The 112,662-nt window shown below is 41.5% G+C and overlaps 4 protein-coding genes across 8 annotated transcripts; 1 reads left to right on the top strand and 3 right to left on the bottom strand.

Annotated features, from left to right (window-relative positions):
• Window positions 1-3,664: 3,664 nt before the first annotated feature.
• rmdn1 (regulator of microtubule dynamics 1) lies at window positions 3,665-13,420 on the bottom strand. The gene is given in 10 exon segments (NM_001140698.1): window positions 3,665-3,924; window positions 4,511-4,644; window positions 5,129-5,159; window positions 6,478-6,565; window positions 8,530-8,585; window positions 8,674-8,763; window positions 9,550-9,709; window positions 10,093-10,180; window positions 11,939-12,044; window positions 13,218-13,420. Coding segments are annotated over 10 exon segments (930 nt in total). The 5' UTR covers window positions 13,350-13,420; the 3' UTR covers window positions 3,665-3,879.
• A 329-nt stretch (window positions 13,421-13,749) lies between these two features.
• On the top strand, window positions 13,750-36,925 carry cpne3 (copine III). 5 transcript variants are annotated; one of them, XR_001322473.2, is made up of 16 exons: window positions 13,760-14,049; window positions 15,660-15,800; window positions 16,110-16,289; window positions 19,975-20,049; window positions 20,134-20,205; window positions 20,402-20,482; window positions 21,396-21,485; window positions 24,722-24,820; window positions 24,901-25,047; window positions 25,274-25,407; window positions 25,918-25,972; window positions 32,943-32,994; window positions 33,085-33,218; window positions 33,410-33,646; window positions 34,035-34,286; window positions 34,611-36,925. XR_001322473.2 is itself a non-coding variant. In XM_014157441.2 (16 exons), exons 2-15 carry the CDS (start codon window positions 15,669-15,671, stop codon window positions 34,170-34,172), a joined length of 1,626 nt encoding a protein of 541 aa, XP_014012916.1. In that variant the 5' UTR covers window positions 13,761-14,049; window positions 15,660-15,668; the 3' UTR covers window positions 34,173-34,204; window positions 34,611-36,925. The 5 variants fall into 5 exon arrangements, 4 of the variants coding, with proteins under 4 accessions (XP_014012914.1, XP_014012916.1, XP_014012912.1 ...); XM_014157441.2 differs by having other exon boundaries at window positions 13,761-14,049; window positions 34,035-34,204; XM_014157439.2 differs by lacking the exon at window positions 34,035-34,286 and having other exon boundaries at window positions 13,750-13,909.
• On the bottom strand, window positions 36,443-82,708 carry cngb3.1 (cyclic nucleotide gated channel subunit beta 3, tandem duplicate 1). The gene is made up of 18 exons (XM_045702882.1): window positions 82,580-82,708; window positions 79,634-79,712; window positions 77,874-78,003; window positions 65,682-65,842; window positions 65,082-65,393; window positions 54,733-54,941; window positions 54,293-54,343; window positions 53,936-54,022; window positions 53,597-53,661; window positions 49,964-50,086; window positions 49,491-49,632; window positions 49,066-49,225; window positions 48,783-48,880; window positions 48,577-48,660; window positions 41,825-41,943; window positions 41,271-41,423; window positions 40,951-41,101; window positions 36,443-37,556 (listed from the first exon to the last, which is right to left on the bottom strand). The coding sequence occupies exons 1-18, from the start codon at window positions 82,706-82,708 to the stop codon at window positions 37,524-37,526; spliced, it is 2,286 nt and encodes a 761-aa protein (XP_045558838.1). The 3' UTR covers window positions 36,443-37,523.
• An 879-nt stretch (window positions 82,709-83,587) lies between these two features.
• On the bottom strand, window positions 83,588-110,581 carry cngb3.2 (cyclic nucleotide gated channel subunit beta 3, tandem duplicate 2). The gene is made up of 18 exons (XM_045702881.1): window positions 110,393-110,581; window positions 109,693-109,750; window positions 108,884-109,001; window positions 103,276-103,432; window positions 102,705-103,008; window positions 102,209-102,417; window positions 101,742-101,792; window positions 101,486-101,572; window positions 101,039-101,103; window positions 98,915-99,037; window positions 98,005-98,146; window positions 92,104-92,263; window positions 91,566-91,663; window positions 88,956-89,039; window positions 85,143-85,261; window positions 84,747-84,899; window positions 84,297-84,441; window positions 83,588-84,129 (listed from the first exon to the last, which is right to left on the bottom strand). Exons 1-18 carry the CDS (start codon window positions 110,579-110,581, stop codon window positions 84,103-84,105), a joined length of 2,289 nt encoding a protein of 762 aa, XP_045558837.1. The 3' UTR covers window positions 83,588-84,102.
• Window positions 110,582-112,662: the final 2,081 nt, after the last annotated feature.

Genomic DNA, 112,662 nt, shown 5'->3' with positions numbered 1-112,662 from the left:
TTTTTGGAGAAATGTCCTCTGGTCTGATGAAACAAAAATAGAACTGTTTGGCCATAATGACCATCGTTATGTATGGGGGGGGGATGATTGCAAGCCGAAGAACACCATCACAACCGTGAAGCATGGCAGCATCATGTGGGAAGGACTGGTGCACTTCACAAAATAGATGGCATCATGAGGTAGGAAATGATGTGGATATATTGAAGCAACAAACCTGACTCAGTTACACCAGCTCTGTCAGGAGGAATGGGTCAAAATTCACCCAACTTATTGTGGGAAGCTTGTGGAAGGCTACCTGAAATGTTTGACCCAATTTAAAGGCAATGCTAACAAATACTAATTGAGTATCTGGAGACTTCTGACATACTGGGAATGTGATGAACGAAATAAAAGCTGAAATAAATCTCTATTATTCTGACATTTCACATTCTTAAAATAAAGTGGTGATCCTAACTGACCTAAGACAGGGAATTTTTACTCGGATTAAATGTCAGGGATTTTGAAAAACAGTTTACATGTATTTGGCTAAGGTGTATGTAACCTTCCGACTTCAACTGTAGATCTGTCTACCAACCAACAACATACTGATGTGCTCAACACAAACACTACTATGAATATCCCATCAGCAGGTTTATGCCTATTCCGTGTTACACTGTAGCCGGTTGCAAAACATTGTTACAGTAATGTATACCTACTCAAATGTAGATTAAACAAAAGCAATACAGTAACACATTTCCAAAACGCAGTATTTTTGAACAGCAGAAAACCAGGAAAAACATTCAGTAAGAAAGGGCTTTCTGTACAAAAATAAATGAGTGGTTCATTCTTTCAAACTCTAAAGACAAAAACACTTGCAAAATGTAAGAATCAAGACAGGCTGCCTCTTATTTTGGTCTGGCCACAGCACCTCATCTAGATCACAAGCGATGTTCTCCCTGGCTAAACAGCGCTGTAAAGAATCTTCTGGAGTGACGGATCCAGCCGCCGAAAGCCCCCACATCGACTTCACCATATGCCTCCTCCATTGCCTCAGCAAAAAAAGAAATGTCCACTCACTGTCAACTGTGTTTATTTTCAGCAAACTTCACGTGTAAATATTTGTATGAACATAAGACTCAACAGCTGAGACATAAACTGAACAAGTTCCACAGACATGTGACTAACATAAATGGAATGTGTCCCTATACAAAGGGGAGGGGGGGGGGGTCAAAATCAAAAGTAACAGTCAGTATCTGGTGTGGCCACCAGCTGCATTAAGTACTGCAGTGCATCTCCTCCTCATGGACTGCACCAGATTTGCCAGTTCTTGCTGTGAGATGTTACCCCACTCTTCCACCAAGGCACCTGCATGTTCCCGGACATTGCTGGGGGGAATGGCCCTAGCCCTCACTCTCCGATCCAACAGGTCCCAGACGTGCTAAGTGGAATTGAGATCCGGGCTCTTCACTGGCCATGGCAGAACACTGACATTCCTGTCTTGCAAGAAATCACATACAGAATGAGCAGCATGGCTGGTGGCATTGTCATGCTGGAGGGTCATGTCAGAATGAGCCTGCAGGAAGGGTACCACATGAGGGAGGAGGTTGTCTTCCCTGTAACGCACAGCATTGAGATTGCCTGCAATGACAACAAGTCTGATGATGCTGTGACACACCGCCCCAGACCATGACAGACTCTCCACCTCCAAATCGATTCCGCTCCAGAGTACAAGCCTCGGTGTAACACTCATTCCTTCAACAATAAACGTGAATCCAATCATCACCCCTGTTTAGACAAAACCGCGACTCGTCAGTGAAGAGTACTTTTTGCCAGTCCTGTCTGGTCCAGCGACATGGCTTTGTGCCCACAGGCGACGTTGTTGCCAGTAATGTCTGGTGAGGACCTGCCTTACAACAGGCCTACAAGCCCTCAGTCCAGCCTCTCTCAGCCATTTACGGACATTCTTAGCACTGATGGAGGGATTGTGCGTTCCTAGTGTAACTCGGGCAGTTGTTGTTGCCATCCTGTACCTGTCCAGCAGGTTTGATGTTCATATGTACCAATCCTGTGCAGGTGTTGTTACACATGGTCTGCCACTGCGAGGATGATCAGCTGTTCATCCTGTCTCCCTGTAGCACAGTCCTCATCTGCAGTCCTCATGCCTCCTTGCAGCATGCCTAAGGCACGTTCACACAGATGAGCAGGGACCCTGGGTATCTTTCTTTTGGTGTTTTTCAGAGTCATAAAAAAAGGCCTCTTTAGTGTCCTAAGTTTTCATAACTGTGACCTTAATTGCTTACCATCTGTAAGCTGTTATTGTCTTAATGACCGTTCCACAGGTGCATGTTCATTAATTGTTTATGGTTCATTGAACAGGCATGGGAAACAGTGTTTAAACCCTTTACAATGAAGATCTGTGAAGTTATTTGGATTTTTGCAAATTATCTTTGAAAGACAGGGTCCTGAAAAAGGGACGTTTCTTTCTTTGCCGAGTTTATTTACTTGCACATATTCATGTTCTTTAACCCTCTCTGAGTTTCACTCAAATGGCTGTAGACCTGTAGACCTGTTTCATCCGGATTCGGTTGCACTGTAATACACGGTCCAATGTAGACAAGCCCACATGGTGAATGTTGTGTTGTCTGCAATGATGTGGTTCTGGATTTCTCGTAGTCTAATGGTATTGTTTGCCACCACCATGTTTACAATAGCGGTCACCTGTTCTGGTGCGAACGGGGTCTTCCACCATGGCCTGTCCGTCTCTCAGTTCTGCAGATCCACAAATATATGATTGGTTACAGTAAGCTAAAATAATCTATTTTCTTTCAATATGAAATGACATTACTGCAACATTGGCCAACAATCACTGAGTAACATAGGCCTACTGATATGTCGGACTGCAGTATACATACATAAAGAGCATAGTGTAGATGGTAGCCGACTTACCGGTTGTCATTTCTGAATGTACGGATGATAGATGCAACTGTGTAGCGGCTCAGGTTGGGCTGAACTCTGCCCAGCCTCCTCATACTCAATCCACGATTGAGCACATGGTCAACCAAAGTGCCCTGATCTCATCTGGGACAACTGTCCTTCCTCGTCCTCCTCTTACTCTCACTCCTTCACCTCTAGCTCTTTCTTCACCATTGACTTCCATTTTCCTCCAAAACAGGAGAGCTCATCTGTGGCCTTTTATAGTGCTAAAGCTCTGATTTCTAAGTGAACATTCAGCAACTAGTGTTTACACCTGTGAGGAGTGGGGGTTGCCAATTGGTGTATAGAGCTTGGCATTGTGATTGGCGATGCTTTCCAAAGGGACTAAAGAGATTTTAATTTTGAATGTTGTGCCTAATGTAGAGAACTGTGTGTAGTGTTTCGCAAAAAGTGTGATGTAGAATTGAAAACTGAGTGTAAAGCAGGAATTGTGCTTGCAAGTTTGCAGACTTGCTTTAGGGATTTGGTACATGAGTTTCAGGTTTCGGTGATTTGCGTTTCAAGTTCCAATTTTAGTATGTAAACAATTGGGAAAAACTGTAATATTTGCATGGAACACATTGAATCCCATTCATTGACCGCATATTGGGATTTTAAAATCAGACACCCATTCTACTTTCTATTTACAAAGACAATAAGATGCTACAATGTTACAATCTCAAGCTATCACAACAGACTTGATACGCATATTAAATTTAAATAACGTTTAATTAAAGTTAAAGCACAGCATCTGTAAATCACTATACACAGGTTAGTAGATAAGCATGTATCATTTCCTGTTAATGCCGTACAGTATAGCCTATGTACACTCTTGCGTCAGGAACAAAAATATACATATAGTAGATAGACATAGATTACACCTATTATCAACACAGTGCACTCTTGCCTCCATGTGACTAGGTCATCTTATGCACTGAGCTTCTTCAGAAGGTCAAGGGCTTCTTTATGGACCTAAGAAGAACAGGAAATAAACAAATTAGCTCCTATGCAATCAGAGTATACTGTGATAATGGTGCGTTCACGTGCTATCGGAAGTTCGGAGTTCCGACTGGGAAGTTTCACTTCACACCCTCGAAGTCGTTGTGGGAAACTCACAACATGTTGTTGCCTAGTTGTGACGTTTCACCACTGATCTTTCAATCAAAAGATGACAACAAATCAGTTTGACTATTACAAACTTGTCAATGTGGATAATGTAACTAGTATGACCATATTGTCAATGTAAATTAATTCTGGCTAACTTGATTATTAGCAAACTTAGCTTATCTAGCTAGCTAAAATATTATTGGTTGAATAATTTTTCCGACTTCAAAAGCACTTGAATATAATGTCAGACTTGTGACTTCCTTATTGGGAAGTTTCCCACTTCCGGCGAGCACGTGAATGTCCAATTAAATGACAGGTAACAGTTATAGGGCCGGTTTCTGGACACAGGTTAAGCATAGTCCTGGACTAAAACACCCTTTCAATGGAGAATCTCCTGGACCAGGTTAAATATGTGTCCAGGAAACCGACCCACACCAGTATTGCATTTTACCTCCTTGTCTTCCTCTGTGTGAGGGGGGTAGTCCCGTGCCTTTCTCAGCCAGAGCACAGCATTCCCCTGGTCCTTCAATGCCATGTACGACTTCCCCAGCATAAGTAGATTCTTACTGTAGAAGTTTGGGTCCACTATGGAAAGATGATCAAATGAGAGATAAACATTTACTTGTATTGCATCAAATTTGGCTTTGGAAACACAGACGGAACAATGAGAGAGATATTTCATAGAATGTATAAGTGTGAAGCATCCGGTTGGCGTTTCCACTCACTATCAAATATGGTGATGAGAGGAAGCCCAGTGGCCGGCGGTGGGAAAAGATGGAGCGAGAGATTTTTGCAGACATTATGCTAATCTTCTCAGAAGGAGTGCAAGGGAAAATTGGGTGATTGCACATGTCACAGAGTAGGCGTTCCCTAATGGAAATATGCAAATATATGCTAAAAGCAAATATATGCTAAAACGTGCCAATAGGATCTCGCTAGCTCATGCTTTGCTCTGTCCCCTCCTTGCTTGTTCTGCCTATTATGACTCATTTGTTCCTATTGGAAACGACAGGCTGTGGTCTATCTTTACATTGTATTGTGTTAGAATTTAGCATTTAGAACAACGAACCTTCTTCAGCTTTCAGGAAGAACGCCAAAGCCTGAGATGAAACAAAAATGATAGTCAAACATGATGCCTTACATTTTTCAAAGATCTTGTACTGTTCATATACAAAGAACTGTGGGTAAAAAAATACGTATGACATCATCACGTATCTGTCCCAAATGGCCCCCTATCACCTATATAGTGCACTTCTTTTGACTAGTACCCATAGGTCCTGGTCAAAAGTAGTGCATACAGTGAGCTCCAAATGTATTGGAACAGTCCAATGTTCCATCTACAGCGCAGCTCACCTCAGACTGCCGCACAGAAGAAATATGAGCCAGCACAGAGAAGCACGAGATTGAGTTTCACTCTACTGTGGCAATTGTGATCAAATCAACACAATATTAGCCACTTTCAATGTAATATACCGAAACAAAACAAACGATGCAGGATTTATTATGCAAAACGAACTATGCAAGAGATTTTATTGTAGGCAGAGTGCATTGGAGTAGGATTCTATTGCAATTACAGGCACGACCTGCTGCATAACCAATCAGAGCTGCAGTAGGCCTATATGCAAATAGCCATTGCCATATATGGATCTGTGCCATTCGTCGTAGATGCACTTGTTTTGAGATCAAAGTGAGAACTACATATTCTTAGCTAGTTAGTGAGTTATTAGCCCAGTTCTAGTCAACAATGGGGGAGTGGTTGCTACCAACAAGAGCATAAAATGTGTGCATTTCTAGACATCTTTGAAAAGCAAGTCAGGCTTTTCTATGTCTTCAAGGGGAAGTGTTGTATTTTGAGACGTCTTGAATAAACTAAGTAGCCAATAGGCAGAGTGTAGCATAATTTGTCTGATTCTCTGTAATAATGGGATGAGAATAATAATGAATTTTATTTTATAAAGTGGTTTCTTGCATCAAATACAACATTTCAGTCAACTCATCTGAAGGACGTGAACAAACAGGTTAATGCATGTTTTTTTTCTTCTTCAGAAGTCTAATAGGATGTAGGCATTGAACACCACACATTGGCTGCTTCTGTAGGCTGAATGATAGAACAGTTATTTCCATGTTAAAATGTTATGGGATGTGTTTTTCTCCATTGTTTTTGATGGTAGGCAACTGCTAGGCCTATATTATGATCAAATAGCCACAGACTACTTGGCCACTGTTAAAATGAACTTAAAGTGGGTACAGCCTCAGTGTTCACAGTAAACGCACGCTGAAAGTCGCACAGAATTTTCAAACTGTTCAAGTTTGCACTCATTGACAGTGACACATTTTCAGCAATGACATGTCACTGTCCCAATGCTTTTGGAGCTCACTGTATATAGGGGATAATGTGCCATTTAGGACGTAACACACCTCTTCGTATGTGGCAGTGGGAGGAGAGGCGAAGATCATGGCTGCCACTTTACGTTGATACCACGCCAACTCAGCGAAGGCAAAACACCTAAAAAAGAAAACAGGCTGTGTCACTACCACATAAGGCATTTTGATATTGTTTTAGACAGGAAACGTATAATTAAAGATTGGGAGACAGACATGAAGAGGGGTACTGAAGGTACAGCACAGACAGTTGACCAAGCTGGGCCTCGAACCCCTGAAAAACTTGTTGCCCTGGTGCCATGTGTGGTCTGGAATCGGGAGCTTAGACCACTACCCAGACTCCGGCAAAACGGGCCGTGTATCTTTAGACACGGAACAAAAACTTACCTAACAGTTCTATTTTATATACACTACCGTTCAAAAGTTTGGGGTCACTTAGAAATGTCATTGTTTTTGAAAGAAAAACCTTTTTTTTTGTCCATTAAAATAACATAAAATTGATCAGAAATACAGTGTAGACATTGTTAATGTTGTAGCTGAAAACGGCAGATTTTTAACAGAATATCTACATAGGCGTAGAGGCCCATTATCAGCACCCATCACTCCTGTGTTCCAATGGCACGTTGTGTTAGCTAATCCAAGTTTATCATTTTAAAAGGCTAGTTGATCATTAGAAAAACATTTTGCAATTATGTTAGCACAGCTGAAAACACCAGTCTCAACATCAACAGTGAAGAGGCGACTCCGGGATGCTGGCCTTCTAGGCAGAGTTGCAAAGAAAAAGCCATATCTCAGACTGGCCAATAAAAAGAAAAGATTAAGACGGGCAAAAGAACACAGACACTGGACAGAGGAACTCTGCCTAGAAGGCCAGCATTCCGGAGTCACCTCTTCACTGTTGACGTTGAGACTGGTGTTTTGCGGGTACTATTTAATGAAGCTGCCATTTGAGGACTTGTGAGGCGTCTGTTTCTCAAACTAGACACTCTAATGTACTTGTCCTCTTGCTCAGTTGTACACCGGGGCCTCCCACTCCTCTTTCTCTTATGTTAGAGCCAGTTTGCGCTATTCTGTGAAGGGAGTAGTACACAGCGTTGTACGAGATCTTCAGTTTCTTGGCAATTTCTCACATGGAATAGCCTTCATTTCTCAGAACAATAGACTGACGAGTTTCAGAAGAAAGGTCTTTGTTTCTGGCCATTTTGAGCCTGTAATTGAACCCACAAATGCTGATGCTCCAGATACTCAACTTGTCTAAAGAAGAACAGTTTTATTGCTTCTTTAATCAGTACAACAGTTTTCAGCTGTGCTAACATAATTGCAAAAGGGTTTTCTAATGATCAACTAGCCTTTTAAAAGGATAAACTTGGATTAGCTAACACAACGTGCCATTGTAACGGGCCTCTGTACACCTATGTAGATGTTCCATTAAAAAAAATTAACTGCCGTTTCCAGCTACAATAGTCAATTACAACATTAATGACTACACTGTATTTCTGATCAGTTTTGTTATTTTAATGTACAAAAAATTTGCTTTTCTTTCAAAAACAAGGACATTTCTAAGTGACCCCAAACTTTTGATCGCCAGTGTACATCATTTCCATAATAAATAACCTACACTTAGTATACCAAACATTAGGAACACGTTCCTAATATAGACCCCTTTTGCCCTCAGAACAGCTTCAATTCATCAGGGCGTGGACTCTACAAGGTGTCGAAAGCGTTCCACAGGGATGCTGGCCAATGCTGACTCCAATGCTTCCCACAGTTGTGTCAAGTTGGCTGGATCATTCTTGATACACACTGGAAACTGTTGTGCGCGAACCCAATTCTTGACACAAACCAGCACCTATCACCATACCCTGTTCAAAGGCACTTACATTCTTTGTCTTGCCCATTCACCCTCTGAATGGCACACATACACAATCCATATTTCAATTCTCTCAAAGGTTAAAGATGGATTTTTAAGCCGTCTCCTCCCCCTCATCTACACTGATTGAAGTGGATTTAACAAGTGACATCAGTAAGGGATCATAACTTTCAGCTGGATTCACCTGGTCAGTCTGTCATGGAAAGTGTATAACTCACCAATAACCCAAGATATGGATAGATGTGGCATCTTTTGGATTTAGCTCGATGGCCCTCTATGGAAGATACATTTTGTTTTAGAATGCTGCCAATATTTAAATGAATAACCATGATATGACATACTGTAAATTATTAAACACTTACCTGTAAATGTTCTTTAATGATGTAAGAATTTCCTATTTTTACTTTGACCCCCTCGTAATCGCCTATGTCACTGAGGCACACTGCATACCACTAACCAAGAGATGAGGGATAGAAGAATTAGAATACCCAGATAAATAATACTGTAGGGGCCGACCAGGATGCCAAAACCATGACCAAGATCGTCGTCCATATTCTCACATATTTTTGCTTACAATTAGCATTAATATGATTAGCCTACTTAATTTCTTGCACAACTTTAAAACTGTCTGAAGTATTTTATAGATCTACAAGTGTTTTCTATTATCAGAGGTCAGAACACAGAATTCTAGGTCTCAAAAACAGACAATCCTACCTTGCACTTGGTTAACTGCTGAATTTTCCTCTTTGTACCAGTAAACATGACAAAGTAGCAAATGTTTCACTGTTCAATTGAAAGTTGTATCAGTTTCCTATGAACCAACGTATGTACTGATGCATGTATACATAATTCAGAATTACTATATAATCTTGAGACACATAAGCATAATTCAGATTTTTAGCCAGCAGCCCATTAAGACATTTAGCCATGATCTTTTCACTGTGCTATTGGCCTTGGCTTTTTTAGCCTCTGTGCTATTAGGGTTTGAATTTTCACATGACCACCTTTCATCAAAGCTCTGTATTAGAATGTTTACCTCAACCGGACTTGTAGCAACTTGTCCACTTGGTCGATAGCAGCAAACCAGGCGTTAACGGATTAATCTTATTACCGTAGCCCCGAAATTATGCAGGCAAATTAACCTGACCAAAACCATGATTTAGCTTAGTTTCACAGCAGTAATAGTGTAGTAGGTTCTCTTCAGAGATTCAATGAGAAGAAACCATAGGCTTTATTACTTTGTGTGCTGCGAAGCAGGCCTCATTTTTCTCCAGGGCCTTCTTGGCGTATTCAAATGCCTCAAAGGTCAGCCTCTTCTTCTCGTCAGCAGCAATGTGAGCGAGGAGGGAGAGGTCACGAGATGCCCGCGCTAGCCTCCACAGGAACTCCGCATCATCACTGGACACACACACATATTTTATTTCCAAAAATGTCGCTGCTGAATGGTCAGTAGAATATAGTGGGACAGAAACAGAAAGAACAATTTAACAGTATGTGGAGGGCATTCAGTGTTGTTGTTTTACGGCTTAAGTCACCTGACCTCGATTGCTGAGTTCCTGAACGGTACTGTAGATTTGTCACGGATTTTTACTCGTTAGTTCAAAGACCCCAAACTGATGCCTAAACAGTGAGACAACCTGACTGGCAAAATCGTTCTGGATCCCAGCCAAACCCAATCAATACATACTACCATTCTGTTTTTGCAATGGTCACTGTCTGTCTATTACACATGCAATGGACAACACATGCCTTGACATGTTTATGAAATACAGTAGTGCTACCTGTCCTTATACTGTAGCAGAAGCTGGTAGAGTTTCTCTGTCTCCCCACAGCTGTACAGGTAGTCTGCTTGTTCCACAGCCTCTTCAGCTAGAATGAAAAATAGAGATTGCAAAATATTTTGCAATTGTATTTTATTTCACCTTTATTTAACCAGGTAGGCAAGTTGAGAACAAGTTCTCATTTACAATTGCGACCTGGCCAAGATAAAGCAAAGCAGTTCGACACATACAACAACACAGAGTTACACATGGAGGAAAAAGAAGTCTATATACAATGTGAGCAAATGAGGTGAGATAAGGGAGGTAAAGGCAAAAAAGGCCATGGTGGCAAAGTAAATACAATATCGCAAGTAAAACACTGGAATGGTAGATTTGTAGTGGAAGAAAGTGCAAAGTAGAAATAGAAATAATGGGGTGCAAAGGAGCAAAATAAATAAATAAATACAGTAGGGGAAGAGGTAGTTGTTTGGGCTAAATTATAGATGGGCTATGTACAGGTGCAGTGATCTGTGAGCTGCTCTGACAGCTGGTGCTTAAAGCTAGTGAGGGATATGTGTTTCCAGTTTAGGAGATTTTTATAGTTCGTTCCAGTCATTGGCAGCAGAGAACTGGAAGGAGAGACGGCCAAAGGAGGAATTGGCTTTGAGGGTGACCAGAGAGATATACCTGCTGGAGTGCGTGCTACAGGTGGGTGCTGCTATGGTGACCAGTGAGCTGAGATAAGGGGGGACTTCACCTAGCAGGGTCTTGTAGATGACCTGGAGCCAGTGGGTTTGGCGACGAGTATGAAGCGAGGGCCAGCCAACGAGAGCGTACAGGTCACAGTGGTGGGTAGTATATGGGGCTTTGGTGACAAAATAGACTGCACTGTGATAGACTGCATCCAGTTTATTGAGTAGGGTATTGGAGGCTATTTTGTAAATGACATCACCAAAGTCGAGGATCAGTACGATGGTCAGTTTTACGAGGGTATGTTTGGCAGCATGAGTGAAGGATGCTTTGTTGCAAAATAGGAAGCCAATTCTAGATTTAACTTTGGATTGGAGATGTTTGATGTGAGTCTGGAAGGAGAGCTTACAGTCTAACCAGACACCTAGGTATTTGTAGTTGTCCACATATTCTAAGTCAGAACCGTCCAGAGTAGTGATGCTGGACGGCGGGCAGGTGCAGGCAGCGATCGGTTGAAGAGCATGCATTTAGTTTTACTTGTATTTAAGAGCAGTTGGAGGCCACGGAAGGAGAGTTGTATGGCATTGAAGCTCATCTGGAGGGTTGTTAACACAGTGTCCAAAGAAGGGCCAGAAGTATACAGAATGGTGTCGTCTGCGTAGAGGTGGATCAGTGACTCACCAGCAGCAAGAGCGACATCATTGATGTATACAGAGAAAAGAGTTGGCCCAAGAATTGAACCCTGTGGCACCCCCATAGAGACTACCAGAGGCCTGGACAACAGGCCATCCGATTTGACACATTGAACTCTATCAGAGAAGTAGTTGGTGAACCAGGCGAGGCAGTCATTAGAGAAACCAAGGCTGTTGAGTCTGTCGATGAGGATGTGGTGATTGACAGAGTCGAAAGCCTTGGCCAGGTCAATGAATACGGCAGCACAGTATTGTTTCTTATCGATGGCGGTTACGATATTGTTTAGGACCTTGAGCGTGGCTGAGGTGCACCCATAGAGGTGGCACTGGATAGAGAAACTGGATAGGAAAAAGCCCAAAATCATAGATTTGCATGTTTAATCATATTGTTCTGTCTGATTCAATAGCTGTATCCCTTTCAAATTATTTGTATATTACATATAATTAAAACCCTTCTTAATTACTCATTTCCAGGTGGTGTGTACCTTTTTCCAGAGCATGGACCACAGTTGCACTCTGCACCCTCCTGTAGGCTTCCAAGCCTAGATAAGATAGTACTGGTAAGGTGAGAAAGAATGCAGTTCTTCCACCCTGCACCAGAGAACGGGACAGACAGAGGTAGTTGAGTTGAAGACATAAAACACTTGTCAATGTCAGTCACAGCCTGATAAAACCCAGATGACTAAAGACTGCTTCACAAGACGTTATATGCTCAGTAGGTAGACCATGCCTATATCGAAAATTCCACCACAGTTACCTCTCTGGCTAGTCTATATTAGACCCCCTGCCACCCCCCCTTTCACTACTTGTGAGGAATCCACTTGTTGGTGTGCATGAGACGTTTTGTTTTTCATACTGGCTCAGGTCCTTCTGACCGAAAGTAGCCCTACCGAAAGTACCCGAGTCACAACAAATGCAGAGCGACAATTCTGAGGGAGAATCTCAATTGCATACTCCTCGCGTCCTCTCTCCTCGCCTCCTCAAAACCCATTGGAGGAGAAGGTAAAAGGTGCAGGACCTCTGGCTTTCTCATCCAATGGTTTTTGAGAAGGAGGCGAGGAGAGAGGACGATATTAACTGAGATTCTCCCCTAATCAAGGCAGTATCAAATCAAATGTATTTATATAGCCCTTCTTACATCAGCTGATATCTCAAAGTGCTGTACAGAAACCCAGCCTAAAACCCCAAACAGCAAGCAATGCAGGTGTAGAAGCACGGTGGCTAGGAAAAACTCCCTAGAAAGGCCAAAACCTAGGAAGAAACCTAGAGAGGAACCAGGCTATGAGGGGTGGCCCCTTGGCCTATTTATTCAAGACACACTGTTGTTGTTTGTCTTGGAACCTGTCCAAGCTATGCAGGGGAGAAAATGTATTGTATGCAAGTAACATCAAATGAACACAACAATAATAATGATGATAAGAAAATGTCAATATTGTCAAATGTAATTTATATTGTCATGTTTATTCTGTATCATGTGCATCCTATTGTCCTTTCAATAGTGATACTGAACAAATGTTAAACAATGTGCAAAGACGATCACATCACATACGAATACCCTACCTACCATACTGTATAACCCTACTGACCTTTCACCTACATCCATTCAGATGAGGGTAGTTTATCTAGTTATTGTATGTTTTACATAGTCAGATACTTTCAACAAATGGCCTACCAATCTGGTTCTATTCTACCAGGTCGCATGTAACACTTTCACATCAGCAACAGTAGAAACTGGGCGGATGAAGTAAATGAAGGTTTATTTACGTTAATAGTTGAGGTATTGCTCCTGAAAGTAGTCAAGTATTGTCGATGATATCCTCGGATCTTGACGGCTTTACAAGCATGTGCCGATAGCACAGTCCGGGCAGCAAATCGCATAAAAGTTGCTCCTGTCATCCTTTTCCCTAATCAAGTCAAGAGCTGAATGATCACTTCAAGTCTGAGCCGAACAGCCTGGACTTTGAAAGGTAGAATGCGATCCAAACGCGGGTCATTCAAGATCGCAATTAGCTAAAACGTTGCGACACAACACGAACTTCAAATCAGGTTGTTGTAAATCTGTTTTAAGATTGATCGGGCATTATTACAGTTTAACTTGTATTTTCCACAGTATTCTCTCTGGTATCAATTGTTCAACTTCGAAACCATTGCACTGGTCGGTATGCTTTTCAAAACTGTTTTTCTGAATGGTTATCTTAAATGCATCTTCGCAAAATACGTCCTTGGTTTATGGTGTCGACTAGAAACAAGAAGCTACTTCATTGGTTCCGTAGTCAGAACTGACATCAACAGAATATATAATTATATGAGACCAGTTAGTTTCTCACCGTTGCAAACCGTAGCAAAACGTTTTGCAACGGAAAAGGCTTTGCAACAAAAAAAAAAAACAAGGATTCTAATTGGACACGTTAACTAGTCCCTCTCCATTTTGGTCCGTTTGTTTCGACACTACACAAGTATGTATCTGGGACACACCTAAGGCGGGGTTTGGCCTGGAGGGTCCATTCGACACTGAACAGTTGTGGAACAGCTCTTGATCCGAGTAGCACGCAGATTACTTCAGGGACTCAAAGTATTGTAAAGTAAACTAATTTAAGTAAGAAACTAGTCAATAAATAATACCGTGCATGGCTTGTTTATCTATTGCTGTGAAATTGTTTGACGCGTTGTGTTTCAGGAGCTAATAGAAACCGCTAACGTTAGCTAGCTAGAGAAACAGCTAGCTAAACTAGAGAAACAGCAAGCTAGCCAGCTGTCAGTTACATGTCAAACCAAAACCAGGATAGAAAGACAGCCACAACTGTCATTCGATTACTATGTCTAACATGTTATAGTTAATACCGATATGGCTAGTTATGTTAATAATTAGCTAACAAGTAGCCTAACTCTGCTAGCTCCCACGCCCCATCTACAGTATGATACATTTGTGCTGCGTTTATAACCAAGTGGGAAGGTGGTAATTACTATTAGTTAAGTCGTAAATACTAGTTAGATGTGCTTTGAATTCGTTGAGAAACGCTAATTGGCGAATCGTCATCAAGCTGGGCCATAAACTAAAGGTACAGCTATCATGCTTGTAAAATTGGTGTTAAAAAATTATACGAATATATTTATTTTTATAAATTATGTTTTACATTTAACTCCCGAAAATGCTGTAATTGAGGTCATTTTTGAAGTCGGTGATGCCAGAGGTCAGCATGTGGGAGAAGTCAGAGCTCAGGGATGATAAACGATTTTCCTTTTACACTGAACAAAAATATAAACGCAACATGTAAAGTGTTGGTTTCATGAGCTGAAATAAAATATCCCAGAAATGTTCCATATGCACAAAAAGCTTATTTCTCTCAAATGTTGTGCACAAATTTGTTTACATCCCTGTTAGTGAGCATTTCTCCTTTGCCAAGATAATCGATCTACCTGACAGGTGTGGCATATCAAGAAGCTGATTAAACGGCATGCTGATTAAACGGCATGCTCATTACTTGACTCCCGAGTGGCGCAGCGGTCTAAGGCACAGCAGACCCTGGCTTGAATCCAGGCTGCATCACATCCGGCTGTGATTGGGAGTCCCATAGGGTGGCGCACAATTAGCCCAGCATCGTCCGGGGTAGGCTGTCATTGTAAATAAGAATTTGTTCTTAACTGACTTGCCTAGTAAAATAAAACGGGTGCAACTTGTGCTGGGGACAATAAAAAGCCACTCTAAAATGTGCAGTTTTATCACACAATATGTGTGCCACAGATGTCTCAAGTTTTGAGGGAGTGTGCAATTGGCAAGCTGACAGCAGACTGCTGTTGCCAGAGAATTGCATGTTAATTTCTCTACCATAAGCTGCCTCCAACAATTTTAGAGAATTTGGCAGTATGTCCAATTTGGCCCAAAAAGTTACATATTGCAGCTTTAACTCAGCTGTATTGATATAATATATTTTTTTATAAAATAAAAATAATAGCTAATGTTTCCTACTGTAGTGCGTCAACAGTCAAAACAATAGTGACGTTAGACATTTAGCTTAGCTGTCCACACCCTTGCTACACAGGTTTATTGCATAGCCTCACAGTTAATGTTGGTAAAATATCTGTAATAAAAGCAAACTTACATAAAACATAGTTAGAAAAAATACATCTTTGGATGGTTGTATGTACAGTAGCTCACAGATTGATTAATTTTGCTTAGGGACATTATCTGTCTCTTCTGTGTTACAGGCAGGTCCAATGGCAACACAGTGTGTGACAAAGGTGGAGCTGACTGTCTCCTGTGAGAATCTTCTGGACAAGGATATTGGCTCCAAGTCTGACCCACTGTGTGTTCTTCTCATGAACACTACTGGGTCACAGTGGTACGAGGTCAGTCACAGATTCTTGTTTGCCCAAAAAACACTGTGACATTGTTAAATGTTAACCCAACTAGGCAAAAATAAGATTTCTCCCTAAAGCCATCATCATGCATAATTCATTAGCTTGAATCAGTATTCTGCTTCACTGTTTGAAAAAGCATCTCAGCGTTGTAGAATGGCTAAAGCGAGCATTAACTATTTCCAGGAAGAATCTGAAATGTTGGGCCAATTCAGTATCACTTTATGTTGTTGATTAGTTTCACGAGGGTGTGAGAATGTGTATGTTTTGATTACTAACTGGCTGAATTTGTGTTCGTAGGTGGGCCGCACAGAGAAGGTACAGAATTGCCTTGCGCCAAAGTTTGCCAAGAAGTTCATCATCGATTACTACTTTGAAATAGTGCAAAAGCTGAAGTTTGGAATTTACGACATCGACAATAAAACTGTTGACCTAAGTGATGATGATTTCCTGGGAGAGCTGGAGTGTACCTTGGGCCAGGTGAGGTCTTTTTCTTTCCCCTCCTCACTTAATAAAGCCCGAGAAGCCGGTGTTTGGAGGATATGTTGACACGGGTGTTGTTAGGCCAAACACTGACTTCGAGGACATCACTTTTCATACAACGGGTTACCAACATATTCAAATATTGATTGATATATTTGTTAAACTTTATTTTGCTTAATTTATTCATACTATTTCATCCTTCCACGAGATATAGTCCTGACACAAATCTAGGGTTGCTACCCAAGCTGGCTGGTCGTTTGTTCTATCGGTTCGTTTGCCCGAGACGTGACCCAGTCGTTAAGTCTTTTTTTAGTTCTGTATCTATGGAACCGACCCAGTCGTTCGTTCTAGATGTTCTATTGCCATACTGGCTGGCAAGATTCTTATCCCTTGCTTGCTAGCTAGCCAACTACGGCTAACTTAGTCACGTCAAACAGTGCAGCTAGAATAACAGGAAAGTATTTGCATTTGTTTAAGCTGTTTTCTAGAGACATTTATTTGTATATGTCTGTAGAAATGATGCTGATTCATGATTTCGGCTGGCTGAGAAAAGCTACCTTTCTGTCTGTCTCGTCCTGACTCCCACAAGTTTTATACAAATCTCCGCTATCGAAAATCAATTGCTAGTCTAAAAGAAATGGGAGATAATGTCTAGATGCTTTTTACAGTGGAAATCAAGTTTATAAATTGTCTGGCTGGGCTGATGAGACAGTGAATTGCGAAGTGAGATGGAACCGGGTAAATAGGCATTTCAACGTCATAGCTTTAGCCGGTGGTAACTTGTGGAATAGACACCGGATTGCGCTTTTAACCAATCAGCGTCCAGGATTAAACCGACCCATTGTATAACTATTGATAGACGTTGCAGTAGTCTGTTTTGGTGATTCCGGTCAGTGTCCCACTGTCACTCATGTAGAGAGTTAGCATAATACACAGTGCATACAACCCCTATGAAGATGTGCAGTGGCTGTGCAATCTGTGACTTGACACCTAAGGTTTCTTTTGACTGTTTGTTCAGGCGGCTAAACAAACAGTCTGTATGGACTTTGTCTGTTTCAAGTGCATCGTTGTCAATTTAGGCAATAAGGCCTGAGGCGGTGTGGTATTCACCTACCTTGGTTTTTTCCCACATTTAGTTGCGTTACAAAGTGGGATTGAAATAGAATTAATGTAGATTTGTGTCATTGATCTACACAAAATACTCCATAATGTGAAAGTGGCAAGAAAATTCTAAGAATGTTTACTAATTAATAAAAATGTAATTACTAAAATATAGTTGTTGCATAAGTATTCACCCCCTTTGTTTAGGCAAGCCTAAATTAGTCCAGGAGTAAAATGTGGCTTAACAAACCACATAATAAGTTACATGGACTCTTTGCGAAATAATAGAGGTTGACATGATTTTTGAATGACCACCCCTTCCTCTATTCCCCATAGATGCAACAAGTAGTCCCTCAGTCATGTATTTCAAGCACAGATTCAACTACAACAGCTACAATAGTTCATTGGCTGTGATGGGAGAAAACTGAGAATGGATCAACAACGTTGTATTGGCTCCACAATAATGACCAAAAAATGTACAGAGTAAAGCATATTTCAAAACTTGTATCCTGTATATTCTCTACTTTACGTGCAGATAACAGGCTACAGGTGAGTTTAGATCAACATGAGATAAAGCTGAATCGATGTCTGCAAGATCACGTAATGATCACAGTATTCTACATAACAGAACCAAATATAATAGCATAGTATAACGATACCATAAGACAAAAACACCACCACATTTTTCTCAACAGCGCGCGCCACTAGTCAAAATGCACAGGTAGGCTATGCTAATGCTACAGTTTAACGCCATCTGCACTTAAATTAGCTCACTGTACATCATTCAAAACAACACTGTAGGCTACTACGACAACACTGTAACTCAAGATCAAAGAGCATACCCCCATGAAACGGATTGAGATCAAATGGCTGATTTACTATGGATAAAACTCATTCACGATTGAATGCGGTGGTGTTTTTGTCTTACAGTAACGTTATACTATGCTATTATATTTGGTTATGTTATGTAGAATACTGTGATCATTATGTGAGATCTTGCAGACATTAATTCTGCTTGATCTAACTTTATTAAACGACCACCATTCGCCTGACTAGTCTGTTCTCTGCGCGTAAAGTAGAGAATACACATGTGCAGAATCTTCCGGAAGCTCTGGATCTTTTAGTCAGCTGACTAAAGATCCCCAACCCGAAAAAGTTGGATCCGCAGCCATGGCCTAAAAAGAATCTGGATGGAGCTAAGCACATGCAAAATCCTAGAGGAATACCTGCTTCAGTCTGCTTTACACCAGACACTGGGAGAGGAATTCACCTTTCAGTCGGTCATTAACCTACAACACAATGCCAAATCTACATTGGAGTTGCTTACCAAGAAGACAGTGAATGTTTGTGAGGGGCCGAGTTAGTTTTGACTTAAATCTGCTTGAAAAGATCCCCAACACCTTGACAGATAATGGGCAAATATTGCACAATCCAGGTGTGCAAAGCTCTTAAGACTTACCCAACATGTTTGTAATATGTATTGACTCATGGGGGAATGCTTAGTGTTTTATTTTTCATTAATCTTCAAAAACAATGTTGACAGTATTTTGTGTTGATCGCTGACGAATCATTTAAAAACCTCTTAGATGTAACAGGGACCTGCGTGGTTCTGGTACCGGTTCCGACTGACATTTTCGCTTATAAATCGATTCTATAGACACCGTAAATCAAAATGGTTTGCTTTGAGCAATAGCCCTGGTTCCCGCAGACAAACTAGTATTTTTTTCTGAGCCGGTGTGATGTAGAATGTGAAGTCTGAAACCACTTGAAGCTGGGATGTCCCTCCTACCATTTCATTCGCTCTTCTGACTGTACATAAACTGGCTGAACCCTACATCACAGCCACCGACATGCCTATAATCGTTACATCGTAGCGCAGCAGGAGATAGTGGTTTCACCACGGTAGCCCATTCAGAGATCGATTTATAGCCATTAATATAAAATAAATCATTGATTTTAAACAAACACAGTTTTACCAGGAAGGTGATATTTTGACCTTTGAGTAAGCAGCATTAATAGTTATTTATGGCCCTAATGATAAATAATTACTTTTATGGATTGCGTAGATTACATTTTTGATTTAGTTACATTTAAGTGATTAATCCCAATTTGTAACACAATGAAATTGAAGGAGGGTGAATACTTATGATAGGCACTGTACACGATGCAAGGCAGAGCTTCTGGATACAGCCTTCAGCCATGGTATATTGGCCACAAACCCAACATAAATAGAACCGTAAACAAGTATTTTTGCATCATACATGTGGTACATTGTCTTATATACACACAGCTGAATGCTGTTTCAGCCAATCAGCATCCAGGATTCAAACTACCTGGTTTGTAATACATTTTATAAACCCGGGTACCAGTTTATAATAGCACTAAGGCACTTCAGGGGTTTGTGGTATATTGCCAATATACCATGGCTAAGGGCTGTATCCAGGCACTCCGCTTCGAGTCGTGCATAAGAACATCCCTTAGCCGTGGTATATGGCCAATGTACCACACTCCCTCGGGCATTATTGCTTAAGTGTCCATTTACATTACAAGTGTTTCTTCCGCATCAAATTGTCTTTTCCAGGTGGTGTCTAGTAGAAAGCATACTAGACCACTGGTGTTGAAGAACAACAGGCCTGCAGGAAGAGGGAGCATTACAGTGAGTCATTTACAGAGATGTTTGTTGTTTATCATATTATGTTTGTCGTTGTCTTTTTTTTTTACTGTCTTATTTTCTTTGTAGATAATTGCTGAAGAAATAAAAGACAACAGGGTGGTGAATTTTGAGGCTGAAGCAAGGAAACTGGACAACAAGGTATCGATACAATATTGAAGAATGCGCACCAAGCACGGGTCATCCCATGAGTGACAAATCTGTTGAAGTGATACTTGCTGCTCTGTAAAGCCAATAATTGAGGGAAATAAAGCACACAATAGTTAGCTGAGTTGCTTGTGTCTGTTGTGTGATATTTTATGACTTACAATGTTTTCACATATATGGCTGTTTCCAGGATTTCTTTGGGAAGTCTGATCCTTACCTGGAGTTCTACAAGCAGACAGAGACTGGATGGCAGCTGGCTCACAGAACGGAGGTACAGTACAACATAGACACATTTCTATGGAGTACAACACAGACTCTCATACGGCCCATTTCAACTGAGACTTTTTTAACTGGTTTTACAACTATATACGACTTCCATTCAGTTATGCAGCACATACTGTACTCCTGGTCTTCTTTTGCAAATTGTGAATGTTAAAGGAAGTTTTATTGTCTGTGTGAAATGTGACAGCAATAACCATAGACTACGTAATATCCTGTTGCACACTGGAGATGGCACGGTTAATCGAATATCCGGATATCCTAACAGACATTAGGACCCTTGTGAGTTCAATTTTGGCAACAATGAAAAAGAGGCCTATTTTAACAATGGAAAAGCGTTGTCTTAATGAAATTGTCCATGTGACATTGTTGCACACAAGGATATGACATTTGAAATGCTTAATTTAATAAAACAACAAACGTAAGAATGTAGTGTTTATGTACACCACATTGAGCCACTACTGCTTCAGACATGTGGCTTTGACAGTACGATGTTTACAGTTGGGCATTGTAAATGTAGCCTACAGTTCTGAGGACGCACAAAGTAGTTTTATTTTCAAGCTAATTACGTTTTACATGAAAAGGCATTTTACTATCATAGCGCATTTAGCCCTCCAACGTTTTGCTTTTTTTCCCCATTTCAAATGCCTATCACTATTGTGCACTGACTGACACTGGAAACAGTGTATAACATTTGCATGGTTTCCTCCTTTTCTCCAGAAACTCATTACTCTCCTCCTATTCTTTGTCCAGATGCCTATAATGTGATTGAACCAAATGCTATGTAGCTAATGAGTATCTGCTCTTGTACTGTGTCCAGACACTGGTGTTGTGTTACAGATTGTGGTTAGTGGTAATGCGATACAGATAATGGTTACCATATTTGTCCCTGTGCCCTGCATAAGGTGGTGAAGAACAACCTGAACCCAACATGGAAACCCTTCAGGATCCCCCTGCAGTCTCTGTGTGGAGGAGACATGGACAAACATATAAAGGTATGCAGACACACAACCACACCTGTACCAGTACTAACCTACCTTACACATCAGCAACTCTTACTGCACAGACACTGAAATATTCCATATCTTTTGTATTTGATTTGGGGAATGTTTTGGTGTAACACCCTTTCTGGAATTGTGTGTGTGGTTTGCATGATAATAACACAGGTAATAACCTTAAGATACGGTCACCTCCACAATTATTGGCACCATTTGATAAAAAGATAAGCAAAAAAATTATAGCTCAGTATTTGTATTACTTATATATTGTATGCAAGAAAAGGGGGGTAAATTATTATTTTATACGAATACAATAGCTCAGAGAAAGATTTTGTTTAACAAGTATATATTTTATCAAAAAGATAGGTGTCAATTATTGGCACCTCTGTTTTCAATACTTTGTGCTTCCTCCCCCTGCAAGGATAACGCCACTGAACCTTTTTCTATAATGTTTTGAGATTGGAGAATTTAAAATGGTTTCAATTGAGATGTTGTGTCACTGATCTACACACAATACCCCATAATGTCAAAGTGTATTTTGTTTGTAGAATTTTTTTTTAATTAATAAAAAAAAATGTCTTGAGTCAATAAGAATTCAACCCATTTTGTTATTGCAAGCCTCAATAAGTTCAGGAGTACAAATGTGCTAAGCAAATTGCATAATAAGTTGCATGGACTTATTCCGTGTTGAGTAATAGTGGTTAACATGATTTTTTAAATGACTACCCTATCTCTGTACCCCACACATACAGATAATTGTAAGGTTCCTCAATCGAGTTGTGAATTTCAAGCACAGATTCAACCACAAAGACCAGGGATGTTTTTCAATGCCTCGCAAAGAAGGGCAGGCACCGATTGGTAGATGTCAACAACAGCAAAAAATGCAGATGCTGAATGAATATCCCTTTGAGCATGGTGAAGTTAATTACACTTTGGATGGTGTATCAATAAACGCAGTCACTACAAAGATACAGGCGTCCTTCCTAACTCAGTTGCCAGAGAGGAAGGAAACTGCTCAGGTATTTCACCATGATGCCAATAGCGATTTAAAACAGTTTTATGGTTGTGATATGAGGAAACTGAAGATGGATCAACATTATAGTTACTCCACAATACTAACCTAAATGACAGAGAAAAGAAAGCCTGTACAGAATAAAAATATTCCCATCAAGAAATTAACTTTTGTCTAGAATAGAAATTGTTATGTTTGGGGCAAATCCAAAACATCACTGAGAACTACTCTTCACATTTTCAAGCATGGTTGCTGCATTAAGTTATGGGTATACTTATCATTGGCAAAGACTAGCTATGGCAGGGGTGTCAAACTCATTCCATAGAGGTCCTAGTGTCTAATGGTTTTAGGGTTTTCCTTTCAATTAAGACCTAGACAACCAGGTGAAGGGAGTTCCTTACTAATTAGTGATCTAAATTCATCAATCAAGTACAAGGGAGGAGCGAAAACCTGCAGACACTCGGCCCTCCGTGGAATGACTAAGATGGTTTTTGGGGGGGATAAGAAAAGGAATACAGCAAAACACAGGCAGTTTTGACTTAAATTTGCTTGAAAATCTATGGCACGACTTGATAACTGCTGTCTAGCAATGGTCAACAATCAACTTGACAGAGCTTGAATAATGGGCAGATATTGTACAATCCATGTGTGCAAAGCTCTTAGAGACTTACCAAAAAAAGACTCAGCTGTGATCGCCGCCAAAGGTTCTTCTACAAAGTATTGACTGAGGGCTGTGAATACTTATGTAAATGAGGTATTTCTGTAAATAATTTTCTGTAAATTTACTAAAGATTCTCACTTATGTTCTCACTTTTATTGTGTGTTATTTTATGTAGAAAAAAAATCGAATCCATTTTGAATGTAACACCACAATGTGGAATAAGTCAAGGGGTATGAATACTTTCTGAAGGCAATGTATGAAGGACAAAAACCATTAGTCTCTTCATTTTTTAGTTCTTTGCCTTTTCCCCATGGTGATGGTTGACATGTTTTTTTTACATGTGTGTTACCTCATTTTTATACCCCAGTGAAGCAGGAAGCCATGGTTGGCCACAATACATTTCCTTAAACTGAGATTAACTTGAAAAAAGTAGAATGTTAATGCAGATTTTATTTTGTTTGATTTTCTAAGAGTCTTTAGGGGTGCCAATTGTTTTGACACCTATCTTTTTAGTTTTTTTGTATTAGTTTAACAATCTTTTTCTGAGCAATTGTATTAGTGTAAAATAATATAATTTCCACAATTTTGGGGGGGCATACAATATAATTAAGTATTTGTATTATTTATTTTATAGCCTTTTTTTTCTCCTTTATCTTTATCAAGGGTGCCGATAATGTTGGTGACTGTACTTGTTAACGGTTTTAAACAGCGGGGGGAAAATAACTGCATTAACTCTCACGTTTTATAATAGATTTTAAATGGTTATCTTTCTCTACTATTAGCTAAGTGGACTACTATTGTACATCGTCTGTACAGCATTAGAGGGCATTGATTGATGTTGACAATTGGTGATTTTTCAGCTGTAAATACCCCTAATGCAGTCTTTTAAGGAACAACTGATACCCACACTGGAGGACATGTGAGTTACCCTCAGACCTGGGTTCAAATTTGTGGGGGTTTGATTGAGCCTGCCTGTGCCTACACTTTAAGGACTCTTTCACTGGTTTCAATGTCACAGACAAGCTCAATCGAGCAGGAAACAAATCTTATTTAAACCCAGGTCATCTACCGTCATCAGCACGGTGTGTGTGTCCAACTCCAACCTCATGTGCCTTCAGTAGAAGGGTGAAGTGACTAGTCAGTAGTGGAACACTGGAATGGGTGGGGAACATTTACCCTGTAGTAGGCTGTATCCATCCTGTACTGATAGCCACGGATCCAGCTCTTCCATAGACATCCATATTGTCTTTGTTGGACAAATGGTGGAAATTGATGAAGCCTCCTCTGTCATCATGGCATCATCTTTCTGTTGTGCATTAGTGTTAGTTAACTTAGTGTGTTTAACCTTTGCTCTGAGTTTGGTTTGCCGTCATGGTTTGGTGTTTTCCATTGCATGATCTTCTTGTTCACCCACTGTCTGATTCTTACTGAGTGTGATGTGAATGATGTTTGTTTGGGGTTTGAAACAGTTAGTGTGTTCATGTTACACACCTTTTTGAGGAGTCATTTTGTGGCTTGTTGCTAACCTGTTGCTAACTCCGAATCTATGCTCGTCCTAAGGTGGAGTGCTACGACTATGACAATGATGGATCTCATGACCTCATTGGAATCTTTGAGACCACCATGACACGTCTGCAAGAGGCATCGCGCTCCTCACCGGTGAGATGGAGTGCAAGGGTTACTCTGTGTGTGTCTGTCTGTGTGGTTCTTCTCATCCTTGCTCCTCTGTCCCTCCCCAGGCTGAGTTTGAATGTATCAACAGTAAAAAGCAACAGAAGAAGAAGGGATACAAAAACTCTGGTGTGGTGAGTGTGAAGCTGTGTCAGGTGGTGAAGGAGTATACCTTCCTGGACTATATCATGGGCGGTTGCCAGATCAACTTCACTGTGAGTAAAGATTTCTCTCTAAATGACCTCTAGCACAGAAATGGCCCTTTTCATGCTGAGTTTTTCTGTATTGTACGTCGCACTTGTTTCTTTTTATTATTCATTGTCTTTCAATTTGTGTCATATGCCTGCCAGCAAAAATGTCTTCTCGGGGTTGAATAAAGTTCATTGAATTGAACTGCCACCACAATAAGCCTTGTCTCTCTGTCTCCCTCTCCATCTGTAGGTGGGTATTGACTTCACAGGGTCAAACGGAGACCCCAAATCTCCCCAGTCTCTCCACTACATCAGTCCACAAGGGGTCAATGAATACCTGTCTGCCATCTGGTCCGTTGGCATGGTGATCCAAGACTACGACAGGTAATCTTACCAATTTGTAAGTCGCTCTGGATAAGAGCGTCTGCTAAATGACGTAAATGTAAAAAAATGTAAATGTAATCTGACCTGTACTACTCGCCATATGCTACATTATATATGGTGCGGTGACTGGGAAACTCACACCCATAATATGCTGAATTATTTATTTTTCCCATGTAAATGCAATGCTGTATGTTTTTGCTTGAACTGCCTGCCCCTGGAACTGCTGGATGCAAAAATACCATTCTTACCATTTATCTGGCTTTGCATTCTGTTAACCTTCGGCAATAGTTGTATGTGTGAATGTTAATGATTAGCAGGTGTGTGTGTGTGTGGAGTTTCATGTTTAAAGATGGAATGTGCTGATGCAGGTTAGCAAGTTAGCTCTTTAGTTAGACTGAGGTGGTTTCCATAGACAAGGTGTGAGGATATGATCCTGCCTCTTAGTTTCCATTGTGGTTGTATCATTGTTTTGAATGATAGGGAAGTATCTGACTGAAATGTTCCCTGCAGTGACAAAATGTTCCCTGCCTTTGGCTTTGGAGCACAGATCCCACCTACCTGGCAGGTAAATATGGATTTTCATATGGTGAACATCATCATCTCTTGTGGACAGATGCATGTAACAGGATAATGCAAGAAAACCCTATCACAATGCTAATAGCACAAACTAATAGCGAAATCACATTTTGCCGCCACTGTTAGCTAAACAAACGCTAATGAGCGAAAACAAACTAATTGCAAAGACATGCAAATCCATAAAGTTAAACAAGCATAGCTAGTTGCTACCGAATGTCATTTTTAGTGTGTGGACATTTTATGAGCGAAATTGTGCAAATGAACAAAGTTGTGATGCATGCTTTTCTGAAGGAAGAGTAGCATGTGTACACAGAGCAGAGAAAAGAACAACGAAGGAGTAAAAACCACTAGTAGGAAGCATAGGGAAAAAATGGCATCCATAGCTCTGACTTCTGGCAGAAAGCCCTTATACGATATCTGATGGCAAACATTTAGTAGTGAATTGCATGCAAGTGTAACTTCATCAAATGTATTTATATAGCCCTTCTTACATCAGATGACATCTCAAAGTGCTGTACAGAAACCCAGCCTAAAACCCCAAACAGCAAGCATTGCAGGTGTAGAAGCACCTCGTGCACCACATAACAGTGACTCGCCGATAGATATAGAACGCTATGGACTCACCAGCTCCCACTTTCTCCCGTTGGGATATTTAAAAACACCTGACTGGCTCAGCTGTTCTAGGGAACTATGATAAGCTTCATAATGTAAAATAGTGTAACCAGTGAATCTGCTTTATCTCCTAACGTATTGCACAAGTTGACAGCATGTATTAACTATAAAAAGTAGCTACAAATATTCAAATTTGTTGAAAAACTTCAAAGAAATAGGTTTGACGGTATTGAAAAACCATCCCGTGGCTTTTTCCAAATACCCCGGTATACGGCATACACGGAATACCGCCCAACCCTACCATGTCATTTGCTGGAAAGAAAATTATTTTTTGTTGAATAGTCATGACTTGTTTGAGATAGCCGTGGTAAAATGACAGTGGAGAAGGATATCATTGCTACTTAACACAGATCCAAGTTCAGTTTTGAGATCCAATGGTGTCATTAGCGTAGGGTTAGCTGGACATTTCTGATTGGTCTTGGAACTGTGACAACTGTCAGCCTCTCCCCGCTTGACTCAGTTGGATATTTAGTGATTTTGCCATCACAGCCAGATATGTTCACAATCTTTAACCCTTAACTTAGTTTAAACAATTGTATTTGTTGATTTAAATCAGACTTTATTAATGCGATGAGTAATCCAGGAATGTCATAAGTTAATTGACACAAGAAAAATAGCAACTCTACAGCGCGCAATGACTAAAATGAAAGGCTAAAGGAATTCCTGACACAAAGGATCCGCGGAGCTCTACCTTCTCACCAATCTATTAGGCAAGGTTTTAGTTCTGGGTTTCTGAGATTGTGAACATCGCGATCCCGCATTAAATGACGTTCAGTTTATAAAGGCTTCATAAAGCCATAATGCCTTTATAAGCACTACATGTGTTAGAATGCATGTGGCGTAATCACCAATGTCGAATGTGACATAACCCACTGTCAAATATGATATAAGCACATGCTTTATAAAGGGTTGCATGTTGTGCTGAAGGATGGCATACGCGCTGAAGGGATGTCCTGTCACATTTCACCTAATCTCATTCCCAGACACTTCTACCCAAATGCCTGGAAGGTCTGGTGGACCAATGCATCAAACATGGCCTTCATTAGTTAGGGTTAGGTTTAAAATCACATTTTAACAAGATGAATAGGCAGGGATAACAATGATTATGACTTTTTGACTGCGTTAAATAGTGACAATGACACATACTTTACTCAGTAAGGTCACTCCCACTAAGTCCAACTTTAAATGGTTGATATCCCAGGCTTATATGTGCTGTGTGTGCAATAGTCTGGGGATGACGTTACACCAAGAAACACTTACCTTGATGAAAGCCCCCAACCTAAAGAAATTGAAAATGTCTTTCTTCTGGAACCAAGTTACATGTTCCTCAGTAAACAAACACACACACAACAAAACAAGCCACACTGTGCGGTGCTGTGCCCAGTCAAGTCTTTGACACATTCACCCACTTCCCCTTGCTGAATGATGAGCCACAAAATGTTGGCACCATTGTAACAGGTTGTAATCAAGCCCTGGTCTCCAGCATGGGAACAGAAGAGGAATACCTGGTGTGGTAGTCTCAGGTTGGACTACTCCAAATCATCTTGGTTCTGACACACACACACACACACACAAGCTTTTCCCTACAGTAACCTGTGGATCATGAGAACCTTCATAAATCAGCAGAATGTTAATAACCTATTTAATGACACTTTATGTAGTGTCCTGTAATAGTTTGAAGTGAGACACCTTCGGTCATTCATAAGACATCCATAAAGACTATCGCATGATGCTACTCTTAATTTAAAGTCAGACCCATTTGGTAATTTTATAACACATACATACATTTCTTGTATCATGACCCTCGTGTTTTTTTTACATTGGATAGAAGTAGAAACTCAGAGCTAGAAAATGGTATATCATACACTACAGTTGAGGAACAATGGGAAAGTAATTCTGCTTTGAAAGTTGAAAAACTTGTAACCCCACTTCTGAGAAAATAGCCCTTGAATGTTTTGGTACACCTGCTAGAGAGCGTTTGTCTACACCCATTCAGCATTGTTCACACCCTCTTAAGCTTTAGCCCCACCCATCTCTTTTAAGGATTCACATGTGAGGCCATGTGCAAATCAGAGTGAGTATGGTACTAAACAACCAAAGATTTCAAGACTAAAGGCTGGTTTATACTACGTCTATCTACATGTCGGTAGACAGTTGTCGCAGTGACATCATGAGCATTCTATTGTCGTTATGAAAAAGTATAAACACAAAAACGACAGGCTACATGACATCAGCAGCCTGGTAGTCCAAAATAGCGTAGTGTATTTTAACAACAAACCCATCTGTTTAAAAATGTATTTAGTATATGTCAATCTAGCAAACCAGGCAACTAAATGCAACTTTCTAAACAATGTTTTGGTTCGTTTCTTGCTTGCTAGCTAACGTTAAGTTCGCTGGCTAGCGAATTCAAATAATGACCATATCATAGCTGACAATGTCTTAATTTTAGATAATTTGTATTCATTATTACAGAAAATAAACTCACAACAAGATCATTATTTACAAGTTAACGGCGTGCTAATTACCGACAATACCTTACAGTTGTGAGTGCGATGAAATGAAAGCAGGGCATTCTACCGGAGAATTTTAGAACTTGGACACTGTCTCGTTGGCCTAACGTTATATCCTAATTTGACTTTGGTGCAGGTCATGTTGTTCTTCACATTACCGTCTCTGGTAAACACATATCAAGTAAAATCAAAGTTCATTTGTCACATACACAGCATACAGAAGGTGTAAACGGTACAGTGAAATGGTTACTTGCACAATGGAGTCTTTTGTTTAATCCCAACTCATAACGTTACTACCATGCATGAATCTGCAGGTAGCTAAAGCCAACCAACTAGGTTTAATGTTAGCTAGCTAGCTAACATTAGGCTATAACTAGTGACGCGAATGGCTTTCTGAGATACTAATAATATTAGCTACTACACAGATCCTACATGTAACTTTAGTTAGCAAGCCAGCCAGTTAATGTTAGCTAGCTACCTGACAGTATGCTTTAACTTGCCATGAAAATGACTTTGACAAAATTAGAAACGTATAATATCAGAAAATGTTGCTAGTGAGACTCTCTTACCTGTATAAATGGATGGACGCTTCTCCCTCTCTGTCACAGATGCTATGGTTGCCCTTAGTTTGAAGATATTGTCCAGAGACACGTGTTTTATACAACAGCCTTCTGTGTTCTCATTTCGACTCCATCCACATATTTGCAATCAAACGCCAGAATTTTCTCCATCTCCTTAGCTATCATACTCTGCTTCCACTGGGCATTCCACTGATTTCAAAACTCAGACTTTAAGAAAGTAGAGAGCATTAGCAACACTCATGTTACAGAGAAGTGTGCTACATGGCAGACCAATCTGAATTTTTCTGTGGCTAAACCAACTAGGCTTGTAATATAACAATTTTATTTATATTTACAGATGGCATACACATTTGTTATTAAGGCACATGAAAGTTCCATGTTCCTGTTTAGTAGTGATGTGCGACATACACCTAGTTTCCTGAAACGAGTCATTAACTATTAAGGTCAGACACCTTTGGTCATTCATAACGCATACAATAAGGCTTAATGATTTAAACACAAATGTATTAACACTTAGGGAATTATCACTAACAGCTGAAACAAATAATCATTAGACATGTTTAAACCATACATTTTATTTGTACATTTTTGAAACAATACAAATACATTAAGTTTCAAAAAGTCCAGCAATGTAATTACATTAAACATTACACGGGGCTGTGAATAGTGTAGCTTGTCCCTGAGCTGGCGGATGAATGGTTCTTGCCGCTTCTCCTGCTGGAGGTACTGCATGTTGGTTCCAACCTTAAAGTAACATCAAAGAAAGTTAGCAGGTCTGTTAGGAAATGCCTTTGTCACACCATCTGGATAAGGGGAAGATTGGGAAACTCCATTCTATTCATATTATTATATGCCTCTTTCATTTACAAATCTCATGATGTGACATCGCTGTACCGAGGGGGATTTGTATTTATCTGAGCCTGCTAGCTAGCAAAATGTAATCTAGCTGCTGTGATGTCACCGAAATTATTTGAAATAACGACTGAGCTAGCTACAGTATGTAATTTCACTTAACTTACAGTACAAACTAATTTAAATGTAAAAAATTAAGCTTAACTTGTTTTTCGCTGTCCAGTGGCAGCACAAGCGGGGCATTTGATTTGCGAACTCATCACATGATCAGCGTCTCGTCAGCAACACTGAAAAAGTACTGCCTGATCACGGATTTTCGGGAAATAGTAGAAAAGTGTCAACCATTCATGATATATGAAAAACAATTGTCTCCAAATTAACAATGATTCATATTTGTTCATATTTAAGTGACATTTGCATTCAATCTGGGTTTTAAAACCTCTTCCATGGTCAAGTAAATGCACACAATGCGAATCACTGTATATGGAATACATATTTGCTTAGAGCAAGAACCATTCTCGGTGCAACAGTAAAGGTATTTTAGGGAATGCTCAGTAGGGTCTGTAGAATGCATATATGGTGTCATTTCATGGGGCACTGAATAATACGGAGTGTTGCTGGCCTTTTACTCCACCCATTTCCATTGGTGGCCGAATCACATACAGTTGAAGTCGGAGGTTTACATACACTTAGGTTGGAGTCTTAAAACTCGTTTTTCTACCACTCCACAAATTTCTTGTTAACAAACTATAGTTTTGGCAAGTTGGTTAGGATATCTACTTTGTGCATGACACAAGTAATTTTTCCAACAATTGTTTACAGACAGATTATTTCACTTATAATTCACTGGATCACAGTTCCAGTGGGTCAGACGTTTACATCCTTGGGAGCAATTTCCAAACGCCTGAAGGTACCACGTTCATCTGTACAAACAATAGTACGCAAGTATAAACACCATGGGACCACTCAGCCATCATACCACTCAGATAGGAGACGCGTTCTGTCTCCTAGAGATGAACGTACTTTGGCGCGAAAAGTGCAAATCAATCCCAGAACAACAGCAAAGGACCTTGTGAAGATGCCGGAGGAAACGGGTACTAAAGTATCTATATCCACAGTAAAACGAGTCCTATATCGACATAACCTGAAAGGCCGCTCAGCAAGGAAGAAGCCACTGCTCCAAAACCACCATTAAAAAGCTAGACTACAGTTTGCAACTGTACGTGGGGACAAGATCGTACTTTTTGGAAAAATGTCCTCTGGTCTGATGAAGAAGAAAAAAATTAACTGTTTGGCCATAATGAGCATCGTTATGTTTGGAGGGAAAAGGGGGAGGCTTGCAAGCCGAAGAACACCATCCCAACCGTGAAGCATGGGTTTGGCAGCATCATGTTGTGGGGGTGCTTTGCTGCAGGGGGGACTGGTGCACTTCACAAAATAGATGGCATCATGAGGAGGGAATATTATGTGGACATATTGAAGCAACATCTCAAGACATCAGTGAGGAAGTTAAAGTTGGTCGCAAATGGGTCTTCCAAATGGACAGTGACCCCAAGCATACTTCCAAAGTTGTGGCAAAATGGCTTAAGAACAACAAAGTCAAGGTATTGGAGTGGCCATCACAAAGCCCTGACCTCAATCCTATAGAAAATATGTGGGCAGAACTGAAAAGGCGTGTGCGAGCAAGGAGGACTACAAACCTGACTCAGTTACACCAGCTCTGTCAGGAGGAATGGGCCGAAATTCACCCAACTTATTATGGGAAGCTTGTGGAAGGCTACCCAAAACGTTTGACCCAAGTTAAACAATTTAAAGGCAATGCTACCAGGTACTAATTGAGTGTATGTAAACTTCTGACCCACTGGGAATGTGATGAAAGAAATAAAAGCTGAAATAAATCATTCTCTCTACTATTATTCTGACATTTCACATTCTTAAAATAAAGTGGTGATCTTAACTGATGTAAGAAAGGGAATTTTTACTAGGATTAAATGTCAGGAATTGTGAAAAATGTAGTTTAAATGTATTTGGCTAAGGTGTATGTAAACTTCCAACTTCAACTGTATATATAAGGCCTTTTTTAAGCGGTTCTTACGCCACATTTTATAAAGCATAGGTTTGTCATATTTGACAGTGGGTTGTGTCACAGTTATGCCACATTTTTTAAACCTTTATAAAGCATGACATACAGTTATAGATTAACACATTTATGTAGCGGCTATGAAGGCTTTATGGGGCCTTTTATAAGCTGAACGTCATTTCAATCGCGCCCCATTGGGGTCTACAAGTATTATTTCTAGCAGAAATTCTCATAAAAATATTCTGGATGTATTGTGTTTTACAGGTTTCTCATGAGTTCCCTCTCAATTTCAACCCTGCAAATCCATTCTGTGCTGGTATGTGTGCAGACAGTTTTTGAAGGAAACAGTTATAATATGGTAATATAGGGTTTGGGAGTTTTTCACAGTTTGTGTGTGCGTCTTCAGGTATCGAGGGTGTAGTGGAGGCCTACAGAGTGTGTCTTCCCCAGGTGAAGCTCTACGGTCCCACTAACTTCTCTCCCATCATCAACCATGTAGCCCGCTTCGCTATGCAGGCTACCCAGCAGAAAACTGCCTCTGTGAGTAACTACAGTATGCTACATACTGTACTGCCTCTGTCTGTACTGTAAGGTTTTCCAGCACACTGATTTGACCTACTACAGTAGCTATGTTGGTCTACTGTACTTCAAACAACATGTATGCAGGTTGCTTAGGATTCCAACCTCAAATAGCCTAATTCATACTCCTTATCCTCTTCTCCTCCTCCAAGCAATACTTTGTCCTCCTGATCATAACGGACGGCGTGATCACGGATCTGGACCAGACACGCTCCGCCATCGTTAACGCTTCCCGTCTGCCCATGTCCATTATCATCATCGGTGTGGGCGGGGCCGACTTCACTGCCATGGAGTTCCTGGACGGTGACGACGGGCGGCTCAGAGCGCCAACGGGAGAGACTGCTGCACGGGACATCGTCCAGTTTGTCCCCTTTAGACAGTTCCAGAACGTGAGTAGATCGTCATGCTGCTCTGCTCTCTGGAAAGACTTGGATGATGATATCCATATGTTTCTACAACGTTGTTTATATGATGACTGAGGCGTTGATACCATAGAAAAATGTCCACAATTATGGCGTCATTGACTTGAGTGGGAATCCTGTTCTGCTCATTCTAGGTCTGTGGGTGTAGTCTGTCTCCTGTGTACTGACTAACTGCCTGCTTTAACTAAGGCCACCCAGCATAGGTTTAACCACCTCAAATTATCAAAAACATCTCCTTTCCAATCATCATGGATCCTCAATTGCTGAAATCTGCATCACTTCAACGATCTCCCCCTCCAACCCTTAGAGCCGCTCCCACCCAGCCTTGTTACTGTACCTTCTCATCTTGTTTCAGGCACCCAGGGAAGCTCTTGCTCAAAGCGTACTGGCAGAGTTGCCTGGACAAGTGGTGTCCTACTTCAGTATACACAAACTGAAGCCTCCCCATGACCCTGAGTCCCAGCCCTCAGCCCCGTCAGCCTCAGCCCTATGAGTCCCAGCCTCATCCCAGTACTTCGTAGAAATGTAGGGATACATCCCCCAAATGCTTCAACTACTCCCCATTGGCTTCTTCAACCCAACCCCTGTCTGTGTGCTTGCTTCCATGGTACGCCTGTCCTAGCTACTAGCTAGCTTAGAATAATCGTAGAGCATGGCTGCGTGCAGGGCTCACCCAGCCCTATTGTCATTGGTGATTTTGTATGAAAATAAAAGTACAAGGGACTTGAATGAATGAAAGTAATCCTATTCAATGCATTGTTCTGCTCACGCCTGTATTGTCAGCCTGGTATTTAATCATTGTCAAAATGCCTGCCCTATATGATCAGTTGTCACAAATAGATACTCATTTTCTCAAACGTTCTTTTTCCCCCTCTGCATTTTCCTTTGTCTCTTTACTTTCTGTTACCCCGTCTTTTCTTTCCATCTCCAGTCTCCTAAAGAAGCTCTGGCCCAGTCTGTGTTGGCTGAAGTCCCTGGTCAGGTGGTCACCTACTTCAACATGAATAAGCTGAGTCCTCCCAACACTGACACTCCCCCTGCCCCCGTCCCTACACCGCCAACTACTGCAGACATGCCCACCCTCACCTCCTAGTGCCCAGGAGAGGAACCAACCCCAGTACCCAGCACCAAGCCATCCCCACCTGACCGAAGACAAAGTACACTGTCAGGATGAGTATACAGTCGCTCATCTCAGTAGCTACAATAAGAACTCTCTGCTATTTATCATTGTGTCAAAGGGATCATGACAGGTATACAAAGCTCTAGCCATTACTAAATAGCATGTGTCAGGTTGAATTGAGCAGGATGGAAGTTTTGTAGGAGGAAATTCTACAAAACACTGCATGTGTACTTACAGCAACCAACAACACATTGGTCCAGTCTGGCTTGTTCCCAATCTCCGTCAGTAGGCCATTCCCAGAAGCATGTGTACATATACCCATATGCACAGTGTCTAGTGAAAGTCTACACATCCCTTGCACAGTTGTCACATTTTGCTGCCTTAAAACTAAATCTAAAAAGGGATTCAATTGTATTTCTTCCTACGATATGTATTGCGATTTGATGTTCCAAACATATTGCTCACTATGTCTGCTGAACGCATGAGAATTTTTTTTGATTGATCAGTCATGGAAAGGGTTAGCTTTACTATTTAAAAAGATGGAGAACAAGCTATATAGGATGAAAAATGCCGGAGTTTTGGCGCAGGTACAGCCGACTAGCCAAACAATTGTAATAATTTTTTTACAAATCAATACTTGTCAAAGTATCGATATAATATTATGACATCTAACTATCAATTACTGCCCCATCACTACTTTAATTGCTGCCAAAGGTGCTTCCACCAAGTATTAACTCTGGGGTGTAAAAGACGTACATTTTTTGCAATTCATTTTGACACTTTTCTTTACTTCATTCAATTTGAAAATGTGGAGTAGGCTGTTTAAATCAGTATGAAAAAACATCTAATGAAATCCCTTTTAAAGATGTAAAATGTGACAACTGTGGAAGGGGCGTGTATACTCACTAGGCAATGTATATATATTTTTTAAGTAGCCTAATGCTACTTAGTTGCTCCTATTTTATACTGTTTTGCCATTTTTAGTAGACACTTATCCAGAGCAACTTACAGGAGCAATTATGGTTAAGTGCCTTGCGCAACGACATATTTTTCACCAAGTCAGCTCGGGATTCGAACCAGTAACATTACAGTTACTGGCCCAACGCTCTTAACAGCTAGGCTACCTGCCACCCTATTTCACTATAAACCTTGCTTCATCAGATGTTTTTTTATAGTTTGGTACATTTGTATATTTTTACTAAGTTTAATGCTCAGTATAGATTAGCTATCAAGCTGTGAGTAGCATTATATCTACAGTAATTATCTAGTCCTCAAATTAATTTTTGGAGGTAAATTTTGTTTATTCAAACAGGCTAAGTTCATGCTTCTTTTTAAGTAATGTTTTTTAAATTGACGGCTTAGCAAATTGGATATTGTGTTGTGAATGCAGCTTTTGAGTGAATGACATTCATAGTGTATTAATCGTTCCACTCCAGAATAATGATGATTTGTTGATGTTTGTGTATTGAGTCGCTATAGAGCGCTCGTTTTTCTTCCTCTTGTGCCAATTATGCTTGCAGAGCCACTTTATGGACTAGCTTGCAGAGTTCCTATTCCATTTGAGCATAAATAATTGAATTCAATTATGACCATATTCATTATGTAAATGTCAGCTTTAGCTTATAGTATACATTTTGTGTTTATATAGGTAATATTGATTAACAATTTACTTTATTTAATTCTCCTTCCCCACTGATAATTGATCAGGTTTAAACTGGATTAGTTATTTTGTCATAATTGTTTATGGGTTCCTAAAAATTGAGGGCCTTATATTATAGATACTGCTACAGTAGCAATCAAATGGTTCTTTCTGCTCTTCCATGTTATGTCAATGTCCTATATTATATTATATACTGGGTGGTTTGAATGCTGATTAGCTTAAAGCAGTGGTATATCAGACCGAATACCATGGGTATGACAAAAAAAGTACTTTTACTGTTCTAATTAGTTTCGTAACCAGTTGCGTAATAAGAGCAGCCCGTAGCCATATACCACACCCTCTCTGGCCTTACTGCTTAAGTATACTCATGTGTGCTTTGTGCCATTATAGCTGTTTTCCCCCCAAAGGAATCAAGCATATTTCTAATATTGCATGATGATCACAAGTAAACGTTTATCTACCACAATGTGTGTCTCATCCTTTTTAGGGGTGGAAAAAAAGTTTGCTTCTTCAACTTGTTTTTTTAATTTTACATTGATTCCATAGGATTCTAAGGATGCGTTTACACAGGCAGCTCAAATCTTAATTTCATTCATTGTTTTTTTGACCAATCAGATCAGCTCAAAAAAATATCTGATGTGATTGGTCAAAAGATCAATTAGTGGAAAAAAGATCATAATTGGGCTTGTTAACTGAAATGAAAAAGATAGCAAGACACTGCAGTTGTAGTAAACATTTTAATAGTTTTATGAAAAGTACTATTTACAGTGTACAAAGTTTAACATGCTGGTATTCTCCATCATATTGGCTAACAGCACAGAGATCAGAACTCACTGACTAATCAAAGCATAATAAATTGTCAACAACGCATGCAAAATTTGGTTCTGGATTCTGAGATCAATCAACAAACAAAAATATTTCGAACATGTTGCTAAACGTTTTGCTACGGTGTGCACTAATGAATACACTCCAGCACAATAGAGGAATATAAACAAAGATGGCGGATCCAAGTAAAGGATCAGATGTCTCACCCTCTACTCTTTTTTTTAATATTTTTTATTTTTTTACTTCCCCTCCTGCTCCTTCGCTTGTGCAGCCTGGAAAGAAAGAAGAAAACATGAACCTCAAAGTCGTAGATATTTCTACTGTAGGTAGCCTTTATCCTTACAAATACTGTATGAGATTTAAGGGTTGATCACCTAAGCCAGATAGCCTCTACAGTGCTGTGAAAAAGTATTTGTCCCCTTTCTGATTTTCTCTATACTGGATGTTATCAGATCTTCAACCAAAACCTAATATTAAAGGGAACCGGAGTTTACAAATAACAAGAAAATGGATACCTATTTTATTTCATTAACAAAGTTAGGCATCACCCAATTCCCCTGTGTGAAGAAGTAATTGCCACCTTACACTCAATAACTGGTTGTGCCACCTTTAGCTGCAATCACTGCAACCAAATGCTTCCTGTAGTTGTTGATCAGTTTCTCACATCGCTGTGGAGGACTTTTGGCCCAATCTTGCATGCAGAACTGCTTTAACTCAGCGATGTGGTTTTTCAAGCATGAACCGCTCGTTTCAAGTCCTGTCACAACATCTCAATTGGGATTAGGTCTGGACTTTGACTAGGCCATTCCAAAACTTCAAACTTGTTGGTTTTTAGCTATTTTCATGTAGATTTGATTGTGAGTTTTGGATCATTGTCTTGCTGCATGACCCAGCTGCGCTTCAGCTCACAGACGGATTGGTCCCATTATGCCTGGCGAAAACCAAACACTGCATTCCACAGTAAGAACCTTTTTATACCAACGGTCAGGCATGGTGGTGTTGTGTGATGGTTTGGGGATGCTTCATTGCCTCAGGACCTGGACGACTTGCCTAATAGAAGGAACCATGAATTCTGCTCTGTATCAGAGAATATTACAAGAGAATGTCAGGCCATCAGTATGAGCTGAAAACAATCTACATGAAAATGGTTAAAAAGCAACACATTTGAAGTTTTGGAATGGCCTCGTCTAAGTCCAGACCTAATCCCAATTTAGATGTTGTGGCAGAACATGTGCTTGAAAACCCACATGTAGCTGAATTAAAGCAATTCTACAAGGAAGAGTGTGTCAGAATTCCTCCACAACAACGTGAGAGACTGATCAACAACTACAGGAAGCATTTGGTTGGAGTCATTGCCGGTAAAGGTGGCCCAACCAGTTAGTGTAAGGAGGCAATTACTTTTTCACACAGGGGAATTGAGTGTTGCATAACTTTGTTTATGAAATAAGTATGTAATTGTGTTATTTGTTCACTCAGGTTCCCTTTATCTAATATTAGGTTAGGAAAGCCACTTTCTACCACTCTAAATTCCAAGCATCTGCCTCTAACCCTAGGAAGCTCTTTGCCACCTTCTCCTCCCTCCTGAATCCTCCTCCCTCTCTGCGGATGACTTTGTCAACCATTTTGAAAAGAAGGTTGACGACATCCGATCCTCTTTTGTTAAGTCAAACGACACCGGTGGTCCTGCTCACATTGCTTTGACTTCTTTCTCCCCTCTCTCTCCAGATGAAATCTTGCGACTTGTGACGGCCGGCCGCCCAACAACCTGCCCGCTTGACCCTATCCCCTCCTCTCTTCTCCAGACCATTTCCGGAGACCTTCTCCCTTACCTCACCTCGCTCATCAACTCATCCTTGACCGCTGGCTAGGTCCCTTCCGTCTTCAAGAGAGCGGGAGTTGCACCCCTTCTCAAAAAACCTACACTCGATCCCACCGATGTCAACAACTACAGACCAGTATCCCTTATTTATTTTCTCTCCAAAACTCTTGAGCGTGCCGTCCTTGGCCAGCTCTCTTGCTATCTCTCTCAGAATGACCTTCCTGATCCAAATCAGTCAGGTTTCAAGACTGGTCATTCAACTGAGACTGCTCTTCTCTGTGTCACGGAGGCTCTCCGCACTGCTAAAGCTAACTCTCTCTCCTCTGCTCTCATCATTCTAGACCTATCTGCTGCCTTTGATACTGTGAACCATCAGATCCTCCTCTCCACCCTCTCCGAGTTGGGCATCTCCGGCGCGGCTCACTCTTGGATTGCGTCCTACCTGACAGGTCGCTACTACCAGGTGGCGTGGCGAGAATCCGTCTCCGCACCACGTGCTCTCACCACTGGTGTCCCCCAGGGCTCAGTTCTAGGCCCTCTCCTATTCTCGCTATACACCAAGTCACTTGGCTCTGTCATATCCTCACATGGTCTCTCCTATCATTGCTACGTAGACGACACACAATTAATCTTCTCCTTTCCCCCTTCTGATAACCTGGTGGCGAATCGCATCTCTGCATGTCTGGCAGACATATCAGTGTGGATGACGGATCACCACCTCAAGCTGAACCTCGGCAAGACGGAGCAGCTCTTCCTCCCGGGGAAGGACTGCCCATTCCATGATCTCGCCATCACGGTTGACAACTCCATTGTGTCCTCCTCCCAGAGTGCTAAGAGCCTTGGCGTGACCCTGGACAACACCCTGTCGTTCTCCGCTAACATCAAGGCGGTGACCCGATCCTGTAGGTACATGCTCTACAACATTCGTAGAGTACGACCCTGCCTCACACAGGAAGCGGCACAGGTCCTAATCCAGGCACTTGTCATCTCCCGTCTGGATTACTGCAACTCCCTGTTGGCGGGGCTCCCTGCCTGTGCCATTAAACCCCTACAAATCATCCAGAACGCCGCAGCCTGTCTGGTGTTCAACCTTCCCAAGTTCTCTCACGTCACCCCACTCCTCCGCACACTCCACTGGCTTCCAGTTGAAGCTCGCATCTGCTACAAGACCATGGTGCTTGCCTACGGAGCTGTGAGGGGAACGGCACCTCCGTACCTTCAGGCTCTGATCAGTCCCTACACCCAAAGAAGGGCACTGCGTTCATCCACCTCTGGCCTGCTCGCCTCCCTACCTCTGCGGAAGCACAGTTCCCGCTCAGCCCAGTCAAAACTGTTCGCTGCTCTGGCACCCCAATGGTGGAACAAGCTCCCTCATGACGCCAGGACAGCGGAGTCAATCACCAACTCTTTAAGGAATACCTGGGATAGGATTAAGTAATCCTTCTAACCCTCCCCCCCTACCCTCCCCCCCAAAAAGATATAGATGTACTATTGTAAAGTGGTTGTTCCACTGGATATCATAAGGTGAATGCACCAATTTGTAAGTCGCTCTGGATAAGAGCGTCTGCTAAATGACGTAAATGTAAATGTAGGTTTTAGTTGAAGGTCTGATAACATTCAATATCAAAATATGCAAAAGAAAATTAGAAAGGGGGCTAATACTTTTTCACCGCACTGTATCCTGGTAACAGTGCTCAACTCAGGATTGAACACAGTCTGGTCGACAACATGGGCATGCTGCAATGTCAAGAGCTATAGCTTGTCAGTGGTTGCTATGCCATGTGTAATGCGGGTGCTCTGTCGTAGTGCGTAACAATAATGTAAAAGGAGCTGTAGCTGAACCGTACCTTGAGTTTCTCCAAGAAGCCTCCTTTGCCAAAGCCTCCGAAGATGCGTGCCATTTTAGGAGTGGGGGGTTTGGGTCCGAACAGCGCCATTCCTTTCGTCTTGTCAACCTCACCCTTAGCACCAGCTGGACCCTTCGCCTTCATCAATTTCCTTTCAGAGCAGACTCACAACAGTCAACAATCTCAGAGACACACAACGATCATAATCTTGCAGAGCGGTTGATTAAAAACACAGAACTTGATTTAATTCTGGCAAGTCTTCACTTTGCTCATTCTTAGTATCGGTCTCATACATTAGCTAGCTCACACAAAGAGCGTACCTTCCTTTCTTGGCCAGCACTCTCTGGGAATTTGGGTAGTGGACCAAGATGTCAACCAGGTCTTTCTTATCCAGGACAAAGAGGTTGACGAAGCCATGAGCTTTTACGTTAGCCGTCCTTCTGTTCCCGCCATCTTTGGCAGACTGTAGCAGACTGAGGAAGAGCACCGATTCAGAACGCTGAAGATCCTCGACCAACACTCACACTTAGAAATTAATCTGTAATAGTAACCCACTGGGCACAGACAACAGTTCAACATCTGCTTTTGATTTACATTTGTTTGTATTGTCAACTAATGTGAATTTGCCGAAGAAGAAAACATGTCATTGGATTTAGGATAAATTGGGTGAAAAAAATGAAATTCCCTTACATTGACTTTTTCAAATATAATCAGTTTTCCACATTGATTCAATGTCAATCACATAGATTCTTAGGGTTGAAATGACGTGGAAACAACTTTGATTCAACCAGTCTTTGCCCAGTGGGAAGCTCTTCTACTTGAGGTTAATATTATTACATTGGAATATTGTAGTGTAATGATATAATGATAATACCTAATTTCTCCAAACACACAGCCGGCCTTTAGCGTCACAAACACAATGGAGTTATCTGGTCCACCAACCACCTGCACCTCTCCACCCTTTATGATGTACATCTCTTTACCAATGTCACCCTATAGAAGACAACGATCAAATAGAACACAGATTGGAAAATGTAAACTCAACAAAAAAAGAAATGTCCTCTCACTGTCAACTGCATTTATTTTCAGCAAACTTGTGTAAATATTTGTATGAACATAAGATTCACAACTGAGACACAAACTGAACAAGTTCCACATACTTGTGCCTAACGTGTCCCTGAACATAGGGGGGGTCAAAATCCAAAGTAACAGTCAGTATCTGGTGTGGCCACCAGCTGCATTAAGTACTGCAGTGCATCTCCTCCTCATGGACTGCACCAGATTTGCCAGTTCTTGGTGGGTTTGTGCCCATATGCGACGTTGTTGCCGGTGATGTCTGGTGAGGACCTGCCTTACAACAGGCCTACAAGCCCTCAGTCCAGCCTCTCTCAGACTATTACGGACAGTGTGAGCACTGATGGAGGGATTGTGCATTCCTGGTGTAACTTGGGCAGTTGTTGCCACCCTGTACCTGTCCCGCGGGTGTGATGTTCGGATGTACCGATCCTGTGCAGGTGTTGTTACACATGGTCTGCCACTGCGAGGACGATCAGCTGTCCGTCCTGTCTCCCTGTAGTGCTGTCTTAGGTGTCTCACAGTACGCACATTGAAATGTATTGCCCTGGCCACATCTGCAGTCCTCATGCCTCCTTGCAGCATGCCTAAGGCACGTTCACGCAGATGAGCAGGGACCCTGGGCATCTTTCTTTTGGTGTTTTTCAGAGTCAGTAGAAAGGCCTCTTTAGTGTCCTAAGTTTTCTTAACTGTAACCTTAATTGCTTACCGTCTGTAAGCTGTTAGTGTCTCAACGACGGTTTCACAGGTGTATGTTCATTAATTGTTTATAGTTCATTGAAAAAGCATGGGAAACAGTGTTTAAACCCTTTACAATGTAGATCTGTAAAGTTATTTGGATTTTTACAAATTATCTTTGAAAGACAGGGTCCTGAAAAAGGGATGTTTCTTTTTTTGCAGAGTTTAGTTTAAAACCACAGGGTGACGTTGTGGATGCTTTGAAATTTCATATTGACTTTTATCCTCATTGTACCTTTAAAAAGGAAGAAGCCCCTCCCTCATGGAAGGAAGCCATCATAACTGTCATACCAAAAGAGGGTAAAGACAAAGAACATATCAGTAATTATAGGCCAATCTCGATTTTGAATTATGACTATAAGCTATACACCTCGGTTATTACCAAGACTTGAAACCTTTGTCGGATCAAATTGAGTTGGACCAAACTGGGTTTATTAGAGGCCGTCAAACCCAAGATAACTACATATCATAAATCAGATTAAGGAAAAGCACTATTGGTCCATTTAGATGCAGAAAAGGCATTTAACGTTAATTTTACTTATATCAAGTTTTAGAGAGATTTGGCTTTAAAAAGGACGCAATCCAATATTTTAAAAACATTTGTCAACATTGGCCATCTGACAAATAAAATAACTTTACAACGTGGCACATTTCAGGGTTTGTTGCACCTCACCTGAGTTATTGCCTTGTACATTGAGCAGAGCGATAAAGCAAAATTATGATTTACAAGGTATTAGCATCAGAGGAAAAGAGCATAAAATTAACTGACCCTAACACTTGCTTCCCAAAACTAATGGACATTCTGGAAGAATATGCCATCAGAATAGCCTCAATTCGTCAGGGCATGGACAAGGTGTCGAAAGCGTTCCACAGGGACGCTGGACCATGTTGACCCCAAGTCACAAGCAAGTCACATGGTCTGCGTCTAAAATCAAGTCCCAAGTAGAATGAGTCTAGACTCAAGTCAAGTCATGCATTCTAAGAGCAAGCCTCCCCCCCAAAAAATTATACATGCAACGACTTGTTCAACTACAAATTTTGGTCAATTTATTGAGTCTACCAGACAGCCCTTTTCATTACTTTGTCTATAATACATTTTAATGATGTAAATTGTAAAATAGGGACCCCAGGACCATACAATTACCCAATTGGCAATTACAACCAATAAACTGGTTCTGCAATGTAAACGGCCATTTCCACATCTATTGTTACATTGGTATATTAGTCTTAATCAGACTAAATTATTACTATCAGGGCTTGACTTGGGCTGAAATAGGTGCAGGTACTTATGTTGGGTGCCAGTACTGTTTATATTTAGGTTCAGGAGCTCCACTTTTGAGCTAATATTCTATAAGAGGAACAGGAGCTCAAGCAGTAGAACATTTGAGGTGGCTGTACTCAGCTCTGATGAGGGACTGCCCAAGTCAAGCACTGATTATTCATGATATTCCAACACCATGCATATATGAAACAATCATTTTATCTTATTCAATGACTCCAACGTGTGGAGTGCAGGCCACGTAGCCTATTACACACTCTTATTATGCACAACCAGAATGACAGAGACATAGGACACAGAACTCTGACATAACCCGGGAAATATGAACAAAGAAAGCCAAACATTGAATTTAAAGAACAAAACTTCTACCTAATGAACAGAACTTCTACCTCATGAGTCTTGTGAACATTCATGTGCAGAATAAACATTGTGCCCACTGAGGGTAAGAAATGGTTGGCTATATAAAAATGTATCGTAGGCCTATCAAACAGAAATGTCTGTGTTGCAATAAACTGTACGGGGATGGAATGATGAAACGCCAGCAGTTATTGTAGTATGAGATGGAATATAGATTTACCACATGGGGCCGGCCTATGCATTTAAGTGTGAAAGCAAGAGCAAGCACTTCAACAAGAAAAAAAGCACTCTCCACTGGCGGTAGTTTAGAGAGCGTTAAGAGCTGCGCCTATGGTATGTCTTCGCCACAGTAATACACTATATATACAAAAGTATGTGGACACCCATTCAAATGAGTGGATTGAGCTATTTCAGCCACACCCGTTGCAAAAATTCGAGCACAAAGCCATGCAGTCTCCATAGACAAACATTGGCAGTAGAATAGCCTTACTGAAGAGCTCAGTGACTTTCAATGTGGCACAGTCATAGGATGCCACCTTTCCAACAAGTCAGTTTGTCAAATTTATGCCCTGCTAGACCTGCCCCGGGCAACTGTAAGTGCTGTTATTGTGAAGTGGAAAGTCTAGGAGCAACAATGGCTCAGCCTTAAAGTGGGGGGCCACACAAGCTCATAGAACGGGACTGCCGAGTATTGAAGCACATAGCAAGTCAAAATCGTCTTTCCTCGGTTGCAACATTCACTACCCAGTTATAAACTGCCTCTGGAAGCAACGTCAGCACATTGAACTGTTTGTCAGGAGCTTTATGAAATGGGTTTCCATGGCCGAGCAGCCGTACACAAGCCTAAGATCAGCATGCGCAATGCCAAGCATAGGCTGGAGTGGTGTAAAGCTTGCCACCATTGGACTCTAGAGCAGTGGAAACGTGATCTTTGGAGTGATGAATCACACTTCACCATCTGGCAGTCCGACTGACTAATCTGTTTGGCAGATGCCAGGAGAACGAATGCATAGTGCCAACAGTAAAGTTTGGTGGAGGAGGAATAATGGTCTGGGGCTGTTTTTCATGGTTCGGGCATGAGGGAAATCTTAACACTACAGCATACAATGACATTCTAGACAATTCTGTGCTTACAACTTTGTGGCAACAGTTTGGGGAAGGCCCTTTCCTGTTTCAGCATGACAATGCCCCTGTGCTCAAAGCGAGGTCCATACAGAAATGGATTGTCGAGGTCGGTGTGGAAGAACTTGACTGGCATGCACAGAGCCTTGATCTCAACCCCATCGAACACCTTTGGGATGAATTGGAACGCTGACTGCCTAATCGCCCAACATCTGTGCCTGACCTTACTAATGCTCTTGTGGCTGAATGGAAGCAAGTCCCCGCAGCAATGTTCCAACATCTAGTGGAAAGCCTTCTCAGAAGAGTGGAGGCAGTTATAGCAGCCAAGGGGGGACCAACTCCATATTAATGCCTATGATTTTGGAATGAGATGTTCAACGAGCAGGTGTCCACATACTTTTGGTCATGTTGTGTGATTCATTTTAAACAAATTCCAAATGCAAGCTTCATAAGTAAATTATCAATTTCAAGCAATTTTTACATACCACAATACCAGTATGCCTATGCTAGTAATTGTTGTCCATTTGCTGATGAGCTTGCAAAGTAAACAGCTAATATTCTCGATCACCAAACCATTTTAGGATCTATCTATCCTCTCTTCCTATAATTTGACGTTGGCGTGGCACCTGATCCTATAGCTGTACAGCAAGTCAGCAATCTCTGTTCGCTAGCTCACCACCCGTCCTGTTTTGATTGACAGTTTACTGGAACAATCAGTGTTGAGTGTGCGTTTCACTGGCCAATCTGTTGCAAGGGCGATGCTGCTGCGGCTACCCTCTCTGGCTGCGTGTAGAGTAATCCACGTAGACTCTGTGCCACAAAATGAGTGACAAAACGTTACAAAACCTGGCCAGTTCAAATCATCAATCTCAAGTCAAAGTTGAGTCTTGAGACGTGAAGTCTCAAGTTATTTTATTTTCTATCAAGTCGAGTCTCAAGTCATCAAATTTGTGACTTGATTCCAAGTCATGTGACTCGAGTCCACAACTCTGACTCCAATGCTTCCCACGATTGAGTCAAGTTGGCTGGATGTCCTTTGGTGGTGGACTATTGTTGATACACACTGGGAACTGTTGAGTGTGAAAAACCCTGCAGCGTTGCAGTTCTTGACACAAATGGGTTTGTCTGGCACAACTGTTCCAAGGAATTTAAATATTTTGTCTTGCCCATTCACCCTCTGAATGGCACACATACACAATGTCTCAATTGTCTCAAGGCTTAGAAATCCTTCCTCCCCTTCATCTACACTTATTGAAATGGATTTAACAAGTGACAGTAACGGATCATAGCTTTCACCTGGTCAGTCTATGTAATGAAAGGAGCAGGTGTTCATAATGTTTTGTACACTCAGTGTATATAACAAATTATGAACCAATTATCCTAAATATTCCTAAAAATATACAGTAGAAAGATGGTCCCTTCTTCATTTAGATTTCAGCTCTATAATAGAGACAATAAATATTTTCCCCAGATTGCTTTACCTATTCCAGTCTCTATCAGTTGCGGTCCCCATGAAACAATTAATATCACGGTTCATTTGGAGGTAACCAAGGATTAGATATTAGACTCTTCATTAAAGACAAAGGGGGATGGCACTACCTAATCTTAGGGAATATTACTTAGCTGCACAATTTAGGCCAATAGTGTGTTGGTGTGACTCACAATACAGTGTTATATGGAAAGATATTGAGGCTACCGTTCAAGGTCGCCCAATCCAGTCTGTAGCTGGGGATAAAGACACATTTGGGACATTAACAGGAATGTTGTAATGGTTTGCGTTTTGATCCAAAATTTAAACCAGGTATCTATGATTAAACAAAATAAGGAATGGCCTGAGAGAGGCATTACAGAACTTTGTAACATTGTAGAAGATGGAGAACTCTTAGGTTTTCAGAATTTAAAAGGAGAAATATGGCATGGAAAACCAAGATTTCTTCAGATACTTACAGTTAAGGGACTATTTTGAAAAAGAGAGAAATGTATTCTTCAATACCAAACCAAATATGACTAACCATGTGATTTGAAATATAATCAGGCAATGTCCAAGACAATCTCTTTACTTTGTCATGGCCAGATAGCCTCTAGAAAAGACTCAACTCTTTATATTAAAGCAAAATTGGGAAAAGGAACACAATATAGACATCTCAGAGGAAGACTGGGACAATTTATGCAGTACTCAACGTACTTCTACAAACTCAAGAACATGGAGAGAGTTTTGTTGGAAAAATATTAGCAGTTTTCTTTATCACGCCTAGAATCAAAAGTCACCAGCTAGGTATACAACAGCCATGCTGGCGGCTGTGGGACCATGTAGATGCCAACCACACCCATTGTTTTGGGGAATGTCAGAAGATGTCTTTGTTTTGGGATTATGTATGTTCGGTGTTAAAAGATGTCCTAGTATATGAAGTCCCTAGAACTGTAATGTACCTTGGTAATGTTCCAGAGAATGTGATGGGCAGTGACAGATACCTGATAAAAGTTATCCTTGCTGCAAGTAGAAAATTACCAGGAACTGATATAAAGTAGAAGCCCCAAAATGTTAAGAATGGCAAAGTATAATCCAATAAATCTTTAATATGGAAAGCTTGACATATGCTTTAAGACTCCAAAGACCTGTATTCGAAAATAACTGGGACAAATGGATATTCATAAACCAGGAAGACCTGATTAACTAATATCTTGTTAACAATGAAACGCTGAATATTTACTTATATGTTTGGCATCTTCTGTTTGCTTTTATTTATTCTTCAGTTTTGTTGTTTCTGTTGCTTTTTGCTGTATTGTTTTGAAAAAGACTAAAATCCAAGTCAGTGGAGGCTGCTGAGTGGAGAACGGCTCATAATAATGGCTGGAATGGAGCGAATGGAATGACATCAAACACATGGAAACCATGTGTTTGATGTATTACATACCATTCCACCGATTCTGCTCCAGCCATTACCATGCGCCCATCCTCCCCAATTAAGATGCCACCAACCTCCTGTGATCCAAGTGTATATAAAGAAAATACATATTGACTATATTATGCAACAGTGACAATCCCATACACTCACCTTCTTCACCACAAAGTCCCCAGGTAGATATATAATAGACTTGAGCCTCAGCAACATGTCCACCAACATCTGCTTATCACAGCCCTTGGGAATAAAGACATCGAGAAAACAGTCAAATAACATTTAGCCAACATTCAGAGGGTGATGCAGGTGAGCTGTTAGTTGCCTGTTGGCATCAAGACATGTTTATTTCAACCTATATTTACCTGAAAAAGAGCAATTTTATCGAAGGTGGCAAAGTTTACATCCACACCAATGGCTGTTCTCATTACAAGAGGCATCTGCTCCAGCAGTATAGACTCGTCTGGAGAGAGAGGAAGGAGAGATGTAAGAGGAAGAAACATTTTTTTCAAGACATTACTAAAGAACAAATGTACACCATGTTAATTGACGATTTGCCATAAAATGACGTTTTAACATTATTTACAGCACAGTTATGACAGCATGGAGTCAAGATGAATTTATTCCCCACCATTATTTATTGCTTACCCAGCATTCCCTGGGCGTCCCAGGTGTAGTTGTACCAGGTGCGTACTCTGTTCTGCACCAAGTCAGGGATGGTGAAAGTGTTCATGTATTCCACACAGCCGTCCATGGAGGCCCGGAAATATGTCTGGCCCTGCGTGGCAGCCCCGATGACGTCTCTCATCTATACCAGAAAAAATAAATAAAATACTTTCAATCCAGGACCACACAACAAACCAGTGTTGGGGTCAATTCCACTTCAATCTAGTCAATTCCAGAATTACATTTTAGTCCATTTCCTCATTTAAAAGAAATGAGAAATTTGATTTGCAATGTCAGTTGACTTCCTGAATTGAAATGGAATTTACCACAATCATAATTGTTACAAGAGGATGGCTGCCTCTTGCCTGGAGTGCATTCTGCATGTCTTTAGAATAGTGATACTGTACCTGTCCAATCAAACTGGAGAACACAAAGACACCAGTAAAGAAGTTGGTCATCTGGAAACAGATCTCAAACACAGTGCCAGGCTCAGGAAGACCCCCGATGTTGATCAGACTACGAACAGCGAAGTAATAACAACGCAGGTACCTGTGGGAAGGAAGACGGTTACTCACATCCCTAATCCACAGTGAAGGCAATGAGACACTGGTTTAGGGAAAACTACAAATTGAGAAACTGTTAAACTGTAACAGAAGTCTCGGGAAACAAGAGACTATATTGGAAGTATAGAACATTTTACTCCTCAGGATGCAAAATTCTGTTAATTTCCTCAAAATTCCCAGGTTTTACCAGAAGTCCCAGTTGGAATATTCCCAAAATCAGGAGGGAATAAGCAGGACAGCTGGAGTCCTCCTACCAGGATTTCTGGAAAACCTGGCAATTCTGAAACCCTATATACTCTACACAATAATATACGTACGCGGTTCCCTCTCCATCGTAGACCCATTTGGAGGTGCCGATGCCAAGGTACACAGACGCCACGTAGTAGAAACAGGCATTGAGATGGAGCATGTACAGCAAGTAGCCAGTAGTGCGACCAACTCTGAATAAACGCAGGGAAGAAGAAGTCTTAGATAATGGTTTTCTGTTGCGGCTCTGCTAAAGCTACAGTATTCTAGCATCCTCCATTCATCCTGTATCATCATCTTCATAATTTATTACCATCATTCATCACACATCTAACTAGACTATGCCACATTGCAGACACTTCCATTTTATAGATTTGAAAAAAGTCGCACCCTTGATAAAGATGTCAAGGAGGAGGAATATCCGTACCAAACTTTAAATTGTATTTCCAGACTTTAGCGTTTTACCCCATCCTGAATTGGTTTAGAAATGATTATTCTGCCCCCTCGTGTCTCCTATTGCCCTGGAACAGGTGGTCTTCACTGATATATCCCTTAAGAATGTAAACTACACTTTGGTCCTATTACTGCTCACACAATTTCCATTTGGTGCCACATTTTAAAGCAATGTAACTGGAAATCAAAATGGCATGCCCATACTCCAATATTTCCCAATAATGGCTTGCACGGTCTTTTGCATTCCCCTCCCATTGTTCCAAATGTGGAATCCGTACCCTTACCAATATCATGGACAGTAATGGTTTGAGAACATTCCAAGATTTGAAAGATACATACACATTACTGTGTAACTCCTTTTTATATAGGCCCGCCACTTGGGAGCCAGGCCCACCCACTGGGAAACCAGGCCCAGCCAATCAGAATTAGTTTATCCCCACAAAAGGGCTTTATTACAGACAGAAATACTACTCAGTTTCATTAGCTGTCTGGGTAGCTGGTCTCAGATGATCCCGCAGGTAAAGCTGCCGGATGTGGAAGTCCTGGGCTGGCATGGTTACAAGTGGTCAGCGATTGTGAGGACGGTTTGACGTACTGCTAAATTCTCTAAAACTACGTTGAAGGAGGCTTATGGTAGAGAAATGAACATTAAATTATCCGGCAACAGCTCTGGTGGACACTCCTGCAGTCAGCATGCCAATTGTATGCTCCCTCCTAAATTTTTGACATCTGTGGCATTGTGTTTTACAAAACTGCACATTTGTGTGTCCTTTTACTGTCCCCAGCACAAGGTGCACCTGTGTAATCATCATGCTGTTTAGTCAGCTTCTTGATATGCCACACCTGTCAGGTGGATGGATTATCTTGGCAAAGGAGAAATGCTCACTAACAGTGATGTAAACAAATGTGTACACAACATTTTTGAGAAATAAGCTTTTTGTGTGTATGGAATATTTCTGGGATATTTTATTTCAGCTCATGAAACATAGGCTCAACACTTTACATGTTGCATTTATATTTTTGTTCAGTATATATTTACTAGTAAGGTCAGCTATATTGGCCTATGGAGTCCCTTGGGAAACGCAACTACCAAAACATCCAATGATGGGATTATTATATCAATTATCTGTGCTCCCGAAAGGACTAATCTCGATAATATATAAACAACTTTTGGAAAGCTGATATTCCAAGCTAGCCATGCAAAAAGTATGGTCCATAGATCTAATTGATTCTGAACCACCCTTTAACGGGAACAGAATATGGAAAAATAGGACTTTGGCATCCTGTAATCCGAACCAACAATTCATACATTTCAAGTTTGTTCACAGACTGTATGTAGTACCAACTAAACATTTTATGATGAAATTGACCACAACTCCTTACTGTTCACTGCGTCCCCTAAATCTGTTAGGTGGGGTGGGAAGCATGGTTTCCTGGTGGGGAGGGAGGATGCAGGCAGGTGGATGGGGACAATGGGTTTGGGTTATCTTTGTATGCATTTATTTCATTGTTTTTGTACCTGTAACCTCTCTCTGAAAAATAAAATGACAAAACTGAATAAAAAGTTGGTCACAAACAAACAAAAAAGGATTGGCACCCTAACGGTTCTTCCAAATAAAATTTAATGAAATATAATCTGCATTAACATTCTACTTTTTTTTTATTAATCTCAATTTAAGGAACTGTATTGTGGACTTTCATGACTTCCTGTTTCACTGGAGCATAAAAACGAGTTAACATGTATGTAAAACCAATTTGTCATCGCCATGGGCAAAGAACTCACAAATGAAAAGAGACAACTAGTTGTGGACTTTCAATAATCAGGCAAATGGGTACAAAAAATGACTGAAAACGAAATATACCACTTACCACTATTAGGGCAACAATTAAGAAGTTTAATACTACTGGAACAATGGTAAACTTGACCCAAGTGTATCTTCTCCCCACTCACAGTGAGACAAATGGTTCAGGAGGCAAAGAAAGTCCAAGGAAAGGAGTTGGAAAATTACAGAACTTGGACGCATCTTGGGTCCAAATCTACAATTAGACGCCACCTCCATACCAATAGGGGTTGCCGTGAAAAAGCCTTTACTGAGAGCAACCAACAAATGTAAATGCCTGAAGTTTGTTAAACAACATTGGCACTTAGAAAGGAACCGGGTGCTGTGGTCAGACGACGTACACCAGTGGTGGGTTTGGCCTCAATAGAAGGATGCATCTGCAGAAAATAACCTCATACTTACTGTAAACATGGTGGTGGATCATTTATATTATGGAGCTGTTATGCTTCTACTGGTCCTAGGGCATTGTTAAGGTCAACGGCATCATGAACTTTACCAAGTACCATGACATTTTACCCCCAAAAAACATGGTTGTCTCTGCTAGGAGGCTGAAACTTGGCCACAAATAGATCTTCCAGCAAGACAATGACCCCAACCACACATCAAAATATACAAAATGTTTAATTGACCACAAAATCAACATTTTGCAAAGGTCATCTCAGTCTCCGGACTTGAACCCTAAACCTGTGGTTTGAATTGAAGAGGGCAGTCCATAAGCGTAGACCGAAGGATACTGTCAGAAGGTGGGTGTAGCTGGTGCATGAAGTCAGGCGCAGGAGAGCAGAATGAGTGAGCAACGTACTTTACTCAAAATAAAGGCACAAGGTAACAATACACTTGACCAACAATAAATGGTAATCAATTACGCACGGGTGAAAACAGCCCCCGTCGAAAACCAGCCATAACGTACCGAATGAACATAGAAACATGGGGGAAATAGATGGTTAAATACATGAACATGTAATTGGGGAATGAAACCAGGTGTGTAGAAAACAGAGACAAAACAAATGGAAAATGAAAGGTGGATCGGCGATGGCTAGAAGACCGGTGACGTCGACCGCCGAACGCCGCCCGAACAAGGAGAGGGACCGACTTCGGCGGAAGTCGTGACAGCTACAAAACATCTATAAAGATGCTGTAGTGAGGAATGATCTAAAATCCCTCCCAATGTTTTCTTCACTATCATAAAACATTATAGAAAAAGGCTAAGTGCCGTTATCCTTGGAAAGTTTCAATAATTTGACACCTATCTTCTATTTTCCCGAGCAATTGTATTAGAATAAAATAATATATATTTCCCTTTTTTTGCATACAATATACCTCAGTATATTCATAAAATATTTTATACAGTATTCTTTATCAAGGGTGCCATTCATTTTGGATGTGACTGTGTCTGTTTGATGGGAATACCTCCAGATGTAAGCCTTGGCCATGATACTCTCAAGCCGATCGCTGAACTCGAAAAACATGTCAATCTGTGAAACGAAAGCCAGAAAAACATTGGTACAGTAAATGTCATGAGAGAACAAAAGGAAACAAATTGAATCTATTATCAGATATCCATCATTATTTTTTTAAACTGATAGTCAGCATACGTCAAACCTTCATAGATGTGCATGCATGTTGTTCCCCAAACACTATCTAATGTCCTAATGTCACCCTCTAGTCTAATGTAATCTATAGCAATTTAATAGAAGATGAAGAACGAGACATATCATGTTTGGTGATAAAGATAACTGCAGTGTCTACCCTCAGTAGACGGTTGAGTCTGTATAAAGCAGAGAATCCAAACGGGATACCGAGCAGTTCGAATGGGATGATGCTGATCATATCCAACTGCCCCAACAGAAAGAAAATACAATGTTAGGTGGAAATAATATACTCAACTTGAAACAAGTACAACATATTTACAGTACAGTACATGGTCTTGATATTTCTACATCAATCTGTGTGATATGTTACTTGAATTATGCTTCGAAGTGGAATTAACAATGTTGCACTGTGTGTATCTCTATATAGTATAATATACACAGAGTGAATACCATCAACAAGGTTTATGGGTGTACACAAGATGAAAGTGTGAGAAATGATGAAATAAGAGCTCACATTAAACCTCGAAATCTCTCGATAATGTTGCTTCGTCACAGTCCGGTCTTTCTGAAATATAACACAAAGTCTTATTAACCTGCATGTTTCTCTACATTACGGTGGAATTGTTGCCTAATAATATAATATATGTTAGAAGTACATACAAAGCATATGCATGTGCACTTGCACATACACAAACTTGCATGTACGAACACAAACACACCAGCGGATGCTGCTGATTGGAGAATGGCTCATAATAATGGCTGGAATGGAATAAATTGAATGGTATAAAAAACATGGTTTTCATGAGTTTGATACCATTCCATTCACTCCATTCCATCGTACTGCATTCCAGCCATTATTATGAGCCGTTCTCTCCTCAGCGGCCTCCACTCTAACACACACACACGCAATATCAAGACCTTCATCTCTCTCTAGTGATATTTAGAATGACTTACAATAATGTCTCCTCCTTTCACAAACTGCAGCCGGGGTTGCCAGAGGACGATATCTATGACATTGACGCTGTCAGCAAGAATGTCAGCAAATATCCAGAAAGGAACGGACACTGGAGTGTGGATGGGAAAGACCAAACGAACCGGTGTAAACCAAGCGTTGTAGTTGAATGCCAAACTTACAAGTGTTATCCAAGCAATATACTTGCGATCTAGAGAAAGTGAGAGAGAGAAAGATGCAGAGAAAGAAAATGAATGAACAAATGTTAAAGAAGCCGAAATGCACTGTGTAGTCCATACCTCCTCCTGTAGTGTAGTGTGTAGCTGTAGTGTAGTGTGTAGCTGTAGTGTAGTGTGTAACTGTAGTGTGCAACTGTAGTGTGTAGCTGTAGCTGTAGTGTGTAGCTGTAGCTGTAGTGTGTAGCTGTAGTGCAGTGTGTAGCTGTAGTGTAGTGTGTAACTGTAGTGAATAACTGTAGTGTGTAACTGTAGGGTGTAACTGTAGTGAATAACTGTAGTGTGTAACTGTAGTGTGTAGATGTAGTGTAGTGTGTAGCTGTAGCTGTAGTGTGTAGCTGTAGCATAGTGTGCAGCTGTTGTGTACTACTGTAGTGTTGTGTAGCTGTAGTGTAGTGTGTAGCTGTAGTGTAGTGTGTAACTGTAGTGTAGTGTGTAGCTGTAGTGTGTAGCTGTAGTGTGCAGCTGTAGTGTAGTGTGTAGCTGTAGTGTAGTGTGTAGCTGTAGTGTAGTGTGTAACTGTAGTGTGCAACTGTAGTGTGTAGCTGTAGTGCAGTGTGTAGCTGTAGTGTAGTGTGTAACTGTAGTGAATAACTGTAGTGTGTAACTGTAGGGTGTAACTGTAGTGAATAACTGTAGTGTGTAACTGTAGTGTGTAGATGTAGTGTAGTGTGTAGCTGTAGCTGTAGTGTGTAGCTGTAGCATAGTGTGCAGCTGTTGTGTACTACTGTAGTGTTGTGTAGCTGTAGTGTAGTGTGTAGCTGTAGTGTAGTGTGTAACTGTAGTGTAGTGTGTAGCTGTAGTGTGTAGCTGTAGTGTGCAGCTGTAGTGTAGTGTGCAGCTGTAGTGTAGTGTGTAGCTATAGTGTGCAGCTGTAGTGTAGTGTGTAGCTGTAGTGTAGTGTGTAGCTGTAGTGTAGTGTGTAGCTGTAGTGTGTAGCTGTAGTGTAGTGTGTAGCTGTAGTGTGTAGCTGTAGTGTAGTGTGTAACTGTAGTGTGTAACTGTAGTGTGTAGCTGTAGCTGTAGTGTGTAGCTGTAGTGTAGTGTGTAGCTGTAGTGTGTAACTGTAGTGTAGTGTGTAGCTGTAGTGTAGGGTGTAACTGTAGTGAATAACTGTAGTGTGTAGATGTAGTGTAGTGTGTAACTGTAGTGTAGTGTGTAGCTGTAGTGTGTAGCTGTAGTGTGCAGCTGTAGTGTAGTGTGCAGCTGTAGTGTAGTGTGTAGCTATAGTGTGCAGCTGTAGTGTAGTGTGTAGCTGTAGTGTAGTGTGTAGCTGTAGTGTAGTGTGTAGCTATAGTGTGTAGCTGTAGTGTAGTGTGTAGCTGTAGTGTGTAGCTGTAGCTTGTGAGCTGTTGTGTACTACTGTAGTGTTGTGGTAGCTGTAGTGTAGTGTGTAGCTGTAGTGTAGTGTGTAGCTGTAGTGTAGTGTGTAGCTGTAGTGTGTGCAGCTGTAGTGTAGTGTGTAGCTGTAGTGTAGTGTGTAGCTGTAGTGTGCAGCTGTAGTGTAGTGTGCAGCTGTAGTGTAGTGTGTAGCTGTAGCTGTAGTGTGTAGCTGTAGCTGTAGAGTGCAGCTGTAGTGTAGTGTGTAGCTGTAGTGTGCAGCTGTAGTGTAGTGTGTAGCTGTAGTGTAGTGTGTAGCTGTAGCTGTAGTGTGCAGCTGTAGTGTAGTGTGTAACTGTAGTGTGTAGCTGTAGTGTAGTGTGTAGCTGTAGTGTAGTGTGTAACTGTAGTGTGTAGCTGTAGCTGTAGTGTGTAGCTGTAGTGTAGTGTGTAGCTGTAGTGTGTAGCTGTAGTGTAGTGTGTAGCTGTAGTGTAGTGTGTAGCTGTAGTGTAGGGTGTAACTGTAGTGAATAACTGTAGTGTGTAGCTGTAGCATAGTGTGCAGCTGTTGTGTACTACTGTAGTGTTGTGTGTAGCTGTAGTGTAGTGTGTAGCTGTAATGTAGTGTGGAGCTGTAGTGTAGTGTGTAACTGTAGTGTAGTGTGTAGCTGTAGTGTAGTGTGCAGCTGTAGTGTAGTGTGTAGCTGTAGTGTAGTGTGTAGCTGTAGTGTGCAGCTGTAGTGTAGTGTGCAGCTGTAGTGTAGTGTGTAGCTGTAGCTGTAGTGTGCGGCTGTAGTGTGTAGCTGTAGCTGTAGTGTGCAGCTGTAGTGTAGTGTGTAGCTGTAGTGTAGTGTGTAGCTGTAGTGTGTAGCTGTAGTGTAGTGTATAGCTGTAGTGTAGGGTGTAACTGTAGTGAATAACTGTAGTGTGTAGATGTAGTGTAGTGTGTAGCTGTAGCTGTAGTGTGTAGCTGTAGCATAGTGTGCAGCTGTTGTGTACTACTGTAGTGTTGTGTGTAGCTGTAGTGTAGTGTGTAGCTGTAATGTAGTGTGGAGCTGTAGTGTAGTGTGTAACTGTAGTGTAGTGTGTAGCTGTAGTGTAGTGTGCAGCTGTAGTGTAGTGTGTAGCTGCAGTGTAGTGTGTAGCTGTAGTGTGCAGCTGTAGTGTAGTGTGCAGCTGTAGTGTAGTGTGTAGCTGTAGCTGTAGTGTGCGGCTGTAGTGTGTAGCTGTAGCTGTAGTGTGCAGCTGTAGTGTAGTGTGTAGCTGTAGTGTGCAGCTGTAGTGTAGTGTGTAGCTGTAGTGTAGTGTGTAGCTGTAGCTGTAGTGTGCAGCTGTAGTGTAGTGTGTAACTGTAGTGAAGTGTGTAGCTGTAGTGTGTAGCTGTAGTGTAGTGTGTAGCTGTAGTGTAGTGTGTAACTGTAGTGTGTAGCTGTAGCTGTAGTGTGTAGCTGTAGTGTAGTGTGTAGCTGTAGTGTGTAGCTGTAGTGTAGTGTGTAGCTGTAGTGTAGTGTGTAGCTGTAGTGTAGGGTGTAACTGTAGTGAATAACTGTAGTGTGTAGCTGTAGCATAGTGTGCAGCTGTTGTGTACTACTGTAGTGTTGTGTGTAGCTGTAGTGTAGTGTGTAGCTGTAATGTAGTGTGGAGCTGTAGTGTAGTGTGTAACTGTAGTGTAGTGTGTAGCTGTAGTGTAGTGTGCAGCTGTAGTGTAGTGTGTAGCTGTAGTGTAGTGTGTAGCTGTAGTGTGCAGCTGTAGTGTAGTGTGCAGCTGTAGTGTAGTGTGTAGCTGTAGCTGTAGTGTGCGGCTGTAGTGTGTAGCTGTAGCTGTAGTGTGCAGCTGTAGTGTAGTGTGTAGCTGTAGTGTGCAGCTGTAGTGTAGTGTGTAGCTGTAGTGTAGTGTGTAGCTGTAGCTGTAGTGTGCAGCTGTAGTGTAGTGTGTAACTGTAGTGAAGTGTGTAGCTGTAGTGTGTAGCTGTAGTGTAGTGTGTAGCTGTAGTGTAGTGTGTAGCTGTAGTGTAGTGTGTAACTGAAGTGTGTAGCTGTAGTGTGTAGCTGTAGTGTAGTGTGTAACTGAAGTGTGTAGCTGTAGTGTGTAGCTGTAGTGTAGTGTGTAGCTGTAGTGTAGTGTGCAGCTGTAGTGTAGTGTGCAGCTGTAGTGTAGTGTGTAGCTGTAGTGTAGTGTGTAGCTGTAGTGTGCAGCTGTAGTGTAGTGTGTAGGTGTAGTGTAGTGTGTAGCTGTAGTGTAGTGTGTAGCTGTAGTGTAGTGTGTAGCTGTAGTGAAGTGTGCAGCTGTAGTGTGTAGCTGTAGTGTATTGTGCAGCTGTAGTGTAGTGTGTAGCTGTAGTGTAGTGTGTAGCTGTAGTGTAGTGTGCAGCTGTAGTGTAGTGTGTAGCTGTAGTGTAGTGTGTAGCTGTAGTGTATAGCTGTAGTGTAGTGTGTTGCTGTAGTGGTGTGCAGCTGTAGTGTGTAGCTGTAGTGTAGTGTGTAGCTGTAGTGTAGTGTGTAGCTGTAGTGTAGTGTGCAGCTGTAGTGTAGTGTGTAGCTGTAGTGTGTAGCTGTAGTGTAGTGTGTAGTTGTAGTGTGTAGCTGTAGTGTGTAGCTGTAGTGTAGTGTGTAGCTGTAGTGTAGTGTGTAGCTCTAGTGTGTAGCTGTAGTGTAGTGTGTAGCTGTAGTGTAGTGTGTAGCTGTAGTGTAGTGTGCAGCTGTAGTGTAGTGTGTAACTGTAGTGTGTAGCTGTAGTGTAGTGTGTAGCTGTAGTGTAGTGTGTAGCTGTAGTGTAGTGTGTAGCTGTAGTGTGTAGCTGTAGTGTAGTCTGTAGCTGTAGTGTGTAGCTGTAGTGTTGTGTAGTGTGTAACTAGTGTAGTGTGTAGTGTGTAGCTGTAGTGTGTAAGTGTAGTGTGTAACTTTAGTGTAGTGTGTAGGTGTAATGTGTAGCTGTAGTGTGTAACTGCAGTGCAGTGTGTAGCTGTTGTGTGTAACTGTAGTGTAGCTGTAGTGTAGTGTGCAGCTGTAATGTGCAGCTGTTGTGCACAGCTTTAGTGTTGTGTGAAGCTGTAGTGTACAGTTGTAGTGTGTAGCTGTAGTGCAGTGTGCAACTGTAGTGTGTAACTTTAGCTGTAGTGAAGTGTGTAACTGAGTGTGTAACTGTAGTGAAGTGTGTAACTGTAGTGTGTAACTGTAGTGCAGTGTTTAGCTGTGGTGTGTAGCTATAGTGTACAGCTGTAGTGTAGTGTTTAGCTGTCGTGTACAGCTGTAGAGTTGTGTAGCTGTAGTGAAGAGTGTAGCTGTAGTGCAGTGTGTGACTGTAGTGTGTAGCTGTAGTGTAGTGTGTAGCTGTAGTGTAGTGTGTAGCAGTAGTGTGTAGCTGTAGTGTAGTGTGTAGCTGTAGTGTAGTGTGTAGCTGTAGTGTTGTGTAGTGTGTAGCTAGTGTAGTGTGTAGCTGTAGTGTGTAACATTAGTGTAGTGTAAGTGTAGTGTGTAGCTGTAGTGTGTAAGTGTAGTGTGTAACTTTAGTGTAGTGTGTAGGTGTAATGTGTAGGTGTAGTGTGTAACTGTAGTGCAGTGTGTAGCTGTAGTGTAGTGTATAGGTGTAGTGTAGTGTGCAGCTGCAGCTGTAGTGTGTAACTGTTGTGCAGTGTGTAGCTGTAGTGTAGTGTATAGGTGTAGTGTAGTGTGCAGCTGCAGCTGTAGTGTGTAACTGTTGTGCAGTGTGTAAATGTAGTGCATTGTGTAACTGTAGTGAAGTGTGCAGCTGTAGTGTAGTGTATAGGTGTAGTGTAGTGTGCAGCTGCAGCTGTAGTGTGTAAATGTAGTGTAGTGTGTAACTGTAGTGTGTAACTGTAGTGCAGTGTGTAGCTGTAGTGAAGTGTGCAGCTGTAGTGTGTAACTGTAGTGTGTAACTGTAGTGTGTAGCTGTAGTGTGTAAGTGTAGTGTGTAACTTTAGTGTAGTGTGTAGGTGTAATGTGTAGGTGTAGTGTGTAACTGTAGTGCAGTGTGTAGCTGTAGTGTAGTGTATAGGTGTAGTGTAGTGTGCAGCTGCAGCTGTAGTGTGTAACTGTTGTGCAGTGTGTAAATGTAGTGCATTGTGTAACTGTAGTGAAGTGTGCGGCTGTAGTGTAGTGTATAGGTGTAGTGTAGTGTGCAGCTGCAGCTGTAGTGTGTAAATGTAGTGTAGTGTGTAACTGTAGTGTGTAACTGTAGTGCAGTGTGTAGCTGTAGTGAAGTGTGCAGCTGTAGTGTGTAACTGTAGTGTGTAACTGTAGGGTGCAGCTGCAGCTGTAGTGTGTAACTGTAGTGTGTAACTGTAGTGTAGTGTGTAACTGTAGTGTGTAACTGTAGTATAGTGTGTAGCTGTAGTGAAGTGTGTAGCTGTAGTGTGTAGCTGTAGTGCAGTGTGTAGCTGTAGTGCAGTGTGTAGCTGTCGTGTAGTGTGTAACTGTAGATGTAGTGTGTAACTGTAGTGTGTAACTTTAGCGTTAGTGTGTAGCTGTAGTGTGTAACTGTAGTGCAGTGTGTAGCTGTTGTGAAGTGTGTAACTGTAGTGTAGTGAGTAACTGTACAGTCGTGGCCAAAAGTTTTGAGAATGACACAAATATTAATTTCCACAAAGTTTGCTGCTTCAGTGTCTTTAGATATTTTTGTCAGATGTTACTATGGAATACTGAAGTATAATTACAAGCATTTCATGAGTGTCAAAGGCTTTTATTGACAATTACATGAAGTTGATGCAAAGAGTCAATATTTGCAGTGTTGACCCTTCTTTTTTAAGACCTCTGCAATCCTCCCTGGCATGCTGTCAATTAACTTGGAGCATGGAGTTTATCAGAATTTGTGGGTTTTTATTTGTGCAGCCGCCTCTTGAGGATTGACCACAAGTTCTCAATGGGATTAAGGTCTGGGGAGTTTCCTGGCCATGGACCCAAAATATCGATGTTTTGTTCCCTGAGCCACTTAGTTATCACTTTTGCCTTATGGCAAGGTGCTCCATCATGCTGGAAAAGGCATTGTTCGTCACCAAACTGTTCCTGGATGGTTGGGAGAAGTTGCTCTCGGAGGATGTGTTGGTACCATTTTTATTCATGGCTGTGTTCTTAGGTAAAATAGTGAGTGAGCCCACTCCCTTGGCTGAGAAGCTACCCCACACATGAATGGTCTCAGGATGCTTTACTGTTGGCATGACACAGGACTGATGGTAGCGCTCACCTTGTCTTCTCCGGACAAGCTTTTTTCCGGATGCCCCAAACTATCGGAAAGGGGATTCATCAGAGAAAATGACTTTACCCCAGTCCTCAGCAGTCCAATCCCTGTACCTTTTGCAGAATATCAGTCTGTCCCTGATGTTTTTCCTGGAGAGAAGTGCCCTTCTTGACACCAGGCCATCCTCCAAAAGTCTTCGCCTCACTGTGCGTGCAGATGAACTCACACCTGCCTGCTGCCATTCCTGAGCAAGCTCTGTACTGGTGGTGCCCCGATCCCGCAACTGAATCAACTTTAGGAGACGGTCCTGGCACTTGCTGGACTTTCTTGGGCGCCCTGAAGCCTTCTTCACAACAATTGAACCGCTCTCCTTGAAGTTCTTGATGATCCGATAAATGGTTGATTTTGGTGCAATCTTACTGGCAGCAATATCCTTGACTGTAAAGCCCTTTTTGTGCAAAGCAGTGATGACGGCACGTGTTTCCTTTCAGGTAACCATGGCAGATAGAGGAAGAACAATGATTCCAAGCACCACCCTCCTTTTGAAGCTTCCAGTCTGTTATTTGAACTCAATCAGCATGACAGAGCGATCTCCAGACTTGTCCTCGTCAACACTCACACCTGTGTTAACAAGAGAATCACTGACATGATGTCAGATGGTCCTTTTGTGGCAGGGCTGAAATGCAGTGGAAATATTTTGGGGGGATTCAGTTAATTTGCATGGCAAAGAGGGACTTTGCAATTAATCTGATCACTCTTCATAACATTCTGGAGTATATGCAAATTGCCATCATACAAACTGAGGCAGCAGACTGAAAATTAATATTTGTGTCATTCTCAAAACTTGTGGCCACGACTGTAGTGTGTAACTGTAGTGCAGTGTGTAGCTGTTGTGAAGTGTGTAGCTGTAGTGTGTAACTGTAGTGTAGTGAGTAACTGTAGTATGTAACTGTAGTGTAGTGTGTAACTGTAGTGTGTAACATTTAGCTATAGCGTGTAGCTGTAGTGTTGTGTGTAACTGTAGTGCAGTGTGTAGCTGTAGTGATGTGTGTAGCTGTAGTGTGTAACTGTAGCGTGTAGTTGTAGTGTAGTGTGTAGCTTTAGTGTGTAACTGTAGTCTATAGTTGTAGTAGTGTGTAGCTGTAGTGTGCAGCTGTAGTGTGTAGCTGTTGTGTAGTGTGTAGCTGTAGTGAGTAACTGTAGTGAAGTGTGCAGCTGTAGTGAAGTGTGTAGCTGTAGTGAAGTGTGTAGCTGTAGTCAAGTGTAGCTGAGATGTAGTGTGCAGCTGTAGTGTAGTGTGCAGCTGTAGTGAAGTGTGTAGCTGTAGTGAAGTGTAGCTGAGATGTAGTATGTGGCTGTAGTGTAGTGTGTAGCTGTAGTGAAGTGTGTAGCTGTAGTCAAGTGTAGCTGAGATGTAGTGTGCAGCTGTAGTGTAGTGTGTAGCTAACCTTACCGAAAAAACACATTAATTTCTGTGATAACATGTGAAATCAACATGTGATAACATGAAACTACACATGGGAAAACATAATCTCGTGAAATAAATGTGACTCCATGGGGATGCAAAATTTCAACAAAGTGAGAGTTTGATTTCCACGTCTGAAAGTTTTTGCATGTGAAAATGCTATTGCACATATGAGAGTTTGATTTTCACATCTGAAAGGTTTTCACATGTAAATGTTTTTCCCATGTGAAACTGCAAATGTTACATCTGAATCTGCAACGGTGAAAAGGTGATGCTAACATGTGAACTCTACAGTGTATTCGAAAAGTATTCTGACCCCATCACTTTTTTCAAATGTTGTTACGTTACAGCCTTGTTCTGAAATTGATTTAATTAGTTGTTCTCCTCATCAATCTACACACAATACCCCATAACGACAAAGAAAAAACAGGTTTTTCGAAATGTTTGCAAATATATAGAACAAAATCAACTGAAATACCTTATTTACATAAGTATTCAGACCCTTTGCTATAAGACCCTTTGCCACTGATCATCCTTGAGATGTTCCTACAACTTGATTGGAGTCCACCTGTGGTAAATTCATTTGATTGGACATGATTTGGAAAAGCACACATCTGTCTATATAAGGTCCCACAGTTGACAGTGCATGTCAGAGCAAAAATCAAGCCATGAGGTTGAAGGAATTGTCCATAGAGCTCCGAGACAGGATTGTGTCGAGGCACAGATCTGGGGAAGGGTACCAAAACCTTTCTGCAGCATTGAAGGTCCCCAAGAACACAGTGCCCTCTCTTATTCTTAAAGGGAAGAAGTTTGGAACCACCGAGAGTCTTCCTAGAGCTGGCTCCCAGCCAAACTGAGCAATCGGTGAAGAAGGGCTTTTGTCAGGGAGGTGACCAAGAACCTGATGGTCACTCTGACAGAGCTTGGGAGAACGTTTCAGAAAGACAACCATCTCTGCAGCACTCCACCAATCAGGCCTTTATGGTAGGGTTGCCAGATGGAAGCCACTCCTCAGTAAAAGGCACATGATCGTCCCCTTGGAGTTTGCCAAAAGGCACCTAAAGGACTCTCAGACCATGAGAAACAAGATTAAACTCTTTGGCCTGAATGCCAAGCGTCACGTCTGGAGGAAACCAGGCACCATCCCTACGGTGAATTATGATTTAACTATGATTTAACTCTTTGGCCTGAATGCCAAGTCTGGAGGAAACCTGGCACCATCCCTATTGGTCACCGCATGGTGGTGGCAGCATCATGCTGTGGGGATGTTTTTCAGCAGCAGGGACTGGGAGACTAGTCAGGATCGAGGGAAAGATGACGTAGCAATGTACAGAGAGATCCTTGATAAAACTTGCTCCAGAGCGCTCAAAACCTCAGACTGGGACGATGGTACACCTTCCAACAGGACAATGACTCTAAGCACACAGCCAAGACCACGCAGGAGTGGCTTTGGGACAAGTCTCTGAATGTCCTTGAGCGGCCCAGCCAGAACCCGGACGAACCTGATCTAACATCTCTGGAGAGACCTGAAAATAGCTGTGCAGCAACACTCCACATCCAATCTGACAGAGCTTGAGAGGATCTGCAGAGAAGAATAGGAAAACTCCCCAAATATAGGTGTGCCAAGCTTGTAACGTCATACCCAAGAAGACTCAAGGCTGTAATTGCTGCTTCAACAAAGTACTGAGTAAAGAGTCTAAATACTTATGTAAATGTGAGATTTAAATTTTTTATAAATTAGCAAAAATAAATTAAAAACTGTTTTTACTTTGTCATTATGGGGTATTGTGTGAAGATTGATGAGGGGGACAAAAACTATTTTATCCATTTTAGAATAAGGCTGTAACGTAACAAAATGTGGAAAAAGTCAAGGGGTCTGAATACCTTGTGAATGCACTGTAACTGTATTATGAAGCTGTTCATTTTTTGTCATTTAGCAAATGCACTTATCCAGAGCAATTAGGGATAAGTGCCTTGCTCAAAGGCATATCGAAAGATTTTTCACCTAGTCGGCTCGAAGATTCAAACCAGCGACCTTTCGGTTACTGGCCCAGCACTCTTCACCGCTAGCTGCCTACCTAGTGTGTAGCTGTAGTGTAGTGTGTAGGTGTACTGTAGTGTGTAACTGAGCGCTACCTGTGAATGGATCTATGGTGTTACCAAGCACTGTGTCCATGGCGTCTTCAACTGGTTGGAGCATAGTGTCAATGAAGGAAAAGCTGATCATGGGACAAATGGATGCATCTCTAGCTGCCTGCTCCTCCTCCTGCTTCTTTAGCCGCTCTGCCTCCTTCTTCTCCGCGTCCGCCTTCGCTTTCTCCTCCTTTTTCTTTGCCATCTCTACTGCCTTTATCGCGTCTGCTTCTGCTTTTTTTATTGCGTCCTCCTCTGCTTTTATCCTCTCTGCCTCCTTCTTCCTCAGGTAGTCTGGTTTCCTCAAGACCGGGGCTGTAGAAAACAAGCAGAAACCATTATGAATGATATGAGTGGTATGGAATAGCAGAGGAGTTTATAATTATATATAACATTTGGGCTTCATCATTGAGAATATCAGGCCTTCTAAATTCTAACATGGTCGATATGTATTGAAGTATAATATATTATACATACAGTATGATACATATACTGTTCCTTATTCGACAACTGGAAATTAATCAAAAATGAAAGTGATTGATTGATGACTGACTGACTGACTGACTGATTGACACAACATCTGTTTACGGTAGGTCCACTTACTGATAGGGGGGCTGATTTCAGGTGTGGTAGCATAGGGGTCAATGGCTCTCTCTTTGTAGGCATTTGTCCGGTCTCTTAACCGTTTGACAACTTCCCGGATTGTGTCATCTGCATACCTGCTGTACACAACCGGCGGAGGTGGAGGAGGGGGCTGCTCTTCACTGCATCAAGAGACAAGAGGACAAATTGTTTAACAGGGTTCTAATTAATTCAAATAATCAGAAGAAGAACATGATTTGTTTTCAAATAAAAGGAGGATGAATGTTATGGCATGTTCCTTAAATAGATATTGCATGTAAGGGCAGTCCGGACCGGGTGCTGAGATTTTTTTTTTGCACGCTACTGATTACATCAGTACAGTGGTGACTGGTCAAAAATTGAAAATATATATTTTTTGTTGCCTGTACTATATGTTATTTTGGCATTAATACGTGTCACATATCAGTTTGTAAACAATGCAAAAAAATATATATTGACTTAATAGAGTTACATTAGAAGTGCCCATCCAAGAAGGCGTCAAATCCAAGAATCCATATATACACACACATCTTTAAAATATATATATATTTTCCTTTATAACTTTCTAACCCTCCCACCCCTCCGCTAATTGGAGTAAACAAGTGAACAACATTTCTTAGGCTTCTACTTCCAGCTTATACATTCTATATACATTTTACAGGCACAGTCTATTATACAATAGTTATATTTTGTTTGTTTTTACTCCTGTCCGTTATCTAACCTCAACCTCTCCCATCTACAGTATTTCTTTCACAAAAGTTCTGAACCTATATATGTTTTACGGACACAGTATGTTTTACATTAGTTATCTTGTTGTTATTAGTTGTTATTATTCCCAACCTTCAGGTCCATTCAACCCCTCCCATCTATTTCATAACACCATCCATATTGCAGAGTTAGCTCCAGGTAAAGGTTGCAATTCTTCAGCTATTCCTGAACCTGCAACCAAAAATAAGCTACTGTACATATGGACAGTACCAAAACAAATGATCTAATGATTCTGTCTCTTCGCAGTAAAATCTGCAGAGCTGGGAAGGTTGTATCGCCCATATCTAACAATTTTTTGGTTGCAAGAATTTGGGATAATAATTTAAATAGAAAAATGTTACATTTTGAATCCGCCGTTGTTTTGAGTATAAGTTCATAAACCATGTGCCATGGAATCGGTACGTTGAAAATCTCTTCCTAAATATTTTGCCATCTATATCAAATGAGATTTTGTTTTACTACAATGTAAAAACAATTTAAACTGAGTCATGTTGGTTTAAAAAGCTGACTCTTCCAAATGAAAAATGGATCACTTTTGAAGGAAACCGGTACACTTTTTTATTTATCACAATTTTTCTTTAACCAATTATGGTGTTTAATGCGGGGCCGACAGACAGATTCCCTACCTTTCCCCCTTCCACTTTCCTCTTCCATTTTTGCAGTAATGCTGCAATTAGTTGGTTGTAATTTTGGGTAGAGCACACATTTCCATACATTTTTGTTAGCTGCATGTGTGACATAAATCTACCAGTCTTACAGTATTTATGATATAATTTACAAAGATTATACTTTTACATTTTTTTATTTTATCTATTAGTATGTTTGAGTTTAAACACAATATTTGTTGTATTATTTGTTCAGTTTTTTTCTAGTGAATTAAATTGAAATTGTAACCAACTTTCTATGGCTTGTTTTAAAAACAGTGATATTTGGGAGATTATTTCCTTTTCAAATAACTGAAAGTGGGAGGTTGTAATCTGAATAAAGGGGAAAAGGCCATTCTTGAACACAGGGTGAGACATTCTTATTCATTTGCTAGAGAACCAGTTTGGATTGAAGTATAACTTTTGTATGACTGAAGGCTTTGGTGAGAGGTCTAAAGCATTAATATTTAATAATGTCTGCCCTGTGAATTCATATTCATTGTATAAATAGGCCCGTTTAATTTTGTCTGGCTTGCCGTTCCAAATCAAATTGAATCTTTTTTCTCATATAATTTAAATAACTGTTCACTAGATGTAGGCAAGACCATGAGCAAATAGGTAAACTGGGATATGACTAAAGAGTTAATCAGGGTGATTTTTTCCATAAATACACTGATATTTTCCTTTCGATGGTTGCAAGATCTTGTCTATTTTTGCTAAGAAATAAATGAGATAATTTATTTATTTTGGGATATCTATACCGAGTATGTCCACATCACCATTAGACCATTTTGTTGGTCAACTACACTGTAATGTAAAAGTGGTATTTGGTTGCGATCCAATACGTAATATAGTATGCGTAATAATTAATTTGGTTGTAATCCAGAGAGGTTAGAAAAAGTATCTAGATCCTCTATGAGGCTGTGGAGGGATCCAAGTTGTAGATTTAAAAGAAAACATGAATCATCAGCGCACAATGATACCTTTGTTTTTAAGCCCTGGATTTCTAACCCCTTGATATTATTGTTGGATCTGATTTTAATAGCTAACATTTTGATGGCCATAATAATATGTCGATAGTGGACAACCTTGTTTTACTCTCTTTTTTTATATATACACTGCTCAAAAATATAAAGGGAACACTTAAACAACACAATGTAACTCCAAGTCAATCACACTTCTGTGAAATCAAACTGTCCACTTAGGAAGCAACACTGATTGACAATAAATTTCACATTCTGTTGTGCAAATGGAATAGACAACAGGTGGAAATTATAGGCAATTAGCAAGACACCCCCAATAAAGGAGTGGTTCTGCAGGTGGGGACCACAGACCACTTCTCAGTTCCTATGCTTCCTGGCTGATGTTTTGGTCACTTTTGAATGCTGGCGGTGCTTTCACTCTAGTGGTAGCATGAGACGGAGTCTACAACCCACACAAGTGGCTCAGGTAGTGCAGCTCATCCAGGATGGCACATCAATGCCAGCTGTGGCAAGAAGGTTTGCTGTGTCTGTCAGTGTAGTGTCCAGAGCATGGAGGCGCTCCCAGGAGACAGGCCAGTACATCAGGAGACGTGGAGGAGGCCGTAGGAGGGCAACAACCCAGCAGCTGGACCGCTACCTCCGCCTTTGTGCAAGGAGGAGCAGGAGAAGCACTGCCAGAGCCCTGCAAAATGACCTCCAGCAGCCCACAAATGTGCATGTGTCTGCTCAAACGGTCAGAAACAGACTCCATGAGGGTGGTATGAGGGCCCAACGTCCACAGGCGGGGGTTGTGCTTACAGCCCAACACCGTGCAGGACGTTTGGCATTTGCCAGAGAACACCAAGATTGGCACATTCGCCACCGGCGACCTGTGCTCTTCACAGATGAAAGCAGGTTCACACTGAGCACGTGACAGACGTGACAGAGTCTGGAGACGCCGTGGAGAACGTTCTGCTGCCTGCAACATCCTGCAGCATGACCGGTTTGGCGGTGGGTCAGTCATGGTGTGGGGTGGAATTTCTTTGGGGGGGTCGCACAGCCCTCCATGTGCTCGCCAGAGGTAGCCTGACTGCCATTAGGTACCGAGATGAGATCCTCAGACCCCTTGTGAGACTATATGCTGGTGCGGTTGGCCCTGGGTTCCTCTTAATGCAAGACAATGCTAGACCTCATGTGGCTGGAGTGTGTCCGCAGTTCCTGCAAGTGGAAGGCATTGATGATATGGACTGGCCTGCCCGTTCCCCAGACCTGAATCCAATTGAGCAGATCTGGGACATCATGTCTCGCTCCATCCATCAACGCCACGTTGCACCACAGACTGTCCAGGAGTTGTCGGATGCTTTAGTCCAGGTCTGGGAGGAGATCCCTCAGGAGACCATCCGCCACCTCATCAGGAGCATGCCCAGGCATTGTAGGGAGGTCATACAGGCACGTGGAGGCCACACACACTACTGAGCCTCATTTTGCCTTGTTTTAAGGACATTACATCAAAGTTGGATCAGCCTGTAGTGTGGTTTTCCACTTTCATTTTGAGTGTGACTCCAAATCCAGACCTCCATGGGTTGATAAATTGGATTTCCATTGACTATTTTTGTGTGATTTTGTTGTCAGCACATTCAACTATGTAAAGAAAAAAGTATTTAATAAGATTATTTCTTTCATTCAGATCTAGTATGTGTTGTTTAAGTGTTCCCTTTATTTATTTGAGCAGTATATATATACACACACTACCGTTCAAAAGTTTGGGGTCACTTAGAAATGTCCTTGTTTTTGAAAGAAAAGCTATTTTTTTGTCCATTAAAATAACATAAAATTGATCAGAAATACAGTGTAGACATTGTTAATGTTGTAAATGACTATAGTAGCTGGAAATGACACATTTTTAATGCAAAATCTACATAGGTGTACAGAGGCCCATTATCAGCAACCATCGCTCTTGTGTTCCAATGGCACGTTGTGTTAGCTAATTGAAGTTTATAATTTTAAAAGACCAAATTATCATTAGAAAACCCTTTTGCAATTATGTTAGCACAGCTGAAAACTGTTGTTCTGATTAAAGAAGCAATAAAAGTGGCCTTCTTTAGACTAGTTGTGTATCTGGAGCATCAGCATTTGTGGCTTCGATTGCAGGCTCAAAATCGTCAGTCTATTCTTGTTCTGAGAAATGAAGGCTATTCCATGTGAGAAATTGCCAAGAAACTGAAGATCTCATACAACGCTGTGTACTACTCCCTTCACAGAACAGTGCAAACTGGCTCTAAACAGAATAGAAAGAGGAGTGGGAGGCCCCGGTGCCAAACTGAGCAAGAGGACAAGTACATTAGAGTGTCTAGTTTGAGAAACAGACGCCTCACAAGTCCTCAACTGGCAGCTTCATTAAATAGTACACCAGTCTCAACATCAACAGTGAAGAGGCGACTCCGGGATGCTGGCCTTCTAGGCAGAGTTCCTCTGTCCAGTGTCTGTGTTCTTTTGCCCATCTTAATCTTTTCTTTTTATTGGCCAGTCAGATATGACCTTTTCTTTGCAACTCTGCCTAGAAGGCCAGCATCCCGGAGTCACTGACATTTCTAAGTGACCCAAAACTTTTGAACGGTAGTGTATATATACAGTGGCCTGTGATAGTATTCACCCCCTTGGCATTTTTCCTTACAACCTGGAATTAAAATTGATTTTGGGGGGTTTGTATCATTTGATTTACAAAACATGCCTACCACTTTGAAGATGCAAAATATTTTTGGCAAAACTGAAAACTAGAGCGTGCATAACTATTCACCCCCCCCCCACAGGCAATACTTTGTAGATCCACCTTTTGCAGCAATTACAGCTGCAAGTCTCTTGGGGTATGTCTCTATAAGCTTGGCTCCCGTACGGACTCGGGAGAGACGAAGGTTGAGAGCCGTGCATCTCCCGAAACACGACCCAGCCAAGCCGCACTGCTTCTTGACACAATGCCCGCTTAACCCGGAAGCCAATCGCAGCAATGTGTCGGAGGAAACACCGTACACCTGGCGACCGTGTAAGCGTGCATGCACCCGGCCCACCACAGGAGTCGCTAGAGTGCCATGGGACAAGGACATCCCGGCCGGCCAAACCCTCCCCTAAGCTAGACGACGCTGGGCCAATTATGCCCCGCCTCATGGGTCTCCCAGTCGCGGCCGGCTGTTTTACTCCTCGACAGTTTAAAACTTTCTGAGAAGTAGCCATTATTTACTTTTTTCCACCTAGGATTACTATACATGATTTTAACCCATTTTATACGAGATTCTCCAAAATTGAAATGTTCCAGGCATTTATATATAAACTCCAGTCATACTTTATCAAAAGCCTTTTCAAAGTCAGCTATGAATAACAGGCCTGGTTTCCCAGATTTTTCATAGTGTTCTATTGTTTCCAATACTTGTCCTTTATTTTCTCCAATGTATCATCTATGTAAAAAACATGTCTGATTAGAATGAATAATATCTGCCAATCCCTTTTAAATTCTATGCACTATACATTTTGCTAGAATTTTTTTCATCACAACACTGAAGTGTAACGGGCCTCCATTTTTTTATATTTACTGCTTATATCCTGTTTCAGTAATAATGAAATCAGACCATCTTTTTGAGTGTCCGATAATCTACAATTTACATAGGAGTGGTTAAAACATGCTCATACCAGTCCTCTGAGTATATCAAAAAGGTATGCCATCCAGCCCTGGAGTGTTCCCAGACTTAAAAGCTTTAATTGCATCAAGAAGTTCCTCCTCTGTAATTTGGCCTTCACATGAGTATTTCTGTACATCTGTTAATTTTACATTATTAATAGAAAGTAGCCACTCTTTGCCTTGATGACAGCTTTGCACACTCTTGCCATTCTCTCAACCAGCTTCATAAGGAATGCTTTTCCAACAGCCTTGAAGTCATTAGCCTAGGGGTTCACATACTTTTTCCAACCTACAATGTGAATGTTTAAATGATGTATTCAATATAGACAAGGGAAATACACTAATTTCTGTGTTATTAGTTTAAGCACAGTATGTTTGTCTATTGTTGTGACTTAGATGAAGATCAGATCAAATTTGATGACCAATTTATGCAGAAATCCAGGTAATTCCAAAGGGTTCACATACTTTTTCTTGCCACTGTATGCTGAGCACTTGCTGGCTGCTTTTCCTTCACTCTGCGGTCCAACTCATCCCAAACCATCTTAATTGGGTTGAGGTTGGGTTATTGTGGAGGCCAGGTCATCTGATGCAGCACTCCATCCCTCTCCTTTGTGGTCAAATAGCCCTTATATAGCCTGGAGGTGTGTTTGGGGTCATTGTCCTGTTGAAAAAACAAACGATAGTCCCACTAAACGCAAACCAGATGGGATGGCGTATCACTGCAGAATGCTGTGGTAGCCATGCTGGTTAAGTGTGTCTTGAATTGTAAATAAATCACCAACAGTGTCACCAGCAAAGTACCCTCATACCTCCCCCTCCATGCTTCACGGTGCTTCATCATCCATTCACCTACGCTGCGTCTCACAAAGACACGGTGGTTGAAACCAAAAATCTTAAATATGGACTCATCAGACCAAAGGACAGAGTTCCACCAGTCTAATGTCCCTTGCTCGTGTTTCTTGGCCAAAGCAAGTCTCTCCGTCTCGTGGTTGTGGTTTCTTTGCAGCAATTTGACCATGAAGGCCTGATTCACACAGTATCCTCTGAACAGTTTATGTTGAGATGTGTCTGTTACTTGAACTCTGCGAAGCATTTATTTGGGCTGCAATCTGAGGTGCAGTTAACTCTAATGAATGTATTCTCTGCAGCAGAGGTAACTCTGGGTCTTTCTTTCCTGTGGCGGTCCTCATGAGAGCCAGTTTCATCATAACGCTTGATGGTTTTTGTGACTGCACTTGAAGAAACTTTAAAAGTTCTTGACATTTTCCTGATTGACTGACCTTCGTTTTAAAGTAATGATGGACTGTCGTTTCTCTTTGCTTATTTCAGCTGTTCTTGCCATAATATTGACTTGTACTTTTACCAAATAGGGCTATCCTCTGTATACTACCCTTACCTAGCCACAACATAATTGATTGGCTCAGACGCATTAAGAAGGAAAGAAATTCCACAAATTAACTTTGAACAAGGCACACCTGTTAATTGAAATGCATTCCAGGTGACTACCTCATGAAGCTGGTTGAGAGAATGCCAAGAGTGTGCAAAGCTAGATGGTGCCGACAGAGATGGTCGCCTCGATTCAGGTCCTTAGGAAACTATGCACTAATTGTCATTACATTCAGCCGGGAAGAACTACTGGATATAAAAGCGATGTCATTTGACCAACATTATGACCAGGAATACGGCTTTCTCGAAGCAGATCCTTTGTTCAGACCTCCACCATGCACATGGGATCTTATCCCAGAGGCCGACCCAAAATAACGCTGTCGCCGCAGGAGAGGCAGACAGAGCGGCCTTCTGGTCAGACTTAGAAGGCGAGCACACCATCCACCGCTTCGGAGCATATTACTCGCCAATGTCCAATCTCTAGACAACAAGGTGGATGAAATTAGGGCACGAGTTGCCTTCTAGAGAGACATCAGAGATTGTAACATTCTCTGTTTTACGGAAACATGGCTCACTTGGGATATGTTGTCAGAGTCGGTTCAGCCACCCGGTTTCTTCACACATTGCGCCGACAGAAACAAACATCTCTCTGGTAAGAAGAAGGGCAGGGTGTATGCCTTATGATTAGCGACTCATGGTGTAATCATAACAACATACAGGAACTCAAGTCCTTTTGTTCACCTGACCCTAGGATTCCTTAAAATCAAATGCCGACTGCATTATATACCAAGAGAATTCTCTTCGATTATAGTCACAGCCGTGTATAATCCAAGTAAAAATTCCCTGTCTTAGGTCAGTTAGGATGATTTATTTCAGCTTTTATCTCTTTCATCACATTCCCAGTGGGCCAGAAGTTTACATACACTCAATTAGTATTTGGTAGCATTGCCTTTAAATTGTTTAACTTGGGTCAAACATTTCGTGTAGACTTCTACAAGCTTCCCACAAAAACTTGGGTGAATTTTGGCCCATTCCTCCTGGCAGAGCTGGTCTAACTGAGTCAGGTTTGTAGGCCTCCTTGCTGGCACACGCTTTTTCAGTTCTGGCCACAAATGTTCTATAGGATTGAGGTCAGGCCTTTGTGATGGCCACTCCAATACCATGACTTTGTTGTCCTTAAGCCATTTTGCCACAACTTTGGAAGTATGCTTGGGGTCATTGTCCATTTGGAAGACCCATTTGCGACCAAGTTTTAACTTCCTGACTGATGTGTTGAGATGTTGCTTTAATATATCCACATAATTTTCCTCTCTCATGATGCCATCTATTTTGTGAAGTGCACCAGTCCCTCCTGCAGCAAAGCACCCCCACAACATGATGCTGCCACCCCCGTGCTTCACGGTTGGGATGGTGTTCCTCGGCTTGCAAGCTTCCCCCTTTCTCCTCCAAACATAACGATGCTCATTACGGCCAAACAGTTCTATTTTTGTTTCATCAGACCAGAGGACATTTCTCCAAAAAGTAAGATCTTTGTCCCCATGTGCAGGTGTAAACCGTAGTCTGGCATTTTATGGCGGTTTTGGAGCAGTGGCTTCTTCCTTGCTGAGCGGCCTTTCAGGTTATGTCGATATAGGACTCGTTTTATTGTGGATAAAGATACTTTTTTTTACCTGTTTCCTCCAGCATCTTCACAAGGTCCTTTGCTGTTGTTCTGGAATTGATTTGCACATTTCGCACCAAAGTACGTTCATCTCTAGGAGACAGAACGCGTCTCCTTCTTGAGCGGTATGACGGCTGTGTGGTCCCATGGTGTTTATACTTGCATACTATTATTTGTACAGATGAACGTGGTACCTTCAGGCGTTTGGAAATTGCTACCAAGGATGAACCAGACTTGTGGAGATCTACAATATTTCTTCTGAGGTCTTGGCTGATTTCTTTTGATTGTCCCATGATGTCAAGCAAAGACGCACTGAGTTTGAAGGTAGGCCTTGAAATACATCTACAGGTACACCTCCAATTGATTCAAATTATGTCAATTAGCCAATCAGAAGCTTCTATAGCCATGACATAATTTTCTGGAATTTTTCAAGCTGTTTAAAGGCACAGTCAACTTAGTGTATGTAAACTTCTGACCTACTGGAATCTGATACAGTGAGTTATAAGTGAAATAATCTGTCTGTAAACAATTGTTGGAAAAATTACTTGTGTCATGCACAACGTTGATGTCCTAACCGACTTGCCAAAACTATAGTTTGTTGGCAAGACGTTTGTGGAGTGGATGAAAAACAAGTTTTAATGACTCCAACCTAAATGTATGTAAACTGTATTTATATCTACATATTCTTATTCATTTACATTTGTGTGTATAAGGTAGTTGTTGTGAATTTGTTCGATTACTTGTTAGATATTACTGCACAGTCGGAACTAGAAGCACAAGTTTTTCGCTGCACTTGCATTAACATCTGCTGACCACGTGTATGTGACCAATAAAATTTGATTTGATTTGCTTTGAGCTGTCATCAAGAAAAAGGGTGGATACTTTGAAGAATCTCAAATATAAAATATATTTTGATTTGTTTAACACTTTTTTGGTTACTACATGATTCCATATGTTTTATTTAATAGTTTTGATGTCTTCACTATTATTCGACAATGTAGAAAATAGTAAAAATAAAGAAGAACCCTGGAATGAATAGGTGTGTCCAAACTTTTGACTGGTACAGAATATATGATTTATTTTCCCACAGAAAACTTGGGGGGCCAAATAAAACCACCCCTGTGCCAAATTCAGTTGGGGAACCTGGCCCGACAGTATGGTATTAGTCAGGGCCTAGATTTGATCCTGGGTGTACAGAGCTGGATTGGCTACATTCAAATAACTCCTCGTAATCATTATGGTTGTGTTTACAAAGTCTGCCCAATTCTGATCTTTTGCAACTAATTGGTCTTTTGACCAATCAGATCTTTCGCCAATAATTCGGCAAAAGATCAGAATTGAGCTGCCTGTGTAAACGCAGTGGGACCACCATGTCTGTGTTGTCCATGGGGACCTATTGAGTCATACTCAGCACAGCAGCATTCCACCCACCTGCCATCTTAGTACTAGGAACAAATATAATCGCCGTCTCTCTCTCTCGTGCTCTCTCTCACTCTCTCCAGGCACACTGGAGGTAATCCTGGTGCTAGTGATTAGTTGGTTACACAGTAATTGCCAGGTGTGCCAGGAAACTAAGTATACTTTCCTTCTGTACTGTATATCCCTAATATATTCTGAGAAGATGCTGTATTTACACTGGACTGGTATTCACATTTTATCTGTCCCTTTTTAATTTACTGCAGTGGGCTAAATCAGGCTCACACATAATATTTATTGGTACTGTTAAACAATCTACTTTGAAACAAAAGTAAACACATCACATACATGGTTGTACCATGTCAGATATAGAATTGTAATGAATTCAATTTTGAGTTTGCATCCCAATATTACACTTTTATATACATCACAGAAGACTGAAAAATAACAAAACCGTTTGACATAGAAACAGCTGATTTTCAGCATATTCTTTGAAATACTGTTTATTAATTGTGAAATTATGAAATATATTATTGACATTCCACCCATGAGGCCACTGGAGGGCACTTTGGTCAGTCAAATCAAATCAAATAATTCCACTGCAGGAAAGAGCTACAATGGTTCTCGTTTCTCTGCACTGTCCTTAAGGATATTTCCCACTAGCATCTTATAAGAATTCTATACCAGATGAAGCATTTAAGAAAACACACACACACCTTAAGAGGTATGGAGCTTACTACTCTGTATAGCCAGAAATAGAAGCAGGTGGGATTTCCGTTCTGTTTTTACCTGGCTGTACCTCAACAAGGAAACAGGATTTCAGCACAAGTCACACACACTGTATGTGAAATCAGCCTTTACAGAAGCCAAATACAGAATACAAGTTCTCTCAATCAAGACCAGCGACTATTCCACTGTAAAACGTAGCCTACTTCCTTGAAGTCAGAAATTAGCTACAGTACAGAGAGAAAGCAAAGAAAACCTTTGCAAATAAAACTTACACGTGAACTACCGCCACCCATCCCCTGACCTCCTTAAGTCACAAATACCCATAATCCCATAATCTTATTCAGCTACTTTGGGAGTCACAAGCTGCAAGTCATTCTGTTGTGAGGAGGGAAAACATCAAGCCATCGCTAAGCAGCTGCCTGCAGACAAAATATAGGCCTACACCGCACTATTAGTCTATTTGTAATCTTGCTTATGTTGTCCTTAGTACTGTAAACATGTAGACTATTGTCTTCTCACAAGCCACAGACACAGCCACAGCAGTTGTGGGAAGAGACTAGTCTACATGTTACTGTGCTGTGTACAGACAACACATGTAGAAGCTTTTTACACATGTTGTATTCTGCAAATGTCAAATAAAATTAGACTGGATTTGATTTGTTTTAGCTACATGGAAAACACATAGATCTGTTTAACTAAACACTGAAGAGATTGAACAGAAAGCATTTGCTCTCTGGCTACCAGACTATTATTAACACATCTCATCTCGGTAGATGAACAGCCCCACTATGAACGCTCTCTCACTCCCCAGGTTCTCCCCTATCTCTTTAACAACTTTGTGATATCCTACTACCCCTGTTTGGCAGTTCCTGTGGAGTGTACTGGCTGAACTAATAGCCCATAGACAGTTTCACAGCCAGGTGTTATTCGTGTTCTTACCCTTCAGCCCCATCAGGGGGTTTGTCTCCTTCTGCAGGTGCAGGTGCTGGGGCAGTGGCCGGGGCTGGGGCAGGAGCTGCGGCAGGGGCTGGGGCTGGGGCAGGAGCTGGGGCTGGAGCTGGGGCAGGATCTATGGGTAGTGTACAAAAGATAATATGAGCAAGTGGATCAGTGTAGAACGTGAGTAGAGACTGAAACTTAAGACCATACACTGAGTATACCAAACATTAGGAACACCTTCCTATTATTGAGTTGCATCCCTTTTGCCCTCAGAACAGCCTTAGTGCATTGGGGCATGGACTCTACAAGGTGTCGAAAGTGTTCCACAGGGATGCTGGCCCATGTTGACTCCAATGCTTCCCAAAGTTGTGTCAAGTTGGCTGGATGTCCTATCGGGTGGTGGACCATTCTTGATACACACGGGAAACTGTTGAGCGTGAAAAACCCAGCAGCGTTGCAGTTCTTGACACACTCAAACTAGTGCGCCTGGCACCTACTATCATACCACGTTCAAAGGAATATAAATATTTTGTCTTTCCCATTCACCCTCTGAATGGCACACATACACAATCCATGTCTCAATTGTCTCGGGTTAAATATCCTTATTTAACCTGTCTCCTCCTCTTCATCTACACTGATTGAAGTGGATTTAACAAGTGACATCAATATGGGATCGTAGCTTCACCTGGATTCACCTGGGCAGTCTATGTCATGGAAAGAGCATGTTTTGTATACTCAATGTATATTACTTAGGGGAAAAACAGCATGACAACATCTGAAAGTAATGGAATTGCTTACTGCCATTACACACAAAAAGCTATCATAAATGAAGCATTTGTTGTTCTAGAATGCACTGAGTGTCAGTGTGTCTCTGAGATGTGGATTATAGTGAAAGAGAAAAGGTGCAGAGGGAGTGGACATGTGTTGTTTCTGCTGCTGATGTATAGGAACAGACAGATGGACTAGGGAGCAGGCTGTCATGTGTGTCCTACTTCCCAAACCAGCACTCATGTCTCAACAACACAACACAGGTAGACCAAACATTAGCTTATCTTTCACCTTAGCAATGAAATAGTTAACTGAAATGAAATGATATAATGGAATCAAATTGAGTTGTTACTAAATAAAATAATTGAATGATATGATGGAGTAAAATGTAGTAAGTAGTAAGTTACTATCTTTGAACGAGAGCCTGAGAGAAAGTGGGGATATTGAAAAATCAGGGAGCCAAAGCTTCACATGTCACAATCACTTTCGGAGTTTGGGCCTTGTTAAATCAAATTCAGAGGTCTGCCAGATTCCCAGTGTAAGAAAAAGTATTTTTGGAGTAATGTAATCAACAAACAATGTTTTGTTTGCAGTATACTCTGTTAGTTACACAAAAATGAACTCAACTAGATCCCAAATCAAACATACTTTTTTTGCCAGAAACCTTCAACTTCTGCTTTGTTTTTGTTCTTTACCTGAAACCCAGCACATTGTTATAGTATTGTTGGGTAAAATAAAGCAGAGATCACAGTTAACATATATCTCCTGGAGTTCCAGGAAATCCATAGACATGAGGATAGAATGAGACTTTGTTAATGTTGTGGCTGCAACATTTCTGGGTGAGGGCCAGAGGGTATGCCGCAGCCAAAACACTAACAATGAAAAGTCTTAATTCTGTCCCCTTGTGTTTGAGTATTATATGACACAAACTGAGCAAGTTCAATATCATATAGAAGCAAGAGAAAATGCTAGATGAAAACAAACAAACTTACCTGCTGGTTTAGCCTCCTCCTTCTTAGGTTCTTCCTCTTTCTTCTCCTCATCCTTTTTCTCTGCAGGCTTCTCCTCTTCCTGGGAAAACAACACTGTTACCTCACTGAAAACAATAGCCCATATTCACCAACAGACTTATTCACCAACAGACATTATTACCTGAAAAAGGCAAAAGGCAAAACTGATCCTAGATCAGCACTCCTACTCTTAGATATGGTCCAATGAGTCATGAAGACAGGTGCCCATTAGCACCAAAGTGACACAGTTTCTCTGGACCCCTGCAAGGTCAGAGTCCCCCACCCCCTCCGTAAAATATACAAAATATAGAATGCCTCAGCCAAACAGCCACTCACAAAGTTTAGATTAACGATCTTTTGACATGTCTCTGCGGCTGCCTATCGAATCGATGATAGGCTTTCTGTGGTGCCAGGGCATGTAACCTATAGCTTTGCTTTAGCTAATGGATAAATGTTTATTGGTAGAACTATTTGGTCGTTATTTTCTCATGTTAAGCCTAACATTTCACGAAGCAACAATAATATCATTACTTGTTCAGTAATTTAAAGTTGGAAATTCAAACATTGCAGATTGTCAAATTTATTTTCAATATGACAGCATACTTATCAGCGACCTATTGATTAAAAAATACCACTATCCTGTAGCCTACCTGAACCTGCATGACATGAGCCCTGCTCGCACTCTTTCCCAGCTTGGATAGAAAGTTGTTGTGCGTAAAACCAGTCTATTAACGCCAAGTAATACAGTTAGTCCACCCTCAAAACACTAGCTTACTATGGATTGTTTTATTATGCAGTGTAGCTACTATCTATAGCTATATACAGTATTTAGCTGCTATTTAGTTGCTATTTATAAACCTTTTATTAAAATTATACCTCAAATAGCCTAACAATGAGGAAAAAAGTAATCGGCTTTAGGATAAATTCAGCCACTATTTATTGTTGAACTCAGCAGGTTTTGTCTGGCTAATAGCCTACACAAAAGGGTAAATGAAATGAAATCCAGCTTGAGATACGTGTCTTTTGAGACATTGTACATTATATTGTCCCAGTGCTTCCTATACAACTAATCTCTTTCCATAACGTGTTGAGGCCTGCAATTAAGGAGAATTCGAGAGGCTCAATTAAAGAACTGCTGAATTTGAATCACCACTCCCTTCTGCCCAGTTTCCCTGATGTTGCTACGGCAATCAAACTATTTTTTAACCATCCCTGTAACTGTTTCTTCTGTGGAGAGATCATTTTCTAAATGAAAACTCATAAAGAACTAGCTAAGAAGCATTAGGCTCTTGGTCTGATATGTGCTCTTGAACACCTGAGTAAGCTCCACTCATTGCACTGGCGCCGTAGCCTTGTACCAAGGTATTTGTTCATGATATCCCCTTACCTTCAATCAGTTCAATTATTTATTTTTCAAGGCCTGAGGCTTTTTGACCAGTCACATTCTTGAAGCTCAAGAAACAAACACTTACCTTCCTAGTACATATGGAAATTAAAAATGTTTATTAATTACTTTTTGGAGGGTTACTGTCAAAATGATTTATTACAAAAAAATAGGCATTGATGACAGGCGCATGGGCCCCCAGAGTTCGTGGGCCTTTCCGCCTTGCGAGGTGTGCGGGGGTGTCTGGTACGTCAGTACTCATAAGTATGATGCTGTGGAAACAGTTAAGTGTATCACATCTCACATAATCAAACTATTATTTTTCGGAAAGCTTGGGTTCTTCATTCAATGCCCAAGATGCACTTGGAGGGAGGGTGTCAGAATCCATGTTGGAAATAAAGTGTATGAGAACTCATGGCTTGTAGACAGTACATCTGTCTAACTCCAAAGTGAGCATTTTCTTACTTTGGAGTCTATGATAGATTCATGGCTTTTGTCTTATTAACAAACATCTTAATCATATCCTAAGAAAAGGATGATCCAATAATTAATCAGTGAAAATCATCACGGTGTCTTTCATACATGAACTCCCTCCTCCTCTTCAATAACAAACACTTTGTATAAGAGTCTTTCCAGACTGAGAAGGCCAATTACTCAGGCCACTGACGGCCGAAACATTACAATTTGAACTTTAACTCGATAAATAATCAAGAATTTAATTGTGAGCAAGAGTCACACATATTCCTTCTAAACGCCATTATGATGTTTGGTTACACCTCATCTCATGTTGGTTGACAACTTCTTCTCCTCTCCAAAGGCCAATTACTCAGCCTGAAACCCAGGCTATAAGTGCTTCTCCACTTTAGTGCTATGCTATACTGTTGATAGGAGGTATTTTAGATAGCTTGGTTTCAATGCTTCAGAGTCCAGCCTGTTTCAACCTGAGGCTTTCTCTAATCCGACTGACTCAGCTGCCATGGTTTGCTGTCCAGTCCATCTCACCATCTCATGAGTCACTGCCCACTGTCCCCACATAGTGTCACAATCACTGAGAGATACTGTTGAATCTAACATTCATTTAGAACATGACATTTTGTCCACTTTAAAGGGGCAATCTGGGATTCAAACAATAGCAGACTGGATGCCCCGCCACTTTTTTGGTAAACAGCAAGCATTATTCAATATAAAGACAATATCGTTTCGAGCAATTTGTCATGGGATAAGGTTAATTAGTCAAACTGTATGTTGACTGTATATATGTCAACCATATTATATTACATCTTTAGGGCCATTTAATCCTGTGTACAGTTTAAGACATTCAGAAACAATCCTAAACAACATTTACATACATCAGTAACAGCCAGTCATTATACTAAAGTCCCACAATATCTATATAATCAGTGGTAATAATATAGGCAGTATTTATTGAACCGCTCAAAAAATGAATACGTTTCAACCCCTATGTCTAAGTATTCGTCCTGCCGGCAAACACTTTCAATGATATATCCTGCTGTAGTGTTTCGGAAAGAGAGGAGATGCCTTACCTTGGCTGGAGGTGCTGGGGCAGGAGCAGGAGCTGGTGCGGGGACAGGAGCCGTGGCAGGAGCAGCAGTGGCATCTGGCTTCGGAGGTGGCTCGGGCACCGAGAACAGTGCTTTGAACTTGCCAAACATGGTGGTTGTTTGGCTAGTGGGCAGTGTGGGCAACAGAGAACCCGGCGAGCCTATCCAGGGTTACAGATCTGATCCTTAGACTCTCTCCTCTGTCTAACCAACTGTCTAACCCTGAACGCCTGACAGTCGGAGCGACAGCCTGCCTCAGGTAATTAATCTCCAGTTCCATTAATTCCTTCATAGGAACTCCCCCTCTTCTCTTCACACTTCTCCACTCTTCCAATGGGACGGATCAACAAAGAGCAGCTATCACTGCCACCTATGGCTGCTTCACATCCCCAACACTCTTCCCGTGACGTTGGACTGTTTGGTAAATGTACTGTACTCAAAGGTGTTGAATGAGCAGCTATTCTACTGTAGGAGGCCATTTTGTTTCTTGTCCATGGCTGCAGCAATCTTGGCAGTAAGTTTGGATAATTGACAATTAATTCAAATCAATGAATTGATCAATCAGAGATGTCCAGGAGTTGATCAACAAACTTCAAATAGGTTTAACACCAGATTCGGGTATACGTCTTAATACACAATAGTAAAGTAGCAACAGAAGAATTGCACTGTGACTCTTAGGTAGGGGCTAAACTCAGCTATGTTAAAGTGAATATAGTATTTGGGTTATTCTTAGCTTCGCCGGCTACTGTGTGTTAAAGCTGGGGACAGATACAGAAAGGAGACCACTTACTTAATTAAACATCACAATGTCCCGCCCCTTTCCTAGCTAAGACTTCACAATGTCCCACCCTGGATAAGGGGATTATTGGATGGAACCTACAACTGAGATCTCCATGGTTGGCTTTCTTTCACATTCAACTACTATTCAACACAACACACAATAGATCACGAAGAAGCATATGATACTATGGAACTGATGCAGTCGTTAGTAAATGAGAATTGATTTATTTAGGTAAATGTATATCTTACAAAGCAGACAGATCATATTAAATGTCACTTAAGTAGCTTGTTTCGTAGCTAAACTGTTACTCACCCGTTACACAGAAAAATAAACCCTTTGATTGGCACTGCATCCATAACTGTCACCACAAACTACATGAGCTGTGTATTGGCAAATAGAAATTGTGATTGGTCAAAACAAATAACTGTTTCTAAACCTGAAATATCATTTATAATTGACATGAAAAGAAAAACGATCAAAATACTTCTAGACATATTTGTTTTTCCACTTTGTCTTTTCTCTCAATACTGCACATCTTAATTAAGTTTTTGAAAGGTTAAACAATTCTAAAGGATAGTATGCGAGAATCCCTCATAATAGTGTTCTGTACACACACTCACATAATGTTCATTCAGCTGTGAGTGTAAAGAGGAGATTGAACAATAATGCACTGTAAACTCACCACAAAAGTAATAAATATGAGAAATGATGCAGTTTGATATTCTCAATCTTGTTGATTGTGAGTGGCATGCTACAAGAGAAAGAAAAACACAATACAGTAGATTACAAACCAGCTTGAGCCACGAACAGTATTTATATAGTTGTCTTGTACAATTATCAACTGTAACTGAACATCATTATACTGTACATACCTGTTGTTAACAACAGGTCAAAGTGAGAGTAAGGGATGTTTCTAACCTTGAGTTTGTCGAAAAAGCCTTTGCCTCCCCCAAAGACATGCAGCATTTTAGGAGTGGGGGGTTTGGGTACGAACAGCGCCAGTCCTTTCTTTTTATCTTCAACAGCCTTAGCAGCAGCTGGACCCTTAGCCTTCATCAGTTTCCTTGGAAAATAATGAGTCAAAAAGGAGTCAAGTATATCTCTATTACATGACATGGTAACATTTTATTTCAATAGTCCATCTATAGCTCAATAAACTATAAATAGAGTCTGATGAGCTATTACTGTATAGATGGATTATCCAAATAACTATTTGTATTGATAAAGGATAGCAGGGAAGCAGTATTCTTTAGCATTTTAAATGTTTTCCCTACAAGAGACTACTACTACTACTAACTAATTATCTTAGATTAAAACTAGGAACTAATCCAATACAGTGCCAATAATACAGCCAATCTCCTCTCTTACTTTCCTTTCCTGGCCAGAACTTTCTGAGCCATTGGGTAGTGGACCAGAATTTCAAAGAGATCCTTCTTTTCCAGGACGGACAGGTTAGCAAAGCCGTGAGCTTTGACATTAGCTGTTCTCCTGTTCCCGCCATCTTTAGACGATTGCAACAGACTGTTGAAGAAAAACACTCCAATTGTATAATATAATCTCACAACAAGGCATCTCAGTGTAGGCTACACCATGTCTGCGTATTTTCTACATAGTGCACTACTTTGATGAGAGTGCATAGAGGATTACTTTTTAACAGAGCCTTATTATATGGGCCCTGGTCAAAAATAGTGCACTGTAGGAAATAGGGTGCCATTTCAGATGCTGCCCATTGTCTCATGTTCACAGGAGAGCTCTGTTCTGTACCTGATTTCCCCAAACACACAGCCAGCCTTCAGTGTAACGAACACGATGGAGTTATCTGGTCCACCAACCACCTGCACTGCTCCAGACTTGATTATGTACATCTCTTTACCAATATCTCCCTACAGGACAAGATAGTCAGACAAAAAACGTATGCTATAGATGTACAGTGCCTTCAGAAAGTATTCACACCCCTTGATGTACAGTGCCTTCAGAAAGTATTCACACCCCTTGACTTTTTCCACATTTTGTTGTGTTACAGCCTGAACTTAAAATAGATTACATTTAGATTTTGTGTCACTGGTAATACCCTCATAATGTCAAAGTGAAATTTTAACAAATGAATAAAAAATGAAAAGCAGAATGGTTTTGAGTCAATAAGCATTCAACCACTTCGTTATGACAAGCCTAAATAAGTTCAGGAGTAAAATTGTGCCGTGTCTGGGCTATCATTAAATGTGAAGACTTATTTATATCAAATCAGTTCTCTAGGTTTAATTATTACGTGATTGAAATAATCATGTAAACATCAACTAACTAGGAAGTCGGGGCACCACGGAAAATTGTGATTTATAGAGTTATAATTCCCAAAATATAACTCTTAAGATATTTTAAAATCTGATCAATTACAGTCTTCTATTAATGAATTATTATTACCTCATCAGTACTCATTACTGAACGTCGCAAACCCTTGTATATCTGCACGAACCTTAGCCTAAATCACGAATCAGCGATATACAAATTGGCTTAATTATTTATTTAATAACTAACTAAATAATCACACAGAATTACACAACAAACAAACAGTAGATATTTGGGTTACTACATGATACAAAGAAAAAGTCCCTAGCGGACGAAGCCGATATGACGGCTTGGTAGACAAAGGAAAGGGGTTTGGACTGAGAAAGAGCGGGCAAGACAAAATATATTCACTATACACAGTCTATAATTATATTCATTGAAATGATAATCCTTTGCACATGAACGGCTGCTTTTTAGAGAATAATTGCAATGTATATATTTACGCCCGTATGCCGTCGCTGTCTTCTCTGTTGGAATCGCCGGTCCGTCTGCTGGACAGTCAGTTCATCAGAGAGTCTCTGGTTTACTTCCCCAGATGTCACAATGTTCTTTGTGGTTGTAGCTTTCTCCGCAGCTCTGGATAGTGTCTGTTGTAATGGATACGTCAGGCCTACAGGTGGTCGTTGCATAGAATAGATGCTTCCACGGTTGTCAGTATTCTCGCACTAGACTTATGTACAGTTGAAGTCAGAAGTTTACATACACCTTAGCTAAATACATTTAAACTCAGTTTTTCACAATTCCTGACATTTAATCCTAGTAAAAAATCCATGTCTTAGGTCAGTAAGGATCACCACTTTATTTTAAGAATGTTAAATGTCAGAATAATAGTAGAGAGAATTATTTATTCAAGCTTTTATTTGTTTCATCACATTCCCAGTGGATCAGAAGTTTACATACACTCAATTAGTATTTGGTAGCATTGCCTTTAAATTGTTCAACTTGGGTCAAACATTTCAGGTAGCCTTCCACAAGTGTCCCACAATAAGTTGGGTGAATTTTGGCCCATTCCTCCTGACAGAGCTGGTGAAACTGAATCAGGTTTGTAGGCCTCCTTGCTCGCACACGCTTTTCAGTTCTGTCCACACAGTTCTGTTTCTATAGGATTGAGGTCAGGGCTTTGTGATGGCCACTCCAATACCTTGACTTTGTTGTCCTTAAGCCATTTTGCCACAACTTTGGAAGTATGCTTGGGGTCATTGTTCATTTGGAAGACCCATTTAAGAGCAAGCTTTAACTTCCTGACTGATGTCTTGAGATGTTGCTTCAATATATCCACATCATTTTCCTCTCTCATGATTCCATCTATTTTGTGAAGTCCCTCCTGCAGCAAAGCACCCACACAACATGATACTGCCACCCCCGTGCTTCACGGTTGGGATGGTGTTCTTCGGCTTGCAAGCGTCCCCCTTTCTCCTCCAAACATAACGATGCGCATTACGGCCAAACAGTTCTATTTTTGTTTCATCAGACCAGAGGACATTTCTCCAAAAAGTAAGATCTTTGTCCTTATGTGCAGTTGCAAACCGTAGTCTGGCTTTTTTATGGCGGTTTTGGAGCAGTGGCTTCTTCCTTGCTGAGTGGCCTTTCAGGACTCGTTTTACTGTGGATATAGATACTTTTGTACCTGTTTCCTCCAGCATCTTCACAAGGTCCTTTGCTGTTGTTCTGGGACTGATTTGCACATTTCGCACCAAAGTACGTTCATCTCTAGGAGACAGAATGCGTCTCCTTCATGAGCGGTATGACGGCTGCGTGGTCCCATGGTGTTTATACTTGCGTACTATTGTTTGTACAGATGAACGTGGTACCTTCAGGCATTTGGAAATTGCTTGAAGGTAGGTCTACAAATGTTTTTCTTGGCTGATTTCTTTTGATTTTCCCATGATGTCAAGCAAAGAGGCATTGAGTTTGAAGGTAGGCCTTGAAATACATCCACAGGTACACCTCTAATTGACTCAAATGATGTCAATTAGACTATCAGAAGCTTCTAAAGCCATGACATCATTTTCTGAAATTGTCCAAGCTGTTTCAAGGCACAGTCAACTTAGTGTATGTAAACTTCTGACCCACTGGAATTGTGATACAGTGAATTATAAGTGAAATAATCTGTCTGTAAACAATTGTTGGAAAAATTACTTGTGTCATGCACAAAGTAGATGTCCTAATCGACTTGCCAAAACTGTAGTTTGTTAACAAGAAGTTTGTGGGTGGAGTGGTTGAAAAACGAGTTTTAATGACTCCAACCTAAGTGTATGTAAACTTCCGACTTCAACTGTAATTTCTCACTTCAGACTAGTAATTATACGTCTAGGAATTCTGTAGTGACTGATAGTCTCAGAGTTTGTCCATTTCCAGCCGTGTAGCCAAATCTACAGCTGTATGGTCTACGTGGCCTATAGAATTGTAGCCATTCCAATGTGGGGACTGTACACTTTAAGAGATACAGTTATGTGTGTTTCCTGTCCTTCATTAGATCACCAAATGAAACACACTCGACATGACTGTCCCTTAAGTGTCCACGGACCATTCCCACATTCTCAAAAATAGAAACATTGTTTAATTATTCAATGTTTTGATGTCCAAGGGTCTCTCTGTGTTCCATAGTTTACATTCCAACCTTGAACACTACAGAGCATAGGGGCAGCGTATTTTATGACCGACCATAAAACAGTCGACTTTCCGCTCTCCCCCTCTATGAGAGAGAGAGCATGTTGTAGAGTGGACCCCCCGTAACCTGATCCTTCAGATCGTCACAGGAGAGTTATGACAATTGTCACATAGTAAGTTTCATGGATTCACTCTGTGTGCAATAATAGTGGAATAAATCAAGGGGTATAAATACTTTCTGAAGGCACTGTACATCTCTTTAACATTTTCTCCCTATGGGGAACCAAATATACACACATATAGCTGATTTTAAAAAGCTGAGTATACTGCATGTCTTTACCAATATTACCCTATTACCCTATGACGAAATAGTGTGAGCTGACCTTATTTAACAGTTCCTTTATAGACTACATGAAACAGCTAATTCCATGACTGCGTCTCTCTCTCTCTCTCTCTCTCTCTCTCTCTCTCTCTCTCTCTCTCTCTCTCTCTCTCTCTCTCTCTCTCTCTCTCTCTTAATTTTACCTCCAGCGATGACAGGATCATGTTTGACATGTTTAAGGAAGTGTTTCGGTAGCAGCAGATAGAGGAGGTAGTCAATAAAACACACACACACAAACTCACCTTCTGCACCACAAAGTCCCCAGGTAGATATATAATAGACTTAAGCCTCAGCAACATGTCTACCAACATCTGGTTATCACAACCCTGAGGAAATACAATTCAACATCATAGACTAAAGCATCACAAGGTATTATTTGTACACATTTCTCTGAGGTTGATTAAAGGAAAATTCAAGATATGATGCAAAATGCATCAGACTGGCTGTATTTCTGTATTTTGGAAGTTATATATCTTGAAAATTTGATCGCTGACATGCAAAATATTCTGGGACTATGTCAACAATGGCCTAATGAAACAAATACCGAAATATAGTTTTTGGGTGGAGTTTTGTCTGTTTGTCTGTGCTTTTTTGTAAGAGTGTATGTGTGTGTGTGTGTGTGTGTGTGTGCGTTAGTGATGCGTGGGTTGACTCATATCCTGGCGGGTTTAAGGTCATGAAATATTGTATGGATGAAGGGTGGGTGGGTTGCGGGCGGGCGGTTTGAATAAAGAGAAAACAATACTGTATCATTCTTGTGCAATTGATGTCTATAGGCTACATTTAGGTTTTCCTTTAGTTAATACAGGCTATCTGACATTAGTGTGTAAGCCTAATGCTTGATGTCCACCAGATGCATTTTGTTTGTTTTGCTGGCCCGCATTTTCAGTACTTGACCTATGTGCTTTGCTTTTCATCTTGCTAAAAGCTAGCTGGTTGGAGTCTGTGTATGCACTTCTGTTTGTACCACCGCATGGTAAAGCAACGAATGAGCTGAAAATATTGAACACATGCGGTACACAGAACACACCGCGGCACCCCCAACATAGCGTTGCAGACTGCTCCATTGACAATGAATAACTTCCAACTGAATGCAAAGTGTATGATGCATCTGGTGGACATGAGGCGTTCGCTTTAAGGCCTAACTGTACTGTACATGCGCCAAATAGACTACACGCCAAATGCTTTAGGGAATGGGCAGAAAAAATACACATCAATCCACAGAGGCAAAAACGAAAATGTCATAGTTTAATTCAATAAGTGAAAACCTGCAAAATGGAGAGTTGAAAACAAAGAGAAAGGAGGGCCAGAAAAGTAATGTTTTGGAAAGATTTGGTGAAGTGGTAAAAGAGGATGATAGAAGTGCTTGCTATGTTATGTGTGATGATTGTGAGGTGCTATACAAAATCGACAATAACAAGATGGGGACTTCAAATCAGCCAGGTCACCAGTGATACAAGGCAGTATTCGACGTCCATCCATTTCGGAGTACGTCAGGAGATGACGTGGATACCGGCCATTAGGGGCAACAGTGAGAGCTGTTACGTTCAAGTAGGTTTCGGTTTTGCTAGGGCATTGGGGATGGCAGATGGGCGTAGGCATTTGCCTCGGATTCCAAAGGTTGCACGTTCGAATCCAGCAATAGAAAGTTGATTTTTACATTTGAGTTTTAAACCAATCCCAAACCTTAACCCTTACCTTAACCATTCAAAGTTAATGCCTAACCTTAAGAATTTGGAGTTATTGCCTGAACTTAACCCTAACCTTAAACATTCAGAGTTAATGTCTAAACTTAACCTTAAACACTTGGAAATTTGACGTTTGGAACAACTTTTAAATGTGACATTTGAGAGGAACATGGTTGAACGTCTAATTCTGAAGTGAGACTGTGAGAGCTGGTCGCTTCAAATAGGCCTATGGCACATCAAGGGAACTGTAGCCTACTGTTCAGATGGGGTAAATGGAAACTGAAATCTGGACACTGACTATAGGCCTATAACCTCTCACACAGCCTTAATATTAACTACTGCAGAATTAAGCATGTCTTGCATTAAAATGATACACCAAATGTAGGGTAAATTTTGACTCGGGAACAGGACTGGAGTGGTTTATTTCTTTCACCATCTTGAGAGAATGTGAATTCGTAGTTAGATACTGTCTGTAGAGGTGCTATCTTTCTCAGCATCATAAAAGCTGATAGTATTTCAACCACATAAATATGCATCCAATCCGACCTGAAATATTACCAGAAACATGTTGGGTCGTTTTCACAGCTTTCTATTTCCTTACAACTGGTCAAATGCATGTCATTTGGAAAATTTGCTCAGAAAATATTTCCAGTAAAAAAAATGTGTTGCATTTTATCGCAGGTCCCTAAACGTCTTTGCTCCACGAAAGAAGCAGAGATGACAGAGAAAACTTTATCGATGTCAACTAGATTGAATCATTCATTGTATCGATTATTGATATTATTCTGGTGAGCAAGGGTTTATTTAGTCTTCTAGGGCAACATATAAGGTCAAAAGAAAAGCTACATGTATCTAACTATAGACAAGTAGACTAACAAATACCCTACAAAAAATATTGGAAATTATAAGCATAAACATATCTAAATCAGGACCAAAACAATCCTGCACTCGCTGTCAAAAAATCATTCCGCAGTCTCTGACTGTAGCCTATAGCACATGTTCTATATCAGCAGGTTAGGGTCGGGTTAGGGCCTCAGATTTTCACTTTATCACATATAGTCGGGCGGTTGCGAATGGATTATTAGGAATTGCGTGCAGTTGCGGGTGAACAAATAGCGGACCCACGCACCACTAGTGTGCTTGCGTGCATGCTTTCATGGGTACCTTAAATAGATCAATTTTCTGGAAGGTAGCCAGGTTGATGTCAACAGCAATGGCTGTCCTCATGACCAGAGGCATCTGCTCCAGCAGCTCAGACTCATCTAAAGGCAGGCAAGAAGAACCATAAATACACAGGTAATTACTGATGTCTTATCGAATAGAACTCTTATTCACTTAGACCTGAGCCTTTGTTAAAGGTAGACTCAGCGATATGATGTAGATGCAGAAAGTAAACAGCATAGTGGGTTAATTTCTGGAATAACTAAGAGTGTTGAAGTGCGAGGCTCAACTTCTCCACTGTTATAGTCCCGTGGCTACCACGCTGTACACAGTGTGAAGCAAACCCGTGCACATGCACAGATACTGTGTGTGACTGTGGGAGAGCGAAGTGTTGCATCTTGCTCATCTCACTATTTCTGGTGCTGCTCCTGGCAACATCATTTTGTAGAGTCTACCTTCAATGCTTGAAGGAAAATATTGAGGTTGCGTCTCAAATAGGGAATACAGTGCCACTTGAGACGCAGCCTGAGAGTTTCCTTACCTAGCATGCCCTGGGCGTCCCAGGTGTAGTTGTACCAGGTGCGTATTCTGTTCTGACACAGTTTGGGGATGTGATTTGACACCATATAATACACAGTGTTGTCCATGGAGGAACGGAAGTAGGTCTGGCCTGCGGTGGCTGCCCCAATGACATCTCTCATCTGGAATGGATCATATTAGACACATAAGTCAACTGAGGTCAAGCTCAAGTTCAACTTATAACTTCATAGGTCTGTTTGTTACAAGTTGGTTGTCAGCAAAATTACCAATTTGTAACAAATGTAATAAGTGACATTTCCAAGAAATCAAATAAACATGTCACAGGAATTCCAAGCTAAATATAGGTCAGTGAGGCTGGTCAGTAGAATAAAATCATCTTTGATTCAATACCACACCTGACTACTTACCTGCATTTATACAGGTTTATAATCTACTAAACTCAGCAAAAAAAGAAACGTCCCTTTTTCAGGACCCTATTTTTCAAAGATAATTTGTAAAAATCCAAATAACTTCACAGATCTTCATTGTAAAGTGTTCAACACTGTTTCCCATGCTTGTTCAATGAACCATAAACAATTAATGAAGATGCACCTGTAGAACGGTTGTTAAGACACTAACAGCTTTCAGACGGTGGGAAATTAAGGTCACAGTTATGAGAACTTAGGACACTAAAGAGGCCTTCCTACTGACTCTGAAAAACACCAAAGGAAAGATGCCCAGGGTCCCTGCTCATCTGCGTGAACGTGCCTTAAGCATGCTGCAAGGAGGCATGAGGACTGCAGTGGCCAGGGCAATAAATTGCAATGTCCGTACTGTGCGATGCCTTCGACAGCACTACAAGGAGACAGGACGGACAGCTGATCGTCCTCGCAGTGGCAGACCACGTGTAACAACACCTGCACAGGATCGGTACATCCGAACATCAAACCTGCAGGACAGGTACAGGATGGCAACAACAACTGCCCGAGTTACACCAGGAAAGCACAATCCCTCCATCAGTGCTCAGACTGTCCGGAATAGGCTGAGAGAGGCTGGACTGAGGGCTTGTAGGCCTGTTGTAAGGCAGGTCCTCACCAGACATCACCGGCAACAACGTTACCTTTGGGCACAAACCCACCATCGCTGGACCAGATAGGACTGGCAAAAAGTGCTCTTCACTGACGAGTCGCGATTTTGTCTCACCAGGGGTGATGTTCGAATTCGCTTTCATCGTCAAAGGAATGAGCGTTACACCAAGGCCTGTACTCTGGAGCGGGATCGATTTGGAGGTGGAGGGTCCGTCATGGTCTGGGGTGGTGTGTCACAGCATCATTGGACTGAGCTTGTTGTCATTGCAGGCAATCTCAACGCTGTGCGTTACAGGGAAGACATCCTCCTCCCTCATGTGGTACCCTTCCTGCAGGCTTATCCTGACATGACCCTCCAGCATGACAATGCCACCAGCCATACTGCTCGTTCTGTGTGTGATTTCCTGCAAGACAAGAATGTCAGTGTTCTGCCATGGCCAGCGAAGAGCCCGGATCTCAATCCCATTGAGCACGTCTGGGACCTGTTGGATCGGGAGAGTGAGGGCTAGGGCCATTCCCCCCAGCAATGTCCGGGAACTTGCAGGTGCCTTGGTGGAAGAGTGGGGTAACATCTCACAGCAAGAACTGGCAAATCTGGTGCAGTCCATGAGGAGGAGATGCACTGCAGTACTTAATGCAGCTAGTGGCCACACCAGATACTGACTGTTACTTTTGATTTTGACTCCCCCTTTGTTCAAGGACACATTATTCCATTTCTGTTAGTCACATGTCTGTGGAACTTGTTCAGTTTATGTCTCAGTTGTTGAATCTTGTTATGTTCATACAAATATTTACACATGTTAAGTTTGCTGAAAATTAAAGCAGTTGACAGTGAGAGGACATTTCTTTTTTTGCTGAGTTTATATCTATATCTGTCTGGATAGATCAGAGTCCGGAGACTGAGGTGGCTATGGGCCAGGGAAATAATGCTATCATCAAACATTTTCTTTTGTTCACTTCAACAGATTGAGTCTAGTCCTGGACTAAACGACACATTCAACAGTGATTCTCCAGAGAGATTGCTTTTTAGTCAAGGACTAGGCTTAATCTGTGTCCAGGAAACTCAGTTACTTTCGTAACCCCAGTTCTCTGATATTATGAGTGAGATATCTCACATATGGCATTGACCTGAATCTCAGAAGCTCAAAGAACCAATTGCACACGTTTGTTGGAAACAGACAGGTCGAGTGGCAAATGAGGTGAGCCCCTCCCCTCACGATAAGGAGCAACTCGCCCGCCCTCTAGTCATTTTCAAGCATTCTGAACTTCCTCACACTCTTGCGAGTAGGGGAATGCGGTGAGATATCTCACTCATAATATTAGAGAACCAGGGTTACAAAAGTAACCTTGAATTGTCTTTCAAAAATCCCACATATCTCACATGTGGGATTTTGGCCAAGTCCCATATCGCAAGCATGCTCTCTGAAGCCAGGTAGTCTCAACGTATGAACCCTCAAAGGCCACGACACTGAGGACAATATGTGTCAAAGAAGGTACAGTGATGTCTAGCCGGTAGAACCTCATAAAAGCATGAGAGGATACCCAACAAGCCACATCGCAAATCTCCTGTAAGGAGATGCCCTTGAACAGTTCCCAAGAGGTAAACATACCTCTGGTGGAGTGAGCCCTCAGACTCTCTGAAGGCTGTAAGCCCTTGCTATTATAGGCCAATATAATAGCTTCCACAATCCAATGTGATAACCGTTGACAAGGAGGTGCCCAGGACACAAAGAGTTGGTCGCTTTTGTGCAAAGCTCTTGTTCTATCCAAGTATACACGTAATGCACGTACTGGACACAAATTATGGATATGCTCTTCTTCCGTAGAAGTGAAGGTGGAAAGCCAAGGTCACTGACCTTAGGCATAAAGATGAGGTTGGGCAACAAAGACACCTTGGGAAAGCCCGGGGCAAACTGTAGACACGAATGGTGAGCTGATAGTGCATGCAGCATGCATCACTCACTCACTTTGTGGACATAAAGGCGACCAGTAAAGCGGTCCTAAGGAGAGATACCTCATCTCAACGCTTTCCAGCGGCTCAAAAGGCTGCCGTGAAATATCCAAAAGACGGAGCAAAGGCTTTGATACTGGAGGTAAGTGGACTGCCCCTTCATGAAACAAAAACAAGGGGTGTTTCCCACTGTTATTGTCAAAGCCTATATGACAGGCCGAGATAGCAGCTAGATAGACCTTAACAGTGGGGAATGCCTTCCCTCTGTCAATAAGGTACTGCAAAAAAGCATAAAACCTTGGATACAGAGAATTGGTAAGAAATGATCTGTTTTTGGTCACACCACTTCTCAAAAAGGCACTACTTGTCATGTAGAAGGGGCCTTGGCACTCTGGATAGTCTCAATGACTCCAAGTTGTAGGCCTGTCGCATCCAAATGTAACCTCTCACGGGCCAGGCGCAGTGGGCCATGGTGTCTGGGTGAGGGTGGAAAATCTCTCAGTTCGTTTCGGTCAAAAGATCCCTGCATAACGAGAGTTGCCAGGGCTCGTCGTACAGCAGGAGAATGATCTCCGCCACCCAAAGCTTGCCTGGCCATCGAGGGGCTACCAAGATGAGGGATGAGCCTTCTTCCCTCACTCTGACTGAGCTGCCTCTATACATTTGCGGAATGTTTATGGAGCTAGAGCTAGCGAGGTATTTGTAGGCTGTGCCTTGAAAAGCAAACCTTAGAAACCTCCTGTGTGCTGGCAGGATGCTTATGTGAAAATAACTGTCCTACAGGTCGACTGATGTGAACCGACAGAATGTTGAATGTAAACATATGGGAACATGAACATTTTCAGATAGCTGTTGAGGCCCTGTAGGTCCAGAATGTGGTTTACCCCTCCAGCTTTTTTGGGAAGCAGGAAGTACTGGGAGTAGAAGCCGAGGTGGCTCTATGCTGCTGGTATTGCCCTGATAGCTGCTTTGCTTAATAGAGAGGAGATTTCCTGCTCTAGTATGCATGCCGAGTCGCCAATCACCACTGATTCCAAAATGCAGTTGAAAACGGGTGGTCTCATAGCAAACTGCAGTCTGTACCCCTTTGTCACCATGGACCAGACCCAGGGCTGGACTGCGCATGCACGCCAGTTCCCTGCTCTTGTGGCGAGTAGCCCACAGGTCAGTAGACTCTCACTCACCAGTAGTGCTGGAGTCGCCTTTTCATTTCATTTTTGCTCTGTGTCCTTGGTATGACGCCTGGATACAGCAGATACTTTTTTTTATTGACATGGGCAGTGTTGACACAATGGAACATAGGGACAGTGGTTGTGCGCGACTGCCAATTTGTTGTCTTGCCCCAGCTGCTTGAATGAGAGTCGAGGGGGGGAGTCATGTCACAGAGGGCACTCAGGGGTAGAGTGGATTCCCCTCCTCTTCCTTGAGAGCGAATGCAAGGGAATGGGTTCCAGGAGCACAGAGGTGAACTGCTGGCTGCCCCTCTCTGCTGCAGGGGGTTTACCCCTTCCCCCCTATAGGGAAACAAATCAGCTGGGCGGGTCCTTGATGCAGCGAAGGACCGATTTCCCCACTGTCAACCCCTGTTCGGGGACCCGAATTGTGGGTTCGGTCTCTGCTGCGTTGCTGGGGGATTCACCTAATTGTCGGCTCCCTGCCGCGAAGCCTTGGCTCGTGGAGGCCACAGTTCCCAGGTATGTGGGATGGCTTGACAGGAGGGTCAAGGAAATCTGCTTCTCTTTGTCCAACAGGCTGGACAAGTTGAGCCACAAGGCTCTCCACCCCACCACTGCAAGGCTCATGGCACAGCCACAGCCTTGAATGGTGCCTCTGGAGGATCTGAGGTAGAGGTCTGTGACGACACAGATCTCATCACAAAAGTCTGGGTTAGATTTGCCAATAGCTAAGAGATTGTGCATCTCCAGCATCAAATCGGATTGGTAGGCAAGCAGTAAGGAAAAACGTTCAATGCTTATACACAAGCTGGGATGGATGAGAGGAGCTGGAACAATTCAAGAGGGGAGTTTCCTCCCGTCGTTCCAGTCCCTCTCTGCACTGCCACCCCCATGGGTTCAGGACCCAGGCAAACAACACATAGGGGGTGCGTGTCCTTGCCTAATATGGTTAAACTGCATGGACATAGATGTGCCATTGCTGGGGCAGGGGCCGGGGCTGGCAGGCTCCATGGTGCCAAAAAACAGCTAATCTGAGAATAAAGTGAAACTAAACTAGCGTTCACCACGTGGGCTAATAGCCTAGCTAGTTAGCACAGTACTAGCCGGAGAAAGCTAATCCTTTAATAATGTGAACGTAGCTACCATTCGCCTCATGTGCTAGTAACTTAGCTAGTTAGCACAATGTTAGCCAAAGGAAGCTAGCGCTTTGTTGGACTTGCGACGAACAAAAGCATGTCTCTCGACCTACAAAAAGCTAGCTAGACTTGCGGCGAGCTAGCCAGGTTAGCTAAGCCTTGCAGCTAAGCTAGCCAAGTCTCAGTAGCTTGCCGTGTGCCAAAGGAGACAAAGGGAAGAAAAAGTGGAAAAGCAAATTCTTACCCGAAGCAAAAACATTCCTTTCGGTAAAGTCACCCAACACAGAAGATGAGAACTGAAAAACCTGCTATTGAGATTCAGGTAAATTCCACATGTGAGATATTGAAACTAATAATTGAAAGAGAACCACCCACCCAGTTATTCACTACGACATCTATGCTATGGCTATGACAAAGACAGAGACTAGGTTGTGGTGTAAGAAACACTGCTAAGATTAAGGTTTCCAGATGAATCAGGGGGAAATGGGGGGCTTTGATTAATTCAATAGGAGCTTTAGATCCTTGATGGGAAAGCCAATGGGAGATCTATCTGACTATGTCTCTTCCTGTTACCTGTCCAATCAAACTGGAGAACACGAAGACACCCACGAAAAAGTTTGACAACTGAAAGGTAATCTCAAAGACTGTGTGGGGCTCGGGAAGACCACCGATGTTGATCAGACTGCGGACTGCGTAATAGTAACAACGCAAGTACCTGTAGAGAGGAGTGGGGTATTAGACAGGTATCTGTGTGTGGAGAGGGGTTGGCGTTAGGAGGGGTGCTAGTCTATCTGCTCCGCAGTAGCTAGGTCATTTGGTTGTGTGTTGTTGACCACCCTGGCACTGGATCTAAGGTTATGACAGGAGATGGGAAAAGTGTTCAAATTGTTGGGGGGAAAATCCTTTTGGGGGGGGTCATATTTGAAGAGAAAAACTGGAAATTGTCAAACACCAAAACAAAATAAAAGACAAAAATGTGACAAAAATCAAGCACACTAAGAAGACTACCTGGCCAAGAAAGATGGACAAAAAGAAGGCGCCGAAAAAATAGTTGGCCATCTGAAACAACTGGCCGAATAAGGTGTCGGGAAATGGCAACTCTGCGATCATCAGCAGGGATTTCTCCGCATAGAAGAAACTGCTCAGGTAACTAAAAAAAATAAAAATACATAAGGCAGTCCAAATAGAGAAAAAAAGTATACATAGTCCAAAGTATGTCCAAATTATGTATATAGATAATCAACTACAAGTAACATGCATGGTCTCATTCTACTAATGTGTATAGCTTTAGAACAGTACTTCCTTACAATATTGACATGGATATACAGTGCAAAAGTATATGACAAATGAACAAGTTGCAAATTAATAATGTTATACAGTAGATACGGTCATGCAGTAACTAACATTGAACAATAACTTGAGCTCTGCATAGGTGTGCACTGACAGCGGGAGATATACAATTGAGTTGGTGTAATGTACATACGCGCTGCCTTTGCCAGTGTAGACCCATGTGGTCTTGCCGATGCCCTGGTAGGCCGAGGCCACGTAGTAGGCACAGGCATTGAGGTGGAGCATGAAGAGCAGGTAGCCAATGGTGCGGACCACTCTTGTAACACAGCAAGCAAGGGTATAGCACTTCAAGATACAGTACTATTCAAACGTTTGGACACACCTACTCATTCAAGGGTTTTTCTTTATTTTTACTATTTTTACATTGTAGAATAACAGTGAAGATGTCAAAACTATAAACACATATGGTATCATGTAGTAACCAAAATAGTGTTAAACAAATGAAAATATACACCACCATTCAACAGTTTGGGGTCACTTAGAAATGTCCTTGTTTTTGAAAGAAAATAACATTTTCTGTCCATTAAAATAACATCAAATTGATCAGAAATACAGTGTAGACATTGTTCATGTTGTAAATGACTATTGTACTGTACTGTAGCTGGAAACGGCAGATTTTTTATGAAATATCTATATAGGCGTACAGAGGCCCATTATCAGCAACCATCACTCCTCTGTTCCAACGGCACGTTGTGTTAGCTAATCCAAGTTGATCATTTTAAAAGGCTAATTGATCATTAATAAACCCTTTTGCAATTATGTTAACACAGCTGAAAACTGTTGTGCTGATTACAACATTAACAATGTCAACACTGTATTTCTGATCAATTTGATGTTAATTGAATGGACAAAATAATAGCTTTTCTTTCAAAAACAAGGACATTTCTAAGTGACCCCAAACTTTTGAATGGTAGTGTATGTTATATTTGAGATTTTTCAAAGTAGCCACCCTTTGCCTTGATGACAGCTTTGCACATTCTAGGCATTCTCTCAACCGGCTTCATGAGGAATGTTTTTCTAACAGTCTTGAAGGAGTACCCACATATGCTGAGCAGTTGTTGACTGCTTTTCCTTCACTCTGCGGCCAACTCATCCCAAACCATCTCAATTGGGTTGAGGTTGGGCGATTGTGGAGGCCAGGTCATCTGATGCAGCACTCCATCACTCTCCTTCTTGGAAAAATAGCCCTTACACAGCCTGGAGGTGTGTTGGGTCATTGTCCTGTTGAAAAACAAATGATAGTCCCACTAAGTGCAAACCAGATGCGATGGTGCATCGCTGCAGAATGCTGTGGAAGCCATGCTGGTTAAGTGTGCCTTGAATTCTAAATAAATCACTGACAGTGTCACCAGCAAAGCACCCCAACACCATCACACCTCCTCCTCCATGCTTCACGGTGAGAACCACACATGCGGTGATCATCCATTCACCAACTCTCCGTCACAAAAGACACGGCAGTTGGAACCAAACATTTTGACTCATCAGACCAAAGGACAGATTTCCACCAGTCTAATGTCCATTGCTTGTGTTTCTTGGCAATTCAACCATGAAGGCCTGATTCATGCAGTCTTCTCTGAACAGTGGATGTTGAGACGTGTCTGTTACTTAAACTCTGTGAAGCATTTATTTGGGCTGCAATCTGAGGTGCAGTTAACTCTAATGAACTTATCCTCTGTAGTAGAGGTAACTGTGGGTCTTCCATTCCTGTGGCGGTCCTCATGAGAGTCAGTTTCATCATAGCACTTGATGGTTTTTGCGACTGCACTTGAAGAGCCACACATGTTAATTGAAATGCACTCCAGGTGACTACCTCATGAAGCTGGTTGAGAGAATGCCAAGAGTGTGCAGAGCTGTCATCAAGGCAAAGGGTGTCTACTTTGAAAAATCTCAAATATAAAATATATTTTGATTTGTTTTAACACTTTTTTGGTTACTACACAATTCCATGTGTCATTTCATAGTTTTTATGTCTTCACTATTATTCTACAATGTAGAAAATAGTAAAAACAAAGAAAAACCCTTGAATGAGTAGTTGTGTCCAAACTTTTGACTGGTACTGTAAATGTTGCTGTAAAAAGGAATATAGAAATGTACTGTATTTGATTGATTGATTGGTTGTTTGATTGATTGATTGAAGGGTCATCAGCTCACCGCTGACAGTCATGTCAGATTTCATCATATTTGGAGTTGGTACAGTATAAAGGATTGATTCTAGGCCAAACATAGGCATACTTAAGTTGTAAAGTTAGTGACATACCTCCAAATGTAGGCCTTGGACATGAGGCTCTCCAGACGATCACTGAACTCAAAGAATGTGTCCACCTAAAGAAGACCTCAAAATTAACACCCCAAAAGTGGCATACTGTTTTATGTTTGCTACTTTTTGATTTTATTTGACAATTTAACGATTTAAAATGCTTAAAAATGTTCAACCCCGCAACAGATACATATACCAAATCCAGTCGCGGATAAACACGATAAAGACTTTCAGTCTTTTTACGTTATTGTGTTTATCCTCGACTGGATTTGGTATATGTATCTGTTGTGGGGTGAAACATTTTTAAGCATTTTAAATGATTAAATTGTCAAATAAAATCAAAAAGTAGCAAACACAAAACAGTAGAATCAGTGTTAACAGTTGAGTCATGCTTGTTTTAGCATAAGATGAGTTTGCATAAGTTGACCATAACAGAAAATGCTTTACCTTTATCATTCGATTGAATCTGAAGATGGATTTGTATCCGAAATGGAAGCATAGCAAGTCTATGGGTGCCATTGCTATCATGTCCATCTGAGGAAAGAGACAAATAAGTTACAGTAGGTGGTAACTGAAGCCACTGCCTTGAAGACATGCAGAAAAAAATGTTTTTTAATCAAATATATAAATGTCAGATGTTTGTGTTTAAGCCATGAAAAATGATGGACAGTTTATATAACAAACAATTACATCTTTGAAGTACCTTAAATCTCTCAGAGTTTCTGTAGTACGCTTTGGTTATAATCCTGTCTTTCTGAAAGACAGAACATTAAAGACAAAATCACATCTACCTTAGCAATGTTTATGCAGAATACCTGTTTATGCAACTACTGCCAGTCCACTGCACACAAGTCTCATTTTGTATACCAGAACAATGAAAGGGTCTACCTGTGTGGGGAAGTCTACCTGGTCTTTCTAAACACCTTATTAACATATAATTATGCGATTTCATTGGACTATGGGAAAGACTGATACATTTATACCCTGCTGCAAAACGTATGCAATGCAGGTATGCTTAAATTGAGCTGGAAGTGTCATCTTGGCCATTTATTTTTCATATTTAATTGTTCATAAGTGTTCAAACTGTAACACTCACAAAATGCCCTCATAGTTTAAGGACAGTAGTAGTCCTACTTCCTCTGGAGAAAAAGGGAGAGCTGAGGGACTTACAACGACATCCCCTCCTTTGACGAACTGCTTGCGGGCCTGGAAGAAGATTGAATCAATGAGATAGATGAAATCAGCCACAAGGTCCATGGCTATCCAGTAAGGGATCCACTCCGGGGTGTGGTAGGGGAAACACAGACGAGCAGTCATGAACCAGGTGTTGTAGTTGAAGGCCAGAGTCACCAGAGTGAGCCACATGATGTACGCACGATCTACAGAGAGAGGAGGAATGGGAGAAAGTATGACGAGAGAGAGACAGGAGGGAGGGAGAGAGAGAGAGAGAGCAAGAGAGGGGGATAGAGGGAGATAGATAAGGAATCAATGTAAAAGCTACGGTGCAAGGCTGCAAGGCCCGAATCCAAACTCTTTACTATTACTGCATTAACACTGAAACATACATGCAATACAGCATTGTATTGCGTGGTCAATTATTTACAAAACAATTTCATGTTGTTAGCAGTTTACCAGAGCAGCAGCAGAGTTGGCATACAGTACGTACCTGAGAATGGATCTATGGTGGATGGCAGCACTGAGTCCATCGCATCCTCAATAGGTTTCAGCCTCCTGTCAAGGAAGGCGGCAACTTCCTGGCCAAAAGTTGGTTTGACCACAGGCTCCGATGCTTTTGCGTCATCTTTCGCTTTTTGCTCTGCCGCTTTCTTTTCCGCCATCTCCTGCTTTTTCTTCTCTGCCGCATCTTTCCTTTTTAAGTCTTCCTCTTCTTTCTTTATCCTATCTTGCTCTTCTTTTATTAGCCTCTCTTTAATTAATATTTCATAATCCTTTTTTTTGATAAATGGGAGCTTGAGTAGAATAAAGAATTTAAACATTACAAAGTTACATCCTATGATAACCCATAGTCAACAAATATAGCTAAGGAGTCAGATAGATATTATACACAAAACGGTGCTAAAGCTAACAGGTTATCAGGGGACAACTAAATAAAGAACAAACGAAATGTGTGTATCCGCTGTGTATTTCAATCCCTTATGACTCGTATGAATCCCTTATGACTCCCAATGAATCCACTATATTTCTTATGACTACCTTGAGTGTGGATACTTACTGACAGGAGGGCTGAATTCAGGTGATGATGCATGTGGGTCTATGAGCTTCTCTCTGTATATTTCTGTTCTCTCTCTCATCCTCTTCACTATGACCCGGAGGTGATCATCAGAGTACCTATTTACCACTATAGGAGGTGGTGGAGGAGGGGGAACTTCTTCTCTGGAAAGGAAAATAAAATCACTTGACAGTGAGTTTCACCATTACTGCATTACAGAATAAGACCCCCATTACATTTCCCTTATTGAATCATTATTTCAAAATACAGCTCTTTCAGGAAGTTAACTGTGTCAACTCTGTCTCAAGTTTTTATTTTGAGTGGCAGCCTTTTTGTGCCAACTCATGCCAGAGCACAAACAGATCTGGGACCTCAGACAATATCTCAGTTTTGCTCAATTTCAACTGAACATGTTGGTCCAACACTATAAACGAAGGAAGTGTTCCCTCTGCTGGAATAAACACCACATTACACTGCACCTGCTGATTTGGCCTCGTTTTTTGGCTTGCTCCTCTTAAGAAATGCTGACACCATGACAGAAGCCAAATATGTTTATAACTGATCTCATTGTTCTATCTGTGCCTACCATGAGTTGGCTTGGGGGTGTGGTTTGATGTGGGTGTTTCCTGGGTGTGTCCTTGCCACCAAGACACATATCTGTCAGAACCTTGCCAGCAGTTGTCTCCCGCAACAACAAACAAACCTCCTGCAGGTTGATTTCAATAACTACAGGCAGATGTACAGCATGGTGAGATGTCAGATGAAGCTTTCAATAGGTCAGTAGCCTACAGAGTAATATGAGACCAATGAAATTGCTTTATTTATGTAGACATTCTAAATTACAGAGCCTTCAGAAGTATTCACACCCCTTGACATTTTCCACATTTTGTTGTGTTACAAAGTGGGATTAAAATGGATTTAAGTCATTTTTTGTCAACGATTTACACAAAATACTCTGTCAAAGTGGAAGAAATATTCTAAAGAATATATATATAAAACTCGGCAAAAAAAGAAACGTCCTCTCACTGTCAACTGCATTTATTTTCAGCAAACTTAACATGTGTAAATATTTGTATGAACATAACAAGATTCAACACAGGAGATAGGTATGTTCCTGACGACTTGTCCGAGTTGAAAAACATAGACTGGCTGGGCGACTTTGCTTTTGGTGTGGACATGTTTGGGCATCTGAACGATCTAAATGTGAAACTGCAGGCAAATGGTGTTTTTGTGCATGAACTGTTTTCCAATGTGAAAGCTTATGTTGTTCTCCAGACAAATGAGCAGCCGGTCTCTTGCTCATTTTCCGACACTGGCCGTACTGAACGCGCCCACATCGCAGTGCCGCACTGAGACATACAGTAGCACTTTGATCGACCTGCATGCTGAGTTTTCCCGCCGCTTCTCAGACTTCACCAAGACTGAGACTGAGCTGGAGCTTGTTTCATGCCCCCTGTCTTTCGACAGTGAGAAAGCACCACCAGACACACAATTGGAGCTCATCGACATCCAATGTGACAGTGCTTTGGAGAAGTACAAAACAGCAACAATAGCCCAGTTCTATGGCTCACTGAATGAAACACGCCCAAAGGATGCTTGTTTTATTCAGGTCCACATATGTGTGTGAACAAACGTTCTCAGTCATGAATTACAACAAATCCCGTCACAGGTCAAATTTAACAAATTACCACTTGTCAGCTGTTCTGAGAATCTCTACATCAAAGATGACACCAGACTTTGATGCCATTGCCAAGCGAGGCGACCAGAGCCATTGTTCACATTAAGACTCGTGACTGGGGAAAGCAAGGATTATGCTTTTTCATGGTGATGGTTACGCAGTGAGAATTATCCAGCAATGCACTTGGATACAGGTAATATGTAATCAGTCAGATTTGGGCTGAGGTGATTGGATAACTGTAAGTACGGCTCACAATGGAGATGAGAATTGTTCCTTAATATGCATTAAAAACAGGCCATTCCAAATGAAACGGATGCCATTACCATATGTTTCACTCAAATTTGAGAATAGTTTTTTTTACACATCTGCTGTTACATGTTGCATGTCTCCAGTCATGAAATATACAGTATATACATTTTTAAGTTTGCATATTGTGACTAAGTTTGATTGTACTTTATAAGGGTAGAGATGCAGGATCTGTGTGTGTGTTTCACTGTGTCTTTGTAGTTATAAATTATATACATTTTGTGAAAAACGTATGAAAAATCTGTTCACAAAAACAAGGGTAGTGATGGTGCAAGGGTATAATTGTTCTGCAAGCATATGTACACCTACAGTACACTAGTAGTTCCATGTCAATTTGCAAATGAATAAAGGCTTCACATGTTTTGTCACACATATAGTACTTGGTTTCAAAACCTCAATGTGGCCATTGAGCCAAAAGGTTGCCCACCCCTGGGTTATGGTATGGGCAGGTATAAGCTACGGACAACAAACTTAATTGCATTATATTGATGGCAATTTGAATGTACAGAGATATCGTGATGAGATCCTGAGGCCCATTGTCATGCCATTCATCGGCCACCATCACCTCATGTTTCAGCATGATAATGCACAGCCCCATGTCACAAGGATCTGTACATAATTCCTAGAAGCTGAAAATGTCCCAGTTCTGGGCCTCCCGAGTGGCGCAGTGGTCTAAGGCACTGCATCGCAGTGCTAGCTGTGCAACTAGAGATTCTGGGTTCGAGTCCAGGCTCTGTCGCAGCCGGCCGCAACCGGGAGGCCTATGGGGCGGTGCACAATTGGCCCAGCGTCGTCCGGGTTAGGGAGGGTTTGGCCGGCCGGGACAACCTTGTCTCATCGCGCACTAGCGACTCCTGTGGCGGGCCGGGCGCAATGCACGCTGACACGGTCGCCAGGTGTAAGGTGTTTCCTCCGACACATTGGTGCGGCTGGCTTCTGGGTTGGATGAGTATTGTGTCAAGAAGCAGTGCGGCTTGGTTGGGTTGTGTTTCGGAGGATGCATGGCTCTCGACCTTCGCCTCTCCCGAGTCCGTACGGGAGTTGCAGTGATGAGACAAGACTGTAACTACTACCAATTGGATACCACGAAATTGGGGACAAAAAAGGGGTGAAAAAAATTATAATAATAAAATTAAAATTAAAGTGCCCCAGTTGTTGGCCTGCATACACACCAGACATGTCACCCATTGAGCATGTTTGGGATGCTCTGGATTGATGTGTGTTCCAGTTCCCGCCAATATCCAGAAACTTCGCGCAGCCATTAATGAGGAGTGGGACAACATTCCACAGGCCACAATCAACAACTTGATCAACTCCATGTTAAGGAGATGTGCCGCGCTGCATGAGGCCAATGGTGGTCACACCAGATACTAACAGGTTTTCTGACCTGCCCCTACCTTTTTTTTAAGGTATCTGTGACCAACAAATGCCCCTACCTTTTTTTAAGGTATCTGTGACCAACAAATGCATATATGTATTCCCAGTCATGTGAAATCCATAGATTAGAGCCTAATGAATGTATTTCAATTGACTGATTTCCTTATATGAACTGTAACTCAGTAATATCTTTTGAAATGTTGCATGAATGAATGAATGAATGAATGAATGATATTTTATTTTCGTGTCAAATCATCAATTGGCAACCCATCCCTTAAGGGATTAATTGACACATTACAAAAATTCACTATGGTAATTAAATGATCATTTTTCTTCTGGCATTCGCTGCATTACACATCACATAAAGAGTGAAAAAAATACAATACATCAATACATAATAGTAAATAAGGTTGTCCAAACAATAACTACACCCCTAGAGCAGTACAATAATATACATACATACATACAAACATACCATATACAGACCAATAAATACAGAAAAAAATAAACAGAAGTCACTTGAACCCAGTCTGACACAAAGAGAAGATTCACATGGTAGACAAGCCTATACACAATCTATATACACACACCATTTACCACATAGAAGCTAAATATTTTTACTATTAATTATAGGTCGCCCTTTTTCTTTTATTCCAGGCTTTATCTAAATATTCCGCAAACGGTAATACACAATGGACAAAAAACATTTCAATTTCTCCTCATCACTCAGCCACATAATGCCAGGGTACATCTGGTGTGCTTTCTGGAATAAGAGCAAGTGTATATCGTGGTACAAAGGGCAATAGAGGATAAAATGAGTTTCATTCTCTATTTCTTCGAGGTCACAATAATTATATAGTCTTTCCTCTTCCATTTCACCACAATTCCAACCTGTTTCAATACGCAGAGACAATATCCCTGATCTTACCTGTTTCAATACGCAGAGACAATATCCTTGATCTGACCTGTTTCAATACACAGAGACAATATCCCTGAACTTACCTGTTTCAATACACAGAGGCAATATCCCTGATCTTACCTGTTTCAATACACAGAGACATTTTCCCTGATCTGACCTGTTTCAATACGCAGAGACATTTTCCCTGATCTGACCTGTTTCAATACGCAGAGACATTTTCCCTGATCTTACCTGTTTCAATACACAGAGACAATATCCCTGAACTTACCTGTGCACATAGCAATCTCTTGTTGTGTTTTTATATTTTTGATCAGTATAAAATGCAACATTTTGGGTTTGGCTTTAAAGTGAAATGACAGTCAAAACTGATATTTTGTTATTTTTCCTTAGTCCACTGTTGATACAGTCCCAACATGTTTGTGTGTCAGCAGTCAAGTTTTCAAGCTATCGGACTTTCAAGAACTAAGTGTCACCGCCACATGCTTCTTGAAAGTCCAATTTCTTGAAAACTTGACTGCTGACATGCAAAACATTTTAGGACTGAACAGTGGTATAATGAAAAAAATACCAAAAGAGAGTTTTTGAGTGGATTACCCTTTAACAAGCAATATTAGTGTGCAGGGCCATGGTATTTAATTGTTTTACCTTAACTCTATTCATACTTTTCTACTGCCCCGTAGCCAAACGTTGGCTATATCTCAACTAGTTAGCTAGGCTATGCTGTACTTGATTTGAATTTGTTCAGCTACTGAAAAACAATCAAACTGCAGTTGCATCAACATGACTAAAGGGATCACCTTGGCTAAAGGGATCGCCATGACGTTAATACTGGATTTGTTTTCATTTTTTTTGTTTCATAGCCTCGCTAACCATAAGCTGCTCCAGTGAGCTTCGATCAGCTAATCTTCTTATCTCGTTTCAGCTCCTCTCTCTCTCCTTTAATCTGCATGTTTCTTTGCTGTGGGATATAGATCCTATAGATCATGCGTGTGTTTGTCTCACACGGACTGAGAGATCTTCTCCACTCTCTGTGTCAGCCTTGATTAGATTATTAATTTGATACTGATTTGGTGTTAAGATCTCTTGGGAGGTGGCCATTTTGGAAGGGGTTCAAATTCGGTCAACCTCCCATTGTGTGGTTCAAGAGAAGGTGAGTAGGTTACTTTCACTCACACTCTTCTCCTTAAGGGTGTTATCAATATTTACTGTAAGTGCTAGTGTAGGAAGTTGAAGAGAGCCTTCTATTGAGAGTTACTCTAGCCAGCCATAACCAAATCTCCAGCTATAAATGTCAGTAGAGACTAATGGAGAATGAACACAAGGTACTGCACTTACCCCTCTGCTCCCTCCTGGCCAGGGTTGGCTGGGGTAGCGGTTGGGGCTGCAGCTGGAGCCGCAGCAGGTGCTGGGGCCGGGGCTGGGGCCGGGGCCGGGGCTGGGTCATGTGCAGGCTCTGCAAAGACAGGCGGGGATGGCAGTTTCATTCAAGGTGTACAAGGAAAACCAGAAAAACAAACAATATATACCAGGTCTAAGAGGCATAATGATGTCTTTATTTAAGAGAAATTCATAAAATAACTATCAACTATTTCATCTGCCACAGAAATATCAACACATGACATTTTGGGGTGTATGAGCCTTTGTGAGGAGCTTCCTAAGTAGTTTCCTGCATGGTCACAACAGAAAGGAGATGGGGGACATGGGGGGTCTTCTCTGTGACCAGTCTTGTGAATCTTGGGCATCTGCTACAGTAACAGACTGGACGCTAATGCATTAATGCAGATGAACCAATGTGACCATTGACCTGCATAGCTTTAACTTCTTGCTCACCTCGCTGCTCCACTTAAAGTATAAACAAACAGTTTAGCTGTCTATATCTGGTTAGCTATATACAATAGCTAACCAGCCAAGACATGCACCCACCTCAGCCTCACACTAAATTAAAACATACAGCACAACAATCAGGATTTTGAAATAAGTTGTGTTTTTGTTTGCTTGTACCTTGTCAGTAACGGCTTGCCTTACAAGGACAGTAAAAAGCTCAAACTATATTTAATCAAGCATTAACATGATCCAAAACTTTCAGTAGCTAGCTCTAAGCAATGAGAAGCAGCAGGAATGAGCCAACAGTCAAGTCTCTTTACCTGCTGGTTTGTCCTCTTTCTTGGCCCCATTTTCTTTATCTGCAGGCTTATGTTCTTGCTGAGATGAGTAACATTGCCTCAAAGTCAAACTCGCATTTTTATTATTCAAGTCATAGTGATTAGAGGACATTTTAATTTAGAAGACAATTTCCAACAGAGGGAGTAGATCTACCATTCCGCAACAAAACACTACTCGTGATAGACAGTTTCAAATTAAGGTCTAATCATAATGCAATGAATTTGAATGTGCCTTTAAGTAATGAACAATTGATATGGGACAAATTAAAGAAAAAAACAACAATCATGATTCAATATTTTTTTTGCCTGAAGAATAGAAACACATGGAGAATGGAGAAGAATTGTTTGCCACAAGTAAAGCATTGGAATCCAGAGTGCAAATCTCATAGCAAAAACATGATAATGCAAAATGAAATTGCTTGATATTTCTCAATGTTAGCCATTGTTGGTCCTTACAAAATGTGACGAGAAAACAGAAATGAAAAAGACAGGAAAAAAAATATTGCACAAAAAAAATGGAGGATAACCATTATTAACATAAGCATTACTTTGTCCAAGCATCATTGGACAGTGATAATCATTCAGCTACACTAGCCTACAATATGTTGTTAGCATGCTGCGTATAACACAGTGGATCAGCCTAATGCTGCTACAGTATTGGGATGAACCAGTGGTATCTTACCTTAGCAGGTGCAGGAGCTGGGGCTGTGGCCGGGGCTGGAGCAGGGGCCGCGCCTGGGGCAGGGGCCGCGGTAGGGGCAGGGACCGTGGCTGGGGCAGAGGCCGGGGCTCCAGCAGAGCCCGCGGCTGGAGCAGATACCGGGGCTGCTGGGGGTTGGGGGATAAACATCCTCTTCAATTTGCCGAACATGGCTGTATAGCTGGGTAGCTAACAGACTCTGCTGTGGACAGAGGTGGTGGTAGTGAGTTCCCCTCCAAGCCTTTTCCCTTCTGTTCTCTTCTCTCTCTGTCTCTCTATGTCATGCTCAGCAGCAGCTAAACAGTCCTCTAGGTTGCTGTCCCCATAACCTGCGGACCTCTGATGGAATTAGGCCTCTGATGCTGTTATATCTACTAATATAGAACACTAATACCCCCTCTGAGGCAAGCAGCCCCCACTTTAGGGGCCAGCCTGGCAGGGTGTGTAAGTCCATTGCCAGCTATCATAATAAGAACAAATTGGCTTTGTAAGTCACCACCGAGGTGGGGGTGGGAATCAGGATAATCTCTGAACACTGAAAGTACAATACAGACTATCTGACAGACTCAAGAAGTTGTCCCAGTGTATTTCATCAGAGGTTAAGGTATTAGGCCTATATCTATTGATGACGATATGATATATGCAGAATTTGTTTTGCGCCCACGCTACAGACGGCTATATCGGCACACTAATAAAGGACTAGAAAACGCCCAGTGCAATACTCTTGTGAATTTTTTTTATTTTTTATTAATTCAGATTTTTTTTAGGGCGTGCTGCAGCACCCTCAGCACCCCTACTTCCCGCAGCTATGATAATACCTTCCATACCTTCAGGCTCTGATCAGGCCCTACACCCAAACAAGGGCACTGCGTTCATCCACCTCTGGCCTGCTGGCCCCCCTACCTCTGAGGAAGCACAGTTCCCGCTCAGCCCAGTCAAAACTGTTCGCTGCTCAGGCACCCCAATGGTGGAACAAGCTCCCTCACGACGCCAGGACAGCCGAGTCAATCACCACCTTCCGGAGACACCTGAAACCCCACCTCTTTAAGGAATACCTAGGATAGGATAAAGTAATCCTTCTAACCCCCCCCTTAAAAGATTTAGATGCACTATTGTAAAGTGGTTGTTCCACTGGATATCATAAGGTGAATGCACCAATTTGTAAGTCGCTCTGGATAAGAGCGTCTGCTAAATGACTTAAATGTAAAATGTAAATGTAAATAATGTCCATTCCTCTTGTGAACCATCAATTACGTAGTCCACAGCCAGGCAGGCATTCAGTAGGGTAGATAAAGAACTGGCAGACAGACATACTGGAGCTCAGTGCGTCAATTGGCCCATAAACTTAGATATCACTTACTTAATTAAACCACACAAGCCACAAGCTATACTTGCCAATGAGGGGTTTACTTTAGTGTCTCCTAGGTGAATGTGACGCAGGTAAACAAATACAATATGCTACAGTGCACAAATCTTTTAAAGTTCAAACCAAGTTACTGCCAACAGTATGCCCACAATTTATAGGCAACTATTTGCCTTCTGCACAGACCCATGCACCAAAAAGTGTAATGTTACTGTAAGCTACTTTAGTAGGCCTATTATAAAATGTGCCATTGTTTTGCATTTAGTTTTAGAAGGGCTGCGGGGTATTCTTCCATGCTCAAGCATCTCAACTGAGTTTTGATACACTGTTTGGTTCCAGAACTAAGAAGCTGCTATAAAATACTGTTGAGGTCAAATCAAATAAAATTGTCTTTGTTACATGCGCCAAATACAACAGCTGTAGACCTTACAGTGAAATGCTTACTTACAAGCCCTTAACCAACAATGCAGTTTTAAGAAAAATACCTAAGGTTCGCTGCAACTTGGTCTCAGAGCATTTCATATTATTCTGTATGTAAATCCGAGAGACTACATTTAGTATGATAGGGTACGTTTTGTATGGTATGTATTAATTTGTCGACATCCAACACCCATGTCGTATGATAGGAAGAGTGGCGCTGAAGGAGATGGATGCCGTTTTGCTATCCCGTAACCAATTGTGCTATTGTGTATGTTTTTTGCGTTATTTGTGGTCAGATGAAGCAGATGCTAAGCTACAGGACTGTTTTGCTAGCACAGACTGGAATATGTTCCGGGACTCTTCTGATGCCATTGAGGAGTACACCACTCCTCAATGGCCTCATCAATAAGTGCATCGATGACATCGTCCCCACAGTGACCATACGTACCCCAACCAGAAGCTATGGATT

This window comes from Salmo salar, chromosome ssa19, assembly GCF_905237065.1.
Source record: "Salmo salar chromosome ssa19, Ssal_v3.1, whole genome shotgun sequence".
Lineage (NCBI taxonomy): Eukaryota > Metazoa > Chordata > Actinopteri > Salmoniformes > Salmonidae > Salmo > Salmo salar.
The sequence above is the reverse complement of the archived record's forward strand: the minus strand, read 5'-3'. Positions and strand labels throughout refer to the sequence as shown.

Bases quoted from the DNA above. Each gene is read 5' to 3' on its own strand.
- cpne3 (XM_014157439.2), top strand. From the start codon at position 15,669: ATGGCAACACAGTGTGTGACAAAGGTGGAGCTGACTGTCTCCTGTGAG. The intron at 20,206-20,401 runs GTATCGATACAA...GGCTGTTTCCAG, and splicing joins CAAGGAAACTGGACAACAAG to GATTTCTTTGGGAAGTCTGA. The intron at 32,995-33,084 runs GTATGTGTGCAG...GTGCGTCTTCAG, and splicing joins TGCAAATCCATTCTGTGCTG to GTATCGAGGGTGTAGTGGAG.
- cngb3.1 (XM_045702882.1), bottom strand. From the start codon at position 82,708: ATGTTTGGCAAGTTCAAAGCACTGTTCTCGGTGCCCGAGCCACCTCCG. The intron at 54,344-54,732 runs GTAAGTCATTCT...GTTATATTTCAG, and splicing joins TGAAAGGAGGAGACATTATT to AAAGACCGGACTGTGACGAA. The intron at 53,662-53,935 runs GTAGACACTGCA...TTCGTTTCACAG, and splicing joins GACTCAACCGTCTACTGAGG to ATTGACATGTTTTTCGAGTT.
- cngb3.2 (XM_045702881.1), bottom strand. From the start codon at position 110,581: ATGTTCGGCAAATTGAAGAGGATGTTTATCCCCCAACCCCCAGCAGCC. The intron at 102,418-102,704 runs GTACGTACTGTA...CTCTCTCTGTAG, and splicing joins CACCATAGATCCATTCTCAG to ATCGTGCGTACATCATGTGG. The intron at 84,900-85,142 runs GTACAGAACAGA...TTTCTTCAACAG, and splicing joins TGTGTGTTTGGGGAAATCAG to TCTGTTGCAATCGTCTAAAG.